Raw genomic sequence first — 144,179 nt, forward strand, 5'->3', positions numbered from 1 at the left:
AGTGTATTCAAGGTTTAAAATGTCAGACTTGATTGCCCTAACAGCCCCTACAAGAAAATAATAATAATTATACATCCACTTAATAATTCAAATGTCCTGATGCTGCAGGATTATTTTCCTGCTTTAGCAAACTGGCTCAAATTAAGATTCTAAATCTGCATGAGGAACTTCACTGAGAGGGGAAGTTGTGAACAATGATAGGGCATTGATATGACCATACATACAGTATAGGAACTAAAAACGTCCCGTCTTTTCTGGAAGAGAACAAGACGCACACAAAACGCAAAAAAAAACAGCACTTTTTTGATTTTTATAAAACAGGTAGTAACATAACACTGAGAAATTAAGAGAATGAAGAGGATTTCCTGTCGAATGAATCAATTGCATCAGAGCTATTGAGTTTGTAGCTACTTTTTTTGACATTCATTAACAAGTGTTATGTTATTTTGGAATACCTTGCCAAATCAGCTGTGTGTTTTCTCCTCTCTACTTAATAGTAAAGCAACATAAAGGCACTGTTATTACACATCGATGCCACAAAAAAATGCAATTAAAATGTTAACCTCTTGTTATTGTCTGATACTCAGAATGCCTTCAACTGCCTCCTTCTACACCGTATGTAAAGCCACCAAAGAGCACAGGTGTGACTTCGGTAAACTTCCCAGTTGCCATGGAAATTATCAATTCAGAGTGAGGATAGAGTTAGAGGGAAATACCTCCAGTTGGGCGGAAACCCCAAACTTCTCTCTTAAGAAAGGAAGTGAGTACCAACATGCACTTTGGTGACATTGTTCATTGTAGCTCTCTCATTCTTGACATCCTATCTTTGACTTCCTGTATTGTGTCTCCTCAGCCGTAATTGGTCCTCCAAACGTAACCTTGGTCACCAAGGGAGGAGCTTTAGGAGCTGTGGAGGTGAACATTCAGAATCCGGTGCTAAAGATCTCATCACTGAAAGAAGCCTACAGCAAAGTGGAATACAATATCAGATACTGGAAGAAGACTGACAAGAAGGATGTAAGAGAAACATATGACAGTCAAACACACACACAAACACACACACACACACATACACACACACAAACTATTTACATTGAGTGTACAAAATACCTTCCTACTATCGCACCCCCTTTTGCCCTCAGAACAGCCTGCATTCGTCGGGACATAAACTCTACAAGGTGTCGAAAGTGTTCCACAGGGATGCTGGCTCATGTTGACTCCAATGCTTCCCACAGTTGTGTCAAGTTGGTTGGATGTCCTTTGGGCGGTGGAACATTCTTGATTCACACAGGAAACTGTTGAGCATGAAAAACCCATTAGCGTTGCAGTTCTTGACACTCAAACCGGTGTGCCTGGCACCTAGAACCATACCCCATCCAAAGGCACTTAAATCTGATGTCTTGCCTATTCAAGCTCTGAACGCACACATACACAATCCATGTCTTAATTGTCTCAATGTTTAAAACTACCTTTTCACCTTTCATTCAGAAGCTACAGTGCATTCGGAAAGTATTCAGACACCTTGACTTTTTCCAAATTTTGTTACGTTACAGACGTATTCTAAAATTGATTAAAACGTTTATTGTTAATCTACACACACAACCCCATAAAGACAACGCAAAAACAGGTTTTTAGGAATGAAAAATGCAAATATTGCATTTACATAAGTATTTTGACCCTTTTCTCAGTACTTTGTTGATGCACCTTTGGCAGAAATTACTGCCTTGAGTCTTCTTGGGTATGACGCTACAAGCTTGGCACACTTGTATTTGGGGAGTTTCTCCCATTCTTCTCTACAGATCCACTCAAGCTCTGTCAGGTTGGATGGGGAGCGTCGCTGCACAGATATTTTCAAGTCTCTCCAGATATGTTTGATCGGGTTCAAGTCCAGGCTCTGGCTGGGCCACTCAAAGACATTCAGAGACTTGTCCAAAAGCCACTTCTGCGTTGTTTTGGCAGTGTGCTTAGTGTCATTGTCCTGTTGGAAGGTGAACCATCACCCCAGTCTGAGGTCCTGAGTGCACTGGAGAAGGTTTTCATCAAGGATCTCTCTGTTCTTTGCTCTGTTCATCTTTCCTTCGATCCTGACTAGTCTCCAAGTCCCTGCCACTGAAAAACATGATGCTGCCACCACCATGCTTCACTGTAGGGATGGTGCCAGGTTTCTTCCAGACGTGACGTTTGGCATTCAGGCCAAAGAGTTTAATCTTGGTTTCACCAGTCCAGAGAATTTTGTTTCTTATGGTCTGAGAGTCCTTTAGGTATCTGTTGGCAAATTCCAAATGGGCTTTCATGTGCCTTTTACTGAGGAGGTGGCTTCCGTCTGGTCACTCTACCATAAAGACCTGTTTGGTAGGGTGCTGACAAAGAAGGTTGTCTTTCTGGAATGTTCTCCCATCTCCACAGAGGAACTCTGGAGCTTTGTCAGAGTGACCATAAGGTTATTGGTCATCTCCCTGACTATGGCCCTTCTCCCCCGATTGCTCAGTTTGGCTAGGTGGCCAGTTCTAGAAAGAGTCTTGGTGATTTCAAACTTCTTCTATTTAAGAATGATGGAGGCCACTGTTCTTCGGGACCTTCAATGCTGCAGAAATGTTTTGATAATGTTCCCCAGATCTTTTCCTTGACACAATCCTGTCTCAGAGCTTTGCAGACCAATTCCTTCAACCTCATGGCTTGCTTTTTACTCTAACATGCACTGTCAACAGTGGGACCTTACATAGACAGGTTTCCAAATCATGTCCAATCAATTGAATTTACCACGGGTGGACTCCAATCAAGTTGTAGAAACATCTGAAGGATGACCAATGGAATCATGATGATACATTTTTAGTCTCATAGCAAAGGGTCTGAATACTTAAGTAAAGAGGTTATTTCTGTTTTTTTAAAATGTATACATTTGCAAACATTTCTAAAAACGTGTTTTTGCTTTGTCATTATGGGGTATTGTGTGAAGATTGATGAGGATGTACAGTGAAGTCGAAAGTTTACATACACTTGTTTCAACCACTACACAAATCTCTTGTTAACAAACTATAGTTTTGCCAAGTCAGTTAGGACATCTACTTTGTGCATGACACAAGTATTTTTTTTCCAACAATTGTTGTTTACAGACAGATTATTTCACTTATAATTTACTGTATCTCAATTCCATTGGGTCAGAAGTTTACATAGACTAAGTTGAAAGTGCCTTTAAACAGCTTGGAAAATTCCCCAAAATTATGTAATGGCTTTAGAGGCTTCTGATAGGCTAATTGACATCATTTGAGTCCACTGGAGGTGTACCTGTGGATGTATTTCAAGGCTTCCCTTCAAACTCAGTGCCTCTTTTCTGAACATCATGGGAAAATCAAAATAATCACCTTCATCCTTGGGAGCAATTTCCAAATGCCTGAAGGTACCACGTTCATCTGTACAAACAATAGTACGCAAGTTTAAACACCATGCGACCATGCAGCCGTCATACCGCTCAGGAAACACGGTCTGTCTCCTAGAGATTAACGTACTTTGAGGCAAAAAGCGCAAATCAATCCCAGAACAACATTAAAGGACCTTGTGAAGATGATGGAGGAAAGGTACAAAAGTATTTGTATCCAGTGTCAAACGAGTCCTATATCGACAGAACCTGAAAGGCCACTCAGCGAGGAAGAAGCAACTGCTCCAAAACCACCATAAAAAAGCCAAACTACGGCTTGCAACTGCACATGGGGACAAAGATCATACTTTTTGGAGAAATGTCCTCTGATGAAACAAAAACAGAACTGTTTGACCATAATGACCATCGTTATGTTTGGAGGAAAAAGGGGGAGGCTTGCAAGCCGAAGAACACCATCCCAACGGTGAAGCACAGGGGTGGCAGCATCATGTTGTGGGGGTGCTTTGCTGCAGGAGGGACCGGTGCACTTCACAAAACTAATGGCATCGTGAGGCAGCAAAATTATGTGGATATATTGAAGCAACATCTCAAGACATCAGTTAAAACTGCAAATGGGTCTTCCAAATGGACAATGACTCCAAGCATACTTCCAAAGTTGTGGTAAAATGGCAACAAAATAGCTTTCACCTAAATTCACCTTTTCAGTCTATGTCATGGAAACAGCAGGTATTCCTAATGTTTATACAGTGAGTGTATATACACACACACAAACACACACATACTCCCACTATTTCTCTCACCCACCCACACACCACCCCCTCACTCACTCAACTCACCCATCACTCACTCACTCACTCACTCACTCACTCACTCACTCACTCACTCCATGTGTTATCACAGGTGTCTGAGAGAGAGATGGTGACTGAGCAACGTGTTAGGCTGAAGCCACTGGAGCCCAACACCAGATACTGCGTTCAGGTCCAGGTGTACATACCAATGCCGCACAACAATACGGGGCAGTACAGCAAGGCTGCGTGTGTGATGAGCACCACAAACAACACAGCCACAGGTGAGCTCTCCACCTCCTCCACCACTTCTCCCTTCTCCCTCACGCACCCTTCCCCCCTTTCTTCCACTTTTTTCATCATCATCAAGGACCCCACACACCCAAGCACAAGCTGTTCTCACTCTTACCGTCTGGTAGATGGTATCAGAGCATGAGGTCTGATACCAACTGGACTGACCACTTGCTCTTATTCTCCGCACCTTAGCATACATGTACATGCACTCACTCATGCTCACACACACACACAGACATAGACACACACACAGACATAGACACACATACACAGACACACACACATATACATTCATGCTACACACACGTCACAACTGCAGCTACCAGACTCATATTATACTGCTCAGTTTATACACCGCCCCTCCATCGCCCTATTCCCCAATACACATGTAAATACTAAATCATAAATTGTGCCATCCTGTATTATACTTGTACTAACATTTGTATTTTATTTTGATGAGCCATTTACTTTATGTTCATATACTTATCTTTAATATTTTTTTATTGTTGTTGCATTGTCAAGAAGAAACCTTGGACGATGTACAGTATACCATGCGTATCCTGTACATACGACTAATACAACTAGAAACGACCCCTTACTCCTTAGCACCTACCCCCTATAGATCTAGACCAACTAGAACAGGGGTCTCCAACCTTTTCTACCAATCTAGCTTTCAAATATACACATTCTTCTCTTCTCTTTCCCGGATCCTTACTGTACAAGAGATGTGTTTTCTGTCAAGATACCTGGTCAAATAAGGGTGAATAATAACTCCGAAGACTGGAAAAAGCGAGAATTAAAAAATACAAATAAATATTTCAAGGGCACACCTAGCGAGAGAGGAATGTGTTTGACTAGCAGTGTTTCTGTGCTGCTACTGCAACTGCATATGTGATGGCAACAAATTGATACAAATAATATTTATATCATTATAGCCAGATAGGCCTACTTTGAAGTGAACATTTATTTGAGAAGGTTTCGAGGAAAACCTTTCTGTCTACCCACAAGATGGTAATCATGAGCATCGCTAACTGGTTACACATCATGATAGACAGACGTGCGCAACACGCAGGCAGGTGCAATATTGCTGGAAATGAATTGGTAGATATTATGTTACGTTTGGCCTTTTAAGCCAAATGTGGCGAACCGTTGGTAGTAGTGTCATCGTGGCTTTGATTGGATAGTAACCAGGATTTTGCAGTGTCTGATTTTTGTGAGATTTGTTTATGACAGTTTGCGGTGGAGCATGTGAAAAACGTATGTACTTCCAGATGATAATTAATTGTTTGGAAGCCCACTGATACCTGATATAATAATTGATATGTCAAAATCAGTGGCCTCCACAATGGTAATACATCATTTGGGCTAGGGCAACTGTCTCAGTGCCAATGAGGAAATAAGATGGTTCTTCTTTCTTCCCTATGCCCGCCCATAAAAAGAGCAGTTATCAGTTTCTTCCCCTTACATTTTGACATTTTGCACATTTAGCAGGCCCTCTTATCCAGTGTTACTTAAAGCTGTTGTTACAATTGGAACACACCATAGAACAATGTGATGGCATTTTATCTTCTTATCACTCTGGGATTTCGATTCATTTCAGGTTTGTGTTTTCAGGCCTTAACTTACTGTAGCCTAGATACAGTAATATCATTGTTGCAGTGTCACTGTTTAACTTTTGATTCCTTTTTGATTCCTTTCTAACTTTTGATTCCTTTGTGGCAAGCTAAATCAATCAGACAAAGTACTTGACAGTATTTGACCCAGGTCTGACTCTAGTATTTGAGTGTTATTTCGTCTCACTGGACTCTTGTATCTGAAGAGTGTCTTTCTGTCTCAGTCTAATTCTGGTAATCAACTGAGTGTTGGTTTCTTTCATTCTATAGCGGAGTCACTTCTGCCTCAACCACAAAATGTTGAGGTGGTCTCTTACAACATGGATGCCATAGTTAAGTGGGAAGCTCCCCTTACTTCACTGAAAAACCTTACCTACACAGCTGAATACAGGTGAGACACACACACACACACACACACACACACACACACAATAAAAAGTATTGCTCATTCTGGATGCAGTTTTCCTCCCGCAGTGTCTCAGAGGCATTTAGACTGGTACATCCATTCCTGGACTATACTGGACGAGATCTTTTTACCAGACCAAACCGAAGAACCAAATACACACGTATACAGATGTAGGATCTTAATTTGATTTTCCCTTACAAAAAAAATGATCAACTGCTCAAAAATTCCATTAATTTTAATGGACATAATAATTCACGTTTTATTTTGCTGCGGGATTATTTTCCAGACCCTGAATTCTACATAATGAGAACAGTCTTTTCAACAGATACTGTCTGTTGTGAATTATTAGTATCTTTCATACGAATACTAACCTTGTGACCCATTCCATACATCTGTTGTTTGTCATGAACATTCAAGAGGATGTACTTTGCTATAAAAGGATGTTGCTCAAATTCGCTCGTTGGGCTCTCAACGAATCACCTACGGTTGGGTCATTGACAAGCTTCATTATTGCAATAATTCATGAAAGTTATTAATACATTTCGAATAAAGTAATATCCTGATTGGTGATTGATCTTGTCTCTCCTCATAATTTGATTAGAATTTCCATGACAATATACTGCAATGTATACTTGCGAACTTGTCTCGACTATTACGTCTGGAGGTAGGGCATGACACTCACGATAGTTGCTCCCCTGTATGCAAGGCAACGTAAACAGAAATGTCTTGTCGAGCCAACACTATTACAGTAAAAATTGTAATAGCATAGCAATGTTTAGCAGTTCTGTGGGGTTTGTCGGCGTCTGGCATTCAACGTTATTGTGCATTAATGCCACCTACTGTACTGGACCGCCCCTGCCTCCTACCTGTCCTAAATTAAAAATGTCCCAATGTAAGTATAAAGAGGGGTTCCTGCAGATGCAGGAATGACTACATTCAGGAACGTCAAGAATTGCTGGATGCAATTGCACCCTTCCCCTGAGATCCAGGCAAGAAGCAACTCTGAGGGATTCATCAATGTTTTCAATTGCAATATGCTTTTGATTTCCATGATATTTATAAAATGAAGCCTGTTTTGTTCTAGTGTAACTTTAATATGGTAGATAGTGTAAGCCTCAGAGCTCCTATCTAGCTTTGGTTCACCGAAACCTCAGCATTCAGCTACAGCCAGCACGTTTACGTGAGGATACAGAAATGACTTTGTTAAGCTAGGTAGATAACATTACCTAGCTGTGTAGCCTATATACAGTAGAAGTCGGAAGTTTACATACACCTTAGCCAAATACATTTATACTCAGTTTTTCACAATTCCTGACATTTAATCCTAGTAAAAAATCCCTGTTTTAGGTCAGTTAGGATCACCACTTTATTATAAGAATGTGACATGTCAGAATAATAGTAGAGAGAATGATTTATTTCAGCTTTTATTTATTTCAACACATTCCCAGTGGGTCAGAAGTTTACAAACACTCAATTAGTATTTGGTAGCATTGCCTTTAAATTGTTTAACAAGCTTCCCACAATAAGTTGGGTGAATTTTGTCCCATTCCTCCTGACAGTGCTGGTGTAACTGAGTCAGGTTTGTAGGACTCCTTGCTCACACACGCTTTTTCAGGTCTGACCACACATTTACTGACAGCTTGAAGACAGGGCTTGTGATGGCCACTCCAATGCCTTGACTTTGTTGTCCTTAAGCCATTTTGCCACAACTTTGGAAGTATGCTTGGGGTCATTGTCCATTTTGAAAACCCATTTGCAACCAAGCTTTAACTTCCTGACTGATGTCTTGAGCTGTTGCTTCAATATATCCACATAATTTTCCTACCTCATGATGCCATCTATTTTGTGAAGTGCACCAGTCCCTCCTGCAGCAAAGCACCCCCACAACATGATGCTGGTATCCTCATGCTTCATGGTTGGGATGGTGTTCTTCGGCTTGCAAGCCTCCCCCTTTTACCTCCAAACATAACAATGGTCATTATGGCCAAACAGTTCTATTTTTCTTTCATCTGACCAGAAGACAATTCTCCAAAAAGTAAGATCTTTGTTCCCATGTGCAGTTGCAAACCGTAGTCTGCCTTTTTTATTGCGGTTTTGGAGCAGTGGCTTCTTCCTTGCTGAGCGGCCTTTCAGATTATGTCGATAAAGGACTGTTTAACTGTGAATATAGATACTTTTGTAATTGTTTCCTCCTGCATCTTCACAAGGTCCTTTCCTGTTGTTCTGTGATAGATTTGCACTTTTCACACCAAAGTACGTTCATCTCTAGGAGACAGAACCCGTCTCCTTACTGAGCGGTATGACGGCTGCATGGTCCCATGGTGTTTATACTTGCGTACTATTGTTTGTAGAGATGAACGTGGTACCTTCAGGCATTTTGAAATTGCTTCCAAGGATGAACCAGAATTGTGGAGGTCTATAATTTTTTTCAGAGGTCTTGGCTGATTTTTTTGATTTTCCCATGATGTCAAGCGAAGAGCCACTGAGTTTGAAGGTTGGCCTTGAAATACATCCACAGGTACACCTCCAATTGACTCAAATGATGTCAATTAGCCTATCAGAAGCTTCTAAAGACATTACATAATGTTATGAAACGTTCCAAGCTGTTTAAAGGCACAGTCAACTTAGTGTATGAAAACTTCTGACTCACTTGAATTGTGATTCGATGATATAATCTGTCTGTAAACAATTGTTGGAAAAATACTGGTCACGCACAAAGTAGATATCCTAACTGACTTGCCAAAACTTTAGTTTGTTAACAGGAAATTTGTGGAGTGGTTGAAAAACGAGTTTTAATGACTCCAACCTATTTTAACAGGAAATTTGTGGAGTGGTTGAAAAACGAGTTTTAATGACTCCAACCTAAGTGTATGTAATCTTACGACTTCAACTGTGAATAACAAAGTTATAATACTTCACTGTACATTTATATGAATATGTTTATTAACAATACGTCAACGTTACTTGATCATGAATCATGTTGTTAGTTAGCAGGAGTAAGCTGCTAACTTCCATTGTCTCCACATGCTTGTGGATTGTTGCATTATTTAAGAGTGTAATATGGCGTGGTTGAATTATTCAATATTGTTAAATAGTTTGTGCTCCCTGGCTAGTGGCTACTGTGATATTTATGGTCAATTTGAGCTGTGGACAAAGAATTGATAAGGAGAAATCTCTTTCGCCATATCTATTGTACAGGGAATAAGGCCATGCACTTCATTGACATGTTGAAATTTTGCCATAGTGTGAGAGTATCAGTACCATTATGTCTGTGGTTATACAGATGTAGGATCTTAATTTGATCACTCTTTTGTGCCTGAGAATTTTCTCAGTGTATTCAAGGTTTAAAATGTCAGACTTGATTGCCCTAACAGCCCCTACAAGAAAATAATAATAATTATACATCCACTTAATAATTCAAATGTCCTGATGCTGCAGGATTATTTTCCTGCTTTAGCAAACTGGCTCAAATTAAGATTCTAAATCTGCATGAGGAACTTCACTGAGAGGGGAAGTTGTGAACAATGATAGGGCATTGATATGACCATACATACAGTATAGGAACTAAAAACGTCCCGTCTTTTCTGGAAGAGAACAAGACGCACACACCTGCAAAAAAAAACAGCACTTTTTTGATTTTTATAAAACAGGTAGTAACATAACACTGAGAAATTAAGAGAATGAAGAGGATTTCCTGTCGAATGAATCAATTGCATCAGAGCTATTGAGTTTGTAGCTACTTTTTTTGACATTCATTAACAAGTGTTATGTTATTTTGGAATACCTTGCCAAATCAGCTGTGTGTTTTCTCCTCTCTACTTAATAGTAAAGCAACATAAAGGCACTGTTATTACACATCGATGCCACAAAAAATGCAATTAAAATGTTAACCTCTTGTTATTGTCTGATACTCAGAATGCCTTCAACTGCCTCCTTCTACACCGTATGTAAAGCCACCAAAGAGCACAGGTGTGACTTCGGTAAACTTCCCAGTTGCCATGGAAATTATCAATTCAGAGTGAGGATAGAGTTAGAGGGAAATAACTCCAGTTGGGCGGAAACCCCAAACTTCTCTCTTAAGAAAGGAAGTGAGTACCAACATGCACTTTGGTGACATTGTTCATTGTAGCTCTCTCATTCTTGACATCCTATCTTTGACTTCCTGTATTGTGTCTCCTCAGCCGTAATTGGTCCTCCAAACGTAACCTTGGTCACCAAGGGAGTAGCTTTAGGAGCTGTGGAGGTGAACATTCAGAATCCGGTGCTAAAGATCTCATCACTGAAAGAAGCCTACAGCAAAGTGGAATACAATATCAGATACTGGAAGAAGACTGACAAGAAGGATGTAAGAGAAACATATGACAGTCAAACACACACACAAACACACACACACATACACACACACAAACTATTTACATTGAGTGTACAAAATACCTTCCTACTATCGCACCCCCTTTTGCCCTCAGAACAGCCTGCATTCGTCGGGACATAGACTCTACAAGGTGTCGAAAGTGTTCCACAGGGATGCTGGCTCATGTTGACTCCAATGCTTCCCACAGTTGTGTCAAGTTGGTTGGATGTCCTTTGGGCGGTGGAACATTCTTGATTCACACAGGAAACTGTTGAGCATGAAAAACCCATTAGCGTTGCAGTTCTTGACACTCAAACCGGTGTGCCTGGCACCTAGAACCATACCCCATCCAAAGGCACTTAAATCTGATGTCTTGCCTATTCAAGCTCTGAACGCACACATACACAATCCATGTCTTAATTGTCTCAATGTTTAAAACTACCTTTTCACCTTTCATTCAGAAGCTACAGTGCATTCGGAAAGTATTCAGACACCTTGACTTTTTCCAAATTTTGTTACGTTACAGACGTATTCTAAAATTGATTAAAACGTTTATTGTTAATCTACACACACAACCCCATAAAGACAACGCAAAAACAGGTTTTTAGGAATGAAAAATGCAAATATTGCATTTACATAAGTATTTTGACCCTTTTCTCAGTACTTTGTTGATGCACCTTTGGCAGAAATTACTGCCTTGAGTCTTCTTGGGTATGACGCTACAAGCTTGGCACACTTGTATTTGGGGAGTTTCTCCCATTCTTCTCTACAGATCCACTCAAGCTCTGTCAGGTTGGATGGGGAGCGTCGCTGCACAGATATTTTCAAGTCTCTCCAGATATGTTTGATCGGGTTCAAGTCCAGGCTATGGCTGGGCCACTCAAAGACATTCAGAGACTTGTCCAAAAGCCACTTCTGCGTTGTTTTGGCAGTGTGCTTAGTGCCATTGTCCTGTTGGAAGGTGAACCATCACCCCAGTCTGAGGTCCTGAGTGCACTGGAGACGGTTTTCATCAAGGATCTCTCTGTTCTTTGTTCTGTTCATCTTTCCTTCGATCCTGACTAGTCTCCAAGTCCCTGCCACTGAAAAACATGATGCTGCCACCACCATGCTTCACTGTAGGGATGGTGCCAGGTTTCTTCCAGACGTGACGTTTGGCATTCAGGCCAAAGAGTTTAATCTTGGTTTCACCAGTCCAGAGAATTTTGTTTCTTATGGTCTGAGAGTCCTTTAGGTATCTTTTGGCAAATTCCAAATGGGCTTTCATGTGCCTTTTACTGAGGAGGTGGCTTCCGTCTGGTCACTCTACCATAAAGACCTGTTTGGTAGGGTGCTGACAAAGAAGGTTGTCTTTCTGGAATGTTCTCCCATCTCCACAGAGGAACTCTGGAGCTTTGTCAGAGTGACCATAAGGTTATTGTCCATCTCCCTGACTATGGCCCTTCTCCCCCGATTGCTCAGTTTGGCTAGGTGGCCAGTTCTAGAAAGAGTCTTGGTGATTTCAAACTTCTTCTATTTAAGAATGATGGAGGCCACTGTTCTTCGGGACCTTCAATGCTGCAGAAATGTTTTGATAATGTTCCCCAGATCTTTTCCTTGACACAATCCTGTCTCGGAGCTTTGCAGACCAATTCCTTCAACCTCATGGCTTGCTTTTTACTCTGACATGCACTGTCAACAGTGGGACCTTACATAGACAGGTTTCCAAATCATGTCCAATCAATTGAATTTACCACGGGTGGACTCCAATGAAGTTGTAGAAACATCTGAAGGATGACCAATGGAATCATGATGATCAATTTCGAGTCTCATAGCAAAGGGTCTGAATACTTAAGTAAAGAGGTTATTTCTGTTTTTTTTAAATGTATACATTTGCAAACATTTCTAAAAACGTGTTTTTGCTTTGTCATTATGGGGTATTGTGTGAAGATTGATGAGGATGTACAGTGAAGTCGAAAGTTTACATACACTTGTTTCAACCACTACACAAATCTCTTGTTAACAAACTATAGTTTTGCCAAGTCAGTTAGGACATCTACTTTGTGCATGACACAAGTATTTTTTTTCCAACAATTGTTGTTTACAGACAGATTATTTCACTTATAATTTACTGTATCTCAATTCCATTGGGTCAGAAGTTTACATAGACTAAGTTGAAAGTGCCTTTAAACAGCTTGGAAAATTCCCCAAAATTATGTAATGGCTTTAGAGGCTTCTGATAGGCTAATTGACATCATTTGAGTCCACTGGAGGTGTACCTGTGGATGTATTTCAAGGCTTCCCTTCAAACTCAGTGCCTCTTTTCTGAACATCATGGGAAAATCAAAATAATCACCTTCATCCTTGGGAGCAATTTCCAAATGCCTGAAGGTACCACGTTCATCTGTACAAACAATAGTACGCAAGTTTAAACACCATGCGACCATGCAGCCGTCATACCGCTCAGGAAACAAGGTCTGTCTCCTAGAGATTAACGTACTTTGAGGCAAAAAGCGCAAATCAATCCCAGAACAACATTAAAGGACCTTGTGAAGATGATGGAGGAAAGGTACAAAAGTATTTGTATCCAGTGTCAAACGAGTCCTATATCGACAGAACCTGAAAGGCCACTCAGCGAGGAAGAAGCAACTGCTCCAAAACCACCATAAAAAAGCCAAACTACGGCTTGCAACTGCACATGGGGACAAAGATCATACTTTTTGGAGAAATGTCCTCTGATGAAACAAAAACAGAACTGTTTGACCATAATGACCATCGTTATGTTTGGAGGAAAAAGGGGGAGGCTTGCAAGCCGAAGAACACCATCCCAACGGTGAAGCACAGGGGTGGCAGCATCATGTTGTGGGGGTGCTTTGCTGCAGGAGGATACCGGTGCACTTCACAAAACTAATGGCATCGTGAGGCAGCAAAATTATGTGGATATATTGAAGCAACATCTCAAGACATCAGTTAAAACTGCAAATGGGTCTTCCAAATGGACAATGACTCCAAGCATACTTCCAAAGTTGTGGTAAAATGGCAACAAAATAGCTTTCACCTAAATTCACCTTTTCAGTCTATGTCATGGAAACAGCAGGTATTCCTAATGTTTATACAGTGAGTGTATATACACACACACAAACACACACATACTCCCACTATTTCTCTCACCCACCCACACACCACCCCCTCACTCACTCAACTCACCCATCACTCACTCACTCACTCACTCACTCACTCACTCACTCACTCCATGTGTTATCACAGGTGTCTGAGAGAGAGATGGTGACTGAGCAACGTGTTAGGCTGAAGCCACTGGAGCCCAACACCAGATACTGCGTTCAGGTCCAGGTGTACATACCAATGCCGCACAACAATACGGGGCAGTACAGCAAGGCTGCGTGTGTGATGAGCACCACAAACAACACAGCCACAGGTGAGCTCTCCACCTCCTCCACCACTTCTCCCTTCTCCCTCACGCACCCTTCCCCCCTTTCTTCCACTTTTTTCATCATCATCAAGGACCCCACACACCCAAGCACAAGCTGTTCTCACTCTTACCGTCTGGTAGATGGTATCAGAGCATGAGGTCTGATACCAACTGGACTGACCACTTGCTCTTATTCTCCGCACCTTAGCATACATGTACATGCACTCACTCATGCTCACACACACACACAGACATAGACACACACACAGACATAGACACACATACACAGACACACACACATATACATTCATGCTACACACACGTCACAACTGCAGCTACCAGACTCATATTATACTGCTCAGTTTATACACCGCCCCTCCATCGCCCTATTCCCCAATACACATGTAAATACTAAATCATAAATTGTGCCATCCTGTATTATACTTGTACTAACATTTGTATTTTATTTTGATGAGCCATTTACTTTATGTTCATATACTTATCTTTAATATTTTTTTATTGTTGTTGCATTGTCAAGAAGAAACCTTGGACGATGTACAGTATACCATGCGTATCCTGTACATACGACTAATACAACTAGAAACGACCCCTTACTCCTTAGCACCTACCCCCTATAGATCTAGACCAACTAGAACAGGGGTCTCCAACCTTTTCTACCAATCTAGCTTTCAAATATACACATTCTTCTCTTCTCTTTCCCGGATCCTTACTGTACAAGAGATGTGTTTTCTGTCAAGATACCTGGTCAAATAAGGGTGAATAATAACTCCGAAGACTGGAAAAAGCGAGAATTAAAAAATACAAATAAATATTTCAAGGGCACACCTAGCGAGAGAGGAATGTGTTTGACTAGCAGTGTTTCTGTGCTGCTACTGCAACTGCATATGTGATGGCAACAAATTGATACAAATAATATTTATATCATTATAGCCAGATAGGCCTACTTTGAAGTGAACATTTATTTGAGAAGGTTTCGAGGAAAACCTTTCTGTCTACCCACAAGATGGTAATCATGAGCATCGCTAACTGGTTACACATCATGATAGACAGACGTGCGCAACACGCAGGCAGGTGCAATATTGCTGGAAATGAATTGGTAGATATTATGTTACGTTTGGCCTTTTAAGCCAAATGTGGCGAACCGTTGGTAGTAGTGTCATCGTGGCTTTGATTGGATAGTAACCAGGATTTTGCAGTGTCTGATTTTTGTGAGATTTGTTTATGACAGTTTGCGGTGGAGCATGTGAAAAACGTATGTACTTCCAGATGATAATTAATTGTTTGGAAGCCCACTGATACCTGATATAATAATTGATATGTCAAAATCAGTGGCCTCCACAATGGTAATACATCATTTGGGCTAGGGCAACTGTCTCAGTGCCAATGAGGAAATAAGATGGTTCTTCTTTCTTCCCTATGCCCGCCCATAAAAAGAGCAGTTATCAGTTTCTTCCCCTTACATTTTGACATTTTGCACATTTAGCAGGCCCTCTTATCCAGTGTTACTTAAAGCTGTTGTTACAATTGGAACACACCATAGAACAATGTGATGGCATTTTATCTTCTTATCACTCTGGGATTTCGATTCATTTCAGGTTTGTGTTTTCAGGCCTTAACTTACTGTAGCCTAGATACAGTAATATCATTGTTGCAGTGTCACTGTTTAACTTTTGATTCCTTTTTGATTCCTTTCTAACTTTTGATTCCTTTGTGGCAAGCTAAATCAATCAGACAAAGTACTTGACAGTATTTGACCCAGGTCTGACTCTAGTATTTGAGTGTTATTTCGTCTCACTGGACTCTTGTATCTGAAGAGTGTCTTTCTGTCTCAGTCTAATTCTGGTAATCAACTGAGTGTTGGTTTCTTTCATTCTATAGCGGAGTCACTTCTGCCTCAACCACAAAATGTTGAGGTGGTCTCTTACAACATGGATGCCATAGTTAAGTGGGAAGCTCCCCTTACTTCACTGAAAAACCTTACCTACACAGCTGAATACAGGTGAGACACACACACACACACACACACACACACACACACACACAATAAAAAGTATTGCTCATTCTGGATGCAGTTTTCCTCCCGCAGTGTCTCAGAGGCATTTAGACTGGTACATCCATTCCTGGACTATACTGGACGAGATCTTTTTACCAGACCAAACCGAAGAACCAAATACACACGTATACAGATGTAGGATCTTAATTTGATTTTCCCTTACAAAAAAAATGATCAACTGCTCAAAAATTCCATTAATTTTAATGGACATAATAATTCACGTTTTATTTTGCTGCGGGATTATTTTCCAGACCCTGAATTCTACATAATGAGAATAGTCTTTTCAACAGATACTGTCTGTTGTGAATTATTAGTATCTTTCATACGAATACTAACCTTGTGACCCATTCCATACATCTGTTGTTTGTCATGAACATTCAAGAGGATGTACTTTGCTATAAAAGGATGTTGCTCAAATTCGCTCGTTGGGCTCTCAACGAATCACCTACGGGTTGGGTCATTGACAAGCTTCATTATTGCAATAATTCATGAAAGTTATTAATACATTTCGAATAAAGTAATATCCTGATTGGTGATTGATCTTGTCTCTCCTCATAATTTGATTAGAATTTCCATGACAATATACTGCAATGTATACTTGCGAACTTGTCTCGACTATTACGTCTGGAGGTAGGGCATGACACTCACGATAGTTGCTCCCCTGTATGCAAGGCAACGTAAACAGAAATGTCTTGTCGAGCCAACACTATTACAGTAAAAATTGTAATAGCATAGCAATGTTTAGCAGTTCTGTGGGGTTTGTCGGCGTCTGGCATTCAACGTTATTGTGCATTAATGCCACCTACTGTACTGGACCGCCCCTGCCTCCTACCTGTCCTAAATTAAAAATGTCCCAATGTAAGTATAAAGAGGGGTTCCTGCAGATGCAGGAATGACTACATTCAGGAACGTCAAGAATTGCTGGATGCAATTGCACCCTTCCCCTGAGATCCAGGCAAGAAGCAACTCTGAGGGATTCATCAATGTTTTCAATTGCAATATGCTTTTGATTTCCATGATATTTATAAAATGAAGCCTGTTTTGTTCTAGTGTAACTTTAATATGGTAGATAGTGTAAGCCTCAGAGCTCCTATCTAGCTTTGGTTCACCGAAACCTCAGCATTCAGCTACAGCCAGCACGTTTACGTGAGGATACAGAAATGACTTTGTTAAGCTAGGTAGATAACATTACCTAGCTGTGTAGCCTATATACAGTAGAAGTCGGAAGTTTACATACACCTTAGCCAAATACATTTATACTCAGTTTTTCACAATTCCTGACATTTAATCCTAGTAAAAAATCCCTGTTTTAGGTCAGTTAGGATCACCACTTTATTATAAGAATGTGACATGTCAGAATAATAGTAGAGAGAATGATTTATTTCAGCTTTTATTTATTTCAACACATTCCCAGTGGGTCAGAAGTTTACAAACACTCAATTAGTATTTGGTAGCATTGCCTTTAAATTGTTTAACAAGCTTCCCACAATAAGTTGGGTGAATTTTGTCCCATTCCTCCTGACAGTGCTGGTGTAACTGAGTCAGGTTTGTAGGACTCCTTGCTCACACACGCTTTTTCAGGTCTGACCACACATTTACTGACAGCTTGAAGACAGGGCTTGTGATGGCCACTCCAATGCCTTGACTTTGTTGTCCTTAAGCCATTTTGCCACAACTTTGGAAGTATGCTTGGGGTCATTGTCCATTTTGAAAACCCATTTGCAACCAAGCTTTAACTTCCTGACTGATGTCTTGAGCTGTTGCTTCAATATATCCACATAATTTTCCTACCTCATGATGCCATCTATTTTGTGAAGTGCACCAGTCCCTCCTGCAGCAAAGCACCCCCACAACATGATGCTGGTATCCTCATGCTTCATGGTTGGGATGGTGTTCTTCGGCTTGCAAGCCTCCCCCTTTTACCAAACATAACAATGGTCATTATGGCCAAACAGTTCTATTTTTCTTTCATCTGACCAGAAGACAATTCTCCAAAAAGTAAGATCTTTGTTCCCATGTGCAGTTGCAAACCGTAGTCTGCCTTTTTTATTGCGGTTTTGGAGCAGTGGCTTCTTCCTTGCTGAGCGGCCTTTCAGATTATGTCGATAAAGGACTGTTTAACTGTGAATATAGATACTTTTGTAATTGTTTCCTCCTGCATCTTCACAAGGTCCTTTCCTGTTGTTCTGTGATAGATTTGCACTTTTCACACCAAAGTACGTTCATCTCTAGGAGACAGAACCCGTCTCCTTACTGAGCGGTATGACGGCTGCATGGTCCCATGGTGTTTATACTTGCGTACTATTGTTTGTAGAGATGAACGTGGTACCTTCAGGCATTTTGAAATTGCTTCCAAGGATGAACCAGAATTGTGGAGGTCTATAATTTTTTTCAGAGGTCTTGGCTGATTTTTTTGATTTTCCCATGATGTCAAGCGAAGAGCCACTGAGTTTGAAGGTTGGCCTTGAAATACATCCACAGGTACACCTCCAATTGACTCAAATGATGTCAATTAGCCTATCAGAAGCTTCTAAAGACATTACATAATGTTATGAAACGTTCCAAGCTGTTTAAAGGCACAGTCAACTTAGTGTATGAAAACTTCTGACTCACTTGAATTGTGATTCGATGATATAATCTGTCTGTAAACAATTGTTGGAAAAATACTGGTCACGCACAAAGTAGATATCCTAACTGACTTGCCAAAACTTTAGTTTGTTAACAGGAAATTTGTGGAGTGGTTGAAAAACGAGTTTTAATGACTCCAACCTATTTTAACAGGAAATTTGTGGAGTGGTTGAAAAACGAGTTTTAATGACTCCAACCTAAGTGTATGTAATCTTACGACTTCAACTGTGAATAACAAAGTTATAATACTTCACTGTACATTTATATGAATATGTTTATTAACAATACGTCAACGTTACTTGATCATGAATCATGTTGTTAGTTAGCAGGAGTAAGCTGCTAACTTCCATTGTCTCCACATGCTTGTGGATTGTTGCATTATTTAAGAGTGTAATATGGCGTGGTTGAATTATTCAATATTGTTAAATAGTTTGTGCTCCCTGGCTAGTGGCTACTGTGATATTTATGGTCAATTTGAGCTGTGGACAAAGAATTGATAAGGAGAAATCTCTTTCGCCATATCTATTGTACAGGGAATAAGGCCATGCACTTCATTGACATGTTGAAATTTTGCCATAGTGTGAGAGTATCAGTACCATTATGTCTGTGGTTATACAGATGTAGGATCTTAATTTGATCACTCTTTTGTGCCTGAGAATTTTCTCAGTGTATTCAAGGTTTAAAATGTCAGACTTGATTGCCCTAACAGCCCCTACAAGAAAATAATAATAATTATACATCCACTTAATAATTCAAATGTCCTGATGCTGCAGGATTATTTTCCTGCTTTAGCAAACTGGCTCAAATTAAGATTCTAAATCTGCATGAGGAACTTCACTGAGAGGGGAAGTTGTGAACAATGATAGGGCATTGATATGACCATACATACAGTATAGGAACTAAAAACGTCCCGTCTTTTCTGGAAGAGAACAAGACGCACACACCTGCAAAAAAAAACAGCACTTTTTTGATTTTTATAAAACAGGTAGTAACATAACACTGAGAAATTAAGAGAATGAAGAGGATTTCCTGTCGAATGAATCAATTGCATCAGAGCTATTGAGTTTGTAGCTACTTTTTTTGACATTCATTAACAAGTGTTATGTTATTTTGGAATACCTTGCCAAATCAGCTGTGTGTTTTCTCCTCTCTACTTAATAGTAAAGCAACATAAAGGCACTGTTATTACACATCGATGCCACAAAAAAATGCAATTAAAATGTTAACCTCTTGTTATTGTCTGATACTCAGAATGCCTTCAACTGCCTCCTTCTACACCGTATGTAAAGCCACCAAAGAGCACAGGTGTGACTTCGGTAAACTTCCCAGTTGCCATGGAAATTATCAATTCAGAGTGAGGATAGAGTTAGAGGGAAATAACTCCAGTTGGGCGGAAACCCCAAACTTCTCTCTTAAGAAAGGAAGTGAGTACCAACATGCACTTTGGTGACATTGTTCATTGTAGCTCTCTCATTCTTGACATCCTATCTTTGACTTCCTGTATTGTGTCTCCTCAGCCGTAATTGGTCCTCCAAACGTAACCTTGGTCACCAAGGGAGTAGCTTTAGGAGCTGTGGAGGTGAACATTCAGAATCCGGTGCTAAAGATCTCATCACTGAAAGAAGTCTACAGCAAAGTGGAATACAATATCAGATACTGGAAGAAGACTGACAAGAAGGATGTAAGAGAAACATATGACAGTCAAACACACACACAAACACACACACACACACATACACACACACAAACTATTTACATTGAGTGTACAAAATACCTTCCTACTATCGCACCCCCTTTTGCCCTCAGAACAGCCTGCATTCGTCGGGACATAGACTCTACAAGGTGTCGAAAGTGTTCCACAGGGATGCTGGCTCATGTTGACTCCAATGCTTCCCACAGTTGTGTCAAGTTGGTTGGATGTCCTTTGGGCGGTGGAACATTCTTGATTCACACAGGAAACTGTTGAGCATGAAAAACCCATTAGCGTTGCAGTTCTTGACACTCAAACCGGTGTGCCTGGCACCTAGAACCATACCCCATCCAAAGGCACTTAAATCTGATGTCTTGCCTATTCAAGCTCTGAACGCACACATACACAATCCATGTCTTAATTGTCTCAATGTTTAAAACTACCTTTTCACCTTTCATTCAGAAGCTACAGTGCATTCGGAAAGTATTCAGACACCTTGACTTTTTCCAAATTTTGTTACGTTACAGACGTATTCTAAAATTGATTAAAACGTTTATTGTAAATCTACACACACAACCCCATAAAGACAACGCAAAAACAGGTTTTTAGGAATGAAAAATGCAAATATTGCATTTACATAAGTATTTTGACCCTTTTCTCAGTACTTTGTTGATGCACCTTTGGCAGAAATTACTGCCTTGAGTCTTCTTGGGTATGACGCTACAAGCTTGGCACACTTGTATTTGGGGAGTTTCTCCCATTCTTCTCTACAGATCCACTCAAGCTCTGTCAGGTTGGATGGGGAGCGTCGCTGCACAGATATTTTCAAGTCTCTCCAGATGTGTTTGATCGGGTTCAAGTCCAGGCTCTGGCTGGGCCACTCAAAGACATTCAGAGACTTGTCCAAAAGCCACTTCTGCGTTGTTTTGGCAGTGTGCTTAGTGTCATTGTCCTGTTGGAAGGTGAACCATCACCCCAGTCTGAGGTCCTGAGTGCACTGGAGACGGTTTTCATCAAGGATCTCTCTGTTCTTTGTTCTGTTCATCTTTCCTTCGATCCTGACTAGTCTCCAAGTCCCTGCCACTGAAAAACATGATGCTGCCACCACCATGCTTCACTGTAGGGATGGTGCCAGGTTTCTTCCAGACGTGACGTTTGGCATTCAGGCCAAAGAGTTTAATCTTGGTTTCACCAGTCCAGAGAATTTTGTTTCTTATGGTCTGAGAGTCCTTTAGGTATCTTTTGGCAAATTCCAAATGGGCTTTCATGTGCCTTTTACTGAGGAGGTGGCTTCCGTCTGGTCACTCTACCATAAAGACCTGTTTGGTAGGGTGCTGACAAAGAAGGTTGTCTTTCTGGAATGTTCTCCCATCTCCACAGAGGAACTCTGGAGCTTTGTCAGAGTGACCATAAGGTTATTGTCCATCTCCCTGACTATGGCCCTTCTCCCCCGATTGCTCAGTTTGGCTAGGTGGCCAGTTCTAGAAAGAGTCTTGGTGATTTCAAACTTCTTCTATTTAAGAATGATGGAGGCCACTGTTCTTCGGGACCTTCAATGCTGCAGAAATGTTTTGATAATGTTCCCCAGATCTTTTCCTTGACACAATCCTGTCTCGGAGCTTTGCAGACCAATTCCTTCAACCTCATGGCTTGCTTTTTACTCTGACATGCACTGTCAACAGTGGGACCTTACATAGACAGGTTTCCAAATCATGTCCAATCAATTGAATTTACCACGGGTGGACTCCAATGAAGTTGTAGAAACATCTGAAGGATGACCAATGGAATCATGATGATCAATTTCGAGTCTCATAGCAAAGGGTCTGAATACTTAAGTAAAGAGGTTATTTCTGTTTTTTTTAAATGTATACATTTGCAAACATTTCTAAAAACGTGTTTTTGCTTTGTCATTATGGGGTATTGTGTGAAGATTGATGAGGATGTACAGTGAAGTCGAAAGTTTACATACACTTGTTTCAACCACTACACAAATCTCTTGTTAACAAACTATAGTTTTGCCAAGTCAGTTAGGACATCTACTTTGTGCATGACACAAGTATTTTTTTTCCAACAATTGTTGTTTACAGACAGATTATTTCACTTATAATTTACTGTATCTCAATTCCATTGGGTCAGAAGTTTACATAGACTAAGTTGAAAGTGCCTTTAAACAGCTTGGAAAATTCCCCAAAATTATGTAATGGCTTTAGAGGCTTCTGATAGGCTAATTGACATCATTTGAGTCCACTGGAGGTGTACCTGTGGATGTATTTCAAGGCTTCCCTTCAAACTCAGTGCCTCTTTTCTGAACATCATGGGAAAATCAAAATAATCACCTTCATCCTTGGGAGCAATTTCCAAATGCCTGAAGGTACCACGTTCATCTGTACAAACAATAGTACGCAAGTTTAAACACCATGCGACCATGCAGCCGTCATACCGCTCAGGAAACAAGGTCTGTCTCCTAGAGATTAACGTACTTTGAGGCAAAAAGCGCAAATCAATCCCAGAACAACATTAAAGGACCTTGTGAAGATGATGGAGGAAAGGTACAAAAGTATTTGTATCCAGTGTCAAACGAGTCCTATATCGACAGAACCTGAAAGGCCACTCAGCGAGGAAGAAGCAACTGCTCCAAAACCACCATAAAAAAGCCAAACTACGGCTTGCAACTGCACATGGGGACAAAGATCATACTTTTTGGAGAAATGTCCTCTGATGAAACAAAAACAGAACTGTTTGACCATAATGACCATCGTTATGTTTGGAGGAAAAAGGGGGAGGCTTGCAAGCCGAAGAACACCATCCCAACGGTGAAGCACAGGGGTGGCAGCATCATGTTGTGGGGGTGCTTTGCTGCAGGAGGGACCGGTGCACTTCACAAAACTAATGGCATCGTGAGGCAGCAAAATTATGTGGATATATTGAAGCAACATCTCAAGACATCAGTTAAAACTGCAAATGGGTCTTCCAAATGGACAATGACTCCAAGCATACTTCCAAAGTTGTGGTAAAATGGCTTAAGGACAACAAAGTCAAGGTGTTGGAGTGGTCATCACAAAGCACTGAACTCAATTCGATTGAAAATGTGTGGGCAGACCTGAAAAATCGTGTGTGAGCAAGGAGTCCTACAAACCTGACTTAGTTACAGCAGCTCTGTCAGGAGGGCCAAAACTCCCCAAATTTATTGTGGGAAGCTTGTGGAAGGCTACCCCGAACGTTTGACCCAAGTTAAACAAGTTAAAGGCAATGCTACCAAATACCAATTGAGTGTATGTAAATCTTAAAATAAATAAAAGCTGAAGTAAATCATTCTCTCTACTATTATTCTGACATTTCACATTCTTAAAATTAAGTGGTGATCCTAACTGACCTAAAACAGGGGATTTTTACTTGGATTGAATGTCAGGAATTGTGAAAAAATTAGTTTAAATGTTTTTGGTTAAGGTGTATATAAACATCCGACCTCAACTGTATGTTTTTTTTAAATACATTTTAGAATAAGATTTAGAAATAGGGAAGGGGTCTGAATACTTTCCGAATTCAATGTATGCAATCCATGCCTCAATTGTCTCAAGGCTAAAACATCCTTCTTTAAAATCCTTCCCTTCTTCTACACTGATTGAAATGGGATAATAGCTTTCACCTAAATTCACCTTTTCAGTCTATGTCATGGAAACAGCAGGTATTCCTAATGTTTATACAGTGAGTGTATATACACACACACAAACACACACATACTCCCACTATTTCTCTCACCCACCCACACACCACCCCCTCACTCACTCAACTCACCCATCACTCACTCACTCACTCACTCACTCACTCACTCACTCACTCACTCACTCACTCCATGTGTTATCACAGGTGTCTGAGAGAGAGATGGTGACTGAGCAACGTGTTAGGCTGAAGCCACTGGAGCCCAACACCAGATACTGCGTTCAGGTCCAGGTGTACATACCAATGCCGCACAACAATACAGGGCAGTACAGCAAGGCTGCGTGTGTGATGAGCACCACAAACAACACAGCCACAGGTGAGCTCTCCACCTCCTCCACCACTTCTCCCTTCTCCCTCACGCACCCTTCCCCCCTTTCTTCCACTTTTTTTCCCCACCCTTCATAATTTGATGATACCAAAGAGCATTTGTGTTCCTTGTTGCAAATGGAACGTAAAACTGCCTCAGCAAAACAGAAATTTAAATGATCTCTGCCATCAGTTCAGTTTCTGAGGGTCGTTCTAACTGGTGTCCACCTGTGTCTGTGCTTTAGATGGGGAGCGAAGGTTGTCTGAGGGCCTGGTGGTCAGTTTGGTGACGGTAGCTGTGGCTTTTCCACTACTACTCCTAGTCCCCTGGGTCATCTACAAAGGGAAAAGGTTTCTCCATCCCAAGGTTAAGCTGCCTGAGCATTTGAAACAGGTAATGTGTGTGTGTGTGTGTGTGTGTGTGTGTGTGTGTGTGTGTGTGTGTGTGTGTGTGTGTGTGTGTGTGTGTGTGTGTGTGTGTGTGTGTGTTGTGTGTGTGTGTGTGCACCCCTGCGTACTTGGTGCACATCTGTGTGGGTTTGTGTTCAATTAATTAATTAATCAATCCATCCATCTATTCACCCACCCATTCATCCATCCATTCATTGGATGGTTGATTGACTGAAAGTTCTTCTCCCCCACAGCACCTGATTGATTCTCATCAATACCCTTACCTGGCCTCGCAGATCACCTCTCCTCTACAAGAGAAGTATGATCAGATCAGCGCTCTGTGTGAGAAAAATCCATACAATGTGCTGACTGACATACCAGAGGACAACCTTTACCATGTGGATAGTGGGGTCTCTGTGGAGATGCCTAAATACTACAATGCTGTTGCTGAAAATGCCAATTTTGACATGCCCTACAAGAATATCTGACAATGGCATCAAGACATGAGCTACTGTAATCATTCTGTATATGGGCATATGGAATCTGAGTATAACAGGTAGTCATGATGGATTGCAAGCCATTAACATTAGCGTGCCCATTAGGGGCTGAGGCCCCTACCCTTCAACATAAATATTTTAACTTATAAAGTGTTTTTACTCTTAAATTTTCCTGCTTACAAAACCGTATTCAACTTCATACTTTTTAGTTGCTTTTTTTACATACTTTATATATATATACATACTACCAGTCAAAAGTTTGGACATACCTACTTATTCAAGGGTTTTTCTTTGTTGTAAATATTTTCTACATTTTAAAATAAAAGTGAAGAAATTTTTTCAGTGTTATTTGATAGTTTTGATGTCTTCACTATTATTCTACAATGTAGAAAATAGTCAAAATAAAGAAAAACCCTTGAATGAGTAGGTGTGTCCAAATTAAAGTATAAATGTACAGTATATCATCCAAATTCAGTATAAATGTGTATATATATGTATATATATATATACATGTATATGTATGTATATGTATATATATATATATATATGTATATATCTGTGAAAATATATATTTATATATATATATATATGTATGTGTATGTATGTGGGGAGTGGGGAGTACAGTGGGGAGAACAAGTATTTGATACACTGCCGATTTTGCAGGTTTTCCAACTTACAAAGCATGTAGAGGTCTGTAATTTTTTATAATAGGTACGCTTCATCTGTGAGAGACGGAATCTAAAACAAAAATCCAGAAAATCACATTGTATGATTTTTAAGTGATTAATTTTCATTTTATCGCATGACATAAGTATTTGATACACCAGAAAAGCAGAATTTAATATTTGTTACAGAAACCTTTGTTTGCAATTACAGAGATCATACGTTTCCTGTAGTTCTTGACCAGGTTTGCACACACTGCAGCAGGGATTTTGGCCCACTCCTCCATACAGACCTTCTCTAGATCCTTCAGGTTTCGGGGCTGTCGCTGGGCATTACGGACTTTCAGCTCCCTCCAAATATTTTCTATTGGGTTCAGGTCTGGAGACTGGCTAGGCCACTCCTTGAGATGCTTCTTATGGAGCCACTCCTTAGTTGCCCTGGCTGTGTGTTTCGGGTCGTTGTCATGCTGGAAGGACCAGCCACGACCCATCTTCAATGCTCTTACTGAGGGAAGGAGATTGTTGGCCAAGATCTTGCGATACATGGCCCCATCCATCCTCCCCTCAATACGGTGCAGTTGTCCTGTCCCCTTTGCAGAAAAGCATCCCCAAAGAATTATGTTTCCACCTCCACGCTTCACGGTTGGGATGGTGTTCTTGGGGTTGTACTTATCCTTCTTCTTCCTCCAAACATGGCGAGTGGAGTTTAGACCAAAAAGCTCTACTTTTGTCTCATCAGACCACATGACCTTCTCCCATTCCACCTCTGGATCATCCAGATGGTCATTGGCAAGCTTCAGACGGGCCTGGACATGCGCTGGCTTGAGCAGGGGGACCTTGCGTGCGCTGCAGGATTTTAATCCATGACGGCGTAGTGTGTTACTAATGGTTTTCTTTGAGACTGTGGTCCCAGCTCTCTTCAGGTCATTGACCAGGTCCTGCCGTGTAGTTCTGGGCTGATCCCTCACCTTCCTCATGATCATTGATGCCCCACGAGGTGAGATCTTGCATGGAGTCCCAGACCGAGGGTGATTGACCGTCATCTTTAACTTCTTCCATTTTCTAATAATTGCGCCAACAGTTATTGCCTTCTCACCAAGCTGCTTGCCTTTTGTCCTGTAGCCCATCCCAGCCTTGTGCAGGTCTACAATTTTACGCTGATGTCCTTACACAGCTCTCTGGTCTTGGCCATTGTGGAGAGGTTGGAGTCTGTTTGATTGAGTGTGTGGACAGGTGTCTTTTATACAGGTTACGAGTTCAAACAGGTGCAGTTAATACAGGTAATGAGTGGAGAACAGGAGGGATTCTTAAATAAAAACTAACAGGTCTGTGAGAGCCGGAATTCTTACTGGTTGGTAGGTATCAAATACGTATGTCATGCAATAAAATGCAAATGAATTACTTAAAAATCCTACAATGTGATTTTCTGGATTTTTGTTTTAGATTCCGTCTCTCATAGTTCAAGTGTACCTATGATAAAAAATGACAGCCCTATACATGCTTTGTAAGTAGGAAAACCTGCCAAATTGGCAGTGTATCAAATACTTGTTCTCCCCACTGTATATATATATATTTTATATATATATATATATTGTATATATAAAGATATAAACACCTTCAAACTTTGCTTTCGTCAAAGAATCCTCCATTTGCAGAAATTACAGCATTGCAGACCTTCGGTATTCTAGTTGTCAATTTGTTGAGGTAATCTGAAGAGATTTCACCCCATGCTCCTGAAGCACCTCCCACAAATTGGATTGGCTTCATGGGCACTTCTTATGTACCATACGGTCAAGCTGCTCCCACAACATCTCAATAGGGTTGAGATCCGGTGACTGTGCTGGCCACTCCATTATAGACAGATTACCAGCCGACTGCTTCTTCCGTAGTTTGATGTTTTGCTTTGGATCATTGTCCTGTTGTAGGAGGAAATTGTCTCCAATAAAGCGCCCTCCACAGGGTATGGCATGGCGATGCAAAATGTAGTGATAGCCTTCCTTCTTCAAAATTCCTTTCACCCTCTACAAATTTCCCACTTGACCACCACCAAAGCACCCCCAGACCATCACATTACCTCCACCATACTTGACAGATGGCATCAAGCACTCCTCCAGCATCTTTTCATTTTTTCTGCGTCTCACGAATGTTCCTCTTTGTGATCCGAAAACCTCAAACTTAGACTTGTCTGTCCATAACACTTTTTTCTCCAATCTTCCTCTGTCCAGTGTCTATGTTATTTTGCCCATCTTAGTATTTTATTTTTATTGGCCAGTCTGAGATATGGCTTTTTCTTTGCAACTCTGCCTAAAAGGCCAGCATCCCGGAGACGCCTCTTCACTGTTGATGTTGAGACTGGTGTTTTGCGGGTACTATTTACTGAAGCTGCCAGTTGAGGACTTGTGAGGTGTCTGTTTCTCAAACTAAACACTCTAATGTACTTGTCCTCTTGCTCAGTTGTGCACTGGTGCATCCCACTCCTCTTTATATTCTGGTTTTGAGCCAGTTTGCCGTGTTCTGTGAAGGGAGTAGTACATAGCGTTGTATGAGATCTTCAGTTTCTTGTCAATTTCTCACATGGAATAGCCTTCATTTCTCAGAACAAGAATAAACTGAAAGAGTTTCAGAATAATGTTATTTGTTTCTGGCCATTTTGAGCCTGTAATCGAACCCACAAATGCTGGTGCTCCAGATACTCAACTAGTCTAAAGAAGGCAGTTTTGTTGCTTCTTTAAATCAGCACAATAGTTTTCAGCTGTGCTAACATAATGGCAAAAGGGTTTTGTAATGATTAATTAGCCTTTTAAAATTGATAATTTGGATTAGCTAACACAATGTGCTATTGGAACACAGGGGTGATGGTAGCTGATAAAGGGCCTCTGTACGCCTATGTAGATATTCCATTAAAAATCATCAGTTTCCAGCTACAATAGTCATTCATTTAGATGATTCATAATAAAGGAGTCATGAGTTGTGTAAATGTGTTTGTTTTTAATGTTCACTTCCCCCTTTTGGACCAAATTCACTGCATTATTCTTGCTCTGGTAGTACATATGTCTGCTTCAACTTACTATCAAGATCCTCCACTCATCCGTCAACACCTCTCACAAAGTGGACGAGGACGAGGAATGCCATCCTACTCAAAGAATAATGAAACATAAAAAAATGTATTCTTGTTAGATAAAACTATACTAAACATATTCATGTCACCAAATACCTGAATAAAACACACTCTCTGGTTAGAAGAAGGGTGAGGGTGTATATGCCTTATGATTAACGAGACGTGGTGTGATCATAACAACATACAGGATCTCAAGTCATTTTGTTCACATTACTTAAAATTCCTCACAATCAAATGCCGACCGCATTATCTACCAAGAGAATTCTCTTCGATCACAATCACAGTTGTGTATATTCCCCCCCAAGCAGACACATCGACGGCCCTGAAAGAACTTCATTCGACTCTATGTAAACGGGAAACCAGATATCCTGAGGCTGCATCTATTGTAGCTGGGGATTTTAACAAGGTTAATCTGAAAACAAGGCTCCCCAAATTCTATCAGCATATCGATTGTGCTACCAGGGCTGGCATAACCCTAGATCACTGTTATTCTATCTTCCGCGACGCATATAAGGCCCTCCATCGCCCTCCCTTTGGAAAAGCTGACCACTCCTAGCCTATAGACAGAAACTAAAACAGGAAGCACCCACACTCAGGTCTGTTCAACACTGTTCCGACCAATCGGATTTCACGCTTCAAGATTGCTTCGATCACGTGGACTGGGATATGTTCCGCATAATGTCGAACAACAACATTGACGAATATGCTGATTCGGTGAGCAAGTTTATTAGCAAGTGCATCGGTGATGTTGTACCCGCAGCATCTATTAAAACATTCCCCAACCAGAAACCGTGGATTGATGGCAGCATTCGCGCAAAACTTAAAGTGCGAACCACTGCTTTTAATCAGGGAAAGGTGACCGGAAAAATGACCAAATACAAACAGTGTAGCTATTCCCTCCGCAGGGCAATCAAACAAGCTAAGCTTCAGTATAGAGACAAAGTGGAGTCGCAATTCAACGGCTCAGACACGAGATGTATGTGGCAGGGTCTACAGTCAATCACGGGCTACAAAAGAAAACCCAGCCCCATCGCGGACCACGATGCCTTAATCCCAGACAGACTAAACAACTTTTTTGCTCGCTTTGAGGACAATACAGTGCCACTGACACGGCTCCAAAACCTGTGGGCTTTCCTTCACTGCAGCCAACGTGAGTAAAACATTTAAACACGTTAACTCTCGCAAGGCTGCAGGCCCAGACGGCATCCCCGGTCGCGTCCTCAGAGCATGCTCAGACCAGCTGGCTGGTTGGTGTGTTTACAGACATATTCAATAAATCCTTATCCCAGTCTGCTGTTCCCACATGCTTCAACAGGGCCACCATTGTTCCTGTTCCCAAGAAAGCTAAGGTAACTTAGCTAAATGACTACCGCCCTGTAGCACTCACTTCCATCATCATGAAGTGCTTTGAGAGACTAGTCAAGGACCATATCACCTCCACCCTACCTTACCTTACCGCCCCAATAGGTCCACAGACGACACAATCACCATCACACTGCACACTGCGCTAACCCATCTGGACAAGAGGAATGCCTATGTAAGAATGCTGTTCATCGATTACAGCTCAGCATTTAACACCATAGTACCCTCCAAACTCGTCATTAACCTCGAGACCCTGGGTCTCAACCCTGCCCTGTGCAACTGGGTCCTGGACTTCCTGAAGGGCCGCCCCCATGTTGTGAGGGTAGGTAACAACATCTCCACCCCTCTGATCCTCAACACTGGGTCCCCACAAGGGTGCGTTCTCAGCCCTCTCCTGTACTCCCTGTTCACCCATGACTGCGTGGCCATGCACACTTCCAACTCAATCATAAAGTTTTCAGACGACACTACAGTGGTAGGCTTGATTACCAACAATGACGAGACGGCCTACAAGGAGGAGGTGAGGGCCCTCGGAGTGTGGTGTCAGGAAAATAACCTCACACTCAATGTCAACAAAATAAAGGAGATGATCGTGGACTTCAGGAAACAGCAGAGGGAGCAGCCCCTTATCTACATTGACAGGACAGTAGTGGAGAGAGTGGAAAGTTTTAAGTTCCTCGGTGTACACATCACGGACAAACTGAAATGGTCCACCCACACAGACAGCGTGGTGAATAAGGCGCAGCAGCGCCTCTTCAACCTAAGTAGGCTGAAGAAATTTGGCTTGTCACCAAAAACACTCACAAGGTTTTACAGATGCCTAATCGAGAGCATCCTGTCGGGCTGTATCACGGCCTGGTACGGCAACTGCTCCGCCCATAACAGTAAGGCTCTCCAGAGGGTAGTGAGTTCTGCACAACGCATCACCGGGTGCAAACTACATGCCCTCCAGGACACCTAAACCACCCGATGTCACAGGAAGACCAAAAGGATCATCAAGGTCAACAACCACCCAAGCCACTGCCTGTTCACCCCGCTATCATCCAGAAGGCGAGATCAGTACAGGTGCATCAAAGCGGGGACCGAGAGACTGAAAAACCGCTTCTATCTCAAGGCCATCAGACTGTTAAACAGCCATCACTAACATTGAGTGGCTGCTGCCAACATACTGACTCAACTCTAGCCACTTTAATAATGGAAAAATGTATGTAATCAATTTATCACTAGCCACTTTATATAATGTTTACATACCCTACATTACTCATCTCATATGTACAGTGCCTTGCGAAAGTATTCGGCCCCCTTGAACTTTGCGACTTTTTGCCACATTTCAGGCTTCAAACATAAAGATATAAAACTGTATTTTTTTGTGAAGAATCAACAACAAGTGGGACACAATCATGAAGTGGAACGACATTTATTGGATATTTCAAACTTTTTTAACAAATCAAAAACTGAAAAATTGGGCGTGCAAAATTATTCAGCCCCTTTACTTTCAGTGCAGCAAACTCTCTCCAGAAGTTCAGTGAGGATCTCTGAATGATCCAATGTTGACCTAAATGACTAATGATGATAAATACAATCCACCTGTGTGTAATCAAGTCTCTGTATAAATGCAACTGCACTGTGATAGTCTCAGAGGTCCGTCAAAAGCGCAGAGAGCATCATGAAGAACAGGGAACACACCAGGCAGGTCCGAGATACCGTTGTGAAGAAGTTTAAAGCCGGATTTGGATACAAAAAGATTTCCCAAGCTTTAAACATCCCAAAGAGCACTGTGCAAGCAATAATATTGAAATGGAAGGAGTATCAGACCACTGCAAATCTACCAAGACCTGGCCGTCCCTCTAAACTTTCAGCTCATACAAGGAGAAGACTGATCAGAGATGCATCTAAGAGGCCCATGATCACTCTGGATGAACTGCAGAGATCTACAGCTGAGGTGGGAGACTCTGTCCATAGGACAACAATCAGTCGTATATTGCACAAATCTGGCCTTTATGAAAGAGTGGCAAGAAGAAAGCCATTTCTTAAAGATATCCATAAAAAGTGTTGTTTAAAGTTTGCCACAAGCCACCTGGGAGACACACCAAACATGTGGAAGAAGGTGCTCTGGTCAGATGAAACCAAAATTGAACTTTTTGGCAACAATGCAAACCATTATGTTTGGCGTAAAAGCAACACAGCTGAACACACCATCCCCACTGTCAAACATGGTGGTGGCAGCATCATGGTTTGGGCCTGCTTTTCTTCAGCAGGGACAGGGAAGATGGTTAAAATTGATGCGAAGATGGATGGAGCCAAATACAGGACCATTCTGGAAGAAAACCTGATGGAGTCTGCAAAAGACCTGAGACTGGGACAGAGATTTGTCTTCCAACAAGACAATGATCCAAAACATAAAGCAAAATCTACAATGGAATGGTTCAAAAATAAACATATCCAGGTGTTAGAATGGCCAAGTCAAAGTCCAGACCTGAATCCAATCGAGAATCTGTGGAAAGAACTGAAAACTGCTGTTCACAAATGCTCTCCATCCAACCTCACTGAGCTCGAGCTGTTTTGCAAGGAGGAATGGGAAAAAATGTCAGTCTCTCGATGTGCAAAACTGATAGACATACCCCAAGCAACTTACAGCTGTAATCGCAGAAAAAGGTGGCGCTACAAAGTATTAACTTAAGGGGTCTGAATAATTTTGCACGCCCAATTTTTCAGTTTTTGATTTGTTAAAAAAGTTTGAAATATCCAATAAATGTCGTTCCACTTCATGATTGTGTCCCACTTGTTGTTGAATCTTCACAAAAAATACAGTTTTATATCTTTATGTTTGAAGCCTGAAATGTGGCAAAAGGTTGCAAAGTTCAAGGGGGCCGAATACTTTCGCAAGGCACTGTATATACTGTTCACTATACCATCTACTGCATCTTGCCATCTTGATGTAATTAAATGTATGACTAGCCACTTTAAACAATGCCACTTCATATAATGTTTTCTAATCCTACATTACTCATCTCATATGTACAGTGGGGCAAAAAAGTATTTAGTCAGCCACCAATTGTGCAAGTTCTCCCACTTAAAAATATGAGAGAGGCCTGTAATGTTCATCATAGGTACACTTCAACTATGACAGACAAAATGAGAGAAAAAATCCAGAAAATCACATTGTAGGATTTTTAATGAATTTGTTTGCAAATTATGGTGGAAAATAAGTATTTGGTCACCTACAAACAAGCAAGATTTCTGGCTCTCACAGACCTGTAACTTCTTTAAGAGGCTCCTCTGTCCTCCACTCGTTACCTGTATTAATGGCACCTGTTTGAACTTGTTATCAGTATAAAAGACACCTGTTCACAACCTCAAACAGTCACACTCCAAACTCCAATTTGGCCAAGACCAAAGAGCTATCAAAGGACACCAGAAACAAAATTGTAGACCTGCACCAGGCTGGGAAGACTGAATCAACAATAGGTAAGCAGCTTGGTTTGAAGAAATCAACTGTGGGAGCAATTATTAGGAAATGGAAGACATACAAGACCACTGATAATCTCCCTCGATCTGGGGCTCCACGCAAGATCTCACCCCTTGGGGTCAAAATGATCACAAGAACGGTGAGCAAAAATCCCAGAACCACACGGGGGGACCTAGTGAATGACCTGCAGAGAGCTGGGACCAAAGTAACAAAGCCTACCATCAGTAACACACTACGCCTCCAGGGACTCAAATCCTGCAGTGCCAGACGTGTCCCCCTGCTTAAGCCTGTACATGTCCAGGCCCGTCTGAAGTTTGCTAGAGAGCATTTGGATGATCCAGAAGAAGATTGGGAGAATGTCATATGGTCAGATGAAACCAAAATATAACTTTTTGGTAAAAACTCAACTCGTCGTGTTTGGAGGACAAAGAATGCTGAGTTGCATCCAGTGAAAACCTCCTTCCATCAGCAAGGGAATTGAAGATGAAATGTGGCTGGGTCTTTCAGCATGACAATGATCCCAAACACACTGCCCGGGCAACTGAGGAGTTGCTTCGTAAGAAGCATTTCAAGGTCCTGGAGTGGCCTAGCCAGTCTCCAGATCTCAACCCCATAGAAAATATTTGGAGGGAGTTGAAAGTCCGTGTTGCCCAGCAACAGCCCCAAAACATCAATGCTCTAGAGGAGATCTGCATGGAGGAATGGGCCAAAATACCAGCAACAGTGTGTGAAGACTTACAGAAAACGTTTGACCTCTGTCATTGCCAACAAAGGGTAAATAACAAAGTATTGAGAGAAACTTTTGTTATTGACCAAATACTTATTCTCCACCATAATTTGCAAATAAATTCATTAAAAATCCTACAATGTGATTTTCTGTTTGAAGTGTACCTATGATGAAAATTACAGGCCTCTCTTATCTTGTTAAGTGGGAGAACTTGCACAATTGGTGGCTGACTAAATTATTTTTTGCCCCACTGTATATACTGTACTCTATACCATCTACTGCATCTTGCCTATAACATTCGGGCATCACTCATTCATATATTTTTATGTACATATTCGTATCCATTCCTTTACACTTGTGTGTATCAGGTAGTTGTAAAATTGTTAGGTTATATTACTTGTTAGATATTACTGCACGGTCGGAACTAGAAGCTCAAGCATTTCGTTACACTCGCATTAACATCTGCTAACCATGTGTATGTGACAAATACATTTGATACGATTTGTGTTGACTCTCACGAACACGATGTTGATCTCTGTTTTGCATCAACACCCACACGTGTCTTGGGAATCGTCAGAAGTTGGTACAGCCAATCAATTTTCGCTTAGGCCCTGAAGCTTAGGCCCTGAAGCAAGGATATGCATATTCTTGGAACCATTTGAAAGGAAACACTTTGACATTTGTAGAATAGCAGGAGACAGTAGGAGAATATAACACAATAGATCTAGTAGATGAAAATACAAAGAAAAAAAACAACCGTTTTGTTTTGCATTTTCTTTCTACCACCATCTTTGAAATGCAACAGAAAGGTCCCAAATCTAGCCATCACTCTGGTTGTAATTCCGATGGTGTCCACAATAGGGCACCAGTGTATGTGCAAAGTATCACACTGATAAATTGAAGTTGATAAATTGAAAATTTAGTGTGACGTCACCCAGGTACGTTTGGGCAAATTGTGAAGGACACATTTACATGACATTTTTCTGCAAGAATATCAGCAAATCTGTATACATGGACTATGATTTAGCTTTTCCAGTATTTGTAGTCATATGGTATGTTCAACATTTACAATTCTTGCCATTTTTTTCCAAAAGACAAAGGCTTGCTGTCGCATAAGGTTAGCAGCCAAATTTTGCGACAGATATGGGGTTTCTGTATACTCACATAAAGCTCAGCTCATCTATCTATCTAACTTTGTTTGACCCCGATTGGTGCTTATTTGACAAAGTTACAGTCAATCAAGTGAATGACCACCAGTGTCATCGGCATGACATGAAGGAGTCGCTCTCTGAACAAATTTGGTGTCCTATAGGATATACTACACTCCTAATGATATAGTGAAGTCTGGTTACGTTCTAGGATCTCTGAGGAATAAGTATGAACATATTTTGACTGGTTGAAACAACGTTTAGGGTTAGATTTACCCAGATTCCTTTCTTTGCAAACTGAACGAGTGGAAATACAAAATCGATCGTGCATGCTATATGGACCTTTTCAGGATATGAACAATTATTTTATCTATCAAAACAACACTTCATGTTATCTCTGAGACCCTTGGGATGATAAATCAGAGAAATATTTCAGAATGTAAATACACATTTCACCTTCAGAGGCGAATATATCAAACCTATTGCGGTGAAAAAAGTGTTTTGTTGATAGGAGCTCTCCTCAAACAATAGCATGGCATTCTTTTGCAGTAATAGCTACTGTAAATTGGACAATGCAGTTATATTAACAGGAATTTAAGCTTTCAGCCCATATAAGACACTTATATGTACCGACATTTGTTGCTTCTCTAAAATCTGCAATTGTGACACACGGCGCTGCATGATTTACAACTGCCCCGTTGACGGGGACGCCTATCCCTAATCATATATACAGAAGAAAATGCATATCTAACTCCCTTCATCTGCATTAATCTAAGGACACAGGATAGTATTTCAATGAGAACTTTAATTTCAACCAGTGGAGAATGTGAAGAGTTTTATTGAAAGAAGTTCATTATCCAGGTGTTATAAATACATAAATGCAATGTAATTATGATAATTGTAATATTATAAATACAAGTTCAATCTGTACTTCAATGCACCCATGGTGTGCATTATAAAATTAAGAAGACAGACGAGGTGGGGAGAGAGGTGTAGAAGACAGAAAGGGAAAGAAGTAAGAACAGCTGCAGACAGCATATGATTCATGAATTACGGTGCTACGCTAATATTCTCTCAGTTCATCATAATTGCGGTGTCTCCTAGCCAGCCTTGGGCCCCCAGTTGGCCCGAAGGTTATCATAAGAGAGGGTGAGGTGGCGATGATGGGACTGGTTCCTCTCTCAATGAAAATGGTTGTGTTTATGTGGTGTAAATCTGAAAATGAGCAGCTGACATCTTACGTTTTTTTTAATTAACGCATGCGAGACAGGTTCCATGTACAAAAAGACAGGCAGAGATAGAGAAAAAGATCACAGAACAGTTTAATTACCTCTGGTTATGGACACTTTTGCCAGCAATAAAGCTTCCACGGCCTGTTCCTCAGACAGTGAACATCTGGACAGATCTACGTTTTCGACCCCTTGGTTTCTCTGAAAGTAAAGAAAAAAGCTTATTTTTTATAGATATAAAAACAATAACTGAGATATGACCGTTCAATTTAAAGCAGAAGATTTTTAGGATATATCAATACAGCCCAGTGCTGCTGACCTGAGATGACGTCTTCGTAGGTGTCCGCTTTGACTTCCTTTGTGTCGGAAAAATTATTTTTCATTGAAAATAAAAAAGGTTTTGCTCTTGACAAAAATAAAAAATTTACCTCCATTGCAAATAACAGTTTGCCTTTGACTAACCACACCTTCATACAAACGTGCTACTATATGCAGAATTCTTCACGCACAACTGAAGATATCCTGCCAGCATGCCCACAAGCAAGCCACTCAGGAGCAGAATGATGACGCGTGAAAGGAATGAGATGGGAACAGCAATTTGTTGCAAGTTGGGGAGGAGGGCTAATACAGTGCCTTGCGAAAGTATTCGGCCCCCTTGAACTTTGCGACCTTTTGCCACATTTCAGGCTTCAAACATAAAGATATAAAACTGTATTTTTTGTGAAGATTCAACAACAAGTGGGACACAATCATGAAGTGGAACGACATTTATTGGATATTTCAAACTTTTTTAACAAATCAAAAACTGAAAAATTGGGCGTGCTAAATTATTCAGCCCCCTTAAGTTAATACTTTGTAGCGCCACCTTTTGCTGCGATTACAGCTGTAAGTCGCTTGGGGTATGTCTCTATCAGTTTTGCACATCGAGAGACTGACATTTTTTCCCATTCCTCCTTGCAAAACAGCTCGAGCTCAGTGAGGTTGGATGGAGAGCATTTGTGAACAGCAGTTTTCAGTTCTTTCCACAGATTCTCGATTGGATTCAGGTCTGGACTTTGACTTGGCCATTCTAACACCTGGATATGTTTATTTTTGAACCATTCCATTGTAGATTTTGCTTTATGTTTTGGATCATTGTCTTGTTGGAAGACAAATCTCCGTCCCAGTCTCAGGTCTTTTGCAGACTCCATCAGGTTTTCTTCCAGAATGGTCCTGTATTTGGCTCCATCCATCTTCCCATCAATTTTAACCATCTTCCCTGTCCCTGCTGAAGAAAAGCAGGCCCAAACCATGATGCTGCCACCACCATGTTTGACAGTGGGGATGGTGTGTTCAGCTGTGTTGCTTTTACGCCAAACATAACATTTTGCATTGTTGCCAAAAAGTTCAATTTTGGTTTCATCTGACCAGAGCACCTTCTTCCACATGTTTGGTGTGTCTCCCAGGTGGCTTGTGGCAAACTTTAAACAACACTTTTTATGGATATCTTTAAGAAATGGCTTTCTTCTTGCCACTTTTCCATAAAGGCCAGATTTGTGCAATATACGACTGATTGTTGTCCTATGGACAGAGTCTCCCACCTCAGCTGTAGATCTCTGCAGTTCATCCAGAGTAATCATGGGCCTCTTAGCTGCATCTCTGATCAGTCTTCTCCTTGTATGAGCTGAAAGTTTAGAGGGACGGCCAGGTCTTGGTAGATTTGCAGTGGTCTGATACTCCTTCCATTTCAATATTATCGCTTGCACAGTGCTCCTTGGGATGTTTAAAGCTTGGGAAATATTTTTGTATCCAAATCCGGCTTTAAACTTCTTCACAACAGTATCTCGGACCTGCCTGGTGTGTTCCTTGTTCTTCATGATGCTCTCTGCGCTTTTAACGGACCTCTGAGACTATCACAGTGCAGGTGCATTTATACAGAGACTTGATTACACACAGGTGGATTGTATTTATCATCATTAGTCATTTAGGTCAACATTGGATCATTCAGAGATCCCCAGTGAACTTCTGGAGAGAGTTTGCTGCACTGAAAGTAAAGGGGCTAAAATAATTTTGCACGCCCAATTTTTCAGTTTTTGATTTGTTAAAAAAGTTTGAAATATCCAATAAATGTCCTTCCACTTCATGATTGTGTCCCACTTGTTGTTGATTCTTCACAAAAAAATACAGTTTTATATCTTTATGTTTGAAGCCTGAAATGTGGCAAAAGGTCGCAAAGTTCAAGGGGGCCGAATACTTTCGCAAGGCACTGTATCTGAACAATAGACTATTCAACCTTTACTAAAGAATAGTCTAATAGCTGAGCTAGGTGTGAAACCCCCCCTCCTATCACAGACCAGATTTGGCCTAACGGTCAAGGGGTAGCTTGCTACTCAATGTAATTAAGTAATGACTTTTCAAAAAAGTTACCTCACACGTTGTGTTGGCTGACAATTTGTTAGCTACGCTGTCCTTACGAACCACATAGCATATCATTACAGCAGTATGTACCATTATGTTAGCTAGCTACCTAACCTTAGTAGCTATACATCAAACTTGCCAGTATTATAGGCTAACTAACTACCCAACGTTTATTGACTTGAATATTCTCGTCCTTCTTTGCTTAGCTAAATGGTATAGTCGTTGGGCTTTCTCAATAGACATCCGGGTGCTTTCGTAAATTCGCTCTGGCTATCTATAGGCTGGACAATAGAATGAGTCAAAATTCACCCAAGGCTGAAAAACGGTTTGGCTAAACTGGAGCACTAGCTTGAGCCCATAGCATATTAATGGATTCGAATGTTCGCAGAGCCTGTTTTGACTGGAGTGATGCTTAGAATTCCATAAAATAGGTATCCCTTTTTATTTTACCACGACAACCTGTTTGTGGTAATCTCCTGTCTCCCAGGGAAAGCCCTGGAGTTGGCCAACGCCGTATGGGGGGAAGGAGAAGCGTTGTTGGACCATTACACAGAGTTTTCGACTGAGGCGGGTGAACGTCTGTTCCACTTGAGGCAGGGGACGAGGAGCTCACAGAAGTTCGCCATGGACTTCGGACCCTGGCCGGCTCCGTTTGGCTCCTTGGATGTAAAGTGCTGACCATGCTGTTAACAGGGGTGGCAGGTAGCCTAGTGGTTAGAGCATTGGGCCAATAATCAAAAGGTTCCTAGATCAAATCCCCGAGCAGACAAGTTAAAAATATGTCACTCTCCCCCTGAACAAGACAGTTAACCCACTGTTCCTAGGCTGTCTTTGTAAATAAGAATTTGTTCTTAACTGACTTGCCTGGTTAAATAATTAAAAAATAAACAGTGGCACAGGTGAGCACTAATGATAATAATAAGGGGTAATAAACACACAAGTGTCTTTACTCAAAAGTGGGACAGGGTTAAACCCTAGGTATGGTATTTGTGATTAGATAGTGTTCAATGCTTTTAATACTCAGGAATAACCCCTAATAAACTAGCTTGGTAACAAAAACAAAGAAGTTATATGTAGAGGTGTTTTGGAACTGAGTTATGTCCTTTTTCCATAACTCCCACTCTTTAGCTACTCCAGATGCCGTTGAGTTAGAGTAATCCAGGACTCCTGTGGGTGGGATGGATGGCATGCCCTTGAGGCTCACCTGTAAAGCAGAGTATGACACAAAAAAAATCTGGTCATATTGATGCCATTTGGTGTCATCACACTTTGGAAGAGTGTCCCAAGCTCATTGACCCCGGAAAGTACCTCACCGTTGTCAACGAGATGTTTATGGATGACCACAGTGTCAGACATAGACACGTTGTAACAGACTTCATACAGCTGACCAAGGAGTCTATCAGTGCCATGCAGTATGTGAAAGGCCATACTACCATGGGACACTACATAAATGTCACAGTCAAAGGTACTTTCTATTACATTTTTTCAGTACATTTTTATTATGAGTTACACTAACCCACGGAGACTTACAATAACAACATTCAACCAAGGTGAAACAACCATGTAGCATGAACATCAGTCAATCAATTAAGCAATCAACAAACCAACCATTTAATCAATAATGTTGAATTCTAACCCTATAACAGCAGCTCCCATAGTTGATCAAAGAAAGGCCAACAATGGTGGACGGAACTGTACATATGAAACACTGGAATGGTACTGTGGTCCCTTCTCCTAGTACTGGAGTTACTTGAGGCAAGACCAATAACAAAGTAATACACAAAAAATGCACTTGTACGTTTATACTTCGCAGCCAATCATAAAATAATGTAGATATTTTGATGTGAAGTCTCTTGTTTATTTATGATTATATGTGTTTAACAGGTTAATCATTGAGCTGGTTTGCTAGCTGATGGCAGATAACGTCAAGGCTGAACATGACCTATCAATTATAATGGAGACACCATCTACAATACAGATTTACATTATATCAAACCCAAAGATTTAACTGAATCGTTTTTCATATGTACAAATAAGGTACTACGTGGCTCAAAAGACTACATCATTTGTATTCAACGGCTAACATTTACGAAAAAACGAAACGTTTTATAAACCAGCTTCAAACTTGTATGTTGGAAGACAGGAGGGTTTGTACTACTTAAAATAATATCCGATTTCGTAGAATTTCACTGGAATAGTCATTTAATTGCTCAATGACAATGTTAAGCACACCTCTCAGGACGGTGTCTGTTAGAGGAAATGCCCATGCAGGACAGGAAACCACACATAGCAGTTGCACAAACGGAGGACTAAAACAGAGCTAGTAGCAGTCCATGTGGTTGGAAGGGTGAGGGTTAGTAAAATGGTCTGCTCGTCTTTTGATGTTCATCATAATCTCAGTTTTATTTGAAGGCGCAGGACTGCACTGTAGTACTTTTTTGTTCTTGTTGTCATGCGTACCGATTTCTTTAGTTTTTTTGTTTTGTTCTCTCCCCTGTTCTTGTCATGGTGGGCTATGGCTCTACACCTTTCAGGTCTGCATCTCTTAGAATAAATGTCCATACAAGACAGGAAACCACACATAGCATCTGCACAAACAAATGGATGCCTGATGTTATGTGAACAGCGTTAGTAGCGGTTTATGTGGTTGGAAGGGTGAGGGGGAGTAAAGGAATCTGCTTGTCTTGTGAGGTTCATCACAATCTCAGTTTGATGTGAAGGCTCAGGAGTGCACTGTTGTACTACATCCTGTGCCTTTACACTATTGTGAAGGAAGTTATTATGAATTGTGAAACTGAGTGATATTTTGCGTGAATTATTGGCTACACCACTAGGTCAGAACCTCCCCATATACATTTTGGTTGTATACATGTGTTCCCCAGAGTTACCCCCAAAAAACATGCACAATAAAAGCATGGCGTGTCATACAGTATATGGAAATTAGCCATTTGACAAACTACATACAAATGTGTGCACTATATCTGCAATCTTATAAAATAATAAAGCATATAAAATAATAAAGCAATTATCAAAGCATTTTTATATGTTTACGCTCATTATCACCCATCTACACGTTTAAATGAGTGGAAATGACCAATTCCACCTTAGGGTAAACTTTAAAGGTAGGGAGATGTAAAGAGGAGAATACCGTGCACCAGTTGTTGCCACAAAACAAGTGAAGAATGTTTTTGTTAGTCTCGCTTGCCAGGCTAAAGACACAACTCTTGGAACTAGTTTGTATCACACGACAGCGAGTGACCAGGGGCTTTGAGAATGTTTTATGTTTTACGCTACTATTGGTTAAGCCTGGGTTGGTATCATAAGGCTGATATTAGACAAACACTCTTTAATTTTTCTATCATGGAATGTGTAATTGGTGCTCATGAGTTAATTCTGCACTGTATTGATTGATTCTGTATTAATTTCTGATGAAAGCAACAGCATAATGTCTTTTTTCAAAAAGTTTCATTTTTGTGAGGGAACGCAAACATTGTTACGCAAACTCTTGTTTCACATCTATTACAGATCTATGCTTTTTTTTATTGTAGTTTTACTGATATAAAATAGTATTTATTAAAATGATAATCATCAGTGAGCATTGTCTTTACTCCAGATATTTTGGAGGTGAGGTGCCCAAGAGTCCCTATCACTGGGAGAGAGGGCATGCCGAGAAAACATGGTCATATTGAAGCTTCCTGGTGCCATCGCTCTTCAGTTGAAAAAGAAAAGCCAACCATGGTGGAACTTAACTGGACATAGAACACTGGACTGATACTGTTTTCCCTTCTAATACTGGAGTTACTTAAGGTAAGATTAATAACAAAAATATTTACATTTACTGTATACTTTGAGGCCTAGCATGTTGTGTTGCCAATGGGGTTATGGGGTGTTCACTGCATGTTATGATTCCTTAGAATGGGATGTAACTATGTCAGAAGGGACAGTTGTTTATTGAATATATATTCTGTGTGTTACAGGTTCATCAAGGCAGAACATGACCCGTCAATCATCATGGAGAGACCATCTACCATACAGATTTATATCAAACCCAAACATATTGCTGAATCATTTCAGATACAATAAGGTGTTGTGACGTGGCTCAAAAGAGTGCAGAGATTGTAATAGTTTACTCCAAATTTAAGAAAAAAATACTTTATTATTCACATTGTGTTAGTTACAATTTCTATCATCAATATGTATCTAGGAAAGGTGGTTGGGTTCGAGCAAAGCCACCCTTTGCCTTGATGACAGCTTTGCACACTCTTGGCATTCTCTCAACCAGCTTCATGAGGTAGTCACCAGGAATGCATTTCAATTAGCAGGTGTGCCTTGTTAATATTTAATTTGTGGAATTTCTCTCCTTAATTCGTCTTCTGTATACAAGTCCATATTTTGGCAAGCTTAACATTTCCAAAACTTCAAGTGCAGTCGCAAAATCCATCAAGCGCTTTGATGAAACTGACTCTGATGACCACCACAGGAATGGAAGACCCTGAGTTACCTCTGCTGCAGAGGATACATTCATTGGAGTTACCAGCCTCAGAAATTGCAGTCCAAATAAATGCCTCACAGAGTTCATTTAAGACACATCTCAATATCAACTGATCAGAGGAGAATGCGTAAATCAGGCCTTAATGTTCAAATATCAAATTTGATATTTTTGTTTCCAACCGTCATGTCTTTGTGACGCAGAGTAGGTGAACAGACTATCTCCGCATGTGTAGTTCCCACCGTGAAGCATGGAGGAGGTGTGGGTGTGCTTTGCAGGTGACACTGTCAGTGATTTATTTAGAATTCAAAGCACACTTAACCAGCATTGCTACCACAGCATTCTGAGCGATACACCATCCCATCTGGTTTGCGCTTCGCGGGACTATCATTTTGTTTTTCAACAGGACAATGACCCAGCAAACCTCCAGGCTGTGTAAGGGCTATTTGACCAGGAAGGAGACTGGAGTGCTGCATCAGATGACCTGGCCTCCACAATCACCCAACCTCAACCCAATTGAGATGAGTCAGACCACAGAGTTAATGAAAAGCAGACAACAAGTGCTCAGCATATGTGGGAACTCCAAGACTGTTCAAAAAGCATTCCAGGTGAAGCTGGTTGAGGGAATGCCAAGCTGTCATCAAGGCAAAGGGTGGCTACTTTTAAGAATTTCAAATGTAACATTTGATTTGGTTACTACATGATTCCATACGTGTTATTTCATAGTGTTGATGTCTTCACTATTATTATAGAATGTTAAAAATAGTAAAAATAAAGAAACCCTTGAATGAGTAGGTGTGTCAACTTTTGGCTGGTACTGTATATGCAGTGCCCTGCAAAAGTATTCATACCCACTGGATTTCAAATTGTGTGTTACAAAGTGGGATTCAAATTGATTTCCTTATAATTTTCTTGTCAACAATCTACTCAAAACACTCTGATGTCAAAGTGGAAGAAATGTGTAACATTTGTTAAAGATGAATTTGTTTAGAAAAGCCTAAATATACTGGGGCTTAATCAAATCTCGTAATACGTTGTTACAGACTGTGAAATAATAGAGGTTGACATGATTTTTAAATGACTTTCTTTCTATGTCTTCCATATATGCAACATATGTAAGGTCCCTCAGTCAAGTACTGAATTTCAAAAAGATGGTGCCGTTTTGCAAGCTCTGACCCAACTTTGCTATTTTTCTTAAAAACGACAACTTTTTGAACATCAGATTGGCAGTTATACTTACCTCAATTCTGGCTTCAACTTCGAATTCCGATCCAATTTTCGGGCTACCCAAGAGGAAATGCTGGCATCAGAGACAAGAGAGGGGGGGATCCTGGCGAGATTAAGGCGTAGGGAAAACTGGCCACCTCTTCTCTCCATTCAACTTTCCAATGTACTCGAAAATAAGATGGATGACCTCAGATCACATATTTGCTACCAACGCGCTGTCTCAAAACTGCAATATCCTCTGCTTTTCTGAAACATGGCTGTCAGACAAGATACCCCCCCGTGGCTAACCAACTTGATGGATTCTCCATTCACCGTGCGGACTGGACAGTGGGGTCAGAGAAATCGAGAGGGGGGGGGGGGGGGGGTTGCTTCTTCATCATCAACAGCTGGTGTGCTGACTCGAGCACGGTGGAAGGGTCAGCAAATTGTTCACCCGTCTTGGAATACCTTATTGTCAAATGCCGACCCTTCTACCTCCCAATGGAGTTTTCAGCTGTTATCATGACCCTTCATATACATTCCACCCCAGGACAAGAAAAATAATAAGCTGTCACTTACGAACTGTGCAAGGCTATAAACAAGTGGGAAATCGTTCATCCAGAGACTGCTTTTCTGATTGCCGGAGGATTTTAATTCCGCGTCATTAATTAAGACTCATGATGCCCAACATCCATCAACACATATCCTTTACCACTAGGGGCGATGGAGTCATAGACCATTGTTATTCTACCCGCAAGCATACAAGGCACTCCCTCACACACAAGCACACTCTCTCTATCTCTCTCTCTCTTGCACACTCACAATCTCTTTCCCACACTCTCTACCCCTCTTTCTCTCGCTCTCCATGTCCTCTCTCGCTTCTGATGCAATTGACCACATCAATTCATTTATTTTCCTCCGAGTTGTGGAGGCCGGAAATGTCAAAGTAGAGTTAGCAGACATGGTAAATACGACACATGAAAACATGATGCTTACTGCTGATGGAAAGGGGTGGGGGGGGTTTAAATTCTAGATTAGATTCTCCATCTTTTCTCCCTAATAATCTCCCCCTGTGTATGCTTTCAAACAGGCATACACACCATGCGTAGTACTTTGTATTCGATTAAGGGTGATATTGTGGATGTTTGAGTGCTTCTGTATGTTTTTTATAAATGTTAGTCTAAAAGAAATGTCAGATAATGTCTAGATGTTTTTTTTACCTGTTGAGTGTAGGGTGCAGTATTTTGATGTTTGGATGAAAAACGTACCCAAATGAAACTTCCTATTTCTCAGGCCCAGAATCTAGAATAAGGATATAATTGTCAGATTAGGATAGAAAACATCCTAAAGTTTCCAAAACTGTTAAAATATTGTCTGTGAGTGTAACAGAACTGATATTGTCGGCGAAAACCTAAAGCAAATCCAACCAGGAAGTGCCTAAGAAAAACGAATCTCCCTGTTCCATTGCATGCCTTCCCTCCATTTAAAGGGATATCAACCAGATTCTTTCCCTATGGCTTCCACATGGTGTGAACAGTCTTTAGACATAGTTTCAGTCTTTTATTCTGAAAAATGAGCGAGTCCGATCACATCGCGTCTGTGGATGGCTGGGTGCAAGCAGAATTTTACATGCACAACAGCTTGGAGCAGACATTTTCTCTCTCTCTCCTATTGAAAAAGCTATGGTCCAGTTGAAATATTATCAATTATTTATTGTAAAAACAACCTGAGGATTGATTATGAAAAACGTTTGACATGTTTCTACGAACTTTACGGATACTATTTGGAATTTTCATCTGCCCGTCATGACCTGCACGAGCCTGTGGATTTCTGAACAAAGCGTGCCAATCAAATGGAGGTATTTGGATATAAAAATAATCTTTATCGAACAAAAGGAACATTTATTGTGTAACTGGGAGTCTCAAGAGTGCAAGCATCCGAAGATCATCAAAGGTAAGTGATTCATTTTATTGCTTTTCTGACTTTCGTGACCAGTCTATTTTGCAGCTAGCTGTTTGTAATGTTTTGTCTGCTGAGAGAGATATCCTAACATAAACGCTTGGATAGCTTTTGCTGTAAAGCTTTTTGAAATCTGACACGCCAGGTGGATTAACAACAAGCTAAGCTGTGGTTTGCTATATTGCACTTGTGATTTCATGAAAATAAAATATTTTTTGTAATTTAATTTGAATTTGGCGCTCTGCCAAAGTGGATGTTGATGAAAATGATCCCGCTAACGGGATGGTTGCGCCATGCACACCCTGGAACAAATCATGAGAACAGGGACATTTAAAATGTTTTAATGTTTACCATTGCTAACAAAATTACATTTAATGAAAATGTACCCTTCATAAGTCCAATATAAACTAATGTATGACACGAGACAAAATTCACAAATTCAACAGCACAATGGCAGAGTCATGTCTTATGTGTAAAACTAACAATGACTCAATAAGCTATGCCTTCTGGGAATGATATGAAGTCCAAAATTCAAGGGCAGAGTTAGAAAGTTGGCTGTCAGAAGTATTACAATATAAATGTACTTTTAATCTGTCTGTCTGCATATTTCAAGACATGGCATATGAGAGTGCAGTGAGAAACCCGATGGGTTGGACAATACTTTTTCTCGTCAATCATCTTGGAAAAACTTAAACTTAAACTGGAAATCAGCTAATCCTCTATCGATAACACAATGGAAAGATCAAATGCTTTATCACCTAAATGTGGAATGTCCGTGGGTGACGGAAAAAAACAAAATGGTGCAGTTTGAGGCTATGTGATAGGGTGATTCAGGAGCTGGAGATGATGTGGGCAGGTGGGTCTGGGTAGGGCTAATTTTGTGGATGTTTGTATGCTTATGTATGTTTTTTGTATTTGTATGTTTTGTGTATAAAAAAAATGAATATTACAAAAAAAGATTTGTTCCAAAGAAGACAATAAGATGAAGAAATGTTTCTAATACATATAATGAAAAATACTGTAAAGTGTTACCTAAAACATGGAAACAATGGCGATCACAGTTGTAATTAACAACGAGTTTACACACTTGAATGTCTCAGTTAAAACCACATCTACAAGAAGTCTATATTTGTTCAAATGATCTCTTCCGCCTTACAGCATGGGGAGGGGAAAGGTATGCTATGCATTCAGATAACATTTGTTACCACGTTAGAGAACAACCAGGGATCACACCAATACAATGATCATGTTGAATGCCTTGGTTGGTATCATCATCTTATTAGGAAACCAAATTCAAGGTAAACATTTTAGTCTTTCATTGTATCCAAATTGTGTATATAATGTTCAAATTTTACATATGTGTTTATTATATATTATAAGTAACGAATGTATGAACGGCACAATTGTATCTTCTTGTTGGGGAAATAATATTGTTGTTTTTGTATGCCTTCGTGTTTACTGTTACAAAATATTTGATTTGTTTTTCTATCTTATAAACTACATACTTAAACACTACATATGAATACAGACACCGACAACACTCAAACAAATACATACACACACACGAACACACACAAAAACATACATACACACTTTTACACATTTTCTGCTCTGTATTTTACTTTACTCGTATTATCTATCCTGATGCCTAGTCACGTTACCCTGCCTTCATGTCATGTAACGTTACCCTGCCGTCATGTCACATTATCCTGCCTACATTATCTACCTCAAATACCTCAAATAACTGACCTAAAACAGGGATTTTATTTTTTACCTTAAATGTCAGGAATTGTGAAAAACTGAATTTAAATGTATTTGGCTAAGGTCTATGTAAAATTCCGACTAAAACTCTGTATATATATATATATATATATATATATATATATATACAGTGCATTCAAATATTATTTACACACCTGGAGTTTTTCCACCTTTTGTTGTGTTACAGCCTGCACCCATAATGTCAAAGTGGAATTTGTTTTTAGAAATGTTTTGTCGTTCATACAAAATACAAAGCTAAAATGTCTTGTCTATAAGTATTCAAACCCTTTGTTATGGCAAGCCCAAAATACATTTAGGAATAAAAATGTGCTTAATTAACAAATCGCGTAATAAGTTTCATTGACTCATTCTGTGTTCAATAATAGTGGTGAACATGATTTTTGAATGACTACCCAATCTCTGTACCACACACATACATTCTGCATTTTTGGGAAGAATTTCACGTAAATGTCTTCAGTTGTATTTGGCGCATGTGATAAATACAATTTGATTTGATATTCCCTTGGCAAAATGTAGCTGATGATAATGTAAAACAGTCTAACGTTTTCGGTAATTTCCTTTGGATTGTTTTATATACACAAGAATGGGGAACACACATGTCACAATGTAAGTTCTAGCATCAAGTCCACTGTGTTCAGAATAATTTGATTGCAGTTCATTCTCATATTTGTCTTTAGGAGAAGATTATGAATGTTTCCCAGAAATTAGAGTGCCACGGAACATTGTGTGGAAAACTTCACCGGGGAATCACCTGAAGATTAACTGTTCTATTGGTTTCTGTCCCAACTCATTATCATCATCAGTCTCATGGTGTAAATGGGATGAAGAAATGCATTGGTTGCTGTCAACATTAATGCTCACGTTCAAACATGGTGGAGAGATTTGACAAACATTACAGGGATGTCATTTCTAGTTCTTGTCAACATATCCAATGCAGATTCTGGTCTATACAGGTGTGAATCTCTCAGTTTTGTAAGTCATTCCATCAAGGTTATCGTCTCAGGTAAGCAGTTCATTAATCACCGTTCTCAGATTGTAATACATATTGCATCAGTCAAAGGATATAATGTTAACTTATTTTGTCGGACACAAACTCAGCTTTACTTAGACACCATTGATATTTGATTCCGTGAGTGTTGAGTTGGTCACTGGGCACACCACGTCATTTCAAAGTGGAAATGTGGGTAATATTTGGTTGAGATGCTGATCAATGAGATTTCAAAATCGTATTAACCCACTCAAAAAGATAGCTAGAAGTGTGTTGAATTCCCAATGTGTTATCGTGCTTTTAACCATTTAAAAGCACAACCAAATTCAAAAAATGTTGGTTAGTGCAAGTGATCAATGGTGTTTGAGATTCTGCACGTTATTATAACAAGCTCTCCACAGACCAGTGACCTTTGCATGTTGTCTTGAAGATGCATGCTTTCTATGATTTACATAAGAAATGTATAGTCACATTGACCTCAAAATGTGGCCGTGGATGTGTTACTCATTTTAAGGTTGAATAAATACTGATAAATGAGTTTGTAAGATAGCTTGAACTCTAGGCTATTTACTGTATTACAAAAGTCATATTGAATTGTTTGGTTGACAACGCAACTAAATCTTAACATTTTTAAGGTGATGTGTCTAATGCCAGTTGACCTCACTGACCTTACTGACCTTACTGAACCCATTAACTTTCTCAACCTTCTGTCTCTGGACTGTGATTACTCATGATTATTAATGATGTTGTTTTTAATTTGCTCGTTATTTGTTGTTGTTGTTGTTGTTGTTGTGCAGCTCTTTGATATTTTTTGAATATTATGAGTAGCACTATAAAAGTAGAATAAATGATTATACATTTTATCTGAGCCCCTCGCTTAATCCTATTCTTTAACTTTAATTTTTTTGTTTGGATGGAGACGTCACGACAACAATTTCTTAACTTATCGACAAGTTAATTAATAGGCTATTTATTGTATTGCAATTGTGATACTGAATTGTGTTTGGTTATCAATGCAACCAAATATCAACATTTGAAGGAGATGTACCTTTTCTACCACTGTCTTAGTCTGGCTTTAATTCCAGTTGTCTGCAAAATAATTATTCATATGTTGGATTCATGTCTCCATCTTACCCAAAAAATCTAAGTTAAAGAATAGGACTAAATCAAATCAGCTCTGCTGAAGGTACACAATAGTAGGTGTATGTAGACAGAAGGTGCTCTGTTGAAAATTGGTTACTATGATGAGATAATCCTGTGATTTAAATTTTACCCTAAAAAAAAAACATTTTACTTTGATAACTTTTTTCAAATCCAATGTATTTTCAGTTTGTGCCCAGTGGGTGATGAATATGTTCTGTTTAGCAGGCGAGAGGAAACTTGTGGTAGAGCGTGGGGAAGAGAATGACAATAAGCCAGGGGAAGGTACAGTATGACCCTCTCACTCACTATACTTTCTGTATGACCAAATCACCTTTGCTTATAGCTAGCTAGTCAATAAATAATAATGTACTTTTTCAATCTCGATCACCTCACCCAAACGGACTTGCTATAATATCATTGATGTTTGATCCATGAGTGATTGTTCAGTTGGTCAATGATGAAAAGGTTCTGTTTAGCAGGATAGAGGAAATTTGTGGTAGATCAGGGTGAAGAGAATGAGAATAAGCAGGGGAGGTATGACATTCCCGCTCACTAAGTTCTGTCATGACTACCATTAATGCGAATCAAATGCTATTTATAAAATAATTAACTATTTGTAATTATTACGCAATTAAATAAAAAATATAACAATTTATTAAGTAGTAATCTGGGGCACCACGGGAAAAGTTCATTTAACGAGATAGCATTTCCCAAATGAACTCAAAATATCTCGATATCATAGCCGTCATCCATCAATCATTTGCTCCTATTTCAGTCTCATTCTGAATGTCGTAATATCCTAGAAATCTGCACGAACCCTAGTCTCCATGATGAATCAGATTGACTTAATTATTTATTTGCTGACTACTGAAATAATCACACAGAAATAAACACACACACAGGATATAATTGAATATTAACATAATGCAATGAAAAGTCCCTAGTGGACTAAACCATTATGACGGCTTGTTACACAATTTATTTATTTATTATTGCAACTTTATTTAACCAGGTAGGCCAGTTGAGAACAAGTTCTCATTTACAACAGCGACCTGGCCAAGTTTAAGCAAAGCAGTGCGACAAAAACAACACGAAGTTGCACATAAACAAACATATAGTCAATAACATGAAATAAAATAAAAATAGAAAGATCTAGGGTAAGTAATAATATGGGGATGAGGTAGTCGGGTGTGCTATTTACAGATCGGCTGTGTACAGGTACAGTGATCGGAAAGCTGCTCTGACAGCTGATGCTTAAAGTTAGAAAGGGAGATTTAAGACTCCATCTTCAGAGATTTTTGCAATTAATTTCAGTCATTGGCAGTGCATTTCTAAATACGAATGAGTGGTTGTTATGGTGAGGGGGTGGGGAAAGAAAGAGAGGGAGAAGGAGAGACAAAGGAATTAAACTATCGTACATACAGTTAAATAATGTGCTCATCGTAAATTTGGATATTTAGCACCCTAACAACCACTCATTCAAATTTAGAAATGCATTGTACATATTTACGCTTGTATGTCTTTGTCTTCTTACTTTGTTGAAAACGCCCTGTCCATTTCCTGGGGAGTCAGTTGACAGAAAGTCTGGTTATGTCTGTTAGAACGGATCTTTCAGAGGTGTACCACACTGTGTTCCGCGGGCCTTGTCCTTTGTTCTGTTTGTTTAGCATTGATACCCGAGAGATACCTATAGTGGTGAGAGGAAATTGTTCTTTGTCTCTCGTCTTCAGTCGAGTTTCCTAGGCTAACTGCGCATAAACAGCTGCAGAATGTTCCTGTGTAGTCTTCTTCTTCTGGAGAGTTTCAGAGTCTTACTATTTTCTGGTATTGTAGTCTTTAAACCATTTCGTAAAGTATTCAGCTCGCGGTGCACATATACTGGTCTTTAGTTTTAACCCATTTCTTAACGTTCAGCTCACGCTGTCTGTCACGCTGGTCTGGTATAGTCTAACCATTCGTGACGTCTGTCTCAACACCGTCCACCTGCTTGGTCTAATATGTTAATTATTTAGGAGTCCTTTATAAGCACTCTGGCAAAAAGGGTGTTCCATCCTTTTGGCATGATGTCTGTGCTCACGTGGGCGTGGTTACTGACTGGGTAAAACTTTACATGAAAAACAATTCTTATTTGGAAGGCTAAAATCACATTTCATCTTCTCACAAATTGGTTCATATTAAATCATATAAGTTTTACAACATCTAAATGTAAATCTGATAACTGGGACGTATACATTTGTAGAGTTACCGTAATTTTGTTATACAGTCCTTAATGATATCACAAAACACCAATCTCCTTTTAACAAAAGGGTTATTTCCCCTCAAGCCTGCATGGTAAATGAGAGACAGTTCCATCATAAAACTGGCCAACTTCGACCCACTGTAACCTGATCCTTTGGATTTTCACAGGAGAGTCATGACATTTCAGAATGAACAAATCCCCTTAACGTACAGTTAGTTATTCATTAAAAAAAAATGCTGTACTTTTTAAATCTCACTCACACACTGCTGGGGAGACATTTTAACCTATTATCATCACATTTACTTTTCTGTTTATATTGCAATTATTTTTGAAATGCATAACAATGTAGACATCCAACAGATTACCTAACACTTTTTTTTTTTTTTTTGCCTTTTCTAAAGACAAGCTCAGTGTCATCGGGAACATCATGCGCATCGTCTTGTTCGTGTCTCTCACTTTGGTTGTCATGGGGTTGTGTGGGCGTTGGGTTATGAAAGAGAAAGGTATGGTACCAATCTTCCTACTTCAGCTAAAATAATCTAAACAAACAGAGGACAATATCCATGTTTTACATTTCCTTTTATGTTTTGTTATGAAATCGTTGTTGGGAGGCTTTGGACCAATCCCAAATGGATACCTAAAACTTTTGGGATTATTTGATCGCTATAAGCAAAGTTAAAACACTTTAACCTAGCCTTTCCCGAGGGCAAGGTGGAGTTGTTATCATATTGATTGCATCTGTGAAATCCTCTCAGATCTCCACAAGTGCATCGCGTGTTGGGTCTAGTGGTCCGCTTATGTTACTGAATGTCACCCCTGTGACCTGCAGGAAAATGCTGTGATGTGTGGATCCCACCACCAGAGGGCAGTATAATGCAGTGTTCCAATGATGAATCCCCACAGGCTGGCCCGTCTAACATGGAGATGACCACGATGGCTGCAGCTGCAATGGATGACTCCCCAGAAGACTCCTCTGAAGAAGATTATGATGACTGTGTGTGATGCTGATCTGAGAAATACTATACAATAATACAAAAGTCTATATTTAGTCATGTGCTTTTATTCATTTTAAATACATTTATCTAGATAGATTGCCAGTTAAAATCATATTGTTAAAGTGATGCAGCAGAGTTTTTGAAAGTATTGCTCACGAGCCAAAACAGGTTCACAGGAAATGTACACGATTGTGTACAACGCCAACCATTTCGTATGATATGTTACATCCCGGAAAATGTTTTTTAATAAAATCCTGCAATTCATATATATTATGAATTTGTAAGTGCTTAAGATCCCGTTCAATCGCTTTAATTAATAACAAGGCAACAGTAAAGATGTCATCCCCTGCGAATGATGCAGCACCTCCCCTTTCGCCAATTAGTGACAACATTTCATGCTCAAATGGGACAGGAGATATGCTTGTTCAAAGTTTGGAATTACTAATGTACGAACGGACGGAGACAGAGCCATAGTCTCCCCTCCGATTTCTTTGTTAGGAAGAATAAAGTTCCAATTACACGCCAGCGAAGAGCAAGACCGATGTGTGTTAAATCTACTCCCTTTTCACTTTTAGTATTTGTCCAAATTTGAACCTACCAGGTAAGACAGAACCTACTATGGACGAAGCTAACTAGGGAAGAGAGAGAGAATAAGCAAATAGCCTAATACACAAACTCTGAACCTCTATCTATTGAAGGGGAAATCTGGGAATGGTACATCAATTTGGGAATTTGACCAGGGTGATCGCTTTGTTGTTGTTTGAATCGCCGATTGCCCCTTTAATTCTGTGCTCATTTTCAAACATTAATCGGTAGCTATTTATTCATAAAATTATAGTTATTATGGTTATTCAATTACATCAGAGGGATTCATTAACTTTTGCTCAGACATCAGGCTGCTTTTGCCTCCAGCAGAGAATACGGACACAGACAGAAAGGATCAAAGAAGATGACATATCCCTTCATCCAAATAATAGATGGATGAAAGACCTAATGATAAAGGTACATTCTCAGAATAAAGGTGCACTCTCCTGTGCTCATGCATCACACACACGCAGGCGCACACACACACACAGATGCATGTCTGTGCACACACACTGCTGTGATTTACAAGGCTTCTCCGTCAGACTCCCACTCAGATTGGTCCTAAAAAATGATCCAATTAAATGGCTTTCTCCTTTCATCACTGTCACTCCCATCATTACCCAGGATGCTTAGCGCCCTCTCTGATTGGTCACTGACTCAACACAAAGTAGTACACAATAGGACAGGCAGCGGAGTAAGTACATTCCAAATGGCACCCTATTCCCTAGTCTAGTGCACTACTTTTGACCAGAGCCCTATAGGCCCTGGTCACAAGTAGTGCAATAAATATCCATAAATCAATCAAATTATTTATAAAGCTCTTTTTACATCAGCAGATGTCACAAAGAGCTTATACAGAAACACAGCCTAAAACCCCAAACAGCAAGCAATGCAGATGTAGAAGCATAGTGGCTAAGAAAAACTCCTAAGGCTTTAAGGGGTGGCCAGTCCTCTTCTGTCTGTGCTGGGTGGAGATTATAAGAGTACATGGCCATTAAGGTCCGATTGTTCTTCAAGATGTTCAAACGTTCATAGAAGACCAGCAGGGTCAAACAATAATCACAGTGGTTGTAGAGGGTGCAATAGGTCAGCACCTCAGGAGTAAATGTCAATTGGCTTTTCATAGCCGAGCATTCAGAGGTCGAGACAGCAGGTGCGGTAGAGAGAGAGAGGGAGAGAGAGAGAGGGAGAGAGAGATGGTCGAAAACAGCAGGACCAGGGCAAGGTAGTATGTCCTATGAACAGGTCAGGGATCTTAGCCCCCCGGCACATAGACTATTGCAGCATAGATACTGGAGGCTGAGACAGGGGAGGTCGGGGACAGTGTGGCCCTGTCCGAGAAAAGGGTGCTTCGTCACACCAGTGCCTTGCTGTTCACCTTCACACCCCTGGGCCAGACTACACTCAATCATAGGACCCACTGAAGAGATGAGTCTTCAGGAAAGACTTGAAAGTCGAGCCTGAATTTGGGTCTCCCACATGGATAGGCAGACCATTCCATAAAAATAGAGATAAATAGGAGAAAACCATGCCTCCAGCTGTTTGCCTACAAAGTCTAAGGACAATAGGGAGGCCTACGTCTTCTGACCGTAGCGTATGTGTAGGTACAGTATGTACGGCAGGACCCAATCAGAGAACAAAGTTGGATCAGGTCCATTTGATGCTTTATAGGTTAGCAAAAAAACCATTGAAATCAGCCCTTACCTCAACTGGAAGCCAGTGTAGAGAGGCTAGCACTGGAGTAATCTGCTAGATTTTGGGGGTTATAGTCAATATTCTAGCTCCCAAATGTTCTGTATTTATTGCTTTATCCAGGTAGCCGGAGAGTAGAGCATTGCGGTAGACTAATCTAGAAGTGAAAAAGCATGGATTCGTTTTTCTGCATCATTTTTGGACAAAACATTTTAGATTTTTGCATTGTTACGAAAATGGAAAAAAGCTGCCCTAAGAAACATTCTTGTATGTTCGTCTAAAGAGAGATCAGAGTCCAGAAAAAATGCCAAGGACCTTCCCTGTGTTATTTGCGATGACTGTACAACCACCAAGATTAATTGTCAGATTGTTTCTTGTGACCTAAAACTAGCATCTCTGTTTTGTCAGAATTTAAAAGTAAACAATAGTGGTCCTAAAACGGAACCTTGAGGAACATTAACTTACCATTAATTTGTCAGAGAACAAACCATCCACAAATGGTGTCAAAAGTGGCACGAAGGTCTAAGAGCACAAGGACAGACGCAGAGCCTTGGTCTGACGCCATTAAAAGGTAATTTAGCACCTTCACCAATGCAGTCTCAGTATTTTGATGGTGTCTAACACCATACTGGAGTGTTTCGCATACATTATTTGTCTTCGGGAAGACAGTGAGTTGCTACACAACAGCTTTTTTTTTTAATTGAGAGGAATGGGAGATTCGATATAGGCCAATATTTTTTTTTTACATTTCAGGAGAGGCTTTATTACTGCCAATTTTAGTGAGCACAGGAAATAGCTCTTTCAGTAGTTTTGTTGGAATAGGGTCTATTAGGCAGTTGGAAGGTTTAGAGGTACAGGGTTAAAACACTTGAGTGTCTCTATTGATCCTAGGTCCTGGCATTTCTGTGCAGACTCAGGACAACTGAATTTTGGAGAAATACAAATATTCAAAGAGGAGTCCATCATTTTATTTCTAATGATCATTATCTTTTTGTCGAAGTAGTTCATGAATTCATCACTGCTAAAGCGAAAGCCATCCTCACTTGGAGAATGTCAATTTTTTTGTTAACGTCTTGGTGACAGGTGGGCAGTATTGAGGAGCTTGGATGAATAAGGTGCCCAGAGTAAACTGCCTGCTATTCTGTATATGCAAATTATTAGTAGTATTTGATATAAAACACTCTGACGTTTCTATATATAACAGAACTCATATGGCAGGCGAAAACCTGAGAAAAATCCAACCAGGAAGTGGGAAATCTGAGGCATGTAGTTTTTTAACTCAGCCCCTATTGTAGATACAGTGGGATATTGGTTATGTTGCACTTCCTAAGGCTTCCACCAGATGTCAGCAGTCTTTAGAACTTTGTTTGAGGATTCTACTGTGAAGTGGGTCACGAGAGAGTTAGTTTCCATTGCTTTTCTACAGACATAGGAATTCTCCGGTTGGAACATTATTGAAGATTTATGATAAAAACATCCCAAAGATTGATTCTATACTTAGTTTGACAAGTTTCTACGGGCTGTAACTGAACTTTTTGAACTTTTGTCCAACATTCGGCTGGACCTAAACGCGTTTTTTGATTTGTTTACCAAACGCCCTAACAAAAGAAGCTATTTGGACATAAATGATGGACATTATTGAACAAAACAAACATTTATTGTGGAACTGCGATTCCTGGGAGTGCATTCTGATGAAGATCATCAAAGGTAAGTGAATATTTATACTGCTATTTCTGACTAATGTCGACCACCCAATATGGCGGATATATTTTTGGCATCTTTGTTGTCTGAACGCTGTACTCAGATTATGCTTTTTCCATAAAGTTATTTTGAAATCTGACAGCGGTTGCATTAAGGAGAAGTATATCTCCAATTCCATGTATAACAGTTGTATTTTCATCAACATTTATAATGAGTATTTCTGTAAATAGATGTGGCTCTCTACACAATCACCGCATGTTTTAGGACTACTGAACATAACGCACCAATATAAAATGTGATTTTTGATATAAATATGCACTTTATCGAACAAAACATACATGTATTGTGTAACATGAAGTCCTTTGAGTGTCAACTGATGAAGATCATCAAAGGTTAGTAATTCATTTTACCTCAATTTGTGCTTTTTGTGACTCCTCTCTTTGGCTGGAAAAATGGCTGTGTTTTGGTGGTAACCTAACATAATAGTTTGTGGTGCTTTCGCAGTAAAGCATTTTTGAAATCAGACACTGTGGCTGGATTAACGAAAATGTTATCTTTAAAATGGTGTAAAATACTTGTATGCTTGAGGAATTTTAATTATGAGATTTTTGTTGTTTTGAATTTGGCGCCCTGCACTTTCACTGGCTGTTGGCGAGGTGGGACTCTACCGTTCCACATATCCCAGAGAGGTTAAATTTGTGACAGTATAAAAACAACATTTTTGATTGTTTTTAATTCTCCTCAATCAGGTTGGAAAAGTAGGCTGATTCAGCAGCAGTAAGGGCTCTTCGATATTGTACGGCACTGTTTTCCAAACTAGTCGGAAGACTTCCAGTATGGTGGAAATTCATTTTCGTTCCAATTTTCTGGAAGGTTGCTTCAGGGTTCTGGTATTTTCTGTATACCAGGGAGCTAATTTAACGTATGTTTGTACTCCAATGTCCTTGGGTAGGTGGAGGAAGTCTGGAAGGGCATCTAGGAAACTTTGGGTTGTCTGAGATCCAGGGTATAATTGTGGCAATAAGTAGGTCCGGAGACAGGTTGGACAAAACTCAGTCGATAATGGCTCCAAAAGCCTTTTGGCCCAGGAGGCCTGTAAACAGTAGCTATAAAAAGTGATTGAGCAGGCTGTATACAGTGCCTTGCGAAAGTATTCGGCCCCTTTGAACTTTGCGACCTTTTGTCACATCAGGCTTCAAACATAAAGATATAAAACTGTATTTTTTTGTGAAGAATCAACAACAAGTGGGACACAATCATGAAGTGGAACGACATTTATTGGATATTTAAAACTTTTTTAACAAATCAAAAACTGAAAAATTGGGCGTGCAAAATCATTCAGCCCCCTTAAGTTAATATTTTGTAGCGCCACCTTTTGCTGCGATTACAGCTGTAAGTCGCTTGGGGTATGTCTCTATCAGTTTTGCACATCGAGAGACTGACATTTTTTCCCATTCCTCCTTGCAAAACAGCTCGAGCTCTGTGAGGTTGGATGGAGAGCATTTGTGAACAGCAGTTTTCAGTTCTTTCCACAGATTCTAGATTGGATTCAGGTCTGGACTTTGACTTGGCCATTCTAACACCTAGATATGTTTATTTTTGAACCATTCCATTGTAGATTTTGCTTTATGTTTTGGATCATTGTCTTGTTGGAAGACAAATCTCCGTCCCAGTCTCAGGTCTTTTGCAGACTCCATCAGGTTTTCTTCCAGAATGGTCCTGTATTTGGCTCCATCCATCTTCCCATCAATTTGAACCATCTTCCCTGTCCCTGCTGAAGAAAAGCAGGCCCAAACCATGATGCTGCCACCACCATGTTTGACAGTGGGGATGGTGTGTTGCTTTTACGCCAAACATAACGTTTTGCATTGTTGCCAAAAAGTTCAATTTTGGTTTCATCTGACCAGAGCACCTTCTTCCACATGTTTGGTGTGTGTCCCAGGTGGCTTGTGGCAAACTTTAAACTACACTTTTTATGGATATCTTTAAGAAATGGCTTTCTTCTTGCCACTCTTCCATAAAGGCCAGATTTGTGCAATATACGACTGATTGTTGTCCTATGGACAGAGTCTCCCACCTCAGCTGTAGATCTCTGCAGTTCATCCAGAGTGATCATGGGCCTCTTGGCTGCATCTCTGATCAGTCTTCTCCTTGTATGAGCTGAAAGTTTAGAGGGACGGCCAGGTCTTGGTAGATTTGCAGTGGTCTGATACTCCTTCCATTTCAATATTATCGCTTGCACAGTGCTCCTTGGGATGTTTAAAGCTTGGGAAATCTTTTTGTATCCAAATCCGGCTATAAACTTCTTCACAACAGTATCTCGGACCAGCCTGGTGTGTTCCTTGTTCTTCATGATGCTCTCTGCTCTTTTAACGGACCTCTGAGACTATCACAGTGCAGGTGCATTTATACGGAGACTTGATTACACACAGGTGGATTGTATTTATCATCATTAGTCATTTAGGTCAACATTGGATCATTCAGAGATCCTCACTGAACTTCTGGAGAGAGTTTGCTGCACTGAAAGTGAAGGGGCTGAATAATTTTGCACGCCCAATTTTTCAGATTTTGATTTGTTAAAAAAGTTTGAAATATCCAATAAATGTCGTTCCACTTCATGATTGTGTCCCACTTGTTGTTGATTCTTCACAAAAAAATACAGTTTTATATCTTTATGTTTAAAGCCTGAAATGTGGCAAAAGGTCGCAAAGTTCAAAGGGGCCGAATAGTTTCGCAAGGCACTGTAGATGTTATGACTAGATGCTCAAAAGAAAAAAACGCAGTCATTTTTTCGTACTGAAATTTGCTGTCCTAAATGTTGCAACACCTCCACCTTTGCGGGATGCGAGGGAGATATGGTTACTAGTAAACCAGGAAAAGAGGCTTAATTTAACACAGTAAATTCATCAGGCTATGATCAGTGATTAGTTCATTGACTATGACTGCCTCGGAAGTGTGGGATCTAACATTAAGTGCTCTTCTTTTAAATTGTGAGATATTATCAAAATCTCTTTCAATAATGACAGGAATGGAGATCTTTATTCCAGTGAGATTGCTAAGGCGAACACCGCCTTCTTAAGGTTTGCCCGACCTAGATCGAAGAACAAAAACGGTCTCAATGGGGAAAGCTGATATGACTACACTGACTGTGCTAGCTCAGACTCCACTTTCCTGGCAGGCTGGCTAACAGCCTGCTGCCTGGCTTGCATCATATCTCATTGTGGAGCTTGAGGAGTTCTGTCTATGTTGATAGATAAGATGAGAGCACTCCTCCAGCTTGAATGGAGTCCATCAATCCTCAGTTCCACTTGATGACCTCTGACTGTTTCATCCTAGCATTGTTGTTGCCGCCGTGGATAACAATATCCTATCCTAAAAAAGTATTTAGTCAGCCACCAATTGTGCAAGTTCTCCCACTTAAAAAGATGAGAGAGGCCTGTAATTTTCATCATAGGTACACTTCAACTGACAGACAAAATGAGAAAAAAAATCCAGAAAATCACATTGTAGGATTTTTTATGAATTTATTTGCAAATTATGATGGAAAATAAGTATTTAAGCATAGGCAATTTAAGTATAGGCAATATGCTTAAAAAAAATCTGAATGGTAGATCTCGGCTTGCTTTGGACTCAAAAAGTGATCTTGGCTCAGAAAATGTTGGCGACCACTGGGCTAAAGTGTTGTAACTTCCACTGGGAGGCAGCATCAAGCTACAGTATATGCTTCTGTTCTGCAGTTAAGTAACTGCATGGCCCCTCATCCCAAACACCCCTCTCCAACGCGTGTTTATATAGTGACACGCAAAGAGAGGAGAGAGAGAGCGACAGAGAGAGAGATATCCTTCAGTATAAAAACACACACCCTCTCTCTATATGCCAGAAAATCTCTCAGGTCTCCACGCAACAGTAATGCCAGTGTGCTTTCGGTGACTCTACTCATGGATCTGCATCTTTCCGCAGACTGTCAGTGGATTGACATATATGACAGCTCGCCTACAGAACGTTTCTATGTCAAAACGACAGGAGAGTAAATTGGAAATAATCCTGTGGACCAGATATGCTACCATGGGCATTTTTGTGATGCACTTTGCAACTTTATAGTTCTTTCATAGAGATACAACTGATAAGGATGAAAAGTCATTTGATTAATTTTAATAGTTTGAAGAACAGAGAAAAAAAACATGGCATTACAAACTTCGAATGACACTTCCTTGTCAACATTCCTGGACTGTCTGCCACGCCTGCAGAGCAAATCATCCATGAACGCATCTGGAAATATGAGCAAGGAAGTTACCAATACCACCTGTACCAATGCGTCTGTCATCACAAAAGCCCCATCCGCACGACAAAAAGGTAATACTGGAAGATTCCTAAAGATTCTCTATAACTATCTCTGTTGTTTTGAGGTTCTTGAATCATTTCCTATCATTAAATGAATTACATGAGATTAATTCCTCCATTCAATTATATGATGGGTGGTGAAGAAAATAATTTTCAATATTTGGCATTGTTTGTCACAGCAGCAGGTTGTTCACACCACATTGAACAATAGGGTAACTTGGGGGAAAACGCCCACCTTAATGGAAATGTATATTTTCTGACAGAAAGAAAGTCAGGTTTGGTAAGATTTAGATATGTGCATGCTGGCAATCCTAAGGCAAACACATTTTAAAGGGAAATAAGTGGGCAGAATTTTTTTGTTGCAAAATGACCCCTGAAGGTGTGTGTGTTAAATTTAATTTTAGTTTGTCATTTTTGAGTAATTGCCTTTTAAAAAACAACAAATAAATCTAATTTTGGAACAAAATGACATTGCACATGTAAAGGACGTCATGCTGCTTGCTTAGAGAGTACAACTTCCTCCCGATTCAGCCCGTTCCTGGCGCAAAATCTGCCTTGCTGGCACAGGTGACACCTTCCTGAAGCGTCTTACTAGTCAATGCCACACAAAAGCTAGTTGTTCGGTGATGCAAGTGGGGACACTTCGGATAAAACAGATGAAATGTTTAGTTGAACAAGACTAGTGGCATCCAGGGAAAGTGTTGAAAATAAAATTGGTGACCACTCATTCAATGTTCACATAAGGTAATGGTTCTTTATCTAGGCACAAAAAAAGTTAATATACAGTACCAGCCAAAAGGTTTGAACACACCTACACATTCAAGGGTTTTTCTTTATTTTTACTATTTTCTACATTGTAGAATGATAGTGAATAATCAAAACTATTAAATAACACATATAGAATCATGTAGTAACCAAAAGTGTTATATACAAATATTTTGGAGATTATTCAAAGTAGCCACCCTTTGCCTTGAAGACAGCATTGCACACTCTTGGCATTCTCTCAACCAGCTTCCCCTGGAATGCTTTTCCAACAGTCTTGAAGTTCCCACATACTCTAAGCTCTTGGTGACTGCTTTTCCTTCACTCAGCCGTCCAACTCATCCCAAACCATCCCAGTAGGGTTGAGGTCGGGTGATTGTGGAGGCCAGGTCATCTGATGTAGCACTCCATCACTCTTGGTCAAAGAGCCCTTACTCAGCCTGGAGGTGTGTTGGGTAATTGTCCTGTTGAGAATCAAATTATAGTCCCTCTAAGCGCAAACCAGATGGGATGGCGTATCACTGCAGAATGCTGTGGTAGCCATGCTGGTTAAGTGTGCCTTGAATTAAAAAAAAAATCGTAGACGGTGTCAACAGCAAAGCATCACTACACCATCACACCATGCTTCAAGGTGGAAATCAAGGTGGAAATCACACATGCAGAGATCATCTGTTCACCTACTCTGTCTCACAAAGACACAGCGGTCGGAACCAAAAATCTCAAATTTGGATTTCCGCTGATCTAATGTCCATTGGTCGTGTTTCTTGGCCCAAGCAAGTCTCTTCTTCTTATTGGTGTCCTGTAGTAGTTGTTTCTTTGCAGTAATTCGACCATGAAGGCCTGATTCACAGACTCTACTCTGAACAATTGATGTTGAGATGTGCCTATTACTTGAACTCTGTGAAGCATTTATTTGGGCTTCAATTTCTGAGGCTGGTAACTCTAATGAACTTATCCTCTTCAGTGGAGATAACTCTCGGTCCTCGTTTCCTGTGGCGGTCCTCATGAGAGCCCTTTCATCATAGCGCTTGATGGTTTTTGCAACCGCACTTGAAGTTCTTGGACATTTTCCGCATTGACTGACCTTCATTTATCAAAGTAATGATGGACTGTTGTTGTCTTTTTGCTTATTTGAGCTGTTCTTACCATAATATGGACTTTTACCAAATAGAACTATCTTCTGTATACAAATAGGGCTATCTTCTGTATACCACTCCTGCCTGTCACAACTGGCTAAAACGCATTAAGAAGGAAATAAATTCCACAAATTAACTTTGAACAAAGCACACCTGTTTATTTTAAATGCATTTCAGATGACTACCTCATGAATTTGGTTGAGAGAATGCCAAGAGTGTGCAAAGCTGTCATCAAGGCAAAGGATGGTTACTTTGGAGAATCTCAAACTGTTTTCGGTCACCTGGCTGGAGTGATTTCTATTGATACCTCAACCACATCGATCTCAACACATTCAAATTATATTATTCAATTAAATATGGTATCCTTCAATTTTATATTTGGTCATATTTAATTTATCTTTAATTCATATTCAAGCTTATTATGATCTACAAGAATAAGAAAAACAAGCAATTGTTATATGCTCGACTCTCTTTGAGTGACAATAAGAACAAATCAGTTTTTGCCGCTGCTTGTCATGCACCACTGAACATTACAATAGTTGAGAAACTCCTCACGGCTGGCTGTGTCTGGTGCATACTTAATAGACCAGGCGTCTATTATCAGACTGAAACAGACCTTGTGGTTCCAGGCTATTCGCTGTTCTCTCATAAGTTTTTACTATAGTAGAGGAGGAAATTAAATCAAAGTCTATATAATTCTATATATTTCACACTCCACTGGTGCATCACATTTATGGCTCAATATGCTGAAATTGCATTTTCCACAGAGCATCACTATTAAAGTTAATATATTTTCAACTTAACTATCACCAGACAAAGTTGTGTAATTAATCAAATATAGAACAAAAATGAAAACCTGTGGAGATGCCTTTCCTCAAAATAGGAGAGGTATGGACCAAAATTATGGGGAAAAGGTATAGATAGAACTGCACTCATAGATACGACACAAGCCCCCCTTACATACAAGCATATGCACGCATGCACACACATGCACGCAGACAAGCACACACACACACACACACACACACACACACACACACACACACACACACACACACACACACACACACACACACACACACACACACAGTCCTGACATACTTTTCTTATAATGTAGACTTTATCTGCAGACTCCATGGCTAAAATATTTTTTGCTGACTCGGCTGTCTCGGAGACAGAGCAATTTATGGCCTGACAGTAACTGTCCCTTCCATCCAAGGTTACAATAAACTGAAACTAAAACAAAAACTCATCCTGAAAAAAACATCAAACTGAAATAAAATATTTAAACCGCGAGGTTAAACTTCACTTCACTCCACTGTTTTGGTCCTGTGGCTATCATGCTGTAATGGTGTGAAGCGAACCCATGCATTTGTGGAGATACTGTGTGAGAGCGAAGTCTTGCGTCTTGCTCATCTCAATATCTGTGGTGCTGCTCATGGCAAAGTAATATCGCAGAGTCTACACTCTTAGAATAAGGACTGACTCAAGGAACCCTTGAGATTATCAAGGAAACCCTAGAGTTCCTCAAGGAACAATGGCTGTTCAATGCTTCATATTTGCACCTTCCTGGAGGAACCATGGAATGGAGGCTTGGCTTATTAGGGGCGTGGCTTTAATATATATTTTTGAGAGTAGATGTCATTTCTGTTAAACTTTTCTGCTGTATTGTCATCAAGGTTTAACACTGACAGTTTTGTAGCATCAATGAGGCTAACAGAGGTTTATGAGTTCCTCAGAAGCCTATGCAAATCCCATAGTTGGATTAGTTACCACTTTAATACTGAATGTAATCAGCAATGTTACTATTATATTAGAATATATAATTCTATACGGGATTTTTTTTATTTTGCAGTGTACAAACTTAACAGGAATTACATTTACGCTAACAGTGGACCAAACATAACTATCTGAAAGCCACACCTCTAATCCGATAGGCTGCCACCTCCTATATTAAAACAGTTAAAAATTGAACTCCTCCCGTCACAAAGGGTTCCGGTTTGAACATTTACACAGGGTTCCTTAAATACCCTTTTCAGAGGTGTTCCTAGAGAAATCTTTTTTCAACTGGAAAGGTTCTGCCGGTGTGGCAACACAAAATAATCTTCCAGGCAACTTTACTTCTATGAGTAAAGAGTACTTTTAGAGTACTTTTAACAAACCCGTTTCATACATAAAATAAAGGCCATCATGAATTATGTTCAGTGTTTTTTTATAAATGCGACCCCCACCATGTAAAAATCAGTCTGACAGTATTTTTGACAGTATGGTTTGAAGTGAATGAAATGCATCAGAAAGGTATTACAATCATACAATAATGTATGATCGATCCTGTGTAGAAAATAACACCACTAACCACGTTAACATCCACAGTTTTAATGCAGGTAATTTAATACGGTATAAAATCAGGACAGCTGTGATGGAAACATTAGGTTTCGGTACAATTTTATAAATGCTGACAGATCATTTGTTTGTTCGACATGGCGGGATTTGTTTGGTGTCTGTAAAATAATTTATGCACAAATTGGCTGTAGAAACGCCTTTGTGCGTAAATATTGATATAATAACCATATCGAAGTAAACTTTAAGTCGTGATGATATGGTGTGTAGTCCTCCCACTACGACTTGGGAAAGCATACAGTTTATTAGGCTATTACAACCGCATCGTGCAGCAACCAGAGGTTTCTGGCATAACCCTGGATCTACCCGGCGCAAATTTTCACTCGTGACCCAATTTTCAAATCAAGCAAACCCCATTTGGGGTTGCGACCCCTAGTTTGGGAAACCCTGATTCTAAGGTATACTCAGCGCAATGACATTGCCACAAGCAGCACTGCAGATATTGGGAGCGTTTGAGTGTTAAGGATAAAGCTGTAGACTGTAGATGAACGTCTAGGAATGAAGTGACAGCCGAAAGTCGGACCCAAATGTGGTTTTCTAACAGCAAGGCTCAGATTAACATGGCAGTGTTGCTATTGTTTATGAAACGTTTTCTTTATAATGTCGAAGTAAACATATCACACACTCACAAACTAAATTCATAATATAATATGTGTATATTGTACAATCACTTAGAGAGAAAGAGCCTCAAATATCACATTTGTTTGTATATCCACTGTTGTACATATAAATCCTGTTTCAGTCATGTCTTTGGTCACGTTCGCGTTAGTCTAACAAAAACACCCTAATGATTTGTTGACAATAGAGCCTCCCACAATGCAGACAAAAACTGCAGGATGAAGTTGGTGAAGGGCAACTGCAGAAGCTTGCAGTCCACTGCAGTCAAAACCTCATTAACTTTGATTACAGGATTCTTGTAAAGTTAATGCAGTTGACATGTAGATGCAAGGAGACATTGCCCTGCGTAAGGTGCCATCTTTCGGATGGGATGTTAAACAGATGTCCTGACTCTCTGTGGTAATAAAAAATCTGATGGCACTTATCGTAAGAGTGCAAGAGTTAATCCTAGTGTCATGGCTAAATTCCCAATCTTGCCCTATTCCGTCATGGCCATCTAATCACCCCCCTCATTCCTACATGGCATATATCACTCCTCACATCTCCACCTGATAGCTGATGTGTGGTGAGCGTTCTGGCAAAAAAATGGTTGCCGTACATCACCCAGGTGGGTGCTGCACATTGGTGGTGGATGAGGTGAGTTTCCCCCTTATTATGAAAAGCGCTTTGAGTACCTCAGTTGGTAGAAAAGTGCTATATACTGTAAATCCAATAAATTTTTATATAAATCTATGTCACGACTTCTGCCAAAGTTGTTGCCTCTCCTTGTTGGGGCGGTGCTCGGCGGTCAACTTCACCGGTCTTCTAGCCATCATTGATCCATTTTTCATTTTCCATTGGTTTTGTCTTGTCTTCCCACACACCTGGTTTCTATTCCATTCATTACCTGTTGTGTATTTAACCCTCTGTTTCCCCTCATGTCTTTGTCAGAGATTCTTTTATGTCAGTGTTGTGTTTGTTGTATAGGTGCGCGACGGGTCCTCGTACCCATGTTTGTTTATGTCTGTACTTGTTAGTGTTATGGAGCATGTTACTTGGACATTTATTAAATGATTCCATTTTAAACTCCATTTTGACTCTCCTGCGCCTGACTTCCTTGCCACCTATTCACACGACTCTGACAATCTATTCATAAAACTAGTCAAATACATCTGAAAACGAACTGAAACTAAACGAAATGTACATAAAAAATTGTTTAACTAATATAAATAAAACGACTGTACAGTTTAAGTCGGAAGTTTACATACACCTTAGCCAAATACATTTAAACTCAGTCAAACCTGACATTTAATCCTAGTACAAATTCCCTGTCTTAGGTCAGTTAGGATCACCATTCTATTTTAAGAATGTGAAATGTCAGAATAATACTAGAAAGAATAATTTATTTCAGCTTTTATTTATTTTATGACATTCCCAGTGGGTCAGAAGTTTACATACACTCAAATAGTATTTGGTAGCATTGCCTTTAAATTGTTCAACTTAGGTCAAACGTTTCGGGTAACCTTCCACAAGGTTCCCACAATAAGTTGGGTGAATTTTGGCCCATTCCTCCTGACAGAGCTGGTGTAACTGAGTCAAGTTTGTAGGCCACTTTGCACGCACACGCTTTTTCAGTTCTGCCCACAAATTTTCTATAGGATTAATGTCAGGGCTTTGTGATGGCCACTCCAATACGTTGACTTTGTTGTCCTTAAGCCATTTTGCCACAACCTTGGAAGTATGCTTGGGGTCATTGTCCTTTTGGAAGACCCATTTGCGACCAAGCTTTAACTTCCTGACTGATGTCTTGATGTTGTTTCAATAAATCCAACAATTTTCCTGCCTCGTTATGCCATCTATTTTGTGAACTGCACCAGTCCCTCCTGCAGCAAAGCACCCCCATAACATGATGCTGTCACCCCCGTGCTTCACGGTTGGCATGGTGTTCTTCGGCTTGCAAGCCTCCCGCTTTTTCCTCCAAACATAACAATGGTCATTATGGCCAAACAGTTAAATTTTTGTTTCATCAGACCAGAGGATATTTCTCAGAAAAGTACTATCTTTGTCCGCATGTGCAGTTGCAAACCGCAGTCTGGCTAATTTATGGCGGTTTTGGAACAGTGGCTTCTTCCTTGATGAGCAACCTTTCAGGTTATGTCGATATAGCACTCGTTTTACTGTGGATGTAGATACTTTTATACCTGTTTTCTCCAGCATCTTGGTCCTTTGCTGTTGTTCTGGGATTGATTTGCACTTTTCGCACCAAAGTACATTCATCTCTAGGAGACAGAACCTTCCTGAGCAGTATGTGGCTGCGTGGTCCCATGGTGTTTATACTTGCGTACTATTGTTTGTACAGATGAACGTGGTACTTTCAGGCATTTGGAAATTGCTCCCAAGGATGAACCAGACTTGTGGAGGTCTGTAATTTTTTTTCTGAGGTCTTTGCTGATTTCTTTTGATTTTCTCATTATGTCAAGCAAAGAGGCACTCAGTTTGAAGGTAGGCTTTGAAATACATCGACAGAAGCTTCTAAAGCCATTAAATAATTTTCTGGAATTTTCCAAGCTATTTGAAGGCACTGTCAACTTAGTGTTTGTAAACTTCTGACCCACTGGAATAGTGATACAGCGACTTATAAGTGAAATAATCTGTCTCTAAACAGTTGTTGGAAAAATGACTTGTCATGCACAAAGTAGATGCCCTATCCGACTTGCCAAAACTATAGTTTGTTAACAATAAATTTGTGGAGTGGTTGAAAAATACTTTTTAATGACTCCGCCATAAGTGTATGTAAACTTCCGACTTTTACTGATGTTTTAATATGTGATCATTGTCATCTGCCTCTCTCTCTCTCTCAGAGATGGACTCGGTGCGCATCCTGCTCTACTCGCTCATCTTCCTGCTCAGCGTCTTTGGCAACCTTCTGATCATTGTGGTCCTGACAGTCAATAAGCGCATGCGCACGGTCACTAACTCCTTCTTGCTGTCGCTGGCAGTAAGTGACCTGATGTTGGCTGTCTTCTGCATGCCCTTCACGCTCATCCCAAACCTGCTGGAGGACTTCATCTTCGGAGCCGCCATGTGTAAAATGGTCACCTACTTCATGGGTAAGATTGTGGCCATCTCCAGACAGTCTGCAAACTAGTCGAACTGCACAAATTCACCAATTATCTAATTCCATGTTGTCATGTTTGGACTATCATTAAATGTGAAGATGTGTTTATATCCAATCAGTGCTCTAGGTTTATTATGTGATTAAACTAATCATGTAAACATTCATTAACTAGGAAGTCGGAGCACCACGGACAATGTTGAGAATTACAGAGTTATAATGTCCCGAATATAAATCTTCAGATATTTTAATATCTGATCAATTACAGTCTTCTACTAATGAATTATTATTACCTCATAAGTTCCCATTACTGAATGTCGCAAACTCTTGGATATCTGCACGAACTCTAGCCTAAATCAGCGATATACAAATTGGTTTAATTATTTACTAACTAACTAATATACGTAACATACGTACATACGTAACAAACGAACAGTAGATATTGGTTACTACACAATATATTGATACGTCCCTAGTGGGCTAAACCGGTATGATGGCTTGGTAGACAATGGAAAGGGGTGGGGACAGATAAAAGAGCAGGAAAGACTAAATGGATTCACTATGCACAGTTGATAATTATATTAATTGAAATGCTAATCCTTTGCACATGAACGGTCGCTCATTCTCAAAGAAATTGCAATGTACATATATATAAACGTTTGTTTGTCTTGTTGTCTCTCTCTGATGAAATCACTGGTCCGTCTGCTGAAGAGTCAATCAACAGAAATTCTTGGGTTGTGTTCATAATGGATACGTCATGTTCTTAGAATAGATGTTTCGGCAGATGTCAGTATTCTCATCCTAGGTTTATGTCATTTCTAGCTGCAGACCAGTAATTCTATGTTTAGGATTGCTCTTATTCTGTAGTGATTGATAGTCAAAGAGTTTAACAATTTCTAGCCGTGTAGCCAACACAACACGCGGTCTGGTTTTCTGGACTTGTAGTTTTAAACCATTTGTCAGCCATGTAGCCACAGCAGCATGCGGACTGGTCTAATGTAAGTTTCGTCAGGAGTGGGTTTTATACACTTCTGAGAAAGGGGCGGTTCTTAACGCCGACGTAATGGCTCACGAGGGTGTGGCCACTGACTAGTTAAAAGTATCTTGTTTAGAAGGCCAACATGACATTACATCTTCTCACAAATAGTTTAATATTCAATCGTATATTTTAACTTTTTATGGCTGCAGGGGCAGTATTGAGTAGCTTGGATGAAAAGGTGCCCATTGTAAACGGCCAGCTCCTCAGTCTCAGTTGCTATTATATGCATATTATTATTAGTATTGGATAGAAAACACTCTAAAGTTTCCAAAACTGTCAAAATATTGTCTGTGTGTATAACAGAACTGATATTGCAGGCAAAACCCTGAGGAAAATCAAAACAGGAAGTAGCTTCTATTTTTAAAACTCCATGTTCCATAGCCTCCCTTTGCTGGATTTAAAGGGATATGAACCAGATTCCTTTTCCTATCCCTTACTCAAGGTGTCAACAGTCTTCAGACATAGTTTCAGGCTTTTATTTTGAAAAATGAGCCAGAACGATAACATCGCGACAAGTGGTCACATTAGTTTTGCTCGCGCAACAGACTTTGGATAGGTATTACTTTTCCCTCTCCTATTGTGAAAGACATTTGCGGTTGATATATTATCGATTATATATTTTTAAAACAACCTGAGGATTGATTATAAAAAACGTTTGACATGTTTCTGTGGACATTATGGAAACTATTTGGAATTTTCGTCTGCGTTGTCATGACCGCTCTTTCCTGTGGATTTGAACATAACGCGGCAAACAAACGTAGGTATTTTGGATATAAAAATAATTTTTATGGAACAAAAGGAACATTTGTTGTGTAACTGGGAGTCTCGTGAGTGAAAACATCTGAAGATAATCAAAGGTAAATGATTAATTTGATTGCTTTTCTGATTTTCGTGACCAAGCTACCTGATGCTAAGTGTACTTGATGTTTTATCATGCGATCGATAAATTTACACAAACACTTGTATTGCTTTCACTGAATCATTTCAAAATCTGACACGACAGGTGGATTAACTTCTTGACCATACTTGAGACGCAGACGTCTCAAGTATGCCCCTGGAAATGCAAATGCGCTACGCTAAATGCTAAATGTACTCGTTACAACTCAATCTTTGATCAAAATTCACAAGCAGGGTATTGAATTAAAGCTACACTCGTTGTGAACCTAGCCAGCAAGTCAGATTTTTAAAATGCTTTTCGGCGAAAGCATGAGAAGCTATTATCTGATAGCATGCACCCCCCAAAATGCCAGCTCGCGTAAACAACAGATTTTGCGGTAGCCGGCGCTACCCAAAACGCAGAAATAAAATATAAAACATTCATTACCTTTGACGAGCTTCTTTCTTGGCACTCCTATATGCCCCATAAACATCACTATTGGGTCTTTTTTTCGTTTAAATCGGTCCATATATACCCAAAATAGCTTTGTATGGGATCTGTGTCATTCAGAAAAAATCACCGTTTTTAAACGCTGCGTAATTTTTTTAAATTAAAAAAGTCGACGATAAACTTTCACAAAACACTTCGAAATCCTTTTGTAATCCAACTTTAGGTATTAGTAAACGTTTATAATCTATCAAAATGATTACAGGGCGATGTCTCTTCAATAGGTCTTCACTTCAAAAACAATGGCATCTGATATCTCCCTCAACTGCATCCGGGTGAAGACTGGGAAAATGGAGGTCAGATAGAAGGATTTTCCAACAATTAATTCAATTGAAAATTAGGACAATGGCGCCATCGTGCGGAATTTGTATGAATTGCAGGCAGATCGCCATTAAATTCTGTTCTCTTTTAACAACTGGTGGAAGTGACTTATGGAAATTATTTTTAGCTTTCAGAGAGCAGTTTTTCTTGCGTTTTTCAATGAAACACACGATCTGTTATAGTCACAGCCGTGATTTAACCAGTTTTATAAACTTCAGAGTGTTTTCTATCCACACATACTAATCATATGCATATACTATATTCCTGGCATGAGTAGCAGGACGCTGAAAAGTTGCGCGATTTTTAACAGAATTTTCGAAAAAGGAAGGGGTAGAAGTAAGAGGTTTTTAACAAAAGGCAAAAATGTGTTTTCCTATATTGCACTTGTGATTTCATGAATATACATATTTATAGTAATATTTATTGAATGTAGCACTATGCTATTCAGCGATTGTTGATGACACTTATCCCGTTAGTGGGATTGCGGCCATAACAAGTTTTAAACATTCAAGGTAGAAAACTAATAGAAATTTTCACTTCCAAAGCTACCGTTCTTCTGTGCTATACCGTCCTTCCTGATGTCACAAAATAAACAACTTTGACAGGATTGTTCTTAATACCCACGGACCATTCCCACAGTCTCAAAAATATAAATATTGTTTAAAACCTGTCTTGGGCAGGGGGCAGTATTTTGACCTCCGGATGAAAAGCGTGCCCAAATTAAACTGCCTGCTACTCAGGCCCATAAGCTGGATGTACGTGTAGATTTGGATAGAAAACACTCTAAAGTTTCCAAAACTGTTAAAATAATGTCTGAGTATAACAGAACTGATATGGCACATGAAAACCCGAGGAAAATCCAACCAGGAAATACTATTATTTTGAAAGGCTGTTTTTCCATTGAAAGCCTATCCACCATACAAAGACTTAGGACCCGGTTCACGATCTCTATGGCTTCCTCAACATGTGACCAGTCTTTAGGCATTGTTTCAGGCTTTTACTCTGAAAAATGAGGGAGATGCACCACGTTCAATGAGAGGACAGTGGAAATTTCCAGACATGAACCAAGCATGTGATTGGGAGCGCGCATTTCTTGTTTACCTTTTCCATTGACAAAGCTTTTGTCCGGTTGAAATAGTATTTATTATTTATGACAAAAACAACCTGAGGATTGATTTTAAACATCGTTTGACATGTTTCTATTATCTTTTATTGTACTTTTTTGACTTTTTGTCTTAGTGTTGAGAGCGCGCATTGTGCCTTTGGATTTCTGAACTAAACGCACCAACAAAACGGAGGTATTTGGACATCGAGATGAACATTATCGAACAAAATAAACATTTGTTGTCTAACATGGAGACCTGGGAGTGCCACCAGATGAAGATCATCAAAGGTAAGTGATTCATTTTAATGGTATTTCTGACTTTTGTGACACTCTCCTTGGTTGGAAAATGGCTGTATGGGTTTCTGTATCTAGGCGCTGACCTAACATAATCGCAGTGTGCTTTCGCCGTAAAGCCTTTTTGAAATCTGACACAGCGGTTGCATTAATAAAGAAGTGTTTTGGTTATCCTGACCTGAACACCATGGTCAATTTTATAATAGCCCATAATGAACCATGAAAACGATGTCCATTTTGTCTGTTCTCTTTGGTCGCAATGTCATGTTTTTTTTTAGATAAACAGCTTGTTTTTGTACGGTAACTGTGCTAAGGGTGGAGTTTAGGGCGGGGTGAGGAGTGCTGGGCAGGTGTGACTTTCACACCTACAGTAGCCAGGCTATAACTGTCTATTGTCCTGCTAATCTCGCTACAAGTGTTTGAAAACCCTTTTTTCAAAATGCCACCATCTGTCCATCACTACTGTAAATAAAAACACAGCATCTTGTTTACATTCTTCATTGTAACCACACAGTCCACCCCCCCTCCCCCTCACCCCTTCTCCCCCTCACCACTTCCTCCTCCTGCCTTCCCCATGGGCTAGGTCCATCTTCTGTGTGCGGCTCTACGGCCCATCCGGTGCCCCCTGCCCTCGTGCCTTGAACCTCGCGTGCTCACCGATATTTCAGTGGATACAGCTGGAGAACTGCAAGCCAATCCCATTGTGCACCACTCAGGAGCCATGACCAATATAACCAATATATATTGTCTTGCTAATAACAGGGTTAATAATATATCAGTGAGAATATCCAAGGGGCTTTTTTGTAATTCTAATAATCAATTTGTTTAATAAAAACAATATTTTGGAGAAGATTTCATTTTCAAATAACTTAAAATGAGTGAGGAAGAAGGCCATTCTTGTAAATAAATCCAGTTTGTTATTTAGAATAATTTATTTCTGTTTTTGGAGGGAGAGAAACCAAAAACCTACAGTAATCTCATTGATCTCCCAGTCGAGGCTGGCACGGGTATGAACCAGCATCTGTAGTCTAAGTGTCTTAGACCGCGGCACCACTAAGACGCTGTACAACGAGACTGGTCGGGAGTAGGCTACAGTACTACAGCGACACAGTAGTGCCTTGGGACCCAAAAGCATAATCAGAGCTCTAACTCCCCCTTTCGCTGGTCTGGAGCAATGAAGTAGTGAAGCAGGGTACCATACTAAACCACAAATTCCCGCAGCATAATCGCAAACTGTTTAGTGGAGCAACCACTGTATCTTGTAGTCTGAACAGAGCAGTGCCACAGGCACTGTATTTAAGTCCCTTTTTTTGGGCAGGAGAGTCAAAGCCGCCCGACCGCAGCTCATTGGCAATTCTCCCACCCCAATGCACTCACACAACATGCAAAAGAAATCCAGTCCAATTATTCCTCCGAATTTTTTATAAAACTCCACTGGGAGTCCATCGATCCCCAGTGCAGGGCCGGGGGACATCTGGGTTATGACCTCTGCCAGTTCATGGGACGACAGGGGAATGTCCATTTCATCCCTCGGTGCCAGAGAGAGCTTAGGGAGTTCTGCACACAAAACCTGAGCACATATAGGATCACACAGTTCTGCCCCATACAACTCAGTATAAAACTCTACAGTCCGCTCCCGTATCTCCCCCACCACAGAGGTTACCCACCCATCTGAAAGCTGTAGACAATGCATACCCTTGGCTTCACCACTCTGTCTTTCCAAACCAAAGAAGAAGGAGCAGGGAGCATTCTTCTCCTTGAGCATGGAGAACCTAACTCTTACAAGTGTTCCCTTTGCTTTAACCTGAAAAAAACTGCCTAGGTCCCTACTTAATTCAGCTAAATTATCCTGGAAGCTTATATTGCCATGCCCCACCAACTCAATCTCCATCTCACTAATACTACGTTCGAGTTCCCCTAAAATTATCCTAGCCTCTGAGGATGCAAAAGCTGTATACTGTTAACAGAAAAGCCGGATCCCACCATTGACTCAGACTCATACTCCTCTCTTCGCTGCCCCCACCATTCCCAAAAATTCTGGAAACCTGAGCAAAAAGTGACATCTTGTAAGGGCTTTACATTAAACTTCCAATAGGATGCCTGCCGAGGCCCTGGTGAAAAAGACAGCTGAGTCATGGTTATGTGATGATCCGAAAAACCCACCAGGAGAATGGTAGTGCCCAACAGCCTATTGCTCTTATTCCTGGACATGTAAAATCGATCAAGCCGGGCTGCACTCACCCTTGCTCCAAAAACCTTCACCCATACTGTCTTGTGTTGGGATGTCTAGTTTGCCAAACATCCACTAGGTCAAACTGCTTAATGATGTCCCTTAACATACCCACTGATCCTGAATGAGGCTCCTCCCCATTTCTATCTTTCGTAAAATCCAATGTGCAGGTCCCCACCGACCACCAGTGTCTCCTCAGGCGCTACCTGTGAGAGTTCCTGTCTAAGACACCCAAATAGAAGTCCCCTCTCTCTCCCTGTGTTAGGCGCAAACACATTTATAAAGACAAAACCCCTGTTGTTAATTTCTGCTCTTCTACAAGCAGTCTTCCCCTATACACCTCATTTGAGGAGCACATTTTTACAGGCAGACCAGGTACAAAAAGGACTGCAACCCCTGCAATAATATTTGTCCCATGGCTCAGTACACTTGCCCCTTTCCACTAGAGCCCCCAATTGACTTCATTCACCAAATCACTATGAGTCTCCTGCAGAAACAAAACCTTTACTTTTTTTTGTTCTACATATTCACCCAAAACACTCCCTTTCCCACATCTCTGGCGCCATTTATATTAAGCGAGCCGACCCAAAGAGTCTCCATAAGAAGTGGGAGAAAAGCCAGCAAAGAAAGAGATCAATGGCAAAGCTCAAAAATCCTCAGTGCCAAAAATAAATTATTAATCTTAACAGCATCTGAAGGTAGACCTTTATCCACTTCCACAACATAAACCATTTCCTGGGAGAGAGGACACCATGCCCTTCATTTTTCATACGTTTGGACTGATCTTACAAACTTTACCGGATCGCATAAAAAGCCTCAAGATTAACTTTTTTTCCCCTTAGTCTCTTTTGGGAACCTTTACAGTTCCCTCATCGTATACTTTGACCCCTCTGCCTGACTGGCTGTCAACTCTGGACCCATTGAGGAGGAGTCTTAAAATAAATCTTCCTCATCGTCCTCTTCCTCAGATTCACCTTCCTCATCTCCATCTCCAATATTGAAGACCTGCCCTTGCTCTCCCCCCCCCCCCCCCCGGCAGCAGGCAAAGGTTCCTTAGTGCCTTTGACCACACCAGCCTCTCCCCTCCCTTTTTCTATATTCTGCCCCTTTTTCCTCTTCCGCATGACACCGTCCTCCACCCCCCCAGTCGCTTTTCCGTCCCCACTATACTCTCCTCATCCACTAGCTTAAACAATTCTCAGCAATCTAAGTCAGAGTACATTTTTCATCAGTATGAAACAAATCATTATGTTGATACTGAGCACAGCCCCATTGGTCAGAATGGTAGAAACAGACGCCTCACAAGTCCTCAAATGGCAGCTTCATTAAATAGTACCCGCAAAACAACAGTCTCAATGTCAACAGTGAAGAGGCAACTCCGGGATGCTGGCCTTCTAGGCAGAGTTCCTCTGTCCAGTGTCTGTGTCCTTTTGCCCATCTTAATCTTTTCATTTTACTGGCCAGTCTGAGATATGGCTTTTTCTTTGCAACTTTGTCTAGAAGCCCAGCATCCCGGAGTCGCCTCTTCACTGTTGACGTTGAGACTGGTGTTTTGCGGGTACTATTTAATGAAGCTGCCTGTTGAGGACTTGTGAGGCGTCTATTTCTCAAACTAGACACTCGAATGTACTTGTCCTCTTGCTCAGTTGTGCACCGGGGCCTCCCACTCTGCTTTCCGTTCTGGTTAGAACAAGTTTGCTCTGTTCTGTGAAGGGAGTAGTACACAGCATTGCACAAGATCTTCAGTTCCTTGGCAATTTCTCGCATTGAATGGCCTTCATTTTTCAGACAAATGAGTTTCAGAAGAAAGTTATTTGTTTCTGGCCACTTTGAGCCTGTAATTGAACCCACAAATGCTGAAACTCCAGATACTCAACTAGTCTGACGAAGGCCAGTTTTATTGCTTCTTTAAATCAGCACAACAGTTTTCAGCTGTGGTAACATAATCGCAAAAGGGTTTTCTAATGATAAATTAGCCTTTTAAAATAATAAACTTGGATTAGCTAACACAACATACCATTGGAACACAAAGTGATGGTTGCTGATAGTGGACCTCTGTATGCCTATGTAGATATTCCATTTTAAAAAATCAGCAGTTTCCAGCTACAATAGTGAAATCAAATCAAATTTTATTGGTCACAAACACATGGTTAGCAGATGTTAATGCGAGTGTAGCAAAATACTTGTGCTTCTAGTTCCGACAGTGCGGTAATATCTAACAAGTAATCTAACAATTTCACAACAACTACCTTATACACACAAATGTAAAGGGATGAATAAGAATATGTATATATACATATGTGGATGAGCGATGGCTGTGCGGCATTGGCAAGATGCGGTAGATGGTATAGAGTACATTATATACATATGAGATGAGTAATGTAGGTTAAATGTAATCATGATATAAAGAGAAATTGTTTAAAGTGAGTAGTGATACATTTATTACATCCAATTATTAAAGTGGCTAAAGATTTGTGTCAGTATGTTGGTAGCATACACTCAATGTTAGTGATGGCTGTTTAACAGTCTGATGGCCTTGAGATAGAAGCTGTTTTTCAGTCTCTCGGTCCCAGCTTTGATGCACCTGTACTGACCTCGACTTCTGGATGACAGCGGGGTGAAGAGGCAGTGGCTTGGGTGGTTGTTGTCCTTGATTAACTTTTTGGACTTCCTGTGACATCGGGTGATGTAGGTGTCCTGGAGGGCAGGTAGTTTGCCCCCAGTGATGCGTTATCCTCTGGAGAACCTTACGGTTGTGGTGGGAGCAGATGCCGTACCAGGCGATGATACAGCCTGACAGGATGCTCTCGATTGTGCATCTGTAAAAGTTTCTTAGTGTTTTCAGTGACAAGCCAAATATCTTCAGCCTCCTGAGGTTGAAGAGGCACTGTTGCACCTTCTTCACACGCTGTCTGTGTGGGTGGATCATTTCAGTTTGTCCGTGATGTGTACGCCAAGGAAAGTAAATCTTTCTACATTCTCCACTACTGTCCCGTTGATGTGGATAGGGTGCCCCCTCTGCTGTTTCCTGATGTCCACGATGATCTCTTTTGTTATTTTCTTGACACCACTCTCTGAGGGCCCCCACCTTCTCCCTGTAGGCCGTCTCGTCGTTGGTAATTAAATCTACCACTGTATTGTCGTCGGCAAACTTGGTGACTGAGTTCGAGGCGTGCACCACGCAGTCATGGGTGAAGAGTGAGTACAGGAGGCCCCCGTGTTGAGGATCAGCGGGGTGGGGATGTTGTTTCCTACCCTGTCCACCTAGGGGCGGCCCGTCAGAAAGTCCAGGACCCAGTTGCACAGTGTGGGATTGAGATCCAGGGTCTCGAGCTTAATGACAAGTTTGGAGGGTACTATGGTGTTAAATGCAATGAACAGCATTCTTACATAGTTATTTATCTTGTCCAGATGGGATAGGTCAGTGTGCAGTGTGGTTGCGATTGCGTCTTCTGTGGAGCTATTGGGGTGGTGGGCAAATTGGAGTGGGTCCAGGGTATCAGGTAGGGTGGGGGTGATATGATCCTTGACTAGTATCTCAAAGCACTTCATGATGACAGAAGTGAGTGCTATGGGGCGATATTTGTTTAGCTCAGTTACGCTTTCTTGGGGACAGGAACAATATTGGCCCTCTTGAAGCATTTGGACACAGCAGACTGGGATAGGGATTGATTGAATATGTCCATAAACATACCAACCAGCTGGTCTGCGTATGCTCTAAGGACGCGGCTAGGGATGCCGTCTGGGCCGGCAGCCCTGCGAGGGTTAACACATTTAAATGTTTCACTCACGTTGGCCACGGTGAAGGAGAGCGCACAGGTTTTGGTTGCGGGCCATGTCAGTGGCACTTTATTGTCCTCAAAGCGAGCAAAGAGTTGTTTATTTTTTCTGGGAGCAAGATCTCAATATCTGTGGGCTGGTTTTCTTTTTGTAATCCGTGATTGCCTGTAGACCCTGCTACATACCTCTCGTGTTTGAGCCGTTGAATTGTGACTCTACTTTGTCTTTATACTGACGCTTAGCTTGTTTGATTGACTTGCGGAGGGAATAGCTACACTGTTTGTATTCGGTCATATTTCCGGTCGCTTTGCCACGATTAAAAGCAGTGATTCGCGCTTTCAGTTTTGCGCGAATGCTGCCATCAATCCACGGTTTCTGGTTAGGGAAGGTTTTAATAGTCACCGTGGGTACAACATCACTGATGCACTTGCTAATAAACTTACTCACAGAGTCAGCATATCCATCATTGTTGTTTTCTGAGGCTATCCGAAACATATCCCAGTCCACGTGATCGAAGCAATCTTGAAACGTGGAATCCGATTGGTCGGACCAGCGTTGTACAGACCTGAACTCGGGTGTTTCCTGTTGTAGTTTCTGTCTAAGGGCAGAGAGCAACAAAATGGAGTCGCGGTCAGATTTGCCTGAAGGAGGGTGGGGGAGGGCTTTGTATGCATTGCGGAAGTTAGAGTAGCAATGATCCAGAATGCTGCCAGCTCGAGTTGTGCATTCGATATGCTGATAAAATTTAGGGAGCCTTGTTTTCAGATTAGCTTTGTTAAAATCCCCAGCTACAATAAATGCATCTTCAGGATATATGGTTTCCAGTTTACATAGAGTCCAGTGAAGTTCTTTCAGGGCCATCGAGGTATCTGCTTGGGAGGGACATACACGGCTGTGATTATAATAGAAAATAATTATCTTGGTACATAATGCAGTCGGCATTTGATTGTAAGGAATTATATGTCAGCTGAACAAAAGGACTTGAGTTTCTGTATGTTGTTATGATTACACCACAAGTCGTTAATCATAAGGCATACACCCCCACCATTCTTCATACCAGAGAGATGTTTGTTTCTGTCGGCGCAATGCGTGAAGAAATAGGATGGCTGTACCGACTCTAACATTTCCTGAGTGAGCCATGTTTCTTTGAAACAGAGAATTTTACAATCTCTTATGTCTCTCTGGAAGGTAACCCTTTCATCTACCTTGTTGTAAAGAGGACATAAACTGGACATTGGCGAGTATACTCTGGAGCGGTGAGCGATGTGCCTGTCTATGGAGCCTGACCAGAAGACCGCTCCGTCTGCCCCTTCTGTGGCGCCGTTGTTTTGGGTCACCTACTGGGATCAGATCCATTGTCCTGGATGGTGGTCCGAACAGAGGATCCGCTTCGCATTCCTTGTCGTAATGTTGGTAAGTTGACGTTGCTCTTATATCCAATAGTTCTTCCCGGCTGTATGTAATAATACTTAAGATTTCTTGGGGTAACAATATAAGAAATAAAACATATAAAAAATGTAAAAACTTCATTGTTTCCTAAGAACGCGAAGCTAGGCGACCATCTCTGTCAGCGCCTTGTATGCTAGTAATTTACGACATTAACAATGCCTACACTGTATTTCTGATCAATTTGATGTTATTTTAATAATGGAAAAAAATATATTTTCTTTCAACAACAAAGACATTTCTAAGTGACCCCAGACTTTTGAACGGTAGTGTAGTTAATGATTCAGTGATTCAAATATCGAGTCCATTCTCAGTAGAATATTCCAGCAGACCATTTAGGCCACACAAAAATGTATTACCTCTCAATCGCCTCGCTATTTATGTTGAATAAATTTGCCTTTAAATTTCAACTAAGCAAGCTGTGAAAACATTCAGTTTACATCTTCAAACAAAAACTGTCTGCATTATCTGTAATAGTGGGAGACAGAGAGCTGGTTTCAAGTGCAGGGCGCAGCAGGTGTTTATTGTAAAGGACCACAGGAGGAGGCAAGTAGCTGGGTCCAGGTGCAGGCAGAAGGTTATACACAGGTGGTCCAAAAAGGCTACAGCACAAGCAGGGAAAAGGCTAGTAACGTCATCCAGGAGATCAGGTAGTGGGTTCATAACAGGAAATCCGATAGGCAAAAGTACAGTCAGGGAATAGGCAAAAGGCGTCGTTAGTGAGGCAGGCCAAAGCTATCATACATAGTAGGATTAATTACAGGAAAAAAAGAGCTCTGACTAGAAGTGTGTCACAAAAAAAACAATACCAAGGATGGGGTGCAAAGAACTGAACTAAATAGTGTTTGATAATGACATACAGGTGTGTGAACAGGTGGTCAGAATTCAGGTGATTGGGATCTGGAGAGTGAGCTGCGTTCAGGGATCTATGTGTTTGAGAGTGTGAGCTGGAAATTAGGCTGGAAAGTGAGCTGCGTTCAGGGGATCTACGTGTTTTAGAGTGTGAGTTGGAAGCAGACATTACAATATCTGCAATAGTTGAATCACTATCAGAAAGCCAGTTTTCAGTCAGTAACTCTATTGAAATAACAAATAAATCCTGCAAATAACCCTATTAGAATGATTTGTAGTCTTAACATCTGGCACATAACAACGACACAAATTATAATCAAAAACTAACATAATAACTTCTCATCACAGGGATGCCACTTTAACTATGTTATCTCCTGTTTCGCTGGTTGTACTTTCCCTTATGATGCCTTGTGACCCTGCTCTATCAAACATTTGACTAACATGGCGATGTTTAGCATATGAGTGTCTTCCGTCTTTTTACGCCAATAACCAATTCACTACATATTGTATCAACACAACTCACATTTACTTAATCCACTGATGATTCCCATAAGGATTATTCAACCCCAAAATCTGCCAAGGAGCAGGGTTGAATCAAGCTCTCTGACCTCACAAAGGCAGTCAAGCACCCAAGCTAACTGGCTAAAGTTGGCTAGCCTGTTACGGCTGAGTGTTCCGCTAGCAGAACGTTTCGACAACATCCAGTGAAATTGCAGAGCGCAAAATTTTTAAAAAAATGATTCAAAATATATAACTTTCATACAATCACAAGTGCAATACACCAAATTAAAGCTTAACTTCTTGTTACCGTGTCACCGTGTCAGATTCAAAAAGGCTTTACGGCGAAAGGAAACCATGCTATTATCTGAGGACAGCACCCCATCAAACAAACACATGACAATCATATTTCAACCCGCCAGGCGCAACACAAAACTCAGAAATAACGACATAATTCATGCCTTACCTTTGAAGATCTTCTTCTGTTGGCACTCCAATGTGTTCCATAAACATCACAAATGGTCTTTTGTTCGATTAATTCCGTCGTTATATCCCCAAAATGTATGTGGCGCGTTTGATTCAGAAAAACACCGGTTCCAACTCGCCCAACATGACTACACATTATCTAATAAATTACCTGTAATCTTGGTCCAAACATTTCAAACAACTTTTCTAATACAACTTTAGGTATTTTATACCGTAAATAATCGATCAAATTTAAGACCGAATAAACCATGTTCAATAGCGGATTAAATGAAAGTGGAGCGAGCGCTTGGTCGCACGCCCCAAACACAACAGTACACTAGACTCGACCCTTGTTCTGAATAGCCATACTTCTTTATTACTCAAAAGAAAAACATCAACCAATTTCTAAAGACTGTTGACATCTAGTGGAAGCCCTAGGAACTGCAACCAAAAGCCTCAGAAATGTAGATTCCCATAGAAATCTTGGAAGGTTTGTCCTCGGGGTTTCGCACGCCAAATAAGTTCTGTTATACTCACAGACGTTATTGTAACAGTTTTAGAAATGATGTATGCATATCCTAGCTTCTGTCCCTGAGTAGCAGGCAGTTGATTTTGGGCACGCTTTTCATCTGGACGTGAAAATACCGCCCCATATCCCAAACAGGCTAGCTTGCTAGCTACTTCCAGACATTAACAAGAAAATACATCCTCGCTCTGACAATTCTATTCACCTCAGCAGAGCTGGTTAGACTTTTTCCATGTTATTCAAAGCGTTGGTGACTAACTGCGCTGTGCTGCTGCCAATAATTTAATGACATTATTTTCCCTAACGTTTACTGTCAACGGCCAAATTCAGCGGGAGTTGACCGCTCATAAATTCATCAGTTATTCTGCACTCTGGTATATTCAGACAAGTGTTCTGAAATCCAAACAAATAGCCAGAGCGAATTTACAAAGCACCCTATCTAACAATGTCCAATGAGAATGCACAACGACTATACCATTTAGCTATGCTAAAAACGATGTGAATAGTTTATATACTAGCAAGTTCGATGCATTGATATGCTATGCAGTTCATAAGGATAGCGTAACCAACAAATTTGTCAGCCAACATTTAATTAACCCTTGTGTAGTCTTAGCATTCTGTATACTCCCCTTGTCCTAAGGGTAAAAGATGACCCGCCTTCACTAAACCCCTAAAATAAATCAGCTTAATTTAATTTTTAACCCCAAATCTATTTTGTATGAAGAAACATGTCATTCATCTCAAACCTTTTGAATATCTGGGTTTACCCTCCTCACAATGCAGAAAGACAGCATTTAATCAGTGGACACCACTCGTTTTTATTCCAACATACCTGTCATAATTGTTTTATTTTCTATAGTAGGGGGTTATTATTATTACTAAAAGTACTGCATAGGTGTAAACATGATTTGTTTTGAAAGAGACAGCACTTGTATAGCCTAGGAAAGTGGCAGAAATGTGCAGAAAGCAGTTTTGAATGCATTTTATTGAAGGGAAACAATAACAGTGTAACGGCTTTCCTCCTGGGAAGGAGAGGCGGACCAAAATGCAGCGTGGTTATAGTTCATGTTTTTTTTTAATAATAAAACGAAACATGAACATATTACAAAATAATAAACGTGGCAAAACCGAAACAGTCCTAACTGGTGCATTAAACACAAAGACAGGAAACAACCACCCACAAAACCCAACACAAAACAGGCTACCTAAATATGGTTCCCAATCAGAGACAATAACTAACACCTGCCTCTGATTGAGAACCATATCAGGCCCAAACACAGAAACAGACAAACTAGACATCCAACAAAGAATGCCCACTCAGATCACACCATGACCAAACAAAACATACAAAGCAAACTATGCAAACCCCCCCAAGGTGCGAACTCCGGCCGCAAAACCTGAACCTATTGGGGAGGGTCTGGGTGGGCATCTGTCCGCGGTGGCGGCTCTGGTGCTGGACGTAGCCCCCACTTCACCATAGTCTTAGTCCGCCTCATTGTCCGCCTCCGTGGCCTCCTAACAACGGCGACCCTTCTAAATGACCCCACTGGACAGAGGGGCAGCTCGGGACAGAGGGGCAGCTCAGGACAGAGGGGCAGCTCCGTACTGGCTGACGACTCGGCAGACCCTGGCTGACTGACGGCTCTGGCGGATCTGGTGGATCCTGGCTGACTGGCGGCTCTGGAAGATCCTGGCTGACTGGCGGCTCTGGAAGATCCTGGCTGACTGGCGGCTCTGGAAGATCCTGGCTGACTGGCGGCTCTGGAAGATCTTGGCTGACTGGCGGCTCTGGAAGATCCTGGCTCACTCTAGCAGCTCTGGACAGACGGGCAGCTCAGACAACGCTGGAGAGGAATAAGGCTCTGGCAGCGCTGGACAGAGGAGCTCTGGCGCCTCTGGACTGAGGTGCGGAAGCTCTGGCAGCGCCGGACAGGTGGGAGACTCCGGCTGCGCTGGAAAGGAGGAAGGCTCTGGCAGCGCTGGACAGGCGAGACGCACTGTAGGCCTGGTGCGTGGTGCCGGCACTGGTGGTACTGGGCCGAGGACACGCACCCACCTCAGGGCGAGTGCGGGGAGCTGCCACCGGAAGGCTAGTGTGTGGAGGTGGTACTGGATAGACAGGACCGTGCAGGCGCACTGGAGCTCTTGAGCACCGAGCCTGCCCAACCTTAACTGGTTGAATGCTCCCAGTCGCCCTGCCAGTGCGGCGAGGTGGAATGGCCCGCACTGGGCTGTGCAGGTGAACCGGGGACACCATGCGTAAGGCTGGTGCCATGTACGCCAGCCAAAGGAGACGCACTGGAGACCAGATGTGTAGAGCCGGCTTCATGGCACCTGGCTCGATGCCCACTCTAGCCCGGCCGATACGCGGAGCTGGTATATACCGCACCGGGCTATGCACCCGCACTGGGGACACCGTGCGCTCCACAGCATAACACGGTGCCTGCCCGGTCTCTCTCGCCCCACGGTAAGCACAGGAAGTTGGCGCAGGTCTCCTACCTGGCTTCGCCATACTCCCTGTGTGCCCCTCCCCCCAATAAATATTTGGGGCTGACTCTCGGGCCGTGCTGCCTCCTCATACCAGCGCCTCTCCACCTTCGCTGCCTCCAGCTCTTCTTTGGGGCGGCGATAATCTCCTTGCTGTGCCAGGGTCCTTTCCCGTCTAGAATCTCCTCCCAAGTCCATTTCTCCAAATAATTCTGCCTCTCTTGCTGTTGCTGCTGCTGCTGCCTCTCCTGCTGTTGCTGCTTTTCACCACGCCGCTTGGTCCTGTTGTGGTGGGTGGTTCTGTAACGGCTTTCCTCCTGGGAAGGAGAGGCGGACCAAAATGCAGCGTGGTTATAGTTCGTTTTTTTAATAATAAAAGTCAACATGAACATAACACAAAATAATAAAACCGAAACAGTCCTAACTGGTGCATAAAACACAAAGACAGGAAACAACCACCCACAAAACCCAACACAAAACAGGCTACCTAAATATGGTTCCCAATCAGAGACAATGACTAACACCTGCCTCTGATTGAGAACCATATCAGGCCCAAACACAGAAACAGACAAACTAGACATCCAACATAGAATGCCCACTCAGATCACACCCTGACCAAACAAAACATAGAAACATACAAAGCAAACTATGGTCAGGGTGTGACAAACAGTTTTGAACTATTTTGGCAAGATAGTGATATTCTTATACTGTACAATGAGGAATTCAACTACAAAATACTAGTCTTCTCCCATTTATTTAACCTTTGCCCCCACCTACAAGGTGTATAAACCAAACAATAAATAAGAATAAAATAAGATTAAATACGTACAAAACAAAAATGTGAAGAACATAAATCAATCAACTCTAATTAGCACATGTAGGACATTATGCAAGAGTGTGTGCATGGACTTTGCAGATGTATTTATCACATGTGCAGCATATAGTATTTGTTTTACAGTCCTTCTTTGGGGGGCAGGATTGGCATCTCCTCTTCTTGCCTACCCCAGCTGCAGCCTCAGGTGGATCAGGACAAGTTTAAGCCCCTGAAAAGCTTTCACAAGAACTGCAGAGGCTGTAAGTGCTCCTTTCTTTGAATGTGTGGGGTTACAAAGGCCTTTCCCAGCTGCCCCAGGAACACCCTCATCTTGTTCCACTTATCAGGCATCCAGGTAGGGTTGATCTTGTTCCATATCACGAAGGCATTGTATAAGGACACGTCAATGATGTTATGGAAGATGACCAGGGGCTAGCAGGCAGTCATCCTCCTGCAGCTGTAAGTTCCAATCACCTTGTCCACACCTTCTTTGTTGTGGTTGTAGTCCAGGATGATGGCTGGGTTCCTGTTCCTGTTCTCCTGTTCCGGTCACTGATCTCAGCCAATTTGTGTAGTGTGCTCAGGAGGTCCACATTCTTGGTCCTCTTTGGGAGGTAAGAAACTAAAATGGTGGTGGGGGTGAAGGCAAACTTTGATGAGAAGTCCTCTCTCTGCCTTGTTACGATGAGTGCAGGGGGAAGCACAGGCTTGTTCTTTTTAACTGTGCCAACTATAGTGATCTTCCTCTTCAGGAGCTGCTGGCTGAGTTCAATCAGTAGCACACAAGCTCAATTTCTCATTGTGTGTGTGTGTGTCTTTGTTGTTTTTGTGGTGTGTAAATTATTTGATTACCGCCGGGTCAAAAATGACCCTAAGACAATCGTTGTACCCTGGTGGTGTACAGCTTTCATGGAAATATGAAAAAAAGGCGATGTTTCACTTTTTCTAATGTTGGGGTCACTCTAGGAAAAGTCATCAAATTTCAAGTTGAAAAAATATAATTTAGGGGGTTTTCTCTGCTGTCAAACATAGTGGCGTACAGTTGAAGTCGGAAGTTTACATACACTTGGTTGGAGTCATTAAAACTAGTTTTTCAACCACTTTTTCAACCACTCCACAAATTTCTTAATTTTGTTAATTAACAAACTATAGTTTTGGCAAGTCGGTTAGGACATCTACTTTGTGCATGACACAAGCAATTTTTCCAACAATTCTTTACAGACAGATTATTTCACTTGTAATTCACTGTATCACTATTCCAGTGGGTCAGAAATGTACATACACTAAGTTGACTGTGCCTTTAAACAGCTTGGAAAATTCCAGAAAAGCTTTCAAAGCTTCTGATAGGCTAATTGACATAATTTGAGTCAATTGGATGTGTACCTGTGGATGTATTTCAAAGCCTACCTTCAAACTCAGTGCCTCTTTGCTTGACATCATGGGAAAATCAAATTAAATCCACCAATACAATTGTTACATTTTGAGCCTAGTTGGTTTAGCCACAGAAAAAGTGAGCAACTTTCCCACTAGCCATGATTGGCTGAGATAATGACTGGGCTGGACATGTCGAGAGATGAGTTCGGATTGGTCTGCCACACTTCTGTGTATTTGAGCTGGTCAGTATGTGTAGGCAATGCTGTCTAACTCGGCTTTAAAAAATATATCACATAGTAAAACTGCATAAGTGTTGCTCTACACTTTCTGGAGGACCGAGTTTTGAAATCAGTGGAATTAGATGGATAAAACACCTGTCCCCGGATTACATCTTCAAACTAAGGGCAACCATGGCATCAGTGACAGAGAGGGAGAAGTGTCCAGCCATGTATACGGGTAATATAGTCTAGCTAGCTACATTTTCAGATATTACACGTTTCTAATTTTGTCAGAAAGTTGTTTTCATTTCAAGTTGTATACGTTAGCTAGCTAGCTAATGTTAGCTAGCTTGCTAGCTAACATTACGTGTATGAGCTGTGTACTAATATTATTCGTATCGCAGAGCCATGTGTTTGGCTAGGTATAGCCTAATGTTAGCAAGCAAACGTTGAACCTGGTTGGTTAGCTACCTGCAGATTCATGCAGGGTTGTAATGTCATGAATTGGGATTATGGTTCATTTTTTAGCTAGCTAGCTACATGTCATAACAAAAGACTCCACTATGCAAGTATCCATTTCAATAGAATGTTCATGATGTCACTGTGACATAACGGCTGTCGATAAACATTGCTGGTAAATTCGGTCTGGCTATGTACTCCGATTTCAGAGCACCCTCGTCTGAGTGTGCCAGAGCACAGAATAACAGACAAATTTATTAACACTCAACACCCGTTGAATATGGCGTCAGTAAAGATTGGCAAAAAAATGTAAATTATTGACAGCAGCACAGTGTCAGTAAACGTTGGCAAAATACCCTCAACTGTTGCCAGCAGCACAATTGCAGTCACCAATGCTCTGGATAATATAAAATCTGCCTAACCAGCTCTGCTAGGGTGAGTAAAATAGTCAGAGTGAGCTGTTCTCTCATTTGTGTCTGGAAGTAGCTAGCCAACATTAGCCAATCTAACTGATTGGGTGCTTGACTGTTGTTGTTAGAACACTCGGATCAACCCTTACAGAGATGGGTGTAACTAAAGCTTAAGAGGGTGTGGACAATGCTGAATGGGTGAAGACAAAGAAGTGCTTTCCAGTAGGTACCAAAACATTCAAAGGCCATTTTCTCAAAAGTGAGGTTACAAGTTTATCAACTTCCAAAGCAGAAATCCTTTCCCATTGTTCCAAAACTGTAGAGTATGATATACAATTTTGTAGCTCTGAGTCTCTACTTTTATCCTATGTAAAAAACACCATTTCGAATGTTGCTATATAAGACCAAATTGAGCCCATCGGTCACATGTGGCAGGGTGACAACCGGCAGGCCATGTGTATGGGGTTGTGTGGGCAAGCGGTTTGCTGATTGTGAACAGAGTGCCCAATGGTGGTGGTCGGGTTATGTCATGGGCAGGCATAAACTACGGACAGTGAACACGATTGCACATTATCAACTGGCAATTTGGATGCACAAAAATACCGCAACGAGATTCTGAGGCCCATTGTGAGGCAATTTATTTTAAGGTATCGGTAACCAACAGATGCATATCTATATTCCCAGTCATGTTAAATCTATAGATTAGGGCCTAATTTATTTATTTAAACTGACTGATTTCCACATATGAACTGTAACTGAGTAAAATTGTCGAAATTTTTGCATGTTCCGTTTATATTTTTATTCAGTATATATTTCTCCTATATATCTGTCACGTTTTGACCTTTATTTCCTTTGTTTTGTCTTTATTTAGTATGGTCAGGGTGTGAGTTGGGGTGGGCAGTCTATGTGTGTTTTTCTATGTTGGGGTTTTGAGTTCAGCCTAGTATGGTTCTCAATCAGAGGCAGGTGTCGTTAGTTGTCTCTGATTGAGAATCATACTTAGGTATCCTGGGTTTCACTTTTGAGTTGTGGATGTTTGTTTCCATGTGAGTTTTTGTTGCCACACGGTACTGTTTCATTCATTTTCACAGTTATTGTTTTGTATTTCATAGTGTTCCATTTATGTCTTAAAATAAACGTTATGGACACTCACCACGCTGCACATTGGTCCTCCGATCCTTCTCGCTACTCCTCCTCAGATGAGGAGGAAGAATGCCGTTACAATATTGCTGCCTTGTTTCATTCTGAAATGATCAAGAATAACTGTTTGATTTTAGACCCTCTAATCCCCATTCCCTGTGACTCTGATTCTGTAGCCTGTCATATTAGTTCAGAATTGAGCAAAAATCTCCATTAATCATTCATCCTGTAAACTCATTGCTTTACCCTGGTTATTTCTAAATAAATCTTCTTTGTTTTATAAAATATCCGTCTCGAAGAATGCATTGCCTTTTCATTTTAAGAACTTAATTGCCTTCAGAATAATACATTAGCCATAGTTATAATTTGTAACTATTTAATAGTTTCTTGCTGACTTCGAGTAAGTGGTGCCCCGTTAATGATTTCATAGTAATAAGTGTACACCCTTGCTTAGATTCTGGTGGGCCGCCTCCTAAATTGCTGCTGTGATCTCCCGCCGCCTAAAAAGCTGCTGTGTGCATGAAAGTACTCTCCTCCCTATCCCCTATAATTCATAGGCCATTTCAATTATATTACATTGGAATGGCAACCTCTGTTTTTTGGGGCATAATATATATTTTAAAAATTGAAACAGTAGTGGACGTGGATATAAACATTAAGATCAAGGCATGCTTGAAGTTGACGTTTTAATTATGTTTATTGAGCATTCTTTTTCTGATAACTATAGTGTTTTCTGCAAGAAATAGTTGTTTGAGTGTTTTAATGTTTCCGGACAAAACAATACATGAACAGTAATCCTTATAACTAGTGGCTATCTTTCTCCTATGTCTTCGTGCTTTGTTTTATTTTAGGATTATTAGAATAATCACTTGCCTATATCCTTAGTTTCACCCAGTTGAATACATCCCGTCCTCCCTGATTAGGTGCCCAGTCGGCGGTCATGCATGATTCATACTCTAGTCCTTAATCGGTTCCACAATTTTATTGTTTGATTCTATTGCATTGGGACTTGGACAAATCATATTATTCTGATATTGAATCTTGGTGGACATGGTGTTGACCACTATGGTCAATGTTTACTTTAAGGTAGTGCTTTAATTAATGGAGATTATTGAATAAGCCTACCTCCGCCACTAAATATAGTGCCCATTATTGATTTATTTGAGTAAGTAATGTTCCAATAAGAAACCTGCATTATCTATAGTTTTCATTGGGGTCAATTCCGACCCAATTTAACCGTGCATAAATGGAACGTATTTCCCCTTTTATGCAGTTCTCTCTATGCGTATTCTGACTTAAGCATGAGAATAGCATGCTATTCACCCAATATGTTTTTGGTTGTGGAGATCGAATAAATTAAGGTGTAGCTGAGTTGTGTCTAAAGATATGCCCTATTCTGACCTTGATTACATTTAATCATAATTTCACCACATGTGGGGTGGTATACAGAAGATATCCCTATTATGGCAAGAACAGCTCAAATATCCAAAGACAAAGGACAGTCCATCATTACTTTAAGACATGATGGTCAGTCAATACAGAAACTTTCAAGAACGCAATAAAAATTGGGCACTATGATGAAACTGGCTTTCATGAGGACCGCCACAGGAAGGAAGACCTAGAGTTACCTCTGCTGCAGAGGATAAGTTCATTAGAGTTAACTGCACCACAGATTGCAGCCCAAATAAATGCTTCACAGAGTTCAAGTAACAGACACATCAATTGTTTAGAGGAGACTGTGATTCACCAAATTACTGCAAAGAAACCACTTCTAAAGCACACCAATAAGAAGAAGGGATTTGATTTGGCCAAGAAACACAATCAATGCGGATTAGACTGGTGGAAAACTGTCCTTCGGTCTGATGAGTCTAAATCTGATGGTCTGATGAGTCCAAATCACTGTGCCTTTGTGAGACGCAGAGTAGTTGAACGGACGATCTCCGCATGTGTAGTTCCCACTGTGAAGCATGGAGGAGGAGATGTGATGGTGTGGGGGTGATTTTCTGGTTACATTGTCTGTAATTTATTTAGAATTCAAGGCACACTTAACCAACATGGCTACCACAGCATTCTGCAGCGATATGCCATCCCATCTGGTTTGCGCTTAGTGGGGCTATCATTAGTTTTTCAACAGGACAATGACCCAAAACACACCTCCAGGCTGTGTAAGAGCTATTTGACCAAGGAAAGTGATGGTGTGCTGCATCAGATGACCTGGCCTCCACAATCACCCGACATCAACCCAACTGAGATGGTTTGGGATGAGTTTGATAGCAGAGTGAAGTAAAAGCAGCCAACAAATACTCAGCATATGTGGGTTTCCTTCAAGCCTGTCGGAGAAGCATTCCTCATGAAGCTGGTTGAGAGAATGTCAAGAGTGTGTGCAAAGCTGTCATCATGGCAAAGGGTGGCTACTTTGAAAAATCTAAAATCTAAACATTTTTAGATTTCTTTAACATTTTTTGGTTACTACATGATTCAATGTGTGTTATTTCATATTTTTGATGTATTCACTATTCCACAATGTAAAAATAAAGAAAAACCCTTGAAGTAGGTGTGTCCAAACTTTTGACCGGTATTGTTCATGTAGGTAGAGGTTTTTGGTTACTACATGATTCCATACATGTTATTTCATAGTTTGATGTCTTCTCTATTATTATACAATGTAAAAAAAATAGTCCAAATAAAGAAACCCTGTAATGAGTAGGTGTGTCAAAGTTTTGACTGGTGTACAGTCATTGTGTATTGTGACCTCACATGTGTAATAAACAGAATAGCGGGGGGGTAGAAGCTGTTAAAAAGCATTTTGGACCCAAAACTTGGCACTCTGGTTGTAGAGAGAACATTGTATGACTAGGGTGGCTGGAGTCTTTGGCAATTTTTAGGGCCTTCCTCTGACACCGCCTGGTAAAGAGGTCCTGGAAGGCAGGAAGCTTGTCCCCTGTGATGTACTGGGCCGTATGCACTGCCCCCTGTAGTGCCTTGTGGTCGGAGGCTGAGCAGTTGCCATTCCAGGCAGTGATGCAACCAGTCAGGATGCTCTCGATGGTGTAGCTTTTTATATATTCATCAGTGTTAATCCCAACATATTTCCCTTCATTTCCCCATAAATTTAGAATGTTTGGATATGGAAATGTTGTTAATTCGTTGAATATAATATACATTTATACCATTCTCATTCTCGAAGTGGAAACAACACTACACTTGTGATAAATAACTTTTGATTTATTCAGTTGCATTTACCAGTTTACTGTACATTTCTTTGTTGTCTATGTTTGTCGAACTTAATGTTGCGTGAACTCCTGCATTTTAACGTGCATAGATATACATTGCATTCGGAATGTTTTCAGACCCTTGACTTTTTCCACATTTTGTTACATTTAAAAATATTTTTTCCCCATCATCAATCTACACACAATAACCCATAATGGCAAAACAAAAACAGGTTTTATACATTTTTGCAAATGTTGCTGGACATGCTGAGAAATGACTTCGGATTGGTCTGCAAATAGAAGGCTTCTTTCCATTTGAGCTCAGTCTGTGTTGGTAATCCTGTCGAACACATTTTTTTTAATGTAGCTGCTGTGTTGCTCTCCACTGTCTGGAAGATCGAGTTTTGAAATCAGTGGAATTAGAGTATAATGGCTAAAGAGATGACAAAACCACTAATTTCCGGATTATGTCTTCAAACTAAGGGCATTTCTGACATGTTTCTAATTTTGACAGAAAGTAGTTTCATTTCAAGCTAAGGTGTGCTGTTAGCTAGGTAGCTAACGTTAGCTGGCTGGCTCGTGATGTGTAAATTTTACAAGTTGTTTACCTAGCTAGGTTAATTGTTTACCTAGCTAGCTCACTACATGTCTATAAGCTAATGTGTACTGTTAGCTAGCGTTAGCTGGCTGGCTCCCTAGCTAACGTTATGTGGCTGGCTCGTTAGCTAATGTGACTTGATCTTACATGTTGTGTACCTAGCTAGGTTCATTGTTTACCTAGCTCCATGTCTTAAGCTAAAGTGCAAAACACCCGTTGAATATGGCCGGTGACAGTAAACGTCGGCAAAAAAGCATAATGAAATTGTTGCCAGAAGGGCTGTTTTCATGTTATCCAGGGATAAACAAATCATTGGCCAGAATGTCACATGTGCGCTCTCAACGCTCCGAGAATGAAATGAGATGGGTAGGATTAAAGCTTAAGAGGGTGTGAACGATGCTGAATGGGTATAGACAAAGAGCTCTCTCACCGAAATACTAAAATGCCATTTTCTCAAAAGTGAGTTTACAGGTTTATAAAATTTCAAAGCCGAATTACTTTCCCATTGCTCCTCAAATGCAGTATATAATATACCATTTTGTAGCTCTGTTGCTACCTTAGACCGAATCCAGGTGGTGAGTCACATTTACATAAGTATTCAGACCCTTTACTCAGTACTTTGTTGAAGCATCTTTGGCAGCAATTACATCCTTGAGTCTTATTGGTTTGACGCTACAAGCTTGGCGCACCTGTATTTGGGGAGTTTTCCCCATTATTCTCTGCAGATCCTCTCACACTCTGTCAGGTTGAATAGGGAACGTCGCTAAACATTTTCAGGGCTCTCCAGAGATATTAAATCTGGTTCATGTCCTGGCTCTGGTTGGGCCACTCAAGGACTTTCAGAGATTTGTCCCGAAGCCACTCCTGCATTGTCCCGTTGGAAGGTGAACCTTCATCCCAGTCTGAGGTCCTGAGCGCTTTGGAGCAGGTTTTTATCAAGGATCTCTCTGTACTTTGCACTGGTCATATATCCCTCAATCCTGACTAGTCTCCCAATCCCTGCCACTGAAAAACATCCCCACAGCATGATGCTGCCACCACCACGCTTCACCGTAGGTATGGTGCCAGGTTTCCTCCAGATGTGACGCTAGTCATTCAGGCCAAAGAGATCAATATTGGTTTCATCTGACCAGAGAATCTTGTTTCTCATGGTCTGAGTCCTTTAGGTTCCTTTTAGCAAACTCCAAGCTGGCTGTCGTGCCTTTTTTCTGAGGAAGGGCTTCCGTCTGGGCAATCTACCATAAAGCCTGGATTGGTGGAGTGCTGCAGAGATGGTTGTCCTTCTGGAAGGTTCTGCCATCTCCACAGAGTAACTCTGGAGCTCTGTCAGAGTGACCATCGGGTTCATGGTCACCTGCCTGACCAAGGCCCTTCTCCCCCAATTGCTCAGTATTTTTTTTACCCCGTTGTCCCCCAATTTCGTAGTATCTAATTGGTAGTTACAGCCTTGTCTCATCGCTGCAACTCCCGTACGGACTTGGTTGAGGCGAAGGTTGAGAGCCGTGCGTCCCCCGAAACACAACCCAACCAAGTCGCACTGCTTCTTGACACAATGCACAATTAACCCGGAAGCCAGCCGCACCAATGAGTTGAAGGAAACACCGTACATCTGGTGACTGTGTCAGCATGCACTGCACCCACAGGAGTCACTAGTGCGCGACGGGACAAGGACATACCTGCCGGCCAAACCTTCCCCTAACCGGGACAACTCTGGTCCAATTGTGCGCCGCCCCATGGGTCTCCCTGTCACAGCCGGCTGCGACAGGGCCTGCACTCAAACCTAGAATCTCTAGTGCCATAGCTTGCCTTAGTCCACTGCACTTCTCAGGAGGCCCACCAATTGCTCAGTCTTGGTGGCATAGTGGTGTCCTCATTCATCTGTGTAGCCAATATCAGGTTGATAGTCACAGTAAGCACACACGCACAACACATAAAACTCAAGAGTACACCCATCATCAATACTTGAATTGAAAATAAACAATCGTCAATGTTATTAATTAAAAATGTAAAATTATTTTGTTTAAAACTAACAGTGACTTATCCTCTGGCTTCAAAACGTTAAGTCCAAAACTCGTGGTAGTTCAATTGTAAATGTTGCCTGTAGCTGTATTCCGTCTAGTCACAAATACTATTTCGGTCTCTATCTTTAGTCTTTATAAAGTTTGTAACGTGCAAAAGTGCAATGAAATTCTCAAAATAGTGAACTACTATTGTTAACTAAATGTTTCATACATTTTATTTTGTAATGTTGATTGACCGAGTTGGAAAATGTGCTGAGATTGCGGCAGTGCTTTGCTAGCAGCTACATTAGTGAATGATGGGGAAATGCTAGCTAGCTTTAGCACCACCCTGTGTTAGTACATTGTAACATCCTTATTGCTTTGAGTCTGGAATGGAGAATTTAATTTGAATGGTTTGAATATGAATATTTTTCAAATCCATTAAATAAAAGTTCAACTGAAAAATATTCTCCTGTCTCCTTATTTCTCTTGGTTAGCCTTTTGTCTGCAAAGGTTGCTACATTGTAACTGCAAAGTAATTTAAAATACCCCTTAATTGCTTGCTCCTGTGTAAGATCATTTTAAATACATGTATATCCTTGTAACAACATTGTAATTACAGAGTTGATTGTTAAAGATTGTTACATTATAAGAACATTTTACTAAAATGGTTAAGCCTAATGTTCTTCTGTCTCCTAATTTCTCCTGGTTAGCCTATTGTCTCCAAAGGTTTTACATTTTACATATAAAGGTTATACCCGACTGGGTTTCACTTTAGATTAAGTTGCTTGCTCCTGGGTAGTTACAAGTAGATCATATGCAACTAAATTGTTCTTAAATCACACTTGATTTGGCATAGCCTTTGAGCCAGGTCATAACATAGAAATAAACTAATTGAAAATGGCCGGTAGTTAATGACAGGATGTGCCTTGTTACAATTGTTGTTACCAGGTTCTAGCATATTTATCAACCCTGGTATTACATGTGGATTCTATAGTAGTGGCACCTTTTAGTTATGACACAGTAATATTTGGTTTTAGTTATTAACATGGTAATTCATTGGTAAATTTCAAATGTGTAATTACAAAACATTACTTACATAGTGGAACAAGACAATGTGTTATCAGTAGTTTCACTGGTGGAATAACCTTTAGCAAATTAATATGTAATTACGCATTCCTTGTTCCAACTGTGTAATAACTGATTCCGCAACAACCCTATTCAATCTAATTACAGTACCAGTCAAACGTTTGGACATACCTACTCATTCAAGGGTCTTTCTTTATTTCTACATTGTAGAATAATAGTGAATACATCGAAACTATGAAATAACATGTATGGAATCATGTAGTAACCAAAAAAGTGTTAAACAAATCTAAATATATTTGACATTTTAGATACTTCAAAGTAACCACACTTTGCCATGATGACAACTTTGAACACTTGGCATTCTCTCAACCAGATTCACCTGGAATGATTTTCGACAGTCTTGAAGGAGTTCCCACATATGCTGAGAACTTGTTGGCTGCTTTTCTTTCACTCTGCGGTCCAACTCATCCCAAACCAACTCAATTGGGTTGAGGTCAGGTGATTGTGGAAGCCAGGTCATCTGATCCATTACTCCATCACTCACCTTCTTGGTATAATAGCCCTTACACAACCTGGAGGTGTTTTGGGTCATTGCCCTGTTGAAAAACAAATGATGGTCCCACTAAGTGTAAACCAGCTGGGATGGCATATCGCTGAGGTAGCTATGTTGGTTTAAATGTGCCTTGAATTCTAAATAAATCACTGACAGTGTCACCAGCAAAGCACCATTACACCTCCTTCTCCATGCTTCACGGTGGGAGCCACACATGCGGAGATCATCCGTTCAACTACTATGCGTCTCACAAAGACACGGCGGTTGGAACCAAAAATCTCAATTTTGGACTCATCAGACCAAAGGACAGATTTCCACCAGTCTAATGTCCATTGATTGTGTTTATTGGCCAAAGCAGGTCTCTTCTTATTATTGGTGTACTTCAGTTTTGCAGCAATTCGACCATGAAGGCCTGATTCACGCAGTCTCCACTGAACAGTTGATGTTGAGATGTGTCTGTTACTTGAACTCTGTGAAGCATTTATTTGGGCTGCAATGTGAGGTACAGCTAACTCTAATGAACTTGTCCTCTGCAGCAGAGGTAATTTTGGGTCTTCCTTTCTTGTGGCGGTCCTCATGAGAGCCAGTTTCATTTTAGCTCTTGATGGTTTTTGGGACTGCACTTTCAAATTGACTAACCATCATGTCTTAAAGTAATCATGGACTGTCGTTTCTCTTTGCTTATTTGAGCTGTTCTTGCCATATTATGGACATGGTCTTTTACCAAACGGGGCTATCTTCTGTATACCAACCCTACCTCGTCACAACACAACTGATTGGTTTCGAACGCATTAAGAAGGAAAGAAATTCCACTAATTAACTTTTAACAAGGCACATCTGTTAATAGAAATGCATTCCAGGTGACTAACTCATGAGACTGGTTGAGAGAATGCCAAGAGTGTGCAAAGCTGTCATCAAGGTAAAAGGTGGCTATTGTGAAATAACATATATTGTGATTTTTTTTTACACTTTTTTGGTTACTACATTATTCCATACGTGTTATTTCATAGTTTGATGTCTTCTCTATTATTCTACAACATAGAAAATAGTCAAAATAAACAAACCCTGTAATGAGTAGGTGTGTCAACTTTTGACTGGTAATCAAATCAAGTAAATTCATATATTATTGGTCACACACATGGTTAGCAGATGTTATTGTGAGTGTAGCGTGATTGTTGTGCTTCTAGTTCCGACAGTCCAGCAATATCTAAAAAGTAATCTAACAATTCCACAACAACTACCTAATACATAAAAATCTAAGTAAATGGATGGAATAGAATATGGACATATACATGCATGGATGGGCCATGACCGACCGGCATAGACAAGATGCAATAGATGGTATACAATACAGTATATACATCTGGAATGAAAAGTGCAAGATACTGTGTAAACATCATTATTAAAGTGGCATTAAAAAAGTGACTAGAGTGTCAAATGATTTCAAGTCTGTATGTAGGCAGCAGCCTATCTGTTTTAGTGATAGCTGTTAAATTAACAGTTCTGATTGCCTGAGATAGAAGCTATTTTTCAGTCTCTCGGTCCCAGCTTTGATACAACTGCACTGACCTCACCTTCTGGATGGCAGCGGGGTAAACAGCCAGTGGCTCGGGTGGTTGTTGTCCTTGATGATCTTTTTGGCCTTCCTGTGACATCGGGTGCTGTAGGTGTCCTGGAGAGCAGGCAGTTTTCCCCCGGTGATGCCTTGTTTAGACCGCACCACCCTCTGGAGAGCCCTGCCGTTGTGGGTGGTGCAGTTGTCGTACCAGGCGGTGATACAGCCCGACAGCATGCTCTCAATTGTGCATCTGTAGAAGTTTGTGAGGGCTATAGTTGACAAGCCAAATTTTGTCAGCCTCTTGGGTTGAAGAAGCGCTGTTGCAAATTCTTCACCACACTGTCTGTGTGGGTGGACCGTTCAGTTTGTCCGTGATGTGTACGCCAAGGAACTTGAAACATTCCACCTGCTACACTGCGGTCCCGTCAATGTGGATAGTGGGGTGCTCTCGCTGCTGTTTCCTGAAGTCCACGATCATCTCCATTGTTTTGTTGACGTTGAGTGGGAGGTTGTTACTACTGTAGTGTCGTCTGCCAACATAATGATCGAGTTGGAGGCGTGCATGGCCATGCAGTCATCAGCAAACAGGAAGTACAGGAGGGGGCTGAGCATGCACCCTTGTGGGCCCTCAGTGTTGAGGATCAGCGAAGTGGCGATGTTGTTTCCTACCTTCAACTCCTGGGGGCGGCCCATCAGGAAGTCTAGGACCCAATCGCACTGGGCGGGTTGAGACCCAGGGCCTCAAGCTTAATGATGAGCTTGGAGGGTACTATGGTGTTGAATGCTGAGCTGTAGTCAATGAACAGCATTCTTACATAGGTATTCCTCTTGTCCAGATGGTTTAGGGCAGTGTACAGTGTGATGGCGATTGCATCGTCTGTGGACCTATTGGGGCAGTATGCAAATTGCAGTGGGTCTAGGGGGACAGGTAATGTGGAGGTGATATGATCCTTGACTAGTCTCTCAAAGCAGTTCATGATGACAGAAGTGAGTGCTATGGGGCGATAGTCATTCAGTTGAGTTACTGTTGCCTTATTGGGTACAGGAACAATGGTGGCCCTCTTGAAGCATGTGGAGACAGCAGACTGGGATAGGGAGAGAGTGAATATGTCCATAAACATACCAGCCAGCTGATCTGCGCATGCTCTGAGGACACAGCTTGGGATGTCGTCTGGGCCGGCAGCCTTGCGAGGGTTAACACGTTTAAATGTCTTACTCACGTCGGTCACGGAGAAGTAGAGGGGAGGCCTGTAGTCCTTGGTAGCGGGCCGTGTCGGTGGCACTGTATTATCCTCAAAGCAGGCAAAGAAGGTGTTTAGTATGTCTGGATGCAAGACATCAGTCTCTGTGACGTGGCTGGTTTTATTTTTGTATTCCGTGATTGCCTGTAGACCCTACCACATATGTCTCATGCGACTCCACTTTGTCCCTGTACTGACGTTTCGCTTGTTTGATTGCCTTGCGAAGGGAATAAATACACTGTTTGTTTTCGGCCATATTCCCAGTCATCTTTCCATGGTTAAATGCTGTGGTTCGCGTTTTCAGTTTTGAGCGAATGCCGCCATCTATCCACGGTACAACATCTACTATGCACTTCCTTATAAACTCACTCACTGAATCAGCGTATAAATCTATATTATTCTCTGAGGGTACCTGGAACATGTCCCATTCCGCGTGATCAAAACAATCTTGAAGCGTGGATTCTGATTGGTCAGGCCAGCGTTGAATGGTCCTTGTCACGGGTACATCCTGTATGAATTTCTGCCTATAGGAGGGGAGATGCAAAATGGAGTTGTGGTCGGATTTTCCGAACAAAGGGCGGGGGATGCATAGCATAGTAGCAGTGATCCAGTGTTTTTGCCAGCCCGGGTACTACAATCGATATGCTGATTGAATTTAGGTAGCTTTGTTCTCAAATTTGCTTTGTGAAAATCCCCATCTACAATAAATACAGCCTCCGTATATATGGTTTCCAGTTTGCACATAGTCCAATGGAGTTTCTTGAGGGCTATCGTGATGTTGGCTTGGGGACGATTTACACCGCAGTGACAATAAAGGACAAGAATTATCTTGGGAGATAATACGGACGGCATTTGTACGTGAGGAATTCTAGGTCCGGTGAACAGAAGGACTTGAGTTCCTGTATGTTGTTACAATTACACCATGAGTCGTTAATCATGAAACATACACCCCCGCCCTTCTTCTTCCCTGAGAGATGTTTATTCCTGTCAACGCGACGCACAAAGAATCCCGGTTGCTGTACTGACTCCGACAGCATGTCCCCATAGAGCCTTGTTTCCATGAAACAGAGTATGTTACAATCCCGGATGTCTCTCTGGAAAGCAACCCTATCCCTATTTTCGTCTAGCTTGTTATCTAGAGACTGGACATTAGCGAGTAAAATACTCAGAAGCGGTGGGTGGTGTGTGTGCCTCCTGCAGCGACGTCGTTTTGGTCAGACTCTGGAATCAGTTCGAATGCCTTGGGTGGTATGAACAAAGGATCCGCTCCGGGAAATTCGTATTCCTGGTCATAGCGCTGGTAAGTTTACGTCACTCTGATATCCAATAGTTCTTCCCGGCTGTATGTAATTACACTTAAGATTTTCTGGGCAAACAATGTAAGAAATAATACATTAACCTGTTGCGACGACCAAACCCGGATCCGGGATTCTATTTATAGACCTAAGCTCATTACCATAACGCAACGTTAACTATTCATGAAAATCACAAATGAAATGAAATAAATATGCTATCTCTCAAGCTTAGCCTTTTGTTAACAACACTGTCATCTCAGATTTTTAAAATATGCTTTTCAACCATAGGAAAACAATCATTTGTGTAACAGTAGCTAGCTAGCATAGCATTTAGCGTTAGCATTAGCGTTAGCATTTAGCAGGCAACTATCACAAAAACAAGTAAAGCCTTCAAATAAAATAACTTACCTTTGAAGAACTTCTGATGTTTTCAATGAGGAGACTCTCAGTTAGATAGCAGATGCTCAGTTTTTCCAAAAATATTATTTGTGTATTAGAAATAGCTCTGTTTTGTACATCACATTTGGCTACCAAAAAAAATAAATAAATAAAATTCAGCCCTCAAAACGCAAACTTTTTTCCAAATTAACTCCATAATATCGACTGAAACATGGCAAACGTGGTTTAGAATCAATCCTCAAGGTGTTTTTCCACATATCTCTTCGATGATATATCCTTCGTGGAAGCCTGGTTTCTCCTTGCTCTCAAATGGAAAAATAATTGCACCTGGCTTTGCGCTCCAATTTCGACGCAGGGACACCAGGCGGACACTTGGAAAATGTAGTCTCTTATGGTCAATCTTCCAATGATATGCCTACAAATACGTCACAATGCTGCAAACACCTTGGGGAAACGACAGAAAGTGTAGGCTCATTCCTTGCGCAATCACAGCCATATAAGGAGACAATGGAAAACAGAGCTTCAGAGATTCTGCTCATTTCCTGGTTGACGTATCATCTTGGTTTCGCCTGTAGAATGAGTTCTGGGCACTTACAGACAATATCTTTGCAGATTCTGAAACTTCAGAGTGTTTTCTTTCCAAAACGGTCAATAATATGCATAGTCGAGCATCTTTTTGTGACAAAATATTGCGCTTAAAACGGGAACGTTTTTTATCCAAAAATGAAATAGCGCCCCTAGAGATCCAAGAGGTTAAAAAACTAAATACTACACAGTTTCCTAAGGACTAGAAGCGACTACCCTCTCTGTCGGCGCCATCTTTTATGACTTTTATGACTCCTGTACAGACTAAAGAATATGTATCTACTATGTTGTTAACTCAGTTCTTACTGTGTTAATTACATAGTAGTAAGGGCAACTTAATATAAAGTGTTACTTAGATCATTTTCTTGGGCTTGCCTAGAGTGCCAGATTCGCGGGTTTGCATTTTTGGGAGTATTCCATTGGTTCCGATGTGCCAAGAAAGTACAATTAAGAACAGCTTACTATTTGAACCCAGGTCTCTAGCAAAGTGATGATACAGATGCTGCAGATGCTTAAACATGGGTGGAAATAGAACAAAAGAAGACCTTTCCTCCAAAGTTCAAGTCAAACTTCTACCTGTAGCTAATGGAATTTAGTTGACTTATTGAAGGCAATTCTGTGTGTCTCCTTGAATGTGATCAGTTTGCTGCAGGAACAACAGGAACTGCACACTGGACTGGAGCGGCAAAAACCACTCAAACTGGATAGTTTTATCTCGATCTCTACATTCAAAGACTAAATCATGGACACACTTACTGACATTGTGGCTGCTTAGCACACAATGTATTGTTGTCTCTACCTTTTTGCACTTTGTGCTGTTGTCTGTGACCAACAATGTTGGCACCATGTTTGTGCTGCTGCCATGTTGTGTTGCTATCATGCTATCTTGTCATGTGTTGCTGCCATGCTGTGTTGTTGTCTTATGTCTCTCTTTAGGAAGTGTTGTGATGTCTCTCTTGACATGATGTGTGTTTTGCAGGAGGCATTTTGCCTTTTGGTAGGCCATCGTTGTAAATTAAAAAATTGTCTTATTAACTAGTTAAATAAAGGTTAAATAAAAAATTCCGACATGTAAATTAATTTCCTGTAAGAGATTAAAGCGATACTATTGTACTGTATGCTGACTTAAAATGTAATTTGAGCACATAGCTTTAAAATCTTCACTTCAGGGGGATAGAGTAGAATTATATTATCTTAGCATGGAGCGCACGTTGCATATAGTGCTTAGAAAAATATACTGCCAAGTGCTCACTATAAAGCTGGGGTTTCCAAACCTCAAGAGGGTCAAATTGTCTTTCTGTGTGTGTTATTGTGTGTGTCTGTCTGTCTGACTGTGCATGGAAAAAAAACGATAATAGCCTATGAAATGAATGCCTCTGTGGATGCAGCCTTCTGCTGATCAGAGAAGTGTAGTGCGAAAACAAAGAATTTCTGTGATTGTGAAATAGAGTATGAGTTGTCATGACTCTCACTCCTGGGTGAGAATCAAAGATAGCCCCCCCCTCTCTCCCACCAGAGAGGAAGAGGGGGAGTGGGGCCGGTTATATGACTTTAACGACCAGTTGTAAACTTTCTCTCTCTGGACCTGCAGTATGTAGAAGTACAAAATGAGTTGTGTGTAGAGAAAGACTCTTGTTAAAAACTTTAGCATCAAAAGATTTGACAATGGAACATTAGTTTTGAAATCCAAACTTTTGGGAAGGTCAGTGGAGATCCAAACAATAATCAGGTCAGATAATTAATTATTCTGTGATCATCATTAAAGACGTTATAACGGAAACACTGTAACTTTAAGAGCTTTCACAATGTATATGTCAGAGTTACATTTAAATGTTGTAAAACATATATGATTCAATATAAAACTATTTGTGAGAAGATTACATTTTGATTTTAGCCTTCTAAATTACATCATTGTTTCTCATGTAAAGTTTTACCCAGTCAGTAATGACACTGACGTGAGCACAGACATTATGACAAAAGAATAGCACTCCCCTTTTGCCAGAGTGCTTACTAAGGACTCCTAACAGAATTTATATCAGACCAGTACATTGCCGAGACATACAATCGTATGTCAGACATACAATCGTAAATATATACATTGCAATTGTTTTCGAATGAGCGGTCGTTCATGTGCAAAGTATTCATTCTCATGAGCATAGCTTCCACATGTATGCACCAGCCTACTCAGTCTGTCCTGCTCTCTATCTTGCCCCTCCCTTTCATTATGTACCAAGCCGTCATACTGGGTTAGTCCACTAGGGACTTTTCATTGCATTATGTTACTAATCATCCTGTAATCTATCCTGTGTGTGTTTATGTAATTCTGTATGATTAGTTAGTTAGTTAGTAAATACATAATGAAGCCAATTTGTGTATCGCTGAATGATCATTTAGACTAGAGTTCGTGCAGATTTGCAGTCAACAACATTTAGAATGAGACTGATATGAGGTAATAATTAATGGATGACTGGTATGATATTGGTATATTCTGACAAATTCTTGAGTTAATTCGGGAAACGATAACTCATTAAACAAACTTTTTCCGTAGTGCCCCAAGTTACAATTGAGTTAATTGTTACATGATTCATTTAATCACGTAATAATTACACATAGTTAATTGATTTGATAAAATAGACGTCATCACATTAATGATATTCACGTCACGACAGAGTGCTAATGGTGGGTCTGGTATTAAAGTTGTGGATCTTTCTAAGGAGGGAGGATTAGTGGGTGGAATATATTGGAGCGAGTCTCAGGTGCTGGGTAATGGCTGCCGGTTTAGTGCAGGTACAGTATGCCTTTATTAATGCTATTCATCTTCACTGCTGACTCCTTGTCTGACTGCAGACCGATTGAGCGCACTCCCTCAGTGCAGCTCATACATATTTATGTAGGCAAACACAGTTTGGGTTGAAGATTTTCGTGAAAGGATTTTCACTCAAGTTTGAAACCAATTACAAGGGTGTTCTATGGTATTATAATGCACTTCAGAGGTCTAACACTGAGCAGGACAGAACGACAATGGTGTGATTCCATCAGTGTGAGGCTATTTGTCTGGAATGTAATGTACGTTGTGTCTTTACTTAATGATAAGCTAAAGAGGTTTCACCATTTGTCTTCACTTTTTTGGTGGCATACTTGCATCTCTCTGATGTGTCAAGCCTGCTCAAATATATAGAAGGTGTGTATCACCTGGTAATATAGCATTTATTTTCAAATATGTTTTCTGCTTAATTGAACTTGCCTTGCTCAATGGAGAGAAAAGTTTAAACTGGCACTCCAGACAGAAAGAAAATAAAACAAGTACTATTTGAACCCAGGTCTGATCACTGTTGATACTGTCATTTTAATCTCTCTCTTATTGACCCCTTCGCCTTCCCTGCATTCCCATAGCGCTCTCCGTCAGCATCTCCACCTTCAGCCTGGTCGCCATTGCGACCGAGAGGTACAGTGCCATCTGCAACCCGCTAAAGTCACGGGCATGGCAGACTCGTTCCCACGCCTACCGGGTCATCGCTGCCATCTGGGTGTTGTCGTTGGTCATGATGGTGCCCTACCCAGTGTTCAGCCACCTCAAGTCCTTCCCCAAACCCGACCGAACTACGGGGCACATGTGCCGCCTGGATTGGCCAAGCGGTGGGGTAGAACAGACGTGGTGAGTGAGTTTCTGACTGGAGACCTCTAGTGCAGTGGTCAGAACAGGCTTCTGACTGGTCCCTTAGATAAGTTCCTGACACTAATTGTCAGTTCTCGTGTGGTAGTTTCAAAGTAAGCAGGCATCAATGGAACATAGATGTACAAAAAAAGTATCTTGGGTTTGTTCGGTTTGTTTTTATGTTTGATTGCTTATATTGAATAGATTTGTTTCAAAATAAAGATTTTCTGATCAGGGAAGCAATGAGGCATTTTATGCTATTTTCAATATATTTCCACTGACATTACATTTGCCCAAAAGTAAAGTCTTCCCTTTTCCCCCTGCAAGACTGAACAGAATTGTCATAGCCAGACATTTAGGAGCACCACAGCAACATTATTGCAAAGAAATTATATTTTAGGACAGATTAGTTTGCATTGACTCAGGGCTAGGGAAGCAGTTTTAGAAGGTACCCTTCCTGCAGGCTCATCCTGACATGACCCTCCAGCATGACAATGCCACCAGCCATACTGCTCGTTTTGTGCGTGATTTCCTGCAAGACAGGAATGTCAGTGTTCTGCCATGGCCAGCGAAGAGCCCGAATCTCAATCCCATTGAGCACATCTGGGACCTGTTGGATCGGAGGGTGAGGGCTAGGGCTATTTCCCCCAGAAATGTCTGGGAACTTGCAGGTGACTTGGTGGAAGAGTGGGGTAACATCTCACAGCAAGAACTGGCAAATCTGGTGCAGTCCATGAGGAGGAGATGCACTGCAGTACTTAATGCAGCTGGAGGCCACACCAGATACTGACTGTTACTTTTGATTTTGACTCTCCCTTTGTTCAGGGACACATTATTCCCCTTCTGTTAGTCGCATGTCTGTGGAACTTGTTCAGTTTATGTCTCAGTTGTTTAATCTCGTTATGTTCATACAAATATTTACACATGTTAAGTTTGCTGAAAATAAACGCAGTTGACAGTGAGAGGACATTTCTTTTTTGCTGAGTTTAGTTGTTCACTGATTGTGGCCTGTCAGAACCTCCCACCCCACCCCCAGACTATACTTATTTTTATTTTACACTACAACCGCAAGAGTCCTTTGGGGATATACAGTGTATTCGGAAAGTATTCCGACCTCTTGACCTTTTCCACATTTTGTTACATTACAACCTTATTCTAAAATCTATTAAATAATTTTTCTTCCCCTCATCAATCTACACAAAACCCCATAATAACAAAGCACTGTATGAATGCAAAACCCTAATTTTTTCAAATCTATGAATAAATAAAAAACATAATTACATTTACATAAGTTTTCAGACCCATTTCTCAGTATTTTGTTGAAGCACCTTTGGCAGCGATTTCAGCCTCGTCTTTTTGGAAATGATGCTTGGCACACCTGTATGAGGAGTTTCTCCCATTCTTCGCTGGAGATCCTCTCAAGCTCTGATGTTGGATGGGGAGAGTCGCTATGCAGCTATTTTCAGGTCGCTCCAGGGATGTTCGATCAGGTTCAAGTCCGGGCTCTGGTTGTGCCACTCAAGGACATTCCAAGACTTGTCCCGAAGCCACTTCTGCATTGTCTTGGCTGTGTGCTTAGGGTCCTTGTCCTGTTGGAAGGTAAACCGTGACATCTTTCCCTCGATCCTGACTAGTCTCCCAATCCCTGCCAATGAAAAACATCCGCACAGCATGATGCTGCCACCACCATGCTTCAGCGTAGGTATGGTGCCAGGTTTACTTCAGATGTGGCATTCAGGCCAAAGACTTCAATCTTGGTTTCATTAGCCAGAGAATCTTGTTTCTCATGGTCTGAGAGTCCTTTAGGTGCCTTTTGGCAAACTCCAAGCGGGCTGTCATGTGCCTTTTACTGAGGAGTGGCTTCCATCTAGCCACTCTACCATAAAGCCTCATTGGTGGAGTGCTGCAGAGATGGTTGTCCTTCTGGAAGGTTCTCCCATCTCCACAGAGGAACTCTGGAGCTCTGTCAGAGTGACCATCGGTTTCTTGGTCACCTCCCTGACCAAGGCCCTACTCCCCGATTATTCAGTTTGGCCTTGTGGCCGAACTTCTTCCATTTCAGAATGATTGAGGCCACTGTGCTCTTGGGGATCTTCAAAGCTGCAGAAATGTTTTGGTATCCTTCCCCAGATCATGTCCAGTCAATTTAATTTACCACAAGTGGACTCCACTCAAGTTGCAGAAACATCTTAAGGATGATGAATGGAAACAGGATGCATCTGAGCTCAATTTTGAGTCTCTGAATATTATTTTTTTATATATATTATGGAGCATTGTGTGTAGATTGATGAGGATTTTTTGTTTTTAATCCATTTAAAAATAAGGCCGTAACCTAACAACATGTGGAAAAAGGGAAGGGGTCTGGGGAAGGGGCCACTCTCTTTACAGTGGCAGGTAAAATCATTTTAATCAGATTTATATTATAATGTGTATTGATATTTTTTTAATTATGAAAGCAGCGGTGACAGTAGATGTCATCGACAAGCACACAAAATATAATACCTATCATTTTTAGTTACTACAATATACTTCAGAAAAGATGCTATTGAAACACAACTTGTACTTATTACTTTTGTACTTTGGTGACCTATTTGAGGCTGAGCATCTTGTGTAATGGCTAAGGTGTTGGACTGACAGCCACATGGACTGTGGGTCCATTACGGGCTACTCCCCAAATTGGCTATTAAATCAGAGTGTGTAATTATGATTATGCTTACAAATGATGCCAGCCATGAAGAATCCTCAAATAATGTGAAACAGAAATATTAGTGTAGCACCTGTTCCTCGCTCCCTTCCATGTTCCTCTCTGACGATAGAGAATCAGGATCAAAGACTAAACAAAAAGATGAACCGAAACCTCTAACCTCTATTTACTTCCTCTCTGTATGTCCCTGCTTCCTGTCACCTTTTGTCCCCCCACCCCTGATATGTGACCCACTATCAAACAGAGTACTGATGAAAAGCTTTGAGTATCAGAGGCTGCATTAATGAATGAATGAGAGCCTAACCTGCTGCAAAGGCTGATGGGAGATGAAAAAGGAACCATCCATGGAGGATGTTCAGAGGAAAACACCCACGCACCCATTAGAATTTCACACAACACAAAATAAGGGCTTCCTCTCTACTAATTCTCAAAGTGTGTAGAAGGAACAATAGTGGATTTGTACTTTTTTTTGTATACGGCCAAGTTGATAGCATCCGGATGATGTAAAGATAATTGGTAAAATGTTAATGACCACCATAGAAATATTATGCAATTTTATGACCACAATGATCAAAGTCACTTTTTATCTTCCTGTCTGGCTTCCTGTCCCTCTTTTCCTCCATCTTTCTCTCTCTTTCTTCCCTCTTTCTCTCATTTTCACTCTCTCCTTTCTCCTCAGGTACATGCTGTTGCTTTTCATCTTGTTCTTCATCCCTGGGGTGGTAATGATCGTTGCCTATGGACTCATCTCCAGAGAGCTGTGCCGGGGGATGAAGTTTGAGCTGGACCAAAACAGAGAGAGCAGTGGTGAGACTCCTACACCACATGTATCATCCTGTTGTGGATTTGATTGAACATCTCATTTGTTTCTTACAAATTGAAAGTTACCCAAGTGAAGTTAAGGTTTTGGGTTAGGGATTGGGGTTTTGAAATAGGGTTGTGCTGGATAGAAGCAATGAGAGCAAGGACTAGGTTTAGGGTTTTTTAAAACGGGAAATAATAAGGCTGGGGCCAGGGTAAGGGTTTTGCATTCATACAGTAACTTGTTTTTCATAAGGCCTATTTGTTTGTGAATGCATGTTCCCCACAATGCAGGCTTATGTCATCAACTCTTTGCTTATGCTATTATTAGTCATGTACTCTTTCTTCAACCTACACACATACACTCACCTACACACTTACACCCAATTTAGACCCACTTACAGACTTCCATGTACATTCCACAGCACTGAAGAACGGAGTAAACACCACCGTGACCACCAGCAACAACGACACAGACGATGATGGCTGCTACATCCAGATGCCGAAGAAGCCACCGTCCATGGAGCTGTCTACCCTCACCCCCCCTACTCCGGCCCCTCCCAAACCCAGAGTGTCCACTGAGCACCCTCGAAGCAATAGCTCGGAGGCTAAACTCTTGGCAAAGAAGCGCGTGATCCGCATGCTCATCGTCACTGCCGTCCTCTTCTTCCTCTGCTGGATGCCCCTGTACACGGCCAACACGTGGAAGGCTTTCCACATCAGCTCAGCCCACCGGCTCCTCTCAGGTGCACCCATCTCGTTCATCCACCTGTTGAGCTACACATCGGCGTGCGTTAACCCCGTTATCTATTGTTTTATGAATACACGCTTCCGCAAGGCGTTGCTCACCACCTTTGCCCACTGCCGTCCGCCCTGCTGTCGGCGCCGCCGGGGGAGGCGGGGCGGCAGGGATGATGAGATGGCAGTGACAGGCACTATTGGTCCTTCGTCCATGTCCAAGATCAGCTATACCACAGTGAGCACCGCGGGGACCTACTGATTATTTGTGAAGGGGGCTAGGGGTACAGTGTCCACATCAGGACAGCCTCAGTCTCAGCAGGACTTCTTCCTAATATGGACCCTGTATAGGGGGAACACGGGGGGCTGTAGCATTGGGTACACAGGTAGTTGTGACCAAGGATGGTAACCGACAGAATGCTTGGGCGTTTCTTTGCTTGTTTGCTCCTATCTGATTAGCTGCAGGTGTTTATGCTCTTTGTGGAATACTTTATTGACTGTCAAGTGTCTGTGGTCTACAGTGGGCATCATAAATATTCAACCCCCTTGGATTTCTTCACATTTTATTGTGATACATACTGGGATTAAAATTGATTTAATTGACCTCTTTGCCAACGATCTACACAAAACACTCTCACAGAACATTTTTTAAAGATTAATGAAAATAAAAAAAGTATTCAGCCCCCTGAGTCAACACATGTTACAAACACCTTTGGCAGGGATTACAGCTGTGAGTAATCTTGGGTAAGTCTCTAAGTGCTTTGTACACCGGGATTGTACAATATTTGCCCATTATTCTTTTCAGAATTCTTCAAGCTCTGTCAAGGTTTTGGGGATCATGACTAGACAGCAATTTAAAGTTTTGCCATACATTTTCAAGCAGATTTAAGTCAAAACTGTAACTTGGCCACTCAGGGACATTCACTGTCATCATGGCAAGCAACTCCAGTGTAGATTTGGCCTTGTGTTGTAGGTTATTGTCCCGCTGAAAGGTGAATTCCTCTCCCAGTATCTGGTGTAAAGCAGACTTAAGAAGGTTTTCCTCTTGGATTTTGCCTGTGCTCAGCTCCATCCCATTTATTTTCGTCTTTGCCAATATCAAGTGTACGTATACCATAATGCAGCCAACACCATCATTGAAAATAAGGCGTCAGTTCGTCAACGATGTGTTGTGTTAGATGTACCCCAAACATAAGGCTTTGCATTTAGGCCAAAAAAGTGTATTCCTTTGCCGTGTTTCTTTGCAGTATTACTTTAGTGCCTTGTTGCATACATATGCATGTTTTATTCTGTATATTTTGTATTTCTTCTTTTCACGCTGTCATTTAGGTCATTATTGTGGAGTCACTACAATGTTGTTGATCCATCCTCAGTTTTCTCCCATAACAGCCATTTAACTCTGTAGCTGTTTTAAAATCACCAATGTCTCCATGGTGACATCCTTGAGCAGTTTTCTTCCTGTTATGCAGCTCAGTTCATAAGGACGACTGTACCTTTGATATTTCTGTGTGGTTTAATACATCATCAACAGCATAATTATTCACTTTTTTGTTTTGTTTTATTTATTTAACCAGGCAAGTCAGTTAAGAACAAATTCTTATTTACAATGACAGCCTACCAAAAGCCGAAAGGCCTCCTGTGGAGACAGGGAATTCAAATTTTAAAAATGAAAAATAGACAAAATGCATGTCATGTCAAGAGAGACAACACAACACTATATACAGAAAGACCTAAGACAACAACATAGTAAGGCAGCAACACATGACAACACAGCATGGTAGCAACACAACTTGGTAGCAACACAACATGCACAACATGGTAGCAGCACAAAACATGACACAAACATTATTGGGCACAGACAACAAAGGGCAAGAAGGTAGAGAGGACAAAAAATCACGCAAAGGAGCCACAACTCTCAGTAAGTGTCCATGAATGAGTCTTTGAATGAAGAGATTGAGATAAAACTGTTTGTTGCAGCTCGTTCCAGTCGCAATCTGCAGCGAACTGAAAAGACGAGCGAACCAGGGATGTGTGTGCTTTGGGGACTTTAACAGAATGTGACCGGCAGAACGGGTGTTGTATTTGGTGGATGAGCTATGATATGCGCTGAGAGAAGGACAATGTACCGTCTAGCCGTACTCCCAAGTACCTGTATGAGGTGACTACCTCAAGCTCTAAACCCTCAGAGGTAGTAATCATACCTGTGGGGAGAGGGGCATTCTTCTTACCAAACCTCATGACCTTTGTTTTAGTAGTGTTCAGAACAAGGTTAAGGGCAGAGAAAGCTTGCTGGACACTAAGAAAGCTTTGTTGTAGAGCGTTTAACACAAAATCCGAGGAGGGGCCAGCTGAGACTAAGACTGTATCATCTGCATATAAATGGATGAGAGAGCTTCCTACTGCCTGAGCTATGTTGTTGATGTAAATTGAGAAGAGCGTGGGGCCTAGGATCGAGCCTTGGGGTACTCCCTTGGTGACAGGCAGTGGCAGAGACAACAGATGTTCTGACTTTATACACTACACTCTTTGAGAAAACTTGATTATAAGCTTAACGCTTAAATGTCATATTTGTTTTTGTTACCCATCTATCAATCACTGCCCTTCTTTATGAGGCTTTAAAAAAGCTCCCTGGTCTTTGTAGTTGAATCTGTGCTAAATTCAGTACTTGACTGAGTGCCCTTACATATGTTGTATGTATGGCAGCCAGAGGAATGGGTAGTCATTAAAAAATGTCAACCCCTTAGGCCTCCCGGGTGGCGCAGTGGTTAAGGGCGTTGTACTGCAGCGCCAGCTGTGCCATCAGAGTCCTGGGTTCGCGCCCAGGCTCTGTCGTAACCGGCCGCGACCGGGAGGTCCGTGGGGCGACGCACAATTGGCCTAGCGTCGCCCGGGTTAGGGAGGGCTTGGTCGGTAGGGGTGTCCTTGTCTCATCGCGCACCAGCGACTCCTGTGGCTAGCCACGGTGGCCAGGTGCACAGTGTTTCCTCCAGCGCATTGGTGCTTCCGGGTTGGATGTGCGCTGTGTTAAAGAAGCAGCGGCTTGGTTGGTTGTGTATCGGAGGATGCATGACTTTCAACCTTCGTCTCTCCCGAGCCCGTACGGGAGTTGTAGCGATGAGACAAGATAGTAGCTACTACAACAATTGGATACTACGAAATTGGGGAGAAAAAGGGGTAAAATTAAAAATAAAAAAAAATGTCAACCCCTATTATTTCATACAGAGTTAGTCCATATATTTTACTGCTGAACTTATTTAGGTTTGCCTAAAGAAAGGGGGTGAAAATGTATGTAACAACTATCTTAGTTATTTGGTTTTATTAATTTGTACACATCTGTAGATGTATCTTTTCACTTTGACATTATGGAGTATTTTGTGTAGATGAAAGACTACACAAAATTACAATTAATGCCAATTAATGCCACAATTAATGCCACAAAATGTGAAAAAATCCCAGGGTGAATACTTATGATACCCACTGTATGTGTGGTTTATTTATAGGACTGATTACCTGAACATATAAGGTATTTCAAATACAAAATGGAATGTTGATATCTTATGTAGTGCTGTATATGTAATGTAAATGTTTTCGTGTTACTGTATCACACAATGAGGAAAAGATAGCATAAGGCCGCATACACTGAGTACACAAAACATTGTGTATGTGTGCCATTCAGAATGTGAATGGGCGAGACAAAAGATTTAAGTGCCTTTTAATTGAGTGTGTCAAGAATTGCAATGCTGCTGGGTATTTCACGCTCAACAGTTACCCATGTGTATCAAGAATGGTCCACCACCCAAAGGACATCTAGGCAACTTGACACAACTGTGGGAAACATTGGAGTCAAAATGGGCCAGCATCCCTGTGGAATGCTTTCAACACTTTGTAGATGCCCCAAAGACTTGAGGATGTTCTGAGGGCAAAAGGAGTTGTGACTCAATAATAGGAAGTTATCCTCAATATTACATACTTTCGCTGAACCTACGACCCATGAAGTTGTTTGTGCTGACGTGAATATATGTGTAGGCCCAACCCATCGGTTTTTGGGGCCAACCAGAATGGATTGAATGTGTTCGCATTCAAGAAGGCAAAATCCAGACTCTTCGTTGAGAAGAAACTTTAGTGGGTGTGGCATTTGGCCGGAGATGTGGATGGGTAGCCAGGCCAAGCCTCCCGGAATTGTACAGCCTACAGGAAATGTACAGTACATGTTAAAAACTAGTTGGAAATCCAATAATTACACAATAGCACATTTTATTTTAACACAAATTGAATTGTAAAAAAACATTGTGTTGTATTTTACCCCCTTTTTCTCCCAATTACGATCTTGTCTCATCGCTGCAACTCCCCAACGGGCTCGGGAAAGGCGAAGGTCGAGTCATACATGCTCCAAAACATGACCCGCCTAAGCACGCTCCTTAACACCCGCCTGCTTAACCTGGAAGGTAGCCGCATCAATGTGTCGGAGGAAACACTGTTCAACTGACGACTGAAGTTAGCCTGCAGGCACCCAGCCCACCACAAGGAATCATGAGGGCGTGATGAGCCAAGTAAAGGCCCCTTGGCCAAACCCTCCCCTAACCTGGACATCCCCGGTTGCGCCACTCGGGGGGCCCCGAAATGTAAAACGCTTGTTTGGTGTGCAGTTTTTTTCTCCCTAAATAATCTTAAAATTTATTGGAAAGAGGTTATCAGGTCCTTTCAAATACATGGAACATTTTACAATTGCAAATGCGTAAATCTTGTGTAAAATTTAATGTATGGCTGTTTCCCACAGACAGTTATTACCTCCTCTGAAATGCTGTTGAAGCTTTTTATTGAGGGAAGGTACCACAGCCAGAGTATATCTACCATCCTCACGTTGAACATATGAAAAACCATGTTGTACCTGCTGTAGCAAGTATTTGTCTTGTTATTTTTTGGTCAGGAGGTAAACTACTGCAAAAAATATGTAGCAATGTACCTGTTTGCGCATTACAATATTTCAGATCCATCCATGCATTATGTGATTGGCCTGTAGCTCAATGGTGTTCTGGCTACAAATGGTACTATTAGGGCACAAGGCGAGACCCAGATGCAGACACAGGAGGCAGATGGTTAGAGTCCAATATGTTTATTAACAATCCAAAAGGGGTTGGCAAGAAGAGAATGGTCATGGACAGGCAAAAGGTCAAAACCAGTTCAGAGTTCCAGAGGTACAGAACGGCAGGCAGGCTCGAGGTCAGGGCAGGCAGAATGGTCAGGCAGGCGGGAATGGAGTCCAGCAAAACAGGCAAAGGTCAAAACCCGGGAGGACTAGAAAAAAGAATAGAAAAGCAGGAGGATGGGAAAAACACGCTGGTTGACTTGAACAACACAGGGATAAATACACCAGGGAAAATAAGCGACACCTGGAGGGGGTGGAGACAATCACAAGGACAGGTGAAACAGATCAGGGCGTGAAGGGTACAGAATAGTTGTTTTAGTCCAAGTCACCCTTCATGCTTGAGTTTCTCTGCCGTGTACACTGTCCGCACCCACCAGCCGTAGCAGAGCCAAATTGATCACGCTCAGCTTTAAACATGCACTAAACTTCCATTTTAGGGTTATAGATGAACAGCTGTATTTTGGAGAGCGTATCAATGCGTATCTCATTGCTTCCTCATCTTAAAATGGTTTACAAATAGCTGTGTACTGATCTCTCGCTGTATTATTGACTGTGCCATGGTAAAGACTAAATCCTCCTTTTAATGTGTGGTAATACACTGTGCATTCCAACAATCCACAATGTGGCAAAGAACTGACACCATTTGAGTTATGCTGTTTTACGGCGTCCATATTAGGAGAGCCTCCGTCTCAGCAGAACTGCTTAGAATAATCATAACACAGTCAAATGCAGCAATGAACTGATGGAACCCAAAATGTGCAGAAACCCCATGAAATCAGAAATGCACAGAAACTGTCTACAGAAGGCCACACACAATGGCATGCTTATTTATTTCCACACACACACACACACACACACACACACAGTATCCAGCGCTAAATCCAATGCAGGATTATACAATCATACAATTTCAATGCCCTCGCTGTTTCCTTACTTTTTCTACCTTTAGGAAATTAAAATAGGACTCTTTCCGTGTCCTAACCTTACCCCCCACCACCGGACCTTTTCTCTCTCAGCAGAGAGGCGCTGAATATATGAACGGCAAATAGAGACACTGCTGTGATATGCTTATGGTCCGCGTTCGTTAACGGGATGTCACGGAGACCTTGGGGGATTATTTGACACCAATGGGCACATGCATACACTCGCACATACCTTGTAATAGACTTTGCTCAGTCGTAGGTGTCTCTTAAATCTTGGTAATGCTTTATAAGTATTATGAGCCCTACAATGCATTATCATGCATTATAACGGCAGGCTCCAAGTAAAGTGTTACTGGGAATTCATCACTTGGCTGTCTCTCGCTCTCGTTTTCTGCTCTCCCTGGCCTCAAGTTTTTACCTTGTTTATCCACAATCTGTTCATTTTGTCATGATCCTCTGTTCCGGTTACACAAAGCCAATATCCATTTGAATAGTTCTGTATAATTTGTGTTAAACTTAACTTCGTCCCTACGCACAATATGAATAGCAAATATAGCATTGTGCCTCTCACTTGTCGTGTCAGCTTCACGAAGGCTGTACATATGAGGACCATACAGAAGAGGAACAACCATTCACAACAACGTTATGTCTACAAATCTGTCTCTCTTTTGAAAACCTTTATATTTCTCTATTTTGTTTATTTTTTTCTCGAATTACAAACCTTCCTCTGCCTTTGTAAGAACAATGTTTTATTGGTAGATATGGTTGGAGCTAAGACGGCAAAGCCAACAATAACTACAAACAGCATTTTGATGATAATATGTTCTTATCCTCCAAGATATAAAACGCGAACACAATTCTCCAATGTAATTGAGGGAAATGGCTCCTGGTAATCGAAAATTGGAGCAAGAATAAGACCTTGGTGTTAAAATGTCTGCGGCTGATTCTAGAAATTCTAAAATCAACATGGCACCCTTAATGGAAATGTACAATTTAAATGGACCTAGCCAAGGTGAACATGTCACTTGTTCCTGTGAGAACATTTATTCAGGATAAACTCCATGTCTCTCTTCTTATATAGGTGTTAAAATTAGAAAAATGCAGGCGCCATGGACAAACCTACCTTGGTTTCGCCTAGTTTTTCAATAATTGTCTTGTACACACATGTGGCACCAACTAAATTACCGAGGGGACTTCATTAATTTACAATACATGACTAAACTGCCTTGTTGTCTTTGTCTATCACTGTTCTTAGTCAGATGATGCATGCTTCTTATTTAGTTTAGGATCTATTGCTGTTTTTCTTTGCTCTGTTCCTTCTTGATATTCGCATTGACAGAGTAATGCATGTAATTCAGTCTAAATGAGAACTTGATTTAAGGCGGTATTGAATGATAGTGGCTTTCCTGATAGTTCATTCAGAGGTGGCTTAGTTTTGCACAGAAATGCCAGTGTGTCTCGGACGGAGGGAGAAGATATAGAAACGGTCTGTCATGTGGTGTGACCATGTTCAATTCTGATGGAAAACCTGACTGAAAAGTCATCCTGCACACAAGGCCAGACTGACAATTTATACATCAAGTGACAACTCTATTCTTCATCCAGGACATGCTGCTATGGAAACCAAAGGGACAAGACAGACCAACACAAATGTCGGACGTGCGCAGTTGATCACCTCCTGGGTGATATATGTAGAATCGTCTGGAAATGAAAGGAAAATGATGGCTCATGTTCTGTGGTCAGAGGCGATAGGATGGCCGCTCACTGTGCGCGACGGCCACCCACGTAAACACACTTCTGAAAGTGTTATCTGAAATCGAATTAAGTGCAATTGATTGAATACTTCTTAAATGGGAATCTAAATGTGATTTGATGTATAATTTCTGCCAAATAATAGTAAGCCAATAGCATATTTTCGAAGGGTGCTGCCATATCATGTGCATTAAATGGTTCATTCTATGGTACTGTTACCTGTATAAAAGTCTATGTGCTTCATCTTGGAAGTCATTTTTACATTATATCAAATGAGTGTTATAGAGAGTCATTTTTCAAAGACAATATTCACACCATCGAGTTATTGAGATAAACGTATTTGAGATAGAAGTAAGGGCAGATGACTGTATTTGGGGTGTTTTGAATCATCCATCTTGCTCTCTGATGGGTCTAGTGGATTACACACTGTCAACCTGTTTTTGGAATGGTGAAGGTGTGTTAAAGCAAGCCAAATTATACTAGGAAAAAAACTAACTCGGCATGTAACATGTTGGTCCCATGTTTCATTAGCTGAAATAAAAGATCCCATAATTTTTCCATACGCACTAAAAGCTTATTTCTCAAAAATAAAGTGCACAAATATGTTGACATCCCTGTTAGTGAACATTTCTCCTTTATCAAGATAATCCATCCAACTGACAGATGTGGCATATTAGGCTGAAGAACAGCATAATCATTACACGGGTGTAACTTGTGCTGGGGAAAATAAAAGGCCACTCTAAAATATTTTGAGGGAGCGTGCAATTGGCATGCTGACTGTAGGAAAACCCCCAGAGCTGTTGCCAGATAATTGAATGTTCATTTATCTACCATAAGCCACCTCCAAAGTCATTTTAATGAATTTAATGAATCCAACCTGCCTCACAACTGCAGACCACGTGTAACCACGCCAGCCCAGGACCTCCACATCCGGCTTCTTCACCTGTCGGATGGTCTGAGACCAGCTGCCTGGACTGCTGATGAAACTGAGGTGTATTTCTGTCTGTAATAAAGCCATTTTTGGGGCAAAAACTCATTCTGATTGGCTGGGCCTGGCTCCCCAGTGGGTGGGCCTATACCCTCCCAGGCCCACCCATGGCTGTGCCCCTGCCCAGTCATGTGAAATCCATAGATTAGGGCCTAATGCATTTATTTCAATTGACTGATATCCTTATGTGAACTGTAACTCAGTAAAATTGTTGAAATTGTTGGATATTGTGTGTATATTTTTGTTCAGTATATTTTCATGGCAATGTCCGACCATTGACGAGGGGCAACGCGAGTGCCTGTTCATTTGGTCGGATCACAACGATGTCTATGAGGATAATCTAAAACTTTGCGCTATGTCTCCAAGCATCACGCATGAAATCCTAGTGTTAGGCATTTATTTTGTGTTTTAACCCTTTCCCAAACCTTGACCTTAATCACTCAGAATTTAAAAAAAATAATAATATCTCTACACACTGCCCTGTGTAGAGTGCCGTCTTTCGGATGGGACGTTAAAACGGGTGTCCTGACTCTCTGAGGTCATTAAAGATCCCATGGCACTTATCGTAAGAGTAGGGGTGTTAACCCTGGGGTCCTGGCTAAATTCCCAATCTGGCCCTCAAACCGTCACAATCACCTAATAATCCCCAGTTCAGTTCCCCGGCTCATTCTTCCCCGTCCTCTCCCCTGTAACTATTCCCCAGGTCGTTGCTGTAAATGAGAACGTGTTCTCAGTCAACTTACCTGGTAAAATAACGAATAAATTAAAAAAATTAAATGCCTAAGCTTAACCCTAATGCCTAAACTTAACCCAAACCTTAACACTTACTCGGTTAATGCCAAAACATAGGTTTCGCATTTGTGCAGTTTGACTGACATCTAACAGATGTGTAAAAATAAGATGCTTTTGTACATGGTTCAGTTCTTACTTGGTTGACTTTTTAAGTCCTTTTCAGACAGAATTACTGTCTGTGTCTGTGTAGTAACCTGCAACCGTCAAATCTGGACAATTGACTCTGTCATTCATTTTTGACAGCGTTATACTGCATTTGTTTTCTGTGTCAATCTTATTTGTCCATTGCAGGCCAGCTTTTGGTGTAAATTATTATGTGTAAAATGTTAGTGTTCCCACTTTGTAATGTTTTCAGGTTTCTGGTTAGTGTCCCCACTTTGTAATGTTTTCAGGTTTCTGTGTTTATTTGTGTTTCATGTCAAATTATATTTAAAAGAAAAAGCAATAAATGCTTGGGCAACTCAGATAGGCGGTCTGTCATTAAACGTACACTGTGCGTTTTGTGTGTGTTTGTCTGTGTGTGGCTCGGTCTGTGTCTGTGTGTGCGGGTGTGTGCGTGTTCATGGGAATTTGAATTCCACCAGCACTGAACAGTATTTCCTCATTTGATGTAACTTCTCTGGATGCTGCGGACACCATAAAACAGGGTCTCTCTTGGGGCAGTTTATAGGACTGTGTGAAGTCAGGCCAGGCCTTTGAAAGCTTTTGCGTGTGGTCAACACTAAATAAAGCTCTATAGAGGCCAGCCTTTCATGCTAACATCAGGGTCAGGTCTCAAAGCACCCTTTGATGTGGTACCCCCTCAGGTGAAGGGCATTTAAAGTGAGGCAGTGGCCCAGTACACACTCAATTTGTACAACTGATGTACAACTCATTTGACAAAACAGACAACGCACAATGATTGTGTAAAAAATATTTGTGAAGTCAAACTCTGTTGCATCACCAAAATATCAGTTGTATCACAACCATTGTATCAAATGTGTTTACCCGTGCCAGTGTGGCTGGATACATTTTTGTCAGTTTGTGTGGGTGTGCGGGAGAGCACTTTTGGAAATGTTTGTGTGTGTGTGCATAAATGCATGAGATTCCACTTGCTCATCCACACATTACTCTGACAATGGGAGTCTTCAAAAACCTGTTTCTCAACCCTCAATGGACCCCATTCTGGTCAATGTTGGAAATATGTGTTGATTTTCTCTTTCTACTACGTTCTCTTACTCTTTCTCAACCATGACTGGGGAAAAGCTCAATGTTGAATGAAACAGGACTTTCAGATAGGTACAGTATAGGAAACGAAGGTATAACAAAACAAAAAAACTAGAAAAAAAAACTAACCTTTTTAGAATGTATTTGCCATAGTAACATACTTTTTTCCTCAGACTTCTTTACTCATAAAACTGGAGCAATACATTTCTAACAGTTATCTATCAAAGACACTGGTCCTGTCACAGTGAAAGCAATTTCCAAGAGAGTTCAAGAGATGATATTGGGATGCAACTTGTCAAAACTTGTCTTTCAGCAGGTGTTTGAAATTGTGTTTTGTTATTTGAGCAGAGTATGTTAACACTTCTTCAGGATTGGTGGGTCCCCTATGGGATGGTTGAGCTAACGAAGGGCTAATGTGATTAGCATGAGGTTGTAAGCAACAAGAACATTTTCCAGGTCATAGACACATCTGATATTGTCAGAAAGCTTAAATTATTGTTAATATAACTGCACTGTCCAATTTACAGTAGCTATTACAGTGAAAGAATACCATGCTATTATTTGAGGAGAGTGCACAGTTTTGAACATGAAAAGTTATTAATAAAAAAATTAGGCACATTTGGGCAGTCTTGATACAACATTTTGGTTCATTGGATCAGATTAAAACGTTGCACATACACTGCAATATCTAAATTGCACCTGGGCTGGAATAATACATTATGGCCTTTCTCTTCAAATCAAATCACATTTATTTATATAGCCCTTCGTACATCAGCTGATATCTCAAAGTGCTGTACAGAAACCCAGCCTAAAACCCCAAACAGCAAGGTGGCTAGGAAAAACTCCCTAGAAAGGCCAAAACCTAGGAAGAAACCTAGAGAGGAACCAGGCTATGTGGGGTGGCCAGTCCTCTTCTGGCTGTGCCGGGTGGAGATTATAACAGGCCAAGATGTTCAAATGTTCATAAATGACCAGCATTGTCAAATAAAAATAATCACAGGCAGAACAGTTGAAACTGGAGCAGCAGCACAGCCAGGTGGACTGGGGACAGCAAGGAGTCATCATGTCAGGTAGTCCTGAGGCATGGTCCTAGGGCTCAGGTCCTCCGAGAGAGAGAAAGAAAGAAAGAGAGAAAGAGAGAATTAGAGAGGGCATACTTAAATTCACACAGGACAACGGATAGGACAGGAGAAGTACTCCAGATATAACAAACTGACCCTAGCCCCCCGACACAAACTACTGCAGCATAAATACTGGAGACTGAGACAGATGATTGTACAATACTGGAGTCATTTCAAAGATGATTGTACAACAAAAAAAACGGTTTTTATTTCTTTGTATTATCTTTTACCATATCTAATGTGTTATATTCTCCTACATTTATTTCACATTTACACAAACTGCAATGCGTTTCTTTTCAAATGGTACCAAGACAATGCATATCCTTGTTTCAAAGGCCTGAGCTGCAGGCTGATATATTTATGCGGAAATTGGAAAAAAAGGGGCCGATCCTTAATAGGTTTAAGGTGTTGATTTGTTTCTCCAACATAAAGTTTAAAGAATAAATACGTTCTGTCAGAGCACATGGTATCTTATCATTAGGTTTATATTTGCCATACTCTTACACCTGTCAAATCTTCCAGAGTAGATGCAGGTGTAATCCACATAAGGATTTCAATATCTCCAGTATATATATAGCATGATGTCAAAAATGAAACATAGTCTTAAGTATGAACCTTTTTTCCCCATTACCTTCCCCATTACCTTTACAAACAGTAAATAGTATGTATTTTTCTATAATTTTACACAAACAAAACACGTTTGGAATAGATGCATAGTGTCCATTAGTCTCCTGCCTCCATCCCCATGTATTATGTCTGTGGGCCACTCCAGGGTGCATTACTAACGTCAGATCCAGCACTCCAAGCAAATGGACTCTCACTCTCCCAATCAGCCTAACGAGACAGACATTTATCTCTCCTGGCCCTGATGCACTCTCAGGTGTACCCCACTCTCCTTTTCTATATAAATTGTTCTCTTCTCCCTTCTTCTCTCATTTCTGTAAATATTCCTACCTTTCTCTCTCTCTCGCTATCTCTTCTGTTTAGATGTCCTCCTCTCTCTCTCTCCTTCTCCCTCTATTTTGCTGAAAATATGTGTTCTTCTCTCTCCTTCTCTCTCTATCTTTCTAAGGGTCTTGATTCAATATGTATTGGTCAAGTTCAGCGCTATAGTGTGATATAATTTTGAAGGGAATGTTCCCGAGTTCGCAGAGGCTGATTGACGATAAATACTACATATGTCGGCTCAGACGGAATTTTTCTTTAAATATAGTGCTGAACCTCAGCAAAACGAATTGAATTGAGCCCTTAATGTCCCCCACCTGCACCTCTCTCTCTCTCTCTCTACACTTGAATTTTTAATAGCTGGATTTTATGGCAGTAATGTTGTGTAATAGTCGTAAAAGGCTGACGTGGACACACACTTTAACAATGTTCCAATTTGGAGAGACTGAAACACTTGACTATATTCATGCTTCAGGGAAATAAAAGTATGTTACACTAGGCTAATGGCTAGAACACACCTCTAGAGTTATGTAAAGTATATCTCAATATACACACCTGTCAGCTCGGTGAAGTGACGTGGTTTGGAGAAAAGAAAGCAGGAGAACAAGAGGTACTGTACATTAGATGCTAAGAAGGTTTGTTATCCTCTCTGGGATATGTGGACCAGGCCAAAAGCCAGTGAAAATACAGAGCGCCAAATTCAAATAAATTACTATAAAAATCTAACATTCATGAAATCACACATGCAAGATAGCAAATTAAAGCTACACTTGTTGTGAATCCAGCCAACATGTCAGATTTCAAAAAGGCCTTTCGGCGAAAGCAAACAATGCTATTATCTGAGGATAGCATAGTAAACAAACACTGACGTGCATATTTCAACCCTCCAGGCGCGACACAAAACACAGAAAGAAAGATATAATTCATGACTTACCTTTGACGAGCTTATTTTGTTGACACTCCAATATGTCCCATAAACATCACAAATGGTCCTTTTGTTCGATTAATTCCGTCGTTATATATCCAAAATGTTAATTTATTTGGCGCGTTTGATCCAGAAAAACACAGGTTCCAACTTGCGCAATGTGACTACAAAATATCTCAAAAGTTAACTGTAAACCTAGCCAAAACATTTCAAACTACTTTCGTAATATAACTTTAGGTATTTCATACCATAAATAATCGATACAATTGAAGACGGGATGATCTGTGTTCAATACAGGAGGAAAACAAACTGCTTTCAGGTCACACGCCTCTAACAAAGAGTCCTCTTCACTCTAGCCTCGTTCTGAACAGTGTTACTTCTTCATTACACAAAGGAAAAATCTCAACCAATTTCTAAAGACTGCGGTGCTAGCAACCGACTCTACTGCTTCCCCTGTCTGCTGTTCCCCACCAGCGACAGTGTGTGGACAATAACCTGTTACTGCGATTTGAACAACTTGCTTATAGCACTCAAGAAGCATGAGAAATCTGTGTCTCACATCCAAAGGCAGATAACGCTTAAGACATTTGGCAGCTCACAGATAGATCTGGCATTGAATGAACATCTTGCACAATGCAAAGGTGAAATAGATCTAAGACATTTTAAAACACCTAGTTAATTAATTCTACATGCTACCGAGGTAAACATGAGTTGGCATTTCGTGGCAACGATGAGAGTGGCAGCTCTTCAAACACGCCCAGGTGCAACTACAGTGAGTGAACAAAACATTATGAACACCTGCTCTTTCCATGACAAAAACTGACCAGGTGAATCCAGGTGAAAGCTATGATCCCTTATTGATCATTGTAGATGAAGGGGAGGAGACAGGTTAAATAAGCATTTTTAAGCTTTAAGACAATTGAGACATGGATTGTGTATGTCTGCCATTTCAAGGGTGAATGGGCAAGACAAAATATTTAAGTACCATTGAACAGGGTCTGGCAGTAGGTGCCAGGCGCAGCGGTTTGTGTCAAGAACTGGAACACTGCTGGTTTTTCAACATTAGAAAGTTGTTCTTCATTTTTTGTACACTCAGTGTATGGTGGAAGAATTACATGCCTTTGCTGATAAAAAATGAACAATTAGCAACCCATATAGATAACGCCAGGTTTTCTATTTTGCTCAATGGCCTACGATGGAATGTTCAATGAATCTGATGAGCTTTTTTGTGTTCTGCAGAACTAACTGATGTATATGGGTTTATGTTGTACTAGTATTAGCGACACAAAGAAAGCACTGAAATGGCAGCAACAGTACTTTTATAGTTTATATGAGCGATTTAAGCAGAAATACAATGAACTGGGCCTTGGCAGATAGCAAAACTCGTAGTAAACAGATGATCAGAGTAGAGAGGGGGAGAATCTATTAAAGCATAATGGACAATATCAATGTTCAGATGAGAGCCAGGTTTGACTACATTGGTTAACTTAATGTCACAAAAGTTTGACTCCTGAAAACGAGAACCTGTCAAAATATACAGAGTACATCGATTTTGTTAGGTTTCAGGCTGATCTTGTCAGATTGTACAGTTCACAAATGGTACAAGAGTATCACCTGGACAGCTCCTCGGCTTTTTGTTCCAGCATGACCTGACACACACTGTCCCCGAGGCTACAAAGTCACTGCAGTTGGTCCTCACTATACCAGCTGTAACAGCATCCATTGAGAGGTCACTTTCTGCGTTGAAACGAATATAAACTTATAGTCAAAACCGGACCTATCAAGGACGACTCTCATCCCTTGCCATTCTCTCCATTGAGACCAAGAGAATTCTAAAATTGACAGACAACAAGGAGGAATTTTATAGCTCAGTAATTGATGTTTTTACCCCGAGGGATAAACGGATGGACTTCGTTTACAAGTAAACGTAAGTGCAAGCAAGTGTTCATCTGCGGTAGAGCCATCTACTATTATTACACAACAAATCTATTTTGTAAGTATACAGTACCAGTCAAAAGTTAGGACACACCCACTTATTACAGGGTTTTTCTTTATTTGTGGTATTCTCTACTTAGTAGAATAATAGTGAAGATATCAAACTATGAAACAACACATATGGAGTCATGTAGTAACCAAAAAAGGGTTAAACAAATCAAAATATATTGTTTATTTGAGATTCTTCAATGTAGCCACCCTTTGCCTTGATGACACTCTTGGCATTCTCTCAAAAAGCTTCATGAGGTAGTCACCTGGAATGCATGTCACATAACAGGTGTGTCTTGTTAATAAAAGTTAAATATTGTAATTTCTTTCCTTCTTAATGCGTTTGAGCCAATCAGTTGTGTTGTGACAAGGTAGGGGTGGTATACAGAAGATGGCCTTATTTGGTAAAAAACTAAGTCCATATTTTGGCAAGAACAGCTCAAACAAGCAAAGACAGTCATTACGTTAAGACATGAAGGTCAGTCAATGCAGAACATTTCAAGTTTCTTCATTTGCAGTCACAATGACTATCAAGTCCTATGATGACACTGCCTCTCATGAGGACCTCCACGGGTAAGGAAGACCCAGAGTTAACTCTGCTGCAGAGGATAAGTTCATTAGAGTTGCCAGCCTCAGAAATTGCAGCCCAAATAAATGCTTCACAGAGTTCAAGTAACAGATACATCTCAACATCAACTGTTCAGAGGAGACTGATGGTTGAATTGCTGCAACGAAACTACTAAAGGACACCAATAAGAAGAAGAGACTTGCTTGGGCCAAGAAACACAAGCAATTGATATTAAACCGTTGGAAATCTGTCCTTTGGTCTGATGAGTCCGAATGTGAGGTTTTTGGTTATAACAGCCATGTCTTTGTGAAATGCAGAGTAGGTGAAAGGAGGATGTCTGCATGTGTGGTTCCAACTGTGAAGCATGGAGGAGGAGGTGAAATTGTGTGGGGGTGCTTTGCTGGTGACGCTGTCAGCGATTTACTTAGAATTCACGGCACAGTTAACCAGCATGGCTACCACAGCATTCTGCAGCGATACGCCATTCTATCTGGTTTGCGCTTAGTGGGACTATCATTCGTTTTTCAACAGGACAATGACCCAACACACTTCCAGGCTGTGTAAGGGCTATTTGACCAAGAAGGAGAGTGATGGAGTGCTGCATCAGATGACCTGGCCTCCACAATCACCTGATCTCAACCCAATTGATATGGTTTGGGATGGGTTTGATGGCAGAGTGCAGCCAACATTTGCTCAGCATATGTGGGAACTCTTACAAGACTTTTGGAAAAGCATTCCAGGTAAAGCTGGTTGAGTGAATGCCAAGAGTGTGCAAACCTGTCATCAAGGCAAAGGGTGTGTGCTTTGAAGAATTTGTTTATTAACACTTTTCTGGTTACTATATGATTCCATATGTGTTATTTTATAGTTCTGATGTCTTCGCGATTATTCTACAATGTATAAAATAGTAAAAAGAAAGAAAAACACTTGAATGAGTAGGTGTGTCCAAACATTTGAATGGTACTGTATATCAATCAGTAGCGCTGACTACTAGGCATTTTGTGTGTGTAGCGTTGTCAACAAGTAGGCCTAATCGCTGGCACTTTGGATGTTGTCTGTGGTGCTGAAAGTTGTCCGTTCATGCAGGGCAATTGCGTGGGGCACAAGCTATTATGGTCTGTGTGAATGTGTGTGTAACGCTCAATGAGTGAATGGGTGTGGAGTCAGGCGCAGAGAGCAAAGGATGCGGGAAAAAAACACACTTTAATGTCCAAAAATCAAAGGAACAAAATAGTATAGGCGTAACTATAAAAACAAAATAGTACCCTTAGGTAAAATACCAGGACAGCGAGAAAACCCAACAAAACACTAACACCTCTCACAAATACAGAAGAACAAGCCCGCACAAACAGAAGCGGGCTAAACAAACTTAAATAACCCCACCCTAACAACCAAACAATGAACAGGTGAAACCAATTAGACAAAACCAAACGAACACGGAACAAAGGATCGGTGGCAGCTAGTAGACCGGCGACGACGACCGCCGAGCGCCACCCGAACAAGAAGGGGAGCCACCTTCGGTAATATTTGTGACAGTGTGTTTAAGTGCCAACCAACCTGCAAGTGTTTGATGTTTGGTTGTGTTTAGATCTCACCTCCCTCCCTGCATTCCCTCTGCAAGGTAAGGCTTTGGCGCTGAGATCATATCCTGTGTGACACATCTGGCTACCAGTGGCCTGTGTTAACGGCCATAGAATGGTAATGGCACAATAATGGGCCTTGTCTTGGCTGCGGTGGGGATCGTGCCTGGGGACATCAGCATGAAATTTGGCAGAATGATGGAACCCATTACCCAAACCATTACAAGTGTTTCCTCACCCTAGGGATCATGGGACACAATTGAGCTTGTTAGAAGGTGTCTTCGAGTTTTGTATCTGCTCGTTAATGATTCATATTTGTCAGAGCCAAACGTACTGTAACTCCACATTTACATTTTGGTCAATTAGCAGCTTTCTCTTATACAGAGCAATTTACAGTCAGTGCAGGTAAGACATCCACATATCTCTCCGTCCTGACTTGTCCATATACGTTACTGATGCATGCAGTATTACCTTCATGCTTTAGCAGTGTTTCTTTGTTCTCGTTGAACATGCCCTCAGGTTAGAACAATGCAGTTCCTTATGCTTTGGCTGTGTTCTCTTTTATGTTACCTCATGGTATAGCTCTGTATTCAAATATTGACACAGTACACTCGCACAGCAAAAACGATTAGCATATGAATTCTTATTACTGAGTCTTTGAACACACATCATAAAGACATCATTGTCCTCCACATAACTATAGGTTACATGAGCATCATTTGTGTACATAGTTCTGTTATAATATTTGAACACGGAGAGGACTCTCTTTACATGTTACTGGTACTCCTGACGGCATAACATTTTCAGACATGTGCGCCACGTTTGCTACGCTCTGAGACAATGTCACTAGAAATTATGTGTTACCCTTGGTGTAATTTGATTGCAATGCCAACTCAAATTATAATGTTGAGCAACATCATTTTATTTAGTCAGGAGTACAACTTTGACCACGTTTAAAGCTTAGGGTTCAAGACCTTTTTCTAATTTTCTTACATTCATTCATTTTTAATGTTTTACCATAACCTCGGTTAACACAGAACTAAAGTCTTGCAATATTGGTCAGAGGTTCGATAAAGTTCGGGGTCCATACAGTACGTGTTAAGATAAGAAATAGAACGAGGCTCGGAACCAGAACAAAGAGCTCCGCCCTGTCTCTTTGCAAGTTAAGGGCATGTCTGTGGGCCAAATGTTCCCTCCCCTTCTGAAATTCGAAAGATATTAACACCTGTGAAATATGTGATTTGTCCAAATAACCAGCACCAGAACTAATGCTGCTCAATTTCATTCATCCTGTTGTATCATATCAGATCTACGGTACCATTTATGTCTACGTAGTCTGTGCATGAGAGATTCTCTTTACCATAATGAGATAATGAAAACATTATTTTTTATTCAAAATTGCTAATTGCCGTCTTCTGGCAAATGAATTTAAAGGATTAAAGAAAAATATTGCAGAAAGAATTAAGCCCAATATTTATTAATTTAGGGGTCGTTCTTGAATTGCGGTGGCATTTAAACTTGCATTTTACTTTCTTTACCAAAATGTATTATACAGTGCCTTCAGAAAGCAGTCACACTCCGTAATCTTTTCCACATTTTGTCGTGTTACAAAGTGGGATTAAAATGTATTTAATTGTCATTGTTGGTCAACGATCTACACAAAATACTCTGTAATGTCAAACTGGAAGAAGATTTCTAACATTTATTACAAATTTATGAAAAACAAAACACTACTGTATCTTGATTCGATAAGTATTCACCACCCTGAGACAATACATGTTACAGTAGAAAAATCTTTTACACAATTACAGTGTTTTGGAGTAAGCTTTGTACACCTGGTTTGTGCAATATTTGCTGATTATTATTTTCTTAAATTCTTCAAACTCTGTCAAGTTGGTTGTTAATGATTGCTAAAAAAGCCATTTTCAGGTCTTGCCAAAACTGTAACTAGGCCACTCAGGAACATTCAATGTAGAAAATTGTGAAAATAAAGAACAACCCTTGAATGAGTAGGTGTGTCCAAACTTTTGACTGGTACTCTATATATTTTTTTCCCAATTTTGTGATATCCAATTGGTAGTTACAATCTTGTCCCATACTGACTCAGGACAGGCAATGGTCGAGAGCCATGCGTCTTCCGAAAAACAACCCTGCCAAGCTGCACTGCTTCTTGACACACTGCTCACTTAACCCGGAAGACAGCCACACCAATGTGTCAGAGGAAACACCATACAACTGGCGACCGTGTCAGCATGCATGCGCCCAGTCCGCCACAGGAGTTGCTAAAGCACGATGGGACAAAGACATCCCGGCCAAATAAACCCTACCCTAACTCGGACGATGCTGGACCAATTGTGCGCCGCCTCATGGGTCTTCCAGTCGCGGCCGGCTGCGACACAGCCCAGGATTGAACCCGGACCTGTAGTGAAGCCTCAAGCACTGTGATATAGTGCTTGAGACAACCGTGCCACTCGAGAGGCCCAACAATTAAGTATATTTAACATTTATATATTTTACCACATAAATATGAAATAATTTATATTTACTTCACAATTCTAAAAACAAAATGATACTACAACCAAAAGTAAATATGGATTTTAATATTAATGTGGATTGTAGGGCGGCACACAATTGGCCCAGCGTCGTCCGGGTTTGGCCGGGGTAGGCCATTATTGTAAATAAGAATGTGTTTTTAACTAACTTGCCTTGTTAAGTAAAAATGAATAAAGAAATCCTTGAAAAAAATAAGCACATTACATAAGGGAAAAATATATTTCCTTTTGACTGCATATGCAAATTAACTACGTTTACTAAAAAAATAGTATGTTTTGGTCCAAGTGTAAAAAATTAACCCCAGTTGGTAATCCATGTGTAAAATATGTTGGTAGTTTGAGGGTTAAATGCTAAATAGGAATGTGAAAATTATAAATGTTTTTTTTTCATGAGTGTGCTTGATTCATGCCACAATTAAATTGCAAAATATAAATTGGAAATGGTGTAAATGGTGTAAATAAGAATTTGTTCTTAACTGATTTGCCTCGTTAAATAAAAGGTTATATTTATTTACCATTTTCTGTTGACCATTTTCTGTTGACCATTTTCTGTTTACCATTGCCATTTTGATTTAGAATTTCTGTTTGGGCGATTCCATGTCAGCTTAGCCCGACACTTTTTGGAGGTGTGTCTGAACTTCTCCTGAAAATTCGTACATAGAAACTAAATTGGGAGGAAAGATGTTTTTTGCTTTTTAAATTTGTATCACAAATTTGTTTTTGAGAATTTCACCCTTTTTAAACCTATACATCACTTCTTTAAGACCCTATGATCCAAGAGCCGTACATACAACAAAAAGATAATTCTGAGATGATTGGCTTTAAAGTTCCAAACCCTCACTGGTTTAAATATATTGTCAGGGCTATGTTAATAACAGCATTTTGACAAAAATGCAAATAGAGGCTCTCTAAAAATGAACAAAATTAAAAAGAGTAGTTTTGAGATATTCATATTAATATTTTATGTTGCATAAATTAATGTTAAAATATGATACTCTGTATGTTAGAGCACACTATAAAGAGTACAATGACACCAATATGTTGTCTGTATCATGTACGGTTCACAGATCAGGTCTAACTAGAGGCATGTATAGGTCTAAAAGGGGCATAAACATGTACATTTTCATTATGATTTTCTTAACCAAATTTTTTGAATAAAAATTAACAGCATTTCAAACATCCTTCCTCTCGAGTAAGTTTCTATGTGAGAATTACCAGAACAATCTGAGATACCAAAATGTTTATTTATTATATCACCCTTTTACTGTTCCAATCAACTATTTTCGATTTTCATTTTTAACATTGCAATTTCCGTGTGGCGTTAATCATATGCAATGATATAAAATGTAAATGCATTTATTATTTTCACATTTGGCAATGATCACTCCACATACTCAAGGATGTTGTATGTTTAAAATGTTCTTTTCTTTTAAGTGAAAACAAGAATTACATTAAATTGAGGGACAGATAATTCTTTTAAATTATATAAACTATTTTGTAACAGTATAATTTGTTTGGTTATATTGTAAAACTTTTGGCATTCCAAATAATATATACAGTATATTTCTGTTGATCTACTCAAAACATCTCGACACATGACCATCGTGAAAAGCCAATTTGCTAGCCCTCAGTGTTTTCTGCAGTGCATACACACATACATATATATATATATATATATATATATATATATATATATATATTTGACAGTATGAATGACTGACATATGTTTTCTTATTAAATAATAGTTTAATAATATGAACTATGTATCATTTGTATTTGTTTTTTTTGTGTGTTTTTACATGGTGCCAAAGTCCAAGGACAGCATTACAGCACAATTCAAGAATAACCCAAAGATATATATGTATTTAGACTTTGTCTTCTTTAGTTGCTAAGGAACTAAATTAAATGGACCTTTATTTTAAGAAAAAAAGTATTTAATGGATTTAATCTAACCTCAGGAAAAGTGAATCTGTCTATCTAGTGGATAAAGAACTCATCTTGACTCGACATGCTAATTACTTGGCCTCGGCTAAGTGTGGGAACTGAATGCAAGATTGTTGGCTTCATCTTCTGTGACAGCTTGTAGAAGATCACATATTTGGCCAGTTTTGCAGGGTTCCTTTCCTGTCCCCAAAGTTACAGACCGGCAGTTTGCAAAGCATGTCAAATCGTGGGCCATTACCACAGTTTTGCTGGTTATTTTCCTGTTCCGAAGCATTAGTGCTTTTAAGGTTCCCCCCATGTTCTCCCACTCTGATTTAACACCAATTTGTCTTTACCCCCACTCATTTCCAGCTTTAGAATGTTTTACTTTAGGAGTGCCACGTGGAAATAGCCAACGAGCAGAAGAGACTTTCAAATAACAACGGGTGTTAAGATACATTTAGTTGGTGTCATCCTTGGATCATGTTTATAGTGCCAGGCTCCATAGGAACAGATGGCACAAGGATACCCTGGATAGGGGAAATACTAATTTGGGATCTAAAACAGATTTTGTTTGCCTAAAATGTGGATATATGATATCACCTTGTTAACATGTACTTATTATTATCCTCCATCTTTTCTCTTGTTTTGTTTTAAGGAGAATACTGGGATCATTGGATCATCTTTACATCAAATCAAATCACATTTTATTGGTCACATACACATGGTTAGCAGATGTTAATGTGAGTGTAGTGAAATGCTTGTGCTTCTAGTTCCGACAGTTCAGTAATACAGTGCCTTGCGAATGTATTCGGCCCCCTTGAACTTTGCAAACTTTTGCCACATTTCAGGCTTCAAACATAAAGATATAAAACTGTATTTTTTTGTGAAGAATCAACAACAAGTGGGACACAATCATGAAGTGGAACGACATTTATTGGATATTTCAAACTTTTTTAACAAATCAAAAACTGAAAAATTGGGCGTGCAAAATTATTCAGCCCCCTTAAGTTAATACTTTGTAGCGCCACCTTTTGCTGCGATTACAGCTGTAAGTCGCTTGGGGTATGTCTCTATCAGTTTTGCACATCGAGAGACTGACATTTTTTCCCATTCCTCCTTGCAAAACAGCTCGAGCCCAGTGAGGTTGGATGGAGAGCATTTGTGAACAGCAGTTTTCAGTTCTTTCCACAGATTCTCGATTGGATTCAGGTCTGGACTTTGACTTGGCCATTCTAACACCTGGATATGTTTATTTTTGAACCATTCCATTGTAGATTTTGCTTTATGTTTTGGATCATTGTCTTGTTGGAAGACAAATCTCCGTCCCAGTCTCAGGTCTTTTGCAGACTCCATCAGGTTTTCTTCCAGAATGGTCCTGTATTTGGCTCCATCCATCTTCCCATCAATTTTAACCATCTTCCCTGTCCCTGCTGAAGAAAAGCAGGCCCAAATCATGATGCTGCCACCACCATGTTTGACAGTGGGGATGGTGTGTTCAGCTGTGTTGCTTTTACGCCAAACATAACGTTTTGCATTGTTGCCAAAAAGTTCAATTTTGGTTTCATCTGACCAGAGCACCTTCTTCCACATGTTTGGTGTGTGTCCCAGGTGGCTTGTGGCAAACTTTAAACTACACTTTTTATGGATATCTTTAAGAAATGGCTTTCATCTTGCCACTCTTCCATAAAGGCCAGATTTGTGCAATATACGACTGATTGTTGTCCTATGGACAGAGTCTCCCACCTCAGCTGTAGATCTCTGCAGTTCATCCAGAGTGATCATGGGCCTCTTGGCTGCATCTCTGATCAGTCTTCTCCTTGTATGAGCTGAAAGTTTAGAGGGACGGCCAGGTCTTGGTAGATTTGCAGTGGTCTGATACTCCTTCAATTTCAATATTATCGCTTGCACAGTGCTCCTTGGGATGTTTAAAGCTTGGGAAATCTTTTTCTATCCAAATCCGGCTTTAAACTTCTTCACAACAGTATCTCGGACCTACCTGGTGTGTTCCTTGTTCTTCATGATGCTCTCTGCGCTTTTAACGGACCTCTGAGACTATCACAGTGCAGGTGCATTTATACAGAGACTTGATTACACACAGGTGGATTGTATTTATCATCATTAGTAATTTAGGTCAACATTGGATCATTCAGAGATCTTCACTGAACTTCTGGAGAGAGTTTGCTGCATTGAAAGTAAAGGGGCTGAATAATTTTGCACGCCCAATTTTTCAGTTTTTGATTTGTTAAAAAAGTTTGAAATATCCAATAAATGTCGTTCCACTTCATGATTGTGTCCCACTTGTTGTTAATTCTTCACAAAAAAATACAGTTTTATATCTTTATGTTTGAAGCCTGAAATGTGGCAAAAGGTCGCAAAGTTCAAGGGGGCCGAATACTTTCGCAAGGCACTGTATCTAACAAGTAATCTTACAATTCCACAACAAGCACCTAATACATACAAATCTGAAGGGATGGAATAAGAATATGTCTATATGAATACATGGATGAGCAATGACCGAATGGCATATGCAAGATGCAATAGATGGTATAAAAGTATATAAAAACGAGATGAGTATGAAAGATATGTAAATATTATTAAAGTGGCATTATTAAAGTGACTAGTGATCCATTTATTAAAGTTGCCAGTGATTTTGAGTCTGTATGTAGGCAGCAGCCTCTCTGTGTTAGTGATGGCTGTTAAACAGTCTGATGGCCTTGAGATAGAAGCTGTTTTTCAGTCTCTCGGTCCCAGCTTTGGTGCACCTTTACTGACCTCGCCTTCTGGATGGTAGCGGGGTGAACAAGCAGTGGCTCGGGTGGTTGTTGTCCTTGATTATCTTTTTGGCCTTCCTGTGAAATCGGGTGCTGTAGGTGTCCTGGGGGACAGGTAGTTTGCCCCTGGTGATGCGTTTTGCAGACCGCACCACCCTCTGGAGAGCCCTGTCGCTGTGGGCGGTGCAGTTGCCATACCAGGCAGTGATACAACCTGACAAGGATGCTCTCAATTGTGCATCTGTAAAAGTTTTTGAGGGTTTTAGGTGACAAGCCAAATTTCTTCAGCCTCCTGAGGTTGAAGAGACGCTGTTGCGTCTTCTTCACCACACTGTCTGTGTGGGTGGACCATTTCAGTTTGTCCGTGATGTGTACACTGAGGACGTTGTTGACGTTGATTGAGAGGTTGTTTTCCTGACACCAGGTAAGCAGGTATGCAGGTAAGGTAACAGAGTGAGTGCTACGGGGCAATAGTCATTTAGTTCAGTTATCTTTGCCTTCTTGAGTACAGGGACAATGGTGGCCATCTTGAAGTATGTGGGGACAGCAGACTGGGATATGGAGAGAGTGAATATGTCCGTAAACACCCCAGCCAGCTGGTCTGCTCATGCTCTGAGAACGCGGCTAGGGATGCCGTCTGGGCCGATAGCCTTATTAGGATTAACACGTTGAAATGTCTTACTCACACTGGCCACGGAGAAGGATAGAGGGGACACACAGTCCTTGGTAGCGGGCCGCATCGGTGGCACTGTATTATCCTCAAAGCGGGCAAAGAATGTGTTGAGTTGGTCTGGAAGCAAGACGTCCCTGGTTTTCTTTTTGTAGTCCGTGATTGCCTGTAGACACTGCCACATACGTCTCGTGTCTAAGCCGTTGAATTGCAACTCCACTTGGTCCCTATACCAACTTTTCACTTGTTTGATTGCCTTGCTGAGGGAATAACTACACTGTTTGTATTCGGCCATATTCCCAGTCATATATCCATGGTTAAATGCGGTGGTTCGCTCTTTCAGTTTTGTGTGAATGCCGCCATCTATTAACGGTGTCACGCCCTGGCCTTAGTTATCTTTGTTTTCTTTATTATTTTGGTTAGGCCAGGGTGTGACATGGGTGATTTATTGTGTTTCGTCTTGTCTAGGGGTTTATTAGATCAATGGGGTTGTGTTCAGTTTAGTTGTCTAGGTAAGTCTATGGTTGCCTAGAGTGGGTCTCAATCAGAGGCAGGTGTTTATCGTTGTCTCTGATTGGGAACCATATTTAGGCAGCCATATTCTTTGGGTATTTTGTGGGTGATTGTTTCCTGTGTCAGTGTTTGTGCCACACGGGACTGTTTCGGGTTTTCACGTTTCTTGTTTTGTAGTTGTGTTCATGTTGAGATTTTCTTATTAAAAGAACCATGGACACTTACCACGCCACATATTGGTCCTCCGATCCTTCTCGCCTCTCCTCTTCAGATGAAGAGGAGGAAAACCGTGACAGACTCACCCACCACAACAGGACCAAGCGGCGTGGTGACAGGCAGCGGCAGGAGGAGCAGCGTTGTCAGGATTATTGGACTTGGGAGCAGAATCTGGACTATACGACTTGGGAAGAGATAGACAGTTGGGCGGTCGACCCAGGGAGAGTGCCGGAGCTCACCTGGAATTCGCTGGAGCAGTGCGAGGAGGGTTATAGGAGAATGGAGTTGGAGAAATGAGCACGGCGGCGCGGTAGGAAGCCCGAGAGTCAGCCCCTAAAATTTATTGGAGGAGTATGGTGAAGCCAGGTAGGAGACCTGCGCCAACTTCCTGTGCTTACCGGAGAGCGAGAGAGACCGGGCAGGCACCGTGTTATGCTGTGGAGCGTATGGTGTCCCCAGTACGGGTGCATAGCCCGGTGCGGTACATACCAGCTCCTCGGCCGGGCTAGAGTGGGCATCGAGCCAAGTGCCATGAAGCCGGCTCTACGCATCTGGTCTCCAGTGCGTCTCCTTGGGCCAGCGTACATGGCACCAGCCTTACGCATTGTGTCCCCGGTTCGCCTGCACAGCCCAGTGCGGGCTATTCCACCTCGCCGCACTGGCAGGGCGACCGGGAGCATTCAACCAGGTACGGTTGGGCAGGCTCGGTGCTCAAGAGCTCCAGTGCGCCTGCACGGTCCAGTCTATCCAGTGCCACCAAAACGCACCAGCCCTCCAGTGGCAGCCCCCCGCACCAGGCTTCCTGTGCGTGTCCAGAGCCCAGTACTCCCTGTTCCTCCTCCCCGCACTCGCCCTGAGGTGCGTGTCCTCGGCCCAGTACCACCAGCGCCGGCACCACGCACCAGGCCTACAGTGCGCCCCGTCTGTCCAGAGCCGCTAGAGTCTCCAGTCTGTCCAGAACAGCTAGAGTCTCCCGTCTGTCCAGAGCCGCTAGAGTCTCCCGCCTGTCCAGAGCCGCTAGAGTCTCCCGTCTTTCCAGAGCCGCTAGAGTCTCCCGTCTGTCATGAGCCGCCAGAGCCGCCAGTCAGCCAGGGTCCGCCAGAGCCGCCAGTCAGCCAGGGTCCGCCAGAGCCGCCAGTCAGCCAGGGTCCGCCAGCGCCGCCAGGATCCGCCAGAGCCGCCAGTCAGCCAGGATCCGCCAGAGCCGCCATTCAGCCAGGATCCGCCAGAGCCACCATTCAGCCAGGATCCGCCAGAGCCGCCATTCAGCCAGAAGCTGCCAGAACCATCAACCAGCCTGAGCTACCTCTAAGTCCTGAGCTACCTCAGTACGGAGCTGAGGTAACCCCTTAGTCCAGTGGTTCCATTTAGTAGGGTTGCCAATCCTAGGTCGGCGGCGAGGGTCGCCGTTCCTAGGATGCTACAAAAACTGACTAAGACTATGGTGGAGTGGGGTCCACGTCCCGCGCCAGAGCCGCCACCGTAGACAGACGCCCACCCAGACCCTCCCCTATAGGTTTAGGTGTGCGGCCGGGAGTCCGCACCTTTCGGGGGGGGGGGGTTACTGTCACACCCTGGCCTTAGTTATCTTTGTTTTCTTTATTATTTTGGTTAGGCCAGGGTGTGACATGGGTGATTTATTGTGTTTCGTCTTGTCTAGGGGTTTATTAGATTAATGGGGTTGTGTTCAGTTTAGTTTTCTAGGTAAGTCTATGGTTGCCTAGAGTGGGTCTCAATCAGAGGCAGGTGTTTATCGTTGTCTCTGATTGTGAACCATATTTAGGCAGCCATATTCTTTGGGTATTTTGTGGGTTTGTGGGATTGTTTCCTGTGTCAGTGTTTGTGCCACACGGGACTGTTTCGGGTTTTCACGTTTCTTGTTTTGTAGTTGTGTTCAAGTTGAGATTTTCTTATTAAAAGAACCATGGACACTTACCACACCGCATATTCAGATGAAGAGGAGGAAAACCGTGGCACACGGTTTCTTGTTAGGGTAGGTTTTAATAGTAACAGTGGGTACAACATCTCCAATGCACTTCCTTATAAACTCACCGAATCAGCGTATAAATCGATGTTATTCTCTGAGGCTGCCCGGAACACTTTCCAGTGTGCGTGATCAAAACAATCTTGAGGTGTTATAGCAACTTATGATAAAAGGATACCTAAGGGGAAATTGTGATAATTTTGAGTGTGGGTTCCATAGCAGCTAGACTTCAACCGTGTTAACATGCCCCTGTTAAAAAAAAGTATGTTTTGTTTTAAAAAAGTACTGTCATTAGCCATAGAATTAGACAATACATGTTAAGTTGTGATAATGACAGATATCGTTTGGCGATGTGATAAAGTGCTGTATGTTGTACTCGCTAATTGAATGATTGTCTTTTGAAATAATAATCTCAATTATCTTCCTGAAAATGTATTACTATCGTATTGCCAGGTGTATGGAGAAAAAACTGTTTACAGAAAATTCCAGTACACTGGCAATATTGATGTTCCACAAATTAACTTGATATTGTTCACCTCTTTGTAAAACCCTGATGAAGGTCTATCGACTGAAAATTTGGTGAAAAAGAGCCATTTAATTTGTGGAGCATTCAAACACCAGTGTGCCAGAGTGTTCTTTTCTATTCAATTATCTTCCAACAAGGAATAAAAAGGAGTAAAATGTGAAAATGTTACTGATCAGTATAGGCACAATGGCACTCACTTTTTAAAGCAATGTGTGTATTACTTCAAATCCTTTTTCAGTTCTCCAATAAACTGTGCAAAAATATATACTGTATATATTTTTCCTGCAATCAGGAGAGATCACATTAAACCAACTTACTCTACAGCGATGACTAAATAAGTCCCAGACTGAATGAATTACCATGATTGTGTCCCAAATGGCAGCCTATTCTTTATGTGGTGTACTACTTTTGACAATGTTCATGAGGAGGGTACTACATAGGGAAAAGTGTGATATTTCAGACGCACACCATGTCTTCTCAAACCCTGCAAATGTCCAAATGACCTTTGTCTTGTTGCCATTCGGTTCCATTTGTTTGAGTGTAAAGGTGCTTTTCTCTGGAAACATATATTTATCACTGTCACTGTTTGACCTATACTGGCCATTGTGGCCAATAATAAAACAATCATTTATTATGCATCTTCTGCGTCACCTTCTGGAGAAATTACAGATTTCTTGTTATTTGTCCGTCCTCTGAATATGTAACAATTCAGGTGTCTCAACTCATTGTTTCACCTCAATGGGATTTGAAAATGACAATTTAAAGGGGCAATCTGGGGTTGGTACATTATTCTGTGGACCTTTTAAGTTAATGGTGACAAGTGGCAACTTTGTATTTGTTTGAATACCAGATTGCTCTTTTAATGGCTTATATGGCCTGAAGCAGTGAAACCGCGTGAACAATGCGAGCTTTGAGAAAAACAATGAACACCTTGCTATGGCTCTGATCACAACATTCTGGTGTACAATTATAATTATACCAGTGTCCATTTGTGTCTGTATCCTTTTTGCCCCTGTGTATAACGCTTTGTTTTTTCGTCACTCTAAGATGGCAAGTCAGTTACGATGGAAGAACGTATCCTTGAAAATAAGATGACAAAGTTTTGGCTCCTGATGTGAAATGAACAAGTGCAGTGCTGTCAAAAACCTAGTTTAGTAAAAAAAAATACTATAACTATAACAACAAAGTCTTTAGTGTGTAATTTATAATTTTAAGGCCGTTTTCTTCTGTTTCGTGCCTACTGAACATACTCATCTAAAGCGTGGGCTATTTATGCTTTATTTAATACTTTGTAAATGTTTTGAGTGACCAGCGTCATTCCTCACAAAAGGATGAACATGCCATGGGTAGACATTCCAGCAGTACCCGATGCTCCTTAACGTTTCAAAATAGTCTAGATATGAACGGTAAAAGAATAAGCACACAACACAGGATGCTAAAATAAACATATCAAACATTTTATTCACAAAAACGTTTGAAAAATCAAATGTTTTGCTCATGTCGTCAACCTCACGAAGACAAAATAATTATAAAACATACAACTAGTTACATTACTACTGATATTGGATTGAAGTTGAAAATCATCCATGTGTGATTGCAGTTGGAAATGTTACATGTGTAACCTTTATTTGCTTCTAGTGCATTGGTCTTTTAACCACACACTTCGGTTGAGTGTTTCCTTTTGCAAGGGTGGAATCTTCGCAAAACGGAACTTTCCAATTTCTAACATGTATGGACCCAGAACTTAATCACGCAGCTGACCAAATTACACTATTTTAGTTCTGGGTTAATCAAGGTTAGACTGCTCCAAGGAGTGACTGCAATCCAAACTTTAGTTTTGGTATAAAAGTCACTGCCAGGAAAAGCTTTATGTTAGTATTTTCAAAATAAAAACATTATTTTACACAGCATATAGTGTGTCTAAAGTTAGAGATCCCGTTATTACAACAGTGAAGGTTTTGGAAACATTTTTCATTTTTCAATATATTTTCTTATAAATCCTCTTGTGTGCTTATTGTTTAGTCATTGATATGTTCTAGAGGGTCATTTTGACTAAATGTAACGGATATCGTCCTCTTCGTCTGAAGAGGAGTAGCAAGGATCGGACCAATACGCAGTGTGGTAAGTGTCCATGTTTTAATAGTATAAACTGAACACGACAGAATACAAAACAACAAAGTGAATATAAACGAAACAGTCCTGTGTTGCACAAACACTGACACAGGAAACAATCACCCACAAAATACCCAAAGCATATGGCAGCCAAAATGTGGTTCCCAATCAGAGACAACGATAAACACCTGCCTCTAATTGAGAACCAATCTAGGCAACCATAGACATACAAAAACCCCTAGACTGGACCCAATCCCATAAACATACAAAACCCCTAGACAGGTCAAAAACATATAATCACCCATGTCACACCCTGACCTAACCAAAAATATAAAGAAAACAAAGATAACTAAGGTCAGGGCGTTACACTAAAGTACTGCTGGAATTCCTACCACTGGAATGCCCATCTATTCTACGTAAGAAATTACACTGTTCACTCAAAACATTAATAAAATATTTATAAGGTATAAAAAGCCCACACTTTAGATGAGGCCACGCAAAAAGGCAACTAATGATTAGTAAATGGTTTGTAAAGTCCTATATTAAACATAATTTGCGTCAATTGGAGGTGTACCTGTGGATGTATTTCAAGTCCTACCTTCAAATTGTGTGTCTCTTTGCTTGACAGCATGGGAAACTCAAAAGAAATCAGCCAAGCCCTCAGAAAAAAATACAGAGCGGATCCTCTCTTTTGCCCACCACCCAGGACAATGGATCGGATCCCATCCGGCGAACCAAAACAATGACCTTAAAAGGGGCAGACGAAGCATTCTTGTGGTCAGGCTCCGGAGACGGGCACATCGCGCACCACTCCCGAGCATACTATTCGCCAATGTCCAGTCTTTTGACAACAAGGTTGATGAAATCCGAGCAAGGGTAGCATTCCAGAGAGACATAAGAGACTGCAACGTTCTTTGCTTCACGGAAAC

The 144,179-nt window shown here is 40.9% G+C and overlaps 3 protein-coding genes across 3 annotated transcripts in view; all 3 read left to right on the top strand.

The window, feature by feature from the left end:
* The window catches only part of LOC139412572 (interferon alpha/beta receptor 1-like), a 20,441-nt gene extending 6,049 nt beyond the window's left edge, over window positions 1–14,392 (top strand). The window contains exons 3-11 of the mRNA XM_071159287.1: window positions 588–760; window positions 854–1,017; window positions 4,277–4,445; window positions 5,790–5,803; window positions 6,001–6,055; window positions 6,339–6,459; window positions 10,390–10,562; window positions 10,656–10,819; window positions 14,072–14,392. Of these exons, the coding sequence (XP_071015388.1) occupies window positions 588–760; window positions 854–1,017; window positions 4,277–4,445; window positions 5,790–5,803; window positions 6,001–6,055; window positions 6,339–6,459; window positions 10,390–10,562; window positions 10,656–10,819; window positions 14,072–14,392 (1,354 nt within the window). The remainder of the gene's footprint in view (window positions 1–587; window positions 761–853; window positions 1,018–4,276; window positions 4,446–5,789; window positions 5,804–6,000; window positions 6,056–6,338; window positions 6,460–10,389; window positions 10,563–10,655; window positions 10,820–14,071) is intronic.
* Window positions 14,393–15,738: 1,346 nt separating this feature from the next.
* On the top strand, window positions 15,739–25,723 carry LOC139414181 (interleukin-10 receptor subunit beta-like). The gene is made up of 7 exons (XM_071162069.1): window positions 15,739–15,850; window positions 16,134–16,254; window positions 20,188–20,360; window positions 20,454–20,617; window positions 24,494–24,662; window positions 24,898–25,046; window positions 25,297–25,723. The coding sequence occupies exons 1-7, from the start codon at window positions 15,805–15,807 to the stop codon at window positions 25,528–25,530; spliced, it is 1,056 nt and encodes a 351-aa protein (XP_071018170.1). The 5' UTR covers window positions 15,739–15,804; the 3' UTR covers window positions 25,531–25,723.
* Window positions 25,724–62,611: 36,888 nt separating this feature from the next.
* Window positions 62,612–112,313, top strand: LOC139414182 (cholecystokinin receptor-like). The gene is made up of 5 exons (XM_071162070.1): window positions 62,612–62,783; window positions 70,528–70,776; window positions 107,547–107,808; window positions 111,192–111,319; window positions 111,739–112,313. Exons 1-5 carry the CDS (start codon window positions 62,612–62,614, stop codon window positions 112,311–112,313), a joined length of 1,386 nt encoding a protein of 461 aa, XP_071018171.1.
* Window positions 112,314–144,179: the final 31,866 nt, after the last annotated feature.

The sequence above is a fragment of the Oncorhynchus clarkii genome, chromosome 7 (assembly GCF_045791955.1).
Source record: "Oncorhynchus clarkii lewisi isolate Uvic-CL-2024 chromosome 7, UVic_Ocla_1.0, whole genome shotgun sequence".
NCBI classification, from domain to species: domain Eukaryota; kingdom Metazoa; phylum Chordata; class Actinopteri; order Salmoniformes; family Salmonidae; genus Oncorhynchus; species Oncorhynchus clarkii.

What these genes read in the sequence shown, in the direction of transcription:
- LOC139414181 (XM_071162069.1), top strand. Translation starts at nt 15,805, where the DNA reads ATGGCATTTTATCTTCTTATCACTCTGGGATTTCGATTCATTTCAG. An exon ending in GGGATTTCGATTCATTTCAG is followed by an intron (nt 15,851 to 16,133) that starts GTTTGTGTTTTC and finishes TTCATTCTATAG; the next exon opens with CGGAGTCACTTCTGCCTCAA. An exon ending in AGAAGACTGACAAGAAGGAT is followed by an intron (nt 20,618 to 24,493) that starts GTAAGAGAAACA and finishes GTGTTATCACAG; the next exon opens with GTGTCTGAGAGAGAGATGGT.
- LOC139414182 (XM_071162070.1), top strand. Translation starts at nt 62,612, where the DNA reads ATGGCATTACAAACTTCGAATGACACTTCCTTGTCAACATTCCTGGAC. An exon ending in AATGGTCACCTACTTCATGG is followed by an intron (nt 70,777 to 107,546) that starts GTAAGATTGTGG and finishes GCATTCCCATAG; the next exon opens with CGCTCTCCGTCAGCATCTCC. An exon ending in GGTGGGGTAGAACAGACGTG is followed by an intron (nt 107,809 to 111,191) that starts GTGAGTGAGTTT and finishes CTTTCTCCTCAG; the next exon opens with GTACATGCTGTTGCTTTTCA.